We start from the raw sequence: 140,818 nt of genomic DNA, 5'->3' as shown, positions 1-140,818 counted from the left end.
GGAAAGAGTACACAGACCCAGGGGGTGGGGTTCGGAGGAAAGAGTACACAGACCCAGGGGGTGGGGTTCGGAGGAAAGAGTACACAGACCCAGGGGGTGGGGTTCGGAGGAAAGAGTACACAGACCCAGGGGGTGGGGTTCGGAGGAAAGAGTACACAGACCCAGGGGGTGGGGTTCGGAGGAAAGAGTACACAGACCCAGGGGGTGGGGTTCGGAGGAAAGAGTACACAGACCCAGGGGGTGGGGTTCGGAGGAAAGAGTACACAGACCCAGGGGGTGGGGTTCGGAGGAAAGAGTACACAGACCCAGGGGGTGGGGTTCGGAGGAAAGAGTACACAGACCCAGGGGGTGGGGTTCGGAGGAAAGAGTACACAGACCCAGGGGGTGGGGTTCGGAGGAAAGAGTACACAGACCAGGGGGTGGGGTTCGGAGGAAAGAGTACACAGACCCAGGGGGTGGGGTTCGGACTTCAATTTTTTTTTTTTTTTTTGGGGGGGGGTCACTTTTTCTTGCACTTGCGAAGGACGCAGGGAGTCGGGTGCAGAGCTAGAGTGTGCCACGCCCCGATATTACCTTAATGCAACCTTATGACGTCATTTATGTGAAGTGAGTTAAGCTCCTGACGTCATTATGAATATCAAAATTAGTGACGTCATTTATTACCCCTTTCACTCATCAATACGTCCTAATACATTGTTTGTTTTTTATTTCATTCCTCATCAATTTTTGTCATTTCTTTGATTGCTTTAATTGACTGAAATCAAGAATTTTGAGAAACACAATATCTGCTACATTATATATGGAAATAAAAGAATATCTATTACGTGTATAACAACTACAACAAGGCATTGATACCACAATGATATTTTTAAAAAGCCAATAACAATAACAACTAAAACCTAAAGCCCCGCTTGATAACAGAAAATGTGATGGAAGGATAAGAAAGAGAAGGAATAAATGACACAAATTGAGATTAGAAGGAAAAGAAGAGATGAAGAGGGGAGCGGATATCGAACAGAAGGATTTAACATTTCAAACATATCATTGTGATATTCTATTCCTAAATTGTCTCTTAAATCAAATGATAGACTGTCGATGTGTCAAATAAGTTGCATATAAATTTGTTTAGTTTTATCTGTTGTTGTGAAGAAATATTAATGGAAGTATATGTACTAATATACAAAGGCATAGGTAATGTGATTTTGATTGTTTCAGTACAGCAATTGTGTTTGTAGTTTGTGGGGACATATTTTACGACCAACTGCGCTCAGGAGTTTGCATTTCAGAACCTGTTAATCGATCGACACCTTCCTTTCACGTGTTTGCAGTGCTGTGATTAGTGGAAAGTTAAAATTTTACTTCACTCGACAACCCATATTCTGGGTATCGGAGTCCAATGTCAAGTCATATTTCACGTTATCAATTCAATAATGCAAAAAGAGTTGCAAGTAACTTTGAAAATATGGAATTATACAAAATGACTATAATAAAGTAAATGAGAGTGAAATACGATTGATGAAAAGAACAAAGAAAATGTACAGAAATATAAAAAGTACAGAACTATTAATACACGATACAGGGAACCAAACAAAAGAGGAAAATATGACGGGGGGGGGGAGAGAAACATAAGGGAGGGGGACAGTGAGAAGGACCCAAAACTGATGACATGAGCACAGCTGTACAAATTTAGAATGAAAGAAATACGAGTCACGTATAGTTAAGAAAAAACAAAAAGGGAAAATAAAAAACCCAAAGTCGTGCGAAAATATATGCATATGATAAGTGACCAAAGAATGAAGGAAAATGGAGACGAGAGAGAGAGAGAGGAAGACAAATGAAGAGAAAGAGAGGGAGAGTGAAAAGACACGTTACAGATAAAGAAGTCACAGTCTGTAAAAAGACTTATGCAGTAACGAAAGGGACAATAGTCATCTAAACATGTGTCATTGTAATATAACTACAAAACTTGGTTTAACTAGAAATGACTGCCCTCTTTTCACAATAAATAATTGATCCACCTTCATTTCGGGTATTTCCTGTGATATCATATTCAGTATTTCTTTCGATGTTTACTATAGGAGGCTGCAATGAAAAGGTAATGAAAAATTCTTAGGAAAGTATAGTGAATATCTTGAGGGACCCCTAACACCCCCTTCATCAATGTTTTTGTTGGTTGAGATCTGGCAAACGACGGCATTCTGCAAAATGCAAGACAAACCGATATCTGAATTCTTTCATTCCATTTGCGTAGCTGAACTACCCGAGGCTGCCCGTGAGGTTGCCCCCTTTTGCCTTTCATGGGCTACCAGCAAGGCCTGCCTGTCCGTTATCTGATAATTTTGTTTCCACTGTTTTCACGTGGAGTACTACTGTCATTGAGTAATTTGAGGGAGGTTAGGGGTCAGCAGGAGTTTGTCGGAATTGTTTCTGTGATGAGCGGGTGTTTTGGTGGAGTCTTGGGCTTTCAAATAGGCCATGGGGTGAGCCGGTTTTTCGCTTGTTTCGTTCCGACAACTGCGGCACTAAAATTTCTCAACAGCTACGTGAGTAGTATATGAGGTACCTTTTCAAGAGGTCCAGGAGCAGGAACAGGAAAAGTAAACAATAGAATATGAAATATGAATATTTGCATTGTTCTTAAACAAAGAGAATATGATATTAACGATCACATGATTAATCAGATTTGTATAATTAGGGTATTACTCGATAACATTCTATTGTTTACTGATGAGTCTATTGTCTTAGATCACGCTCATAAACAATATTCTTTTGTTTTAACGGCATGCTATTTGTTCGCAAGATGATGGTTAATAGTTCTAGCAATATGCTATTGTTTCAACGATGAGTTTATTGTTTAAGATCATGCTCATGAATATTCTTTTGTTTTACGATACACCACTGTCGACAACGTGCTACAATGGTTGATTGTTTTAGCATTATCCTATTGTTTTAACGAAGATGATGGTCGATTGTTTAAGCAATATCCTATTGTTTTATTGATATGTCTGTGTGTTGTTGTTTTTTTATTACGCTCATAAAGATTCTTCTGTTTTAACAGTATGTTATATTAGGTAACACGATACTTCATTGCTTTAGTTATATATCATTGTTTAAATATGTAATCTATCTCAGCGTGATCCTTATAGACATTCTGCTTTAATGAGACCCCGTAGTTTTTAGCAAACCCGGCTGTGCTGTGACGTGTTGACGATGTCCATTGTTCATAGCCGTGACAGTATCGGACAGGCTTGGATAAGATGGTGAATTCGATGGAAGTATATTGCACCATCGTGTGAAAGAGAACAAGGTAAACTGTATCTTCTCAACAGGTGTGAGACAATGTCCATTGTTATCATGTCATAGCCGTGACAGCATCGGACACGCTTGGATAAGATGGTGAATTCGATGGAATTATTGCACCATCGTATGAAAGAGAACAGGACAAATTGTATATTCTCAACGGGTGTGAGGTATTGATCTGTATAATTCGATGAAGATGTGAATGATGTGAAAAGCTGACAGGTCAAGTTTCGAATGCCTTAGTCTATCCGTATGAGACTATAATATGCTTCGCCGTATGTTTGGTCTATAGCTATTGCGTTACCATGCAGTTCAAGTGATCGTTTACCCCTCCCTATTGTAGAGTCTATTGAAAGATCCTAGCCATGTTATATTATGTTGTCTGCATCTATACCAAAGTAAGGAAACGAGGACAGTATCCTCATACGTACACGAATAAAATTAATAGGGGATATAAAATGAAGGGGACAGTGAAGTAGGCTGAGCGAGCTTTATGCAAGTTTTCATTTATTCAATTAGCCAACGCAGTGGCATTCTGTATATTACACTATCAGTAGCCTATATGGCATTACTATAACAACGCATACAGTTGATATAACGTATATAACGGCATCGCCTTCTTAAAGGGATAGTACAGTATTGGTGGAGATGAGAATTGGGCTTTTAACTTTTTGCGAGATACCAAGAAAACACTTATTATACAATACAGAGCATCTGACCATTTTAAGAGGAATTCAAAGTTTATTTGATGAAAAGCGGCTTTGGAATGACTGAAACATCCAAAAACAAAGTAAAACAAAGCAATCGTGACAAAGTGTGGGACTCATACTTTAGTGGAATTGCTCTTTTTTGATATCTCAGCCATTTCAAAACCAATTTCATCAAATAAACGTTGAATTCCTCATAGAATTACATGCTCTTTCATAATTATTTCATCAGAGGTTTGTGATTATCTCACCATAAAATGTTAGAAACCTGAAATTAGGTCTCACCCAAAACTGTACGATCCCTTTAAGATAACTACAATTTATTGTTTTCTCTCTTTGCTCATTGTTTTGCGCCAATTTTCATGAAGAGGATAAAAGTAGTTCAGTTTAAGTAATACTGACAATTGGTAGTGAGCCTGTCAATTTTGGCCTTCTATACGATTATATTATCAGGAAGTAATATCAAAGTATTCCTTTACTTTTCAAGTTATACCTATTTAGATCTATTATACTATGAGTGTGAGTATCATTTGTGTGCACTTTCTAATTGATAAATAACATCTATAAACATAATCGAATAAATTATACGAAGTTTGTTTAATTATTTAACTAGGGCCTATAGGCTGTGTATGTTTCCTTTTTTTCCAATGATCATCATAGTGATTAAAACAACAAACAAACAAACAAATCCGTCCACCCAGTAAAGAAAATCGAAGTGATAAACCCATTGCTTTTTTAATGTGAGAAAAGTTGCATTTGTTTTTACGCGGACGTGATTTCCACTAGTCCGTACTAGTACAATTCAAAGCTGAAAAGTGCGATCGTTATACGGTTGCTACTACACATACATGTTTCATATTCTCCATCCAGACACTTCATTTTTGCGACAACGTTATACGAAACCGTCATTCACATGCGCACAAATTTCGAAATCATTGACTGGATGAGATGTCTGTGTGCGCATGCGCTGGCCGTCAATTCAGTGTAGCTCTCCCAGGTTCCTCCCGACCGAGTCACATTAAGTCATCAATTCGAACAGAATTTCGATTTTTCGATTTTAGGTTGACATTTGTCCGCGATATAATCTGTCATGATCCTGAATGCTACAATCCGCAGCCCCATTACGCTATGCGTATTGGGCTGCTGGTCGGGGAATCTAAAATATGGATTTTTGCAAAAACTACAGGATATTTCGAGGAGAACTTTTTACAGCATATTATTTTAGGATGTACAAAACATCACATTTCCGCATTCAGAAAGTAGTGCCAGTGTTGCTGGAACGAAACCCATTTTTAAGCCTCTTTTTCAGCTTCACCCCATGGCCTAAAATGGACGAACTGTGATAGACAGGGGACAAATTTGCGGTGATTTATGGTTTGGAAAGTTGTCGGGTTGGGACGGTATTGTAAAACAGTGAAACTGCACTAAAGATCCCACGTTTGCTTGTTTTAGTCACCATCATTATCATCTCAACGACAACATTATCGCCACCTTCATTATCAGCTTCACCATCATAATCATTGTCATTTTTACAGTCATTGCCACAGACGGGTCATTATCATCATCACCTGGGATCACCATCTTGGGATTTAACAGTGTTTGGATTTATGATGTAATAGCTGATGATGTTTGATATAAACACTAAACAAAAAGTAAGTTCCCCCTAAAACAAACCTGTGTAATTTATGAATCGGGAACCTTTGAGGAAATCTGAATACAGGATCATGTAGCTGTATTTCTCGGCTACCTTTCATGTGAAATTCAGTGGATATCACCGGGTCATGCTTGAGTGAGCATGACTTAAAGTCAAAATGGTCACTTTTTGAAGTTCACAAGCCCAATTTTGCAACTTTGATTTGGTGATATCGGAACAGATTTCAATTTTCCAGGATAAAAAGGCATGCAACGTATGATTTATGTGCTTCTTATCGTACCATGTGACTTCTGCACAAAATTTCACGGTTGAGTGAACACGGGGTGAAAATTACCAAAATGGCCGATTTGACATGTTTCTCGTGGTAATTTCTATCGATTGAGATTGAATTCGTGTGTTGAACAGTTTTTACACACAATTCACGTAATTTCACGGTTGAACGAGCACATTTAAAACAAAGAAAAATAACAATTTAAATTGTGCAGTAAGAATTGCGATAATTTTGTGCAATGAAATCAATTGTTTTTTATGCTTTTTGTATTGTGTTTAGTACTACTGTGCATGACAGTGATCACCTGACATTTTAGTCACGCTTCAATGAGCATGTGGGGCTGGAAACCCTTTTTTACCCTATATAATAAAAAATATTCATTGTTTTTTATGTTTTAGTTGATATGTTGGGAAATTACTCTGAGTTCAATGAAGAAAATAACATTTCGATAAAAAAGGACATTGTGACATGCTTCAGTGAGCACATAAGATGAGCAAAGTGTGCAGGTCAAAACCATTTTCGTGGCTGAAATTCCCATAAGGTTTACATTTGGTTGGTTTTGAAGACGTGTTCAGCAGTGTTAGTGGATAGAGCCTAAAAAGTGAGTGCAGATGCTCCCCAATCTGTGTTATATTGCCATAACGATCGCATAATAGTCAACCAACATTTTAAGCAACTATCATCACCATCACAATCATCAACACCACATGAACAACAAAGGCCACTACATGTTTCTCACCACAATCAATATCTGTCTCCAGACTCTCCATGCATATGTGCAGCATGGGAGCATATTGATGTGTAACTAAAATGAAATTTGGTACCATGTCAGTGATTAATTGTATTTATTTTCCCTTTGAGTTAATGCATGACTTCATGACTTTACAAAGATCAAGAACTTAATGCCAAAATTAGTATTCAGTAGCGAGAAAAAAGGCCCGAAGATTTAATTTGCATAATTTCTCATCTCTGCTCCAATAAGGGGATTTCATCAAACTAAAGACAGACCAATTTCTACACGAATACTTCAATATTTAATCAAAGGTAGCCATGGATTATAAGGAGGGTTTCCGGCACCATGTGCCCTTTGACGTGTAAAATTTTGAAGGAATGCCAAGGATCACTGAGACATTTATATCGGTCCTAAACGCAATAATGAAATGTTTTTCAGTTGATTTTGAATGCAGAAGATCAATGCAACACCTGCTGGATGGTTTTAATAAGATAAATCATTGTTTCATAATGTGGTCATTCAACCGTAAAATAAACCACATTGCATGCAAAAGCCATTGTTAGCTTTCAAGAGCATAAATTCCTCCTCTTCACATGAACTTACCATTGGGCAGGAGCTGGCGATGTGCCCAGGTTGTCTGCATCGGTAACAGATCAACAGTTGTCGGCGGGTCCGTCTTTCTCCTTTGTTAACCTGTTCCTTTTCTTGAAGCCGCTGTTCAAGACTCTTGATGTGACGGTGATGTTCCTCTATCGTTTGATGGAACAGGTCCATCTGTCTCTCCTGAGTAACGGCCAGCACGTTCACCATCTTCACAACTGTATCCAGATCTTGGGTGCTTCCCTCTTTCCCTTCCTTCGGCCTGGTCTGCTGTCTGTACACTTGGGCTGAGGCAAGTTTCTCTTCCGCACCGATGACCCGTAATTCTTTCCGAAGCTCCCGGAATGACATGTCTCTTGGCCTCATTGGTGCCAGACGGGCTCTCACCTTCTGATCGCGTAAGCCGTACATGAACTGTGTGGTCAGCATCAGCGTCACGGACCGACTCTCCACAGAGGGCTGCCTGGTCACCACGATCTCGTGCAGCCCTTAGTTTAGCCTCTAAAGCTACTGCGTACTCCGACGGCGTCTCATTGGCTTGTTGCGTGCGTGAGTAGAAGTTTGCCATGGGTGATGATGTGACATCACTATCCCCATACTCATCGAGCAGTTCTCTGAATGCCCTCTCGGCCGACAGTTCTCCTCCCTGAAGCTCTAGATTCAGGACCAGGTCACGAGCCCTACCACCCGTGTGTCTGACGACTTCGTTAAAACTCGCGCGGGGAGAAATGTTTCCTCTAGAATCAAGAAGGTAACGCATGTCACGCACCCAGTCATCAACACTCATACCCCCTTTACCTGTGAACACATTAACACTTTTCAACTGCTGTGATACAAGGAGCGTCGGGGTAGAGCTGGAGTAGCGTCCATGATGAACTTCTGGGGCAGGCATCGGGTCGAATCCAGCCAGCTGTAGGGGTGATAGACTTGCTGTCGTCATGCTGGGTGTACGTTGAGAAACGGGGGTGTCACATGGTGATCCATTCGGCGTGATGGGAGACAGATGCGGTGGTCCTGGTGTATCCATCGTGATCAGGTAGTCCTCGGTCCACAATCCACAGTGTTGCGTTGGTTTTGTTTAAATCTTTATGAATTTAGTTATAATATCGCTAAAACACAAATTGCGGTGATCGTTCTTTCATTCAATCTTCCCGGGTTTCGGCACCAAAATTTATGTCACCGACGGGACAAATAGGCGTCCACTCGGTATTTAAGTAAATACAAAAGAAATATAAATATCAAAGTGGGAGAGCAATTCTCTAAATCTGTTGTTCAAATAAGAAGACTGGGGGAGAAAGAACGACGCATTATTAGCAATTGTTTTAAATTGAATAATAAATTTATTTATTCATTTACTTTTTAGATCTGAATAACAATTACAAAACAATATATTTTGGAATACATGAATACAAAGAATGAAATTAAAATTTAAACCTAAAACAACGCAACACTGTGTTCAAGGTAGAGAGCTAAACCATCTCCATCGTGATCCACTCAGGCTGTGCACACCAGAAGAAAGAAAATGATTCAACAATAGTTTAGCGAATATCTCATCACATTAAAAGAGACAGATCCACGTGATAATAACAACGAAAGTAACAACTATTCTGTTAATAATAATAATGGCAGCAATTGTAATAAGAAGAATACACGATAAGATAATCATGATAATGAGAGAGGAAATAAGAAGATGAAGTAAAAAAGGAGAAGAAGAAGTAGAAGAAGACGTAGAAGGAAAAGAGGGAGAAGAAGATAGCGATGAAGTAAGATAATACTTTCCCTTATTTTAACAAAGGAAATCAATAATAATATGGATGACATTAATTATTACAATGAAACACATTATGGTACAACTGGTATTACTTCTACGAATACATTCATACGAAAATCATTATTGACCTGCATGAAATACATTTTCATTTGAACTCTAGAAACCAAGCTTTAAATATTATCTTCACTATTCAAAACCTAACGTAATAGTGTGTCGATAATAAGATACATCTAACAAGAAATGAGGAAATACACCAATGAAAGCAAAGACCTGCAAAACCTCTCACATCAGGTGGCAAATTATTGGCGACCTATGCAAAACAAGGGTACAAATATTCATAAAAACATATTGGCTATAAGCCTCGCCAACGTAGTATTGTATCCCTGTAGGTGCACGCGCGTACCCCTGCTTGCTACCCTGGATGGGAATATGACGACATAATGGTGTTATTATGACGTCAACAATACTGTTATTATTATGTTAACAATGATCTAATTAGCATATGTTGTGTAATGAAATTCCCTCTGTTTACATTGCATTATTTACATGTCATCTACTTGACAGTGAGTAATGATGAAATGGATATGTTTTGCAGGTGGCTGAGGCATACTCTCGCCATCACGGAGTTTGTCAGGACTTTGTTGTCTGTCTCCTGTTTTAACGGTAATTATAACCTTTGTAAATTGTAAATATTTGTAATACAATAAAGTGTAATCTATCAATATTCAATGACTCTCCTTTACTTCAGCATCCGAGTGCCTAATAAATTTCAATAAAATTACTTCAAATAACTCTGTAAATAATCACACAATGAATAAAATGATATTTCTTGTCAAACTTACCGATATTAACTGGTGTTAAATGTGGATAAATTATCCACAAAAGAAGCGAGAGTGCGGGGTGTCCGGTAACGTTGGACTCGGATCAGCTCAGTGGATGAAAGCGTTCTTTTGTTATGATTTCTTCTATGACAACAACAAACAATTGCGCATGCGCATTAACAAAAATACACAGAAATAAGCAGTAGTAAAGGGGGCATACGTGTTGAAATATTTTGTATCATAACATATATATATATATATATATATATATATATATATATATTGTAACGAAATTCGGTGGAACCGATTCTTTTTTTGTTTTAAAGAATATTTTATTCTTCATCAATGGAAACATAATATACAAATAAATTGATATATATATACAGAAATCTCCGGACCAATTTTATAGTCCTTTTCATCAATGGATGCAAAACTGATATCAAAACTTAACATTGATTTAACATGTTTTGATACACTCTGGTACATTTTTTTCACAATCAATATACACAATCCATATATAAACATCTCTTCTTTTCTAGTTTTACATTATTAATTCCTCAATCTCTTAACAATTTTTTTCTTTCATTACATAATAAATTCTATTAACTGAATCACTTGCCTCAAAAATCATTTCTTTTCAGCTTTCATACAATCCAACCTAAAATATCAATATCCATTGATTGAAGTTTTTTGTTAAAAAACAAAACAAAACAACCCCCCTCGCCACCCCCCCCCCCACTACTCAATACCCCCGTCCATTCTCCCTCTTACTACCCCACCCCATCCCCCCTCCCCCTTCCAAAACCCCCATCACAACAAAACCTCAAAAGCAACTGAAACCTGTGTGTCCTGACTTACATTATAACATTTAATACGAGTGCGTGGAAAAGGCATTTCCTGGTGGATGTACGGCAGACCATACTCTGTTAAATAAACGCAAAGCAAATTCTCAATTCTTTTTCCAGTTTTCCCACTTTTGTAAATGTATTGACAACGTATTACGTATAACTGCTAATTTTTCTTCTTCTAACCTATCCTGCTCTATAGACCTTTTAATGAAAAATTCCGTTGGGGGTGTCTTATTTTTCCTTCCTAAAAAAAGCAATTTCTTCACCAAAATTATAACATGGTTAACTAACTGAGCTTTTCCTTTATCTGGTAGCTCTATACCAAAAAAGATCTCTTCCCAACTCAACTGTTGCAAATCAACATATTCAAAGAAAGTACTACATTTTCCCCAAACTTTCCTAGCAAAATCACATGTATAAAATATATGTTTATACGTCTCTTCCTCTTTATGACAAAAAGAACATAAATTATCATTTACGAACTTAAACTGAAATAATTGATAATTTGTGTACACTATTCCATGCAATAATCTATATTGAAAATCCCTCAAAACAGAACTCAAAGTGCTACTTCTTATCCTACTAAATATACATTTTATATCTCTATTAGAAAAATCACAAAAATATAAATTTCTCATTTTTTCTATCACCGAAGAATCATCACTTACTTTCTTCACTAATTCAACATAAATGTCTTTAGAGGTAATCTTTTCCAGAGGAATTTCCTTCCCATTTCTTATAAAAGTCATTTCATCTACATTTGTATTCTTCTCTACCTCTGTGTTCTCTGTATTCCTTTTCCAACCAACTGGAAGCGCTTCATATATCTTTTGAATACTCAAAATATTCAAATAATTAAATCCTTTATTATAAAAATATTCAACCGAAAATAATTTACCATTCCTATCCATTATATGTTCCAATCTAAAACATTTTTTCAAAAACAATTTTTCATCAAAATTGCATTTTCCCTCAATGCGAATCATTTTATTATTAAACAAAACTTCCTTCCTTATTTGATTATAATTACCCCTGAAATCCCTTGTTTTCACCCATGTTTTCAACAGATCTCTGTAAAATTCCGGTATAGACAAATTCAAAAGATAAATAAAATAGTTGCAACAAAATATAAATTTACCTCCAATATGTTTAGTAACAAACTGAAAATATTGTTTCCATTTCATTTCTTGTTTACCATAAAATAACCTTTTAACCCACATTACTCTTTGAGCGTCTATCAATGATGAAAAATGCATAAATTTTACTCCCCCGTGTTCATAATCTAATACCAACACAGTTTTTTTAATTTTTGGTTTCCCTTGCCAAATAAATTCCCAAACAACCAAATCCAATTCTTTATATACCCATTCTGGCAATGGAGTTAGAGACCCCACATATATCAATTTAGAATAAATAAAAGTCTTCAATAACTGAATTTTACCAACTAATGTCAAATCTCGTTGCTTCCACCATATTAATAATTTCTTTATTTTACTAAGTATTTCTTTATAATTCAATTTTTCTTTCACCTCTGGATCCAAAGTAAAATATACCCCTAAAATCTTCAACTCCGTCACTTTTTGTCCAAAAGAAAAATCATAAATACTATCTTTACTACTTCCCAATTCTAACACTTTTATCTTATCTTTATTAAGTTTAAGTCCAGAGACCCGTTGAAAACAATCAAAAATAAATTCAATCCTCTTGATTGACTCAAAATCTTGTACCAAAAATGTAATATCATCCGCATAAAGCACTTGTCTAACTTCATTCCCTCCAAAACATAACCCTGAAATCTCCTTGTCTTTTCTTATCGAATGCGCTAACACTTCGATACATAAAATAAACAGATATGGTGACAGTGGATCCCCTTGTCGAACCCCCTTTTCTATCTTAAAATACCCTGTCGATTTACCCCCGTTAAAAACACAGCTAAGAGCATTATTATAAAGAGTAGAAATCCATTTTCGGAATACAGGTCCAAAACCAAAATATAACAGGGCCTGTTGTAAAAAACTGTGAGCAACGGAATCAAAGGCTTTTTCGAAATCAATTGCAACCAAATAACCTGGTAACTTAAAGTGGGAAGTATGGAAAATCATGTCATCAATAATACGTATTGCTTCACCTATATATCTACCTTTCAAAAACCCCAATTGATCTTCCATTATAATTTCCTCTAAAACCTCTGTAATTCTCATTGTTAAAACTTTAGAAAGAATTTTATAATCCACATTTAATAAAGAAATAGGTCTATAATTCTTAATCTGCAAAACATCTTTACCTTCTTTTGCAATTAAAATAATCATTGCTTGTCTTTGGGAAGCCGATAGTTCCCCATTATGATACGCTTCATTTAAAGCTTCTACTACTAATTGTCCGATAACCGGCCAAAATATTCTATAAAATTCAACCGTTAACCCATCATTCCCTGGTGATTTATTCAGTTTCATTTTTTCCAACACCTGTATACACTCCCTTTCTACTATCAACCCTTCACAATAATCTTTGGACTCCTCAGATAACCTGGGCAAATCCTCAGAAAAAAACACATTATCTGAATTCAAAACTACATCTGATTTAGCATACAATCTACTATAAAAGTCCTTAATTTCATTAATTATACCAGTTTCATCATAAATAATATCACCCTTTTCATTAATCAATTTTTGTATATTAGTTTTTCTTCTATTTAACTCCATTAATTGCGTAAAATATCTCACATCTCTTTCTCCTCCTTCATACCAAGAGGCGCGGGAGCGAATCTTAACTCCTTCCTTATCATAATCATAACTAACCTGTAATTCCCTTTTTTTTTCTTCAAGTCTCTTACATACTTCTTGATTTGGCTGAGATATCAAACTATCCTCCAACTCTGCTACCTCTCTTTCCAATTTTTCTCTACTTTCCTTTCTATTTTTAGACATTTTCTTAGAGTATGTTTGTGTAAACTGACGAATTTTCCATTTCAAAAAATCCCAAAGTACTCTTTTATCCTGAATCTCTTCCTGTAAATCTCTTTTTAATTTCAAAATTTCTTCCTTCATTTGCTGAACATAAACCATATCATTACATAAACTGTTATTAAATTTCCAATAAGAACTTCTATTTCTTATTTGATTTTCCCGGATATCCAAAAACCCTAACCCCACTGCGGAATGGTCCGGAGCAATTGAAGACATAATTTCACATTTAACCACAAAGTCTACTAAATCTTCTGAAATTAACCAATAATCCAATCGACTTTGCATAAATGGTACTTTCTGTCTATATGTAAATTGCTTTTTTGTTGGATTTCTCTTCCTCCAAATATCTACTAAATTCCATACTTCCATAAAATTATCCATTTCCAAATTAAACCTACTCTGACAAACTGACTTATTTCTACCAACATAATCACACTCTTCATTACGGATCATATTAAAATCCCCTCCCATTATAACAGATACCCCCTCTCTATTCATTTCCCTCAATTGTCCCTCTAACTTCTTTATCATTTGTATTTGCTCTTTTTCTTTTCCTCTAACAGGAAAATACACATTACATAAAATCAATCTTAACCCTTTCAAATTACAATACATCAATATATATCTACCTTCTACATCACTTACCACCTTTTTCATTTCCAATTTTACTAACGAATTAACCAAAATCAAAACTCCTTTACTATGGGAGGTTCCATGACTATAAACACATTGACCGTTCCATTCCGATGTCCATTTATCTTCTACATCTCTTGTACTATATGTTTCTTGTAAAAATATAAAATCTGCCCCTTTCTCCTTACACCAAGCAAAAATTCTCTGCCTTTTACCCTTTTCTCTTAATCCCTTGACATTTAAAGAAACATAACTACTTTTCCCCTCTCTATTATGCGCCATATACACACAAAAAAGTGAATCTCAGATTACTGACGGGAGTGACCACGACAGCAATCCGTAACAAAAAGTTGATGTGCACTTCACCATCCACCACGAAATGCCCCCTGGTAACCAAAGAGTGATAAAGACCCCACAAACGAAGAAGAAGAAGAAGAAAAAGACGCACTCGTCCCTAACCCTTATACCTACCCAGCAAAACCTACCCTATCTAACCAATTCCCCACCTGGATCCCCAATAAAAAGAAATATAACCCTACAATCCACGTACTGACACCAATGAAGCTCAGTACCCTCCAGCAGCCTCTCCTCCTCCCCCGCATTACATTGCGTTAAAAAACCCCTCCATTCATATTTTAAATTCTTACCAACAAGAAAAAAAAAGAAAGAAAGGAAAAAAAATTCCTCTCAAAACTTATTTATAAAGCCCTTCATCACATGCCAGCATTATCCCTACAGCTTAAAAACAATAACCGCAACCCAAAACTAATCATCACCCTACTCACCGATGTGCATAATGTCCCCACTACCCGTGTGTCGTATACACTAAACCTAAACCTTATACACCCGCACCAAAAAAAAAAAAAAAAAAAAAAAAAAAAAAATTCCAAGTCCATAAAACCACGCCTCCCTTGCACAAAGGTGTGTTTATTATTACCACATACATTTTCCTCCATGCTATCTCCCTACGCCCCTAAATCCCGCACAAAACGTAACTAATTAACGTAATAGCATAAACATACAAACTATAATAACCGGACCCACACATAGAACGACACGCCCGGACATGATGAAACTCGAAATACACGAAAGTGCCTTCCACAACTGGGGGCATTAACCTAGAAAATCAATAATTAATCACAGACCGAATTAATCTTCCATCTATTTGTATAACCGTGCCTATTGTGACTGCATAAAACAGATAAGAAACTTGCGTTCATTACAAATTTCATACCGATACACATCATACATGTATATGCGTACCTATCAAACTTCATAGGAGTACATGGGTTGTTCAATACCACCTGACCCTTACGCAAGCCGGGCTCCCCAAACATAAGTCTTCCTTGCCCGCCAAAATATAACCCAGCACTTTTTACCTCAACATTGACCAATGGCCTCCATCCAAACCATTAATCCATGTTAGAATGTATTTAACCAGTTTTCCTCCCTAGATACATTGCACCTGAGTTATTTCCCGATACACACATTTGATTCAAGACCATAGACAGTAACATAAAAAGTCAGTAATTAAAGCACAAACGACATGAAAAGTACCCTGCTTGTATACCTTAATACACACATTTCCCGAAACACACATTTCAAAACCTTAGGCAGTAACATGCATAATCGGTGATTAAAACATAAAAGAGATGAAACCTTCCCTGTTTATATATCTTGCATCTGTTCACAACCTGAACCAAACAGAACCCAAACTTATCTGCACATGACGGTGGAGTATGCATGCATTACAAAATGTCATACTGATAGCCCTTGGCTTATCGAGTGCTCATGCCCGTGAACCCTTGTGCCTACATAACCTGAACTTCATTTCCTCTGGTATAACACTTGAGATATTCAATACTACTCCGACCCTAACATGAAATAGAGCTCTCGCCCCCAAACCTCTGGCTCCTTCCAGAACATTGCAAAACGAAAGAATCTGCATATTCATAAATGGACATTTCCTCTTCTAAAGCTCTGTGACACTCCAAGTCAAAACACCGGCGTCGAGCATTTCTAATTAACATAACAATTAATCCCATCAAATAAACCCGTTCTGTGTGCACTGGTTGTCGTTGATTTTACTCTCTCTAAGGAACAATACACTCTTAGCAAAGTGCTCTTCATTCTTGCATACTTTCTCGACCATAAAATAAGAGATGTAGTTAAACACACAGGTCAGTAACTCGTGCAGTGTAAGTCTTGTGCGGCACAAACCGATTCCACCCCGGGGGCACTGACTTGAAGTATCAATAGATGTGCCCAATCATTAAAAAAAAAAAAAAAAAACAACCAAACAACCAACCAACAAATAAACCCCATCACCTGTTTATTTATTTTTTATACGTTGATGTGCACTATTGCAACCATAATACCAAGAACCATTTCCTTTATACTGCATATGCGTTGTTACACAATTTGCACTTACACAGCAGCATGGCTTGTTTGAGTGTACATGACCATTTCAATAGGAGATAAGAAAAAAAAATCCACTCCAAAAGCAACCATTGCTTTCAACTAAACCGAAATCTGAAAAAAGCGAAGAAGAAATGTAGAAATCCCCTCGAGGTCTCCCTGCTACTCCGAAATCCCTCCTAACTTATTTATCTTTAGAACTAATTTATAAAAAAAAGAAAAAAAAAGGGGAGGGGGATGAGAAATCTTTCCAGTCCACCAATTTAACTTAATATCAATCTGGAAGAGAGAGAGAGAGAGAGAGAGAGAGAGAGAAAAAAAAAAAAACTGGTTGCCTTATACAATTCCGTGTGCTAATTTTCTGTTTAACTGCTTCATCATATACACTGTATATAACCAGTTAACGCTATCTGCAACAAATTATTACTTTTACTATTAAATGTGTACTGCATCCCGTTTCTCTTGCTGACATACATTCGTGTATACACACTGGTTGCTCGCTATTGATCCTACCCTTTCTGAGGAACCATGCCCTCTATACCATGATCCTCATTCATGCATACTTTCTCAAACCTAAGAAACATAATTAAGCACCCAGGTCAAATTACACAACATGCAGAGTATAGGCCATTATTACGGCCCAGACACCTTGTACCGAGTTGTACAAATGCCAAAACCACCCTTACATAAACTAAAAGCTCCCTCTCCCAGAACCACTCCTCCCGGAATCATTTCAAAACGAAAAATCTGCATAATCCTTGATGCACATTTCCTCTTCTAAAGCTCTGTGACCCCCAAAATAAAAAAACCCGGCATCAAGCATTTCTAATTAACATGACAGTTGATCCAATGACATAATCCCGTTCTGTGTGCCCTAGATGCCGTTGATCTTACTCTTTCTGAGGGACTACTGGAGTATACACTCTATACCAAATGGTCTTTATTCATGCATACTTTCTCGACCAGAAAATAATAGACGTAGCTAAATACACAGGTCAAGTAACTCATGCAGTGTAAGTCTTGAATACGGCACAAACAGATTCCACCCCGGGGGCACTGACTTGAAGTATCAATAGATGTGCACTTGCACTTGCAACACATGTCCTTTTAAGAATGTACATGACCTTTTCAAAGATCATTAATGCATACTTTCTCAAACCTAAGAAACATAATTAAGCACCCAGGTCAAATTACACAACATGCAGAGTATAGGCCATTATTACGGCCCAGACACCTTGTACCGAGTTGTACAAATACCAAAACCACCCTTACATAAACTAAAAGCTCCCTCTCCCAGAACCACTCCTCCCGGAATCATTTCAAAACGAAAAATCTGCATAATCCTTGATGCACATTTCCTCTTCTAAAGCTCTGTGACCCCCAAAATAAAAAAACCCGGCATCAAGCATTTCTAATTAACATGATAGTTGATCCAATGATATAATCCCGTTCTGTGTGCCCTAGATGCCGTTGATCTTACTCTTTCTGAGGGACTACTGGAGTATACACTCTATACCAAATGGTCTTTATTCATGCATACTTTCTCGACCAGAAAATAATAGACGTAGCTAAATACACAGGTCAAGTAACTCATGCAGTGTAAGTCTTGTACGGCACAAACAGATTCCACCCCGGGGGCACTGACTTGAAGTATCAATAGATGTGCACTTGCACTTGCAACACATGTCCTTTTAAGAATGTACATGACCTTTTCAAAGATCATTAATGCACATTCCTCTTCTAAAACTCTGTGGCACCCCAAGTCAAAACACCGGCATTGAGCCTTTCTAATTAGCATGACAGTTGATCCAATCAATTAAACCCGTTCTGTGTGCACTGGTTGCCGTGGATACACTTTCTGAGGAACTATACAGATGCGAAATGCCCTTCATTGATGCATTCTTTCTTGACCATTAAATAAAAAACATAGGTGCCTATAGTTAAGCCCTCCGGTCAAATAACTCATGGAGTGTAAATCCTGTACGATACAAACACTTCCAACCAGGGGGCACTGGCTTAGATGTATCGATATTTGAGCCCCAACAAGACAAGCACACACATAGAAAAAAACAAACAAACAAACAAACAAACATTACCTGTGCGCATATTACTATAAATGATGCGCACTATAGTCTACTAACGCAACAACTCAAATATACCGCAATTCGTTTTGATATACTAAATAATGTGCCTTCGTTATCTTGTATGTACTTACAACGCCTAGCTTGTGAAAATGTGCATGTCCTTTTCAAAGGGAGATGAAAAATATTTCCACTCCAAAAACATCTTCTACCAACAATCACTAGACCAAGATCTAAACTCCTAATGCAAGCAGACTCCTCAGAGTCTCCCTGCTATCACAATAATCCCATCAAACCTATATATTTATCTTTAACGCATTCATAGAAAACCAAAGGGACAAAAAGAAAGTCTTTCCACTCACGAATTTAGCTTCACGAGAATCTGAAAACAAGGTCTAATTATCTCGTGCAGCTCGTCTTCTAATTAAATATTATTTAACTACTTCAACCTTCAAAACGGTATAATACCCGCAAAAAAAAAACTAACAACAGCTTTTCCTTATACTTTTGCAATTTAAAACGTATTGCCTCCCGTCTCTCTTGCTTCTCTCCAGAACAAATATACATATATTCCCTGTAGCACTGTTTACATGCCTGAAATATTCCATTTCCATTTATTCCAACTGAATTACTCTTTTTTTTCTCTCTTAATACTGAAGTGGAGATAAGCACGTAAACATACCTTTCTTTCGCTATATCCAGTTCTAACACACCTCTACATATGAACTCAAATTCCAGACCAATGCATCCTCCCTTTATAAATGTGCATGGTTCCTCAGTTCAAACTGAAGAAAAAAAAAGAAATATCTTTGAAAAAAGGGTAAAATACAAATATTTAAGTTTACCACCTTTCTGATACCAGAACCCATATCGATGGAGTTCAGAAGTTCGTCGTGTGAAAATGTCTTATGAATACATCCGATGATTTTTCCGCTAGGGAAAACATTATCGTTTGCTTAGCCGATCTAAAAACCAGTCAGTAATGTTCCAAACTTTCCTGTGTTCGTCTCTGTTGCTTCTTACTTGCTTTTCCTCTGTAATTTTCATCAAAAACTTCATCAGACTATTAATCTATCAACTGTCTCTTTCGTAGAATTGAAACAAACAAACAACAAAAAAAAAAACAACGACATCCTAGACTAAGTACTTGGTTTAATCCCTAACCTGCATCTGTCATTTCTCCTCCGTCAGGCGTCTTTCATACCTACTGCTGCGGCGGCTGCTCAAAAACATTCCTATGGCGGTATTTCCTCGAAAACATCATGAGAATTTATGCTCTAAGATTGTATTCAAAATCAGATAATCTAAGTTACACTTGCCCTCCTTCTTCCCGGCTGATTCCTACCTCCATCCTTTCGTTTGTAGTTGCGGTTGCATCCATTTGCTGCGGCTGCTGCTGCCTCATTGCCGAAGTGTCGGGACGGTTCTTCCTTGCAGGCTCGGTGCGAAGCTGAATCCTCCTTTCTCCTTTCCCCCAGCGCTCGACAAAACTCACTTGCTGCTCTTTTGGGAGGAAGACCCGGTCGACATACAACTTCCAAGGTTCTGCCCGGGAAAAGTACGCGAGCTTGCCTGCCGCCCGGGCGGTTTTTAGCGCCGGTAACTGGGACTGCCGTTCGCGTCTGACCCGTCTTGGGAGATCCTCCGTGATGTAGATGGGTGTTCCCTTCAGGTGTTTCGCATTTCGTAGAACCATCTCCCGTTGTTTGTACTTCAGAAACCGCGCTTTGATAGGGCGCGGTCTTGCAGCGGCCGGTAGACGATGTACCCTTTGGTACTCAATTTGCTCCACTTCCTCACGGGGTATTTGTAGCTTTTCCGACAGCAACTTGGCCAAAACGCTCTCCACATTTTCATTTTCAGCTTCCGGTACTCCAATGAACACTAAATTCTCCCTACATATGTAGGCGTTTACTCTGTCCAGCTCCTCTTCGATAGATTTCTTGTCCTCTTCCATTCTATGTTGTATCTTTGGTATCACGTCTTTCTGTAATGTTTCTAGGGTTTCCGCGTTGAAGCCTACTGCCTTCGTTAAATCTACTAACTTCTTGTCTATCTGGCGAACCTCCGCTGCAATTTTCATTTCCAGTCCCTTGATATTCTCCTGAATTTGCTCCGTCTGAGCTTGAAGCTGCGTTTCAAGGAGCCTTTGTATGGAGGGGAGGAGTGTAGGACTCTCCGGGGTGCTGTAAATTGGGCTAGCTCCACCTTTAGTGCTCGAACGAGGACGTGGCCGCTTTATCCCCGTTTGTGAAGCCATCGCGATGCACAAGCCGAACTAAAACCGCGGGGCCTCTGTCTAAGTCCAAAATTCTATAAAAACTCTATGGGGGGAGGAGAGAGCTGCGAGACACGTCTTCACTCCACGAGCGTCATTGGTACTTGAGGGTGCTTGAGGGTGCGATTCGATTGAACTGTTCGATTAGTATTTGTTATGATCGATAGTGTCTATAACATAGAAAGGGGCACAATATCGAAACGGTGGACAAACGTTTCAAGGTGGTAGTGCATCATTATGAGTTTAAACATTTATTATCTAATATGTGGTTACTTGTTTGTCATGGGGAAGTTTGGATTATCTTAATACCAACTCCGGTTTAGACCGATGATACATGCCGAATTATAGTAACCATGTACAAGAAATACCGTTAAAACATATAATCATTGTACGAATTTTGTAACCACGCCAACATTGTAAATAATTTGAACGACTACTGCGGGTATTTTCCGCCTCGCTTACGGTCGTGCGGAATTGCCTCCTTATTCCGCGACAGGAGGAGAGGCATATAAAGTGGCCGTTGTGTGACATAGTCCGCAACAAAGTAGCTCGTGTATGATACATTTCCTAAGTGTTGATTATGTTCTCTTCTGTGTGTAATAAACTGTACATGGGTTCCTGAATTGCCATCTCCACTGTGTCTTCTTGAGGGTGCTACCACAGTACAATAGTCTGCAGTGTGTTCGTACATGTTCTTGAGCTGGAGCACCGTTCCTGAGAAGATCTACTAGCAAGTCGTTGGATTTCGGGTATATTGGTAATGTGACTTGTCGCATAGTCCGTGCCCAATCCAAGTTCCAGTCGTCGTCATTGGATTTCGGGTATAATGGTAATGTGACTTGTCGCATAGTCCGTGCCCAATCCAAGTTCCAGTCGTCGCCTGAGGAAGTTGGTAACGGTGCGATACAGCACTTTACCCCGTGCCATCAACGTTACCTGTGCCACCATATGGTTGTGAAAGGTGTTCCACGTTTAATAGCGTGACTGAGTTGGTAGCAAAAGTTGGTAACAAAACTTGGTAGCAGAACTTGGTAGCAAGAGTTGGTAGTAAAAGTTGGTAACAAAATAAGTGTGCCAATCTAACACCATCTATAACTGACGTTTGGAAGTGACATTATCGAAGTGATGCTGAACTTTGTATGTGTGCCGCTTGTGTTGGTGAGCTGCTTCTGACACAACATATTACATGGTAGACACAGACTGGTAGTTTTAATGATTTAAAGGGATCGTTGTAAACTGCAACAAAACGAACCCCGCCTACTCGGCCATCCTGACACGGCTCGCGGAGGCATTTGTACAGACAGTCAAATACACTCTCTTAATTCACGACGAGAAGGCGAGTTCGTCACAATATATATATTGTATTTGTTGTGCTTCGTATTTATATATGTTAAAATCCAGCACTAAATTTACTGTAATTCTTTTTTATCATTATCATTGAACGATTAAAATGAAATGAAGTAAATTGAAGTGAATTGATTATATCTTCAAGAAACAGTTGGGATTTGTGATTAGCACAACGGAATTTGCATGAAAATTTCCTTGCGAAACATTTAAGTGCTTGAGGTATTTCTTAAAATGAAGCTCCTGGTTGAAAATTCGATAGTGCAAACATTGGGGACTAAAATTTCTTCTACATCTATGCGCCACTCTTCCTTATAAATGTAATTCAATCTGCCGCTAACTAAACATTTGCTTCTGCTAGAGTGAGATTGTGATGCTTGATTGTTCCAACTTTCCGTGAGACCTGGGTTGTCAATAATCTACATTTGTTTTATATTTTTGGGTGTTATTTTTCTGATGTGTGTATTCAAATTAGGTCGTTTTTACATAGGGTAACGATTTGTCTTTGAGTTTGCACTAATTAAGATTTCAGGGTGTCATTTTCCGATATTTGTAATCGATTTAGGTCAGTTTCACAGAGGATAACGTTGGGTCTTGGGCTTTGAATTAATTACGCTAGTATTTCGGGGTGTCATTTCCCGAAATTTATAATCGATATACAGTGTATGTGGTTTTCTCATGGGATAGCGCTGTGTCTTGCAGTTTGCGTCGAGTTTGCATTAATTAGTATTTCGGTATGTCATTTTGTAATCGATATGTAAATTTGTAATCGATATTACTTGGTTTTCACATAGGATAGACCCTAGGAGAGCGTTGTGTCTTGAAGCATCCTAGCAGGTAGCCTGACCAGACACTGTGCTGCGCACAGGGTCTGACATGTGTTAGTGTTTCAACGTTGTAAACGACCGTCACTATTGACGGCAAAATCACATAAAATACCTTTTATTTTGTATGATTTTAAGAGTAATATAATTTGCAACACTTACCTACAGCGTATTTTCCTGATGGTTGAGTTGAATTCGGCGTTTTGTTGGTATCCAGACCTTATTGTTGAATTTTTCGGAGTAGTCGGATCGTGCGGTGGCATCTTTTCCTTCGAGAGCTTCACAAAAGCAACAAACTACCACGCATGCGCATTCAGAAGTGGTTGCTTTTTACGTACGCCCGTGCGCCCGTGCGTTTCATGTGTTACGTAAAGCTTGTAGTACTGTAGATCCGCGCGTGCTGCACCGGCAATGATTTGAACTTTTTTAGTCGGGGTCATCCGACTATCTCATCACTTCCGCCCCGACTACCTACGTTGTAGTATACGAGAGTGAATGCCATTCATATAACACGCAGATGAGGAGTGAAGCAGTAAGGACGTTTACAGACCTGATTTCAGCCATAGATTTCGGTAAGTTTTAGACGTAATTAAACAAAAAATCGCATACCGGTTATTGAATGATGGTCATAGATTACGATAATTCCTTATATTTTAGTTTTCCACGATTAATAAAGATATTCATGAAGGAAACAGTGAACGATAACAACGTCCGCGAAGGAATAGAGGTGCAGCGCTGTCGCTTCGCGACAGCGCTGCGTGTAGTTACCTAGCAGGGAGCTATGGGGCATGCATGGGATCGGGATCGAGGTGGGGGGGGGGGGGGGGGGGAGGGGGGGGGGCGAGAGGGAGGGCAGGCCAGGTACGGTGAGACTGTGCACTGCATGGTTGGATTTGGTGGTTGGTTGTCATTGGTGCTGTATGTATACATGTACGTAGTAAGACGCATTCGGGACATGACATCGACAGGGGGCAAAACCACCCTCGCAAGATGTAAAGAGGAGCGCATGTTTTCTGGCCGATAAACATGGATGCTCTAGGTGCTGTATCGTGGTGGGGGTTTTCGCATGCATTCGATTTTCAAGATAAAGGTAAGCTCATGTACACTGTGAAAAGTAAGCTAGCTCCAACTCAAATCGAGGAGGAAAAGTCGTTAGCCCCACCCGTTGAAATCTTTGTCGGTTGTGAAGTAATTTGACTTAAATGAACTGTTGCCCACTCATAGTCATATCATGATATGGACGTTGACCGAAAGATCGGTCTGTATTTGGTCGTCAGGGATATGTTCCGCCGAGACTCCGTCTGGCTTCCCAGATTCTCGAGATGGAGTTCCAACTGGCCATAATTATTCGAACAGTTGTCAGTTTTCTATTGAGTTAAACCTTACAAAAGAATTCCACACAGGTGCATTTGCATTTGTGCCTTTAATGCCGCCGTTTTGCTGAGCAATCTGAAGATTCATTTTGAGCGTTGACATAATGTTGGCTATATTTTGCTTGTTCATTCATTAAATGAAATGAAATCTCACTTTAGTGAATGATGCACAAAGCATATAAAACAAAAGTCAATCCCGTCCAGAAATATGTGCAAAAGTGTAAATCAGAGCTCATCAATCATGTGAAAGTGTTTAAAACTGTACCCTGTCCTGGAAAGCCGGTTTTATCACTTTTCTACTTAATTCCAACAAATAAAACTCGCCAGGCGCTGCGGCGCGGCAATGCTTGAGTGCAGACGTGGCGTACTCAGTCGCCACGTCTGCACTCAAGCATTGCCGCGCCGCCGCGCCTGGCGACACTCACGCCAGTAATCACTCGCATTTCAGCATTCGCATGGGTCGTTTGACATCGCATTTAAATCCATGATTTTAGATATGATGCCTCAAACCGATTTTGCTCAAATTTCGTGAGTAACTAGGAAACTTGTGAAGCTTTATGGACATAATCAAGCGAATTGCCGCAGTCCTTTCATTTTCGCGTTGCATTGCAAAAAAGCGTGGAGACTCCTTATAAGGGGTGCCCCGGGGGTTACTTATAAGGGGGACGGGGTTACTTATAAGGGGGACGGGTTACTTATAAGGAGGGGCCCCCCTTAATTGTGAGTGGGTTTCCCGAACTGGAATAATCTTATAAGTATTATTCTTTATAAATAAATATATCAGATTAGCGGCTGGGCATGGCCAGTTGAGTAATTTTCATTTTTATTTCGTCATTTTTTGCGCAATTTCTATTAGCGCATTCCCATGTCTTTACCATTCGCATTATAATATATCACCTATCTTTTTTAGTAGGGATGGGGAAAAGTAATTATTATCACAAAGACATGTCTTCCTTAGAAAATGGCTGGTGATTTTGCAATTGTCAATTGTATTCCTATCTGCGTGGCAGATCCTGTTTGGCACATGCTTCAAATATTTTCCAGTGGCAGCATCAAACATGGGTTCAAAGGAAATAAGACAGTTGTGACTCCATTCTCTTGAACCTCCTTGATTATATGCAGCATGTGCGAACAGTACATCGTCTTTCACTGTTGGCCATTTTTAATAATCGGGAGTCCACGCGGCCAATCGCGTGAACTATAGGAGTATTTATCAACATAAATAGTGTTAATTTATCCAAATCATTCATTCTTAAAGGAAACCAAAGTCCAAATGAAAATATGTGCCTTGAGTGGAAGTGCAAGTACAACACATAAATGAAAGTTTTAGAAAAATTGGACAATCAATCAAAAGTTATACATTTTTGAAGTTTTGGTGCCATCATCTCGTGATATGGAGACAACTGTGATTAGTACTTGAACTACACTTCATGTTGTCATTATGGACAACAATGATAAAAGATATAAAATAAAATTCAAAATGTTTCACTTTTCTAACATAATGAAAGACCACTTGACATACCTCTTTCAGAAAGCAGGAAATGAATTACTAAATCTGTATGTCAGTATTGAGTTCAAAGTTCTTATGTTTTCAGTTCTCAATTTTCAGTTCGCAACAGTTCTGTTAAAAATTGTTACAATTCACAGAATAATGGTACAAACCTGCGCACCATTTCAGAATTCTTTGTGACATCATTTTGCAAATAGTATACTACGTGTATTTGCAAAATGTTGTCATAGAAGTGACGTCATTTTTGCAAATACTCTAGTACTTCATGATGTGTCAAACATGCCAACATTTTGACAAAACTGAAATTGCCTATAATTACATGAATTTCTTTCAACCAATCACAAGAGGATACATTTTTTACCCAAAATATAAAACAAAATGTTAAAAAAATATAAGAAACTTTATCTGTGAGAGCCACAAATTAGATATCGTGTTGATATGTGGCAGATATGATCATGCCTAATGAATAAGTTAGAGCGCAAAAATACAGTGTAGCTCATCATTAATTTACTTAGACTTGTTATTAAGTATCTTAATTCACACTCTTTGTTCCCTCTATTCTTCCAGATGTGATCGAGAAGGTCAAGGATTTGAAGGTTGATTCGTCAAGGAGTGAAAGTCTACAAATTCTTGTGGTTGGTAGCGGAGATATCAGGCATGTTTTGACCACAGTGGCTAGAGCATGGAGACACAGAAGGAAACTGCTGAAAGTAAGTTAGAAGAGTTCTTATACTGTACGAGCTGAAATTTTCGCGTACAGATATTTTTCGCGAATTGCTACTTGGAGGACATCTTCGCGTGTTGTTAATTTCGCGGTTGCGAGGGTCTTACTGAACTTAATTATTCGCACTTTGTTATTGTCGCGTGTTGTTATTTTCGTGGTTTGAAGGCGATTTGTGAAATTCGCGACAATAAAGCCACTGCGAAAATTTCAGCTTGTACAGTATTTCATCAACAGACATTACAAGATATAATACTTAGTAGATGCTTTACAGCAGTGGATTAGGATTTAAGAATAGCGTAAGGATTGACATGTATGCCTGCCTCTGAAAAATCATGCAATAGTAGTATTGTACGGATAATAGGTTGTAATTGCACAACAGTCTTCCTCTGTACTATATCAAAGATTAATTATGTTATATTAATTTATGACATTGATATTTTTCACAAGTACAACATGTAATGCAGAATGCCACCTTCATCTTTAATTGGGGAGGGGGATGTTTTGTTTGCAACTGATTGACAAATTGCCCTACGTCAATGCAAATAAGCACTGAATTGATCAGTGTTTTAGTAGTAGTAGTAGTAATGAAAACATCTCTATGGAAGAATTTCATGAATTTGGATATTTTGTTTGTTGAGTTTTCTTTCCTTATTTTTTTTTGTTTGCTTCAAATATTGTATCAACCCATTTATTGATAGAGCAGAACGGACAAAGTTTCATGTAATGACATCACAACTAGATTATCTTTATTCAATTCAGCATTGTCCTTTTGGTTATTGTTGTTTAGGGGCTTATCCAGCCTTCAGTCAGTAGGGTCCTCTTCTATTTGTATCATGTTGAAATCAGTGGTTAAAGTCATGTTTTTATTATACATTGCTTCATCAAAGCTGTGCATGATATTGTATTCTGAACGCTCTGTCTCATTGTGCTATGAATAGATCAGGGCTGACGGACAAACACCTTCTTATTTTATGTTCTTTGTTACATTGCCACACCTATGAATTTGAAGTGTGGTCTCTGGCCAGATCAGTATCTGTGCTTCAAACCAGCTTAACTCTCTACTCATGTTAAGCCCTAAGAGTGCTGTGCAGGGTCAATGGGGACTTCAGAATCAAGTAGGAAAGGGGTTAAGACTAATTCACAGTGTCCTCTCATGCCCAGTTCTACATCATAGAGGGTAACCTTGAGGTGTACGTCCGTCAGCTCCTGCTTCTTCACCTCTGGCTAGAATCCCCCCTTGACCTGGGCCTCCAGGAGAAGACGGAGAGTTTCCTGGAAATCTTTGGCAACACCCTCATCAGGCAGCAGACTTTTGACTATGTCATGTCTCGGAGTAACGAGCTTCTCAGGTACTTGTGCACAACACTGCCACCATCAAGGCAGGATGTGGTCTTATCCTTACCCTACTTTTCACTCCACTGTGTATATACCCAGGGTGTATAAACCTAGTGAAGTGGTCCCACCTCACATCCAACTGGACCCCATGGAAGACCAGCTAGTAGTGCAGCTGAATATGGGCTGTCCACCCGTCTATTCAGATGGAAAAATGAAACAAACAAGCAAAGAATCAAACCATAGTCCAGTGTTGTTCACAATTTCTTTTCTTTGTTGCTTGGCATCATCTACTATACAAGCTGGCAAGGAAATCAAATATATTGCCAATTGCAATTGTACATAACTACAGGGATAATTCACTTCATATCCATGTTTAAACAAATAAATGAGGTGAAATTGGGCACCTTGAACAGTAAGAGTCTCATTAAAACTGAGTTGAATATTACAGAATTATTAAATCAGAGAATTTTGCATGTTTTCAGTATTGAGTGATATTGGTCACAACCTCATTTTTACATTAGATTAGGTATTGATGTCATTGAGTCACTGTACTCCCATTTGCTTCTTCACAAGTCTTCTTTAATTTTCCTTCTTCATATTAATTCAGGAAGAAGTTACACACTTTGAATCAAATTAGAACTGTATTGGGTGGACTATGATGACTATTAAGAAATTTCTTTCTGTCGAGATCAATGCGAGTTGCTATAAGTCAGTATAGTTAATAATCAAAAGTTTATCGTTTCATTTTATCACAAAGAAGACTTCGCACACGTATCTGTGCCTAAATTATGATTCATTTTGACATGTTTTTTTTTTTTTTTTGTACAATCAATAGTGTACTTAGAATGAGAGGCAATTATGTGTGCATTTTCTTTCCCCAGGCTGGTGACTGATGACAAATATCTATCCCAGAGAATCCCATCACTTCATCTATCAGCCCTCAAGTTCAAAGAGAGAGACCACATGGAAGCTATTCTGAAGTTTTGGAGAAACCCAGATCTGAGAACATTTGACATTGCCAAATGCTGGTGAGACAATGGAAGCTGATACTTACAGCTCCATTTGAAAATTGTAACGCTGTCTTCGGAAAGGCAAAAAAGTGTGATTTTAGAGGAAGGGACATTTCTTCAGAATTTTTATGACCTTCCCAACAAAACAATGACTGGCTAGGTTCCTTTAGTGAGGCTATATCATAAGGTTTTACATTTCCCACGTCAGAACTCAACCTTGTTGATAGTACGGTGAGGTAGTGATTAATTGTCCCCGCCGAACGAGTTCGAGCAGGGGACTATGAAACGGGCTCCATACGTGTGTGTGTCCGTCTGTCCGTCTGTCTGTCTGTCCGTCTGTCCGTCTGTCCGTCCGTCCGTGCGTCCGTGCGTCCGTGTGTGATCAAAATGTTCAAAATGCTACTCCTTCGCCATTTCTAACCCGATTTTGATTCTGTTTGCTTTATATGATAGCACTACATGGGAGCTGTGAAACTTCTATACAGAATTTCAGTTGTGACCTTTGACCTTGACCTTTGACCTATATTGTACATTTTGCTTCAAAATGCTACTCCTTCGCCATTTCCAACCCAATTTTGATTCCGTTTGCTTTATATGATGGCACTAGGTGAGGGCTTCAAAACTTCTACACAGAATTTTGACCTTTGACTTCTTTGACCTTTGACCTTGATTTTTGACCTATATTGTACATTGCCTACAAAATGCTACTCCTTCGCCATTTCTAACCCGATTTCGATTCCGTTTGCTCTATGTGATGGCACTAGGTGAGGGCTTCAAAACTTCTACACAGAATTTTGACCTTTGACTTCTTTGACCTTTGACCTTGATTTTTGACCTATATTGTACATTTTGCTACAAAATGCTACTCCTTCGTCATTTGTAACCCGATTTCAATTCCGTTTGCTTTAAGTGATGGCACTAGGTGAGGGCTTCAAAACTTCTACACAGATTTTGACCTTTGACTTCTTTGACCTCTGACCTTGATTTTGACCTGTATTGTACATTTTGCTACCAAATGCTACTCCTTTGCCATTTCTAACCCGATTTCGATTCCGTTTGCTTTATGTGATGGCACTAGGTGAGGGCTTCAAAACTTCTACACAGAATTTTGACCTTTGACTTCTTTGACCTTTGACCTTGATTTTTGACCTATATTGTACATTTTGCTACAAAATGCTACTCCTTCGTCATTTGTAACCCGATTTCAATTCCGTTTGCTTTAAGTGATGGCACTAGGTGAGGGCTTCGAAACTTCTACACAGAATTTTGACCTTTGACTTCTTTGACCTCTGACCTTGATTTTGACCTGTATTGTACATTTTGCTACCAAATGCTACTCCTTTGCCATTTCTAACCCGATTTCGATTCCGTTTGCTTTATGTGATGGCACTAGGTGAGGGCTTCAAAACTTCTACACAGAATTTTGACCTTTGACTTCTTTGACCTTTGATCTTGATTTTTTACCTTTATTGTACATTGGCTACAAAATGCTACTCCTTCGCCATTTCTAACCCGATTTCGATTCCGTTTGCTTTATGTGATGGCACTAGGTGAGGGCTTCAAAACTTCTACATAGAATTTTGACCTTTGACTTCTTTGACCTTTGACCTTGATCTTTTTACCTTTATTGTACATTTTGCTACTAAATGCTACTTCCGGCGGGGACATATATTACGCACCGCGTAATTTCTACATTTCCTTGTTTCATTTGCTGCCATTTTCCTCGTGTAAATCTGAACTTTGATTTTCTGAATTGATACTGAAATAAAAAAACTCTCCCCAGTGTCATATGACCAATATGCCTTTTAAAATGACAACAAAAATTGTCTAATTAATCTTGTCCACCTCTCCCTCTTCATGGTGTTAATAGGGACAACAGACTTCGCAAGCACCTTGAAGTGCGCTATGACTCCCGCAAGGGAGCCTTTGACTGGGACTACAGCATGAAGCTGGGCGACAGAGGGAAAGGGGTGATGAACAACCGAGAGTACAGCTACTGGAGGGAAACAGGCATGGGCTTTGAACTGCGAGAAGCCGACTACAGCGTGCCAAATAGGACCATGGCCTCGGGGCTTGTCGTGAGAAAGGTGAAAGTTGTTGCAGCATTAGATACTGTGAAACATTTATATTCGCGGCACAAAATGTTCGCGAATTGGAGCCCACGGCCTTTTTCGTGGCATGAAAGTTTTGCAAATTGCCACTTGCGTTCAATGCATATAGTGTCAACAAGAAATTTCATGTACATTTTAATTTCGCGAAATCAAAATGCACGCGAAGGTTCCTCGTTTTACAATAGTGGGAGGTGTACAGCTGTATGTGTGCAGAAGTTGCAATCCTAAATGTGAAAAAAAGTCATATAAGGTTATCTCTGATGACAATGATGATTGAGGTTTGTTTTATATTCAGAAGATTGTCATAGCTATACCTTTTATCTGAATTTACGTGTCTAGTAATGATTTGAAATACGAGACTTGTGAAGCTTTTGTCTACATTTGTTTAGATTGACCCACAAAATTTGTAGAACAGAATCTTTTGCACAATTTCCTACTGCAGACATTGTATGACAGCAAGGGTTTAGTTGAACTCATGTTTAGTTGTTTGCTTGCTTTGCATTTCCACATGGTGCAGGGAGGTGAGAGGGTCGCTGAGAGAGGCTACTGGGGCGACATCACCTGCAGCCCCTACCTCAGCTATGGCCTGGAGTGTGAAGAGGAGAGCTTTTTCAAGAAAGCCAATGGCGTCTTCACCAAGGTGCACATTGAGATACTCTTGGCAGGGGTTTCTTTGAGAGAATGATTTACATACATCACTTTGTAAGGCATTATCCGAATTTAAGCCTAGCAAAACTCACTGGCTTGCATGGAGGTAATGTTTTGTTATTTGTTTGTGAAACTGGATCAAGGTATTATAAGTACACTTTTATATTCTTGCTTTGTAAGAATCACTGCTGGATCTAATTATTTTGCAATGCTTCCACACATATGTATGTGCTAAGAAACTGTTGTATTAAGATTCTTGTCATAGATTTTTGTGTCTTTGACTTTTGTCTCTGTTTTATTTCTCTTTCATTTTTTGCTCTGGTAGGATTTGTGTGTGTATGTTGTTGTTTTTTTCTGTTTTAATTCAAAATGTCAGAGCAGTCAATAAGCATAGCATTGAAATGATCAAATTTGATTTACAAGTCCCTTTTACTTCTATCCCCATTCCACCTACAGTCAACCTTGCTTAATTAAGTCGACCTCGCATAAGTTGAAGGTGTTGTCAAGTCCTCTTGTATATGAATTCTATTGATTTTACTCCCTCACAAATTTAATTTTTTCAAAGTTGAAGTTATTTCTTCAGTCCGAATAGATTCAACTTAGGCAAGGTTGACTGTAGGTAGAGTTACCCAGTCATCAATCCAGAGACTTCAGTATTTTTGGTGTGAATGTAGAGCTCATTCCCAAGCTATTTCATGCCATTCCAATCAAAGCTCTGTTTATCTAAATCTCTTCTCAGACATGCCAGGAGATTTCTGTGTATAACGTCTTGTCCCTCCTCCATGAGTTCACGCACAGACAGAAGTATGTGATGCCAACTCCCAAACCACAGCAAACTGAATCAAAGACCGAGAGCAAGCTAGTCGAGATCACTGAAGAAGACGAAGAGGAGGAGGAGGAGGAGGAAGAAGCAAAAGGGATGGAGGAGAAAGAGAAAGAAGCCAATGATGAGGGAATAAGGGAAAGACTTGAAAACCAGGAAGAAGGTGGAGACGTGATGTCATCCAAAGAGGAAACAAAGAAACAACAAGAACTCATGCCATTAGAGGATGTTGAGATCCATTATCTACCTGTGGGATCAGCTGGAGAGTTACACAAGAAGAGCAAATACAAGAAAGCCTTTGATATAGTCTACTTTTCCAATAGGTGAGGCGTTGGCTGTGTCTTGCTTTGATACTACCATTAACATGTATTTGTGTTTTCCATTCTAAACCAGCAACCAAATAGGCTTAAGAATATGGCTGTCCTTCTTACCAAAGTTGGGTAATCGCTCTCATGAAGATAACAATTCATTCATTCTCACTGTTTTTAGTGTCATGACACAGATATTAGAATTCTGTCTATCATCATACTGCATACCACAATCTGGTGGGCCACTTGCAGGCTTGATTGCAAATGGTTGTTGCCATGACTGCTTATTTTTTTCAGCCAATCATCATATGTGACCGTGCATCACAAAACGAACAAAAAGTCGCACACTGATTTTGCGTGAGGACTGAAAATAAGTAAAATGGGTCAACCTAGCCGATCTTGACTTTTTCATATTTTCTGAAAGATCAAGTCTTCTTTTACATCATGCTAAAATTTGGGGTCATAAAACGGGCGGGAAAGTGTGTTTTTTAGCAGATTATCTCGAACATTTTTGGTAGAATAGTATGATAAGGTGTGTCTTTAGAGTCCCTTTTTCATTTCTGAAAAACTTTGTACACACTCTTCACTTTCAACTCTAATAAACGTTTGAAAGGATTGTGCTACTGCTTTGAAAGTTGGCATTAATTATGAACAGAATGTGTTGATGAGGCATGTTATTTTCAGTTTAATTTGATAATCCCTTAATTGTTGTTACTCGGGTGGTTTACTTCCTGTTTTTTGTCCCATTCATCGCACAGCCAGCGCAGTTTGGTAATGATTAAGCGCTTGAATAGACACTACTTCAGAGCCTCTTTTCTCAGTTCACACTTTTCCTGAGTTTGTGCTTTCTTTCCATTATTTAGGTAGGTTAGGAGAGTCCATTGGATTTGAGTTATACATCATTTTAAAGCTTGAAGTCTGCTCTTTCAGAATATGGTCTTAACTAAAAATTCATGTCTGGCGACTTTTTGTTTGTTAAGTGTTGCAGGGTCACATATGGAACAAAGTAACTGTTCACACAAACTGCAACATGGTGCATGTGCGTTGGTCAGGTCCCACATCTATAAAATGGTCATTTATCTTCTTTAATAGAAATGGGGAAGTGATCCTTGCCAGAATTAAAGTTGAAAGTGCTCAATTACAAGACATTATGCAACAAAATATATAGCAATTAACATTTTTTTTTTCTTCAAAACGTTGATACTTTCATCCCAAATGAAGCAGTGTTAAGACAAGATAAGACAAGTTAAGTGTTAGGAATTTTTGAAAGGTGAGTAGGAGGTGACTTCATTAGTGATCTTGGTTGCTGATTATTAATTGGCTTGATCAAGTTGTGAAGCGGTGGATAACAAGAACACAAAACCATGATGAAAAGATGGCCATGATTGATAAGACTGTCATCAATTACTTGGATTTAAAAATCACACACACAAAAAAAATGGTAACAACAATGGGCATTGTAGGAGGTCATTTAGATCCATTTTTTCATTTTAGTGTGTGAAAGAAGGATCTACATGTAGTTACGAAAGGAGAGCCGTGACATGACCAGGCCTAGAACCTTGTAACAGGTGCTGCAGAAATGGACGTAGTGAATTGGTGCTTCCATACAGTGTGAGGACAGAACATATTTAGACCCTCTAGGTGTTGAATAGGAAATTAGGACTTTCTGACTTCTAAAACTTAAAGGGACTGTACAGTTCTGGTTGAGATGAGGATTTAGCTTTTACTTTTTGCGAGATATTCAGAAACCACTCTATGAGATGAAAAAGAGTGTGCAATTCTAAGGGGAATCAAAAGTTTATTGAATGAAAATCGGTTTTGAAATGGCTGAGATATCCAAAAACAAGGTGAAACAATAAGATCCAAATAAAAGACGTGGCCTGTCGCCTTTTATTGTTATCATCACTTTTTTGGATATCTCAGTCATTTGCAAACCAATTTTCATCAAATAAATGTTGATTCCTTCTTTAAATTACATGCTCTTTCATATTTCATAAGAGGTTTCTCATTATCTCACTTAGGAATGTTATAAACCTGAATCCTGACCTCAACCAGTACTGTACAGTCCCTTTAAATACAAATGTGTGGTAAAGGATTGTCACATACAAGGATTCAAATGGTCCTGTGATCAAATGAACTTGTAACATATTACATGCATGTAAAGACTGGAATATACCACTACGCTTTAGTTCAATCACAATTGTCATCCTGTGAATGGAATTGTTATGTTACTTCATGCACTGCATTTCATTGTCCATAACTTGACCCCTTATTTGCTGATTATCTGTTCTCTTCCACTCTACCATAGCATGGTCCATCACCTCACACCAGACATCTCTGCCGTGTTCGCAGACAGTGCAGCAATCATTTGTGAGACGGCGAGATACATGCTGGAGCTGAACAGAGAACAGTCCCAAGTGTTTGTGGACAAAGTTACCGCCATGGCCAAGAATGCTGGCTGCCAGGTAGGTCACATGACCAGACTGGCTGAGGCGGGGGTAGGGATGTCAGTGGGGATATGGGTGGGGAATGTGAATTGAGTGTGGCTGACTGGGATGAGGTAGGTGATATAGGCAGGTAGTATGGGTGGGGTTGTGGGTAAAGGAAGGTAAAATCAGTTTATGCAAGTAGAGGTCTGCTTTGTTTTATGATCTCCTCAATTCCTGCAGTCTATGTCTAGCTGAACGTAGTGCACACTCTCACATTATTTGTGTTAGTGATGACATCATCCTGCTGCATAGATTTGTAATGGGTAATTAGAATTTAATTTGTATTCCACCTGTTTTGCCAGCCGTCACAAATTCCACAATATACAGTTGGCATCAGAATAGTGCAGTGGACTCCATTATAGAGAACATGACACAACATTGAAATCATACTGCTGCATCATAAACTCATACTCATGTTAGTTTACTTGTCTGGTGTGACAAACTTGATGTAACAGAGTGATTTTACCAGGAGGTTGATTTAGCAAGAGTTAGTTATGTACAGGATGTTGCCTAACACCAAACTGCCTTCTCTTGCCAGAAATTCACAAATTCTTCTGCTTCCATGAAGCTGTTTGGAATGCTTTAGATTTTTCATGCTACCTTCTGATATGGAAACCTCTGATTTTATATCACACTGGTCATTGTACCACATGGATACAGTTGACTGTGAAGAGATGGTGTAGTTTTGGTTATAATGACATGATGAGAAACCTCTTATGAAAAATAGAAGAGCATGTAATTCTAATAGGAATTCAAACTTTATTTGATGAAAATCGGTTTTGAAATGGCTGAGATGTCCAATAACAAAGTAAAATGAAGAGATTTTATTAGGATTTCTTTGTTTTAGTTAAAGGGTGTTGGAGTAAGCAGAAGTCATGCATATGGAAAACTTATCTGTCAATGCTGAGACCCCAGCACAAATGCAGGGAATTCAAATTATTATTCACTGTTGCTTGCAGCATAGCATGTAAAGTTTCAAGTTTACAACATATTCATAATCAAAATATTTGATTGTTTTTAGTGTAATGATCGATGAAGGCCATCTTATTCAGTTGAGAGTGAACATGTGACAAGGCATTTATTTTGTTTTGCACATACTTTTGCATATGACTGGTCATTAGTAAAGTGTAATGACTAGACAGTGGCACTTCAGTAAAGTTATTGTTATCATAAGATTTCGTTGTTTGTTCACTCATGATAAGGGTGGTTTATCAAGTCAACAGGATCTGCTTCATCAAAAGAAATTTATAAAGCAAATGATAGGCATCATTTTGTTCAGGCATAATTATAATTACCTACGCTCGTTACTTTTGAATCAGTCCAAACACCCATGGCTATTACCTCAGACATGTTAGACTGTTCCAAATGTACCTTGTGTGAGTAATTCTTACTGATGCCCTCATTAGTGTGAATTATATGTATACAATGTACTTCTGGAATTTCATTGTATTTGTTCCTGTACTTCCACTCTCTGCAGGTTTCAGGCAAATTTGATGGTTTCAAGGACTCCAACATGAGGTTCACATTCCAGAGGAAAGACCCCTGACTCCACTCAGTGTCTTGGACCGTACAGCCCTGTAAAGACTGTATGGAGAAGATGCACATTTTGCACCTCTACCTTCTCTGCTACACCTTGATTTGTTTTGAGCTGATGTATTCTCTCCCACCCCCCCCCAAAAAAAAAGAACTCTCAGTCATATGACTATATTTGTACATACCAGTAACAAAGAGATTTTTCATATTCCTAACCTTTCTCTTCATAGGGGTATTGTAGTGCAAGGAACCCCAGAAGAACATAACCCTCTGTGGAAAAAAAAAGGGAACAATTATGTTGTCAGCCCTTAAGATTGTTTACTATGAATCTACAGTATGCTTCCAAGTTTTACTATGCTTGGAATAATGTCATAGTATTCAACAAAGAAGTTGTCAAAATGCATGTGGTTGAGAAAGATAGCAACATTGGTGTGTGTGTGTGTTTCATGATAGGCCTTTACTGTAATATGTACACAGTTTGTTTTCAGAATTAATACCAAATGGGAGAGTGTCATGAATATTATAACCATTTGACAAGGCCCTCTCGCTGTATGGGAGCAAACGAAATTTCCAGAAGGTAAACCTGATGAGCCCAGCATAGAAATTTTGTGTTTGTATGCCATCAGACTTATGTGTGTAATTTATCGAAACATGCATGATGCACAGATCAAGTGATCTCAGCATTTTGACCTAACTATCTTGAAATGCAGTCTGAAATGAAATTTTGGCAATTTTGTATGTGGTAAGCTGTGTACGCATCTAATTTCTTGTCTGAAGTGAGACAGACTATTTTGTAAAATGTTATTGTATTCCGTCCTAACTGGTACCAGAGCATGTAGATATTTCTAGTTCGAAAATCCTTTCAATGATATCCTCATGTCTTCATACCAGATGGTTGTCTGTTATGGAAATTGTGACATGAATTGAAGATTTGAATGCTGGAAGTCTTGTACGTAAGCTCTCGTGTTTGCATAATTGAGTTACTGTATACGCTATATATTTCGCGGGGGTTTTATTTTCGCGAATTTCGCGAGTCGGGAGCTATTCGCGAAATTAACAACACGCGAAAATATTACCTTCCAAAATGAATCCCTTGCCTTGATGATACGAACATTTCAGTACTAGTATACCATGTCACGGCTTACCGAACAGACCATACTGGCTAAGCTTGTTTATGCACGTCCACGTCTACTTACGAATACTGTAGAGAGCCAATCCATTATCGCAAGGGGACCACTCGTCAGAAATCTAGCGCGATGGACTTAACCACTTCAAAATGTTGAATTCTAACTTACTAGTTCGCAGAGTTTGGCAAGTCTTTTTCATACGATGTATAACTAGTATCATTCTTATTTGCTAATAAGTTGAAAATTCACACTTTCTTTGCCACTTCATATTTTCTCTGGTCCCCCAATCGCGAATTTAACCACTCGCGAAAATGTGTGGCAGCGGCAATTCGCGAAAATTTATGTACGCGAAAATTATAGCGTATACAGTATACTGTTTACTCCATATTCATGTATTTCAGGGGATTTTCGTTTTTGCAAGTTTGTGAGACAGCTGATACATGTATGTATTCCAAAAGTAAAAACATGTCAAATTATTGCCTCTCAAAACACAATGCAATATGCGTCATTTCTGAGGTGGGAAATTAATAAGTTTTTTTTGGTACTTGAGTCAATTTCATCTGTTTTTGTGTTATTTATTTAGAGTACAGCCACTCAAACAATTGTCTTTCTAGTCATTATGCATTAGATAATTGAGCTCATGAAATAACTGGCACATCAGTGTACATCACAGTGCTTTTCGTCCAAATTATGACCTGGCATGTACAGACAGATCTCCCAAACTACAGTGTGGTATCCATGAGTATGATACACATAATGTATTTTATCATCCCCCAGTATAAACAACTACTGGTTTTTTTTAGCCAATTTGGCAGGATGCAGAATGCCAAGGATGCGTGAAGTGCTGATTGAGAAGCTATGCATATTGACAGGATACGCAATACAACGTATGTTCAGACGATCCCCTGCTTCACTGGGAATATCCCTTTGCCAGGACTTTCCCCGGCAGTCCTATCATCTGAACGCTCGGCTGGAACATCCCCTGCTCCTCCGGCAAGCTTTTCGAGTCCGGCAACAAATTCTGGCGGGGGACTGACCCTGATCTCTCGCGCAGCTGTTTCCCTCATAAGTGCGCATGCTTGAAATGTGGTGGCGAAGAATTATTACACGCATTTGTATTTGCAATCACATGCCCTTCAGCACCAAGTACAGTGACCTAACACACAGTCAAAACCACCAGTCGTGATTTTGTCCCCCTTTCAGCGGGGAATTTCAATGTACATGTTCTCGATTGACCGTAAAAAGATAAAGCTGGTGATCGTCTGAACGCAGGGAGTGGGGTGTCAAACATTCTTTTTGACTGTCATGACAAGCTATTAAAGGTTTGAGGAAGCATCATGAAATAAAGAAGGGAAAAGAGAAACACAACATGTTGTATGCAAATATTATTCTCTACTTCTTGCAATAGACCGATTCTGTAATGTATTCAGGTTTTATGAATGTTTTGTTCACAAAAGTTAGTTAAAACAACCACAGAGCTTGTTGCCAAACCCACCAACAGCTCAGCAAATTCCTGCCTATGGAACTTTATGGGAGAGAGCAATTGGATGAAGTGCTCTGTTACTAGGCTGTTGGAAAACAAACATCCATAAATTGTAATAAATTACAGAATTGATCTACATTGTAGATTAGCAAATGAGACCCAGTGATTCCTTGGTGTTTGTGTGTGTCTGTGCAAGCTGTAAAAATGAAAATTTTCCCATACAAGCTATTACGTGCTACCAGACAATAGGGCAAAAGTAAAAAGCATTCAAATATTTTTGCATGCCATATGTTCCAGTAATTAATGGACTGAATCTATGGAATTAAAAAACATGAAATTCATCTTTCCTGGCTGAGTGAAAAAAAAAATACTTGCGTGAAATCATATCCACTTTTATGGTACAGTTGCACTCCTGTTATAGCAAACATGCTTGGTTAGAACAAAATTCTACTTATAACGAAGTAAAAACTCAGGCCGCATCATTATCCACACTTTTTTTTCTATTGCTTATCTTGTGGGGTATAAGGAAAGAAAACTGTGGGTCCTGAGGACTGTTACAACAGAAAAAGGGCCAAGTCACGCACTATATATAATGCAGGCCCTAATTGAATTGCATTTCTCTTGTTTATATGATGCTTGCCAGGATGGACTTGAAAATTTGGTTTAGAGATTGCCATACTATTTCCTGTCTTCTGCCTTCAAAAGAGATGATGATAAACAACACTAAAAGAACAAAATGGAAGATTTTAATGAAGAAAATGAAATGGAAAACATGCTCAGTTAATGAATATGAAAGAAAAACAAATACGGACTGTATATGGAGGAAAGGTAGATAGAGGAAAAAAGAAGTGGGATTTAATGAAAAGTATTATGTAGCAAAGAACGAAAAGCAAAAAAAGACAGAATCGTAGTGAAAAAATGATGAAGGAAAAAAAAAAAGGGAAAAAAAAATGGTGAGATCATGAAAAACTTGTATGACGTCATCGCTCGTTTGCGGTTCCCTGTATCGCGATCGCAATCGTCCGATGCGATCCAACCGAGCGTACTAGTACGTCAAGATGTCGGCGACCAGGCAAATTTTACGTAGCCTTGCTTCTGTTTCTATGAGAGGATGCTTGACTCGTCGATTGTCTAAAACTAACCATGGATCCAGACGTTCTGCTTCTGCATTTACATTTATTCCAGATGAGCCATCCCCCACAGACGGTAAGGATAAAGACTCTTTGGATACGGTCCCAGGCCCAGGTGGGGTGGTTACGTTGTGTTGTTCTGCGCTGGCCTGGACGATCGTACATTGTTGTACGTACGAACACGTATGAAGTTAAAATTACAAGCATGGACATGGATTGGTATATATGGGACTATGTATTACTAGCCTAGAGAATGTTTACGCTTTGCCTCCACTGGAGTCCAGTAATTAGAGTGTTCGAGAGATTATCGTGTGATGTCAGACCAACAGCTATAATTCTGTAATTTAGACTGAAAGATGATCAGTAAAATTAACTGTCTTAGCCTTTAGGCAGAGGCCTATGATTTGCTAACTTATACACAGCTCAGTCGCTGAGATGTCGAGTCCTACCACCATGTGAAAAGTTTAGATTAGACTAGTTTCACTTGTTTTTTTGTTTTTTTTTACTTGTTACTAGTATACTACTTATACTAGGCCTACTGAATGTATTTCTGGAATGTGTTTGGATTTCCTCTTAACATTTTGTGAAAAGTGTCAAGTGTTGGATCCAGGTTAATTGCCTAATTAACATTTTGTCAGTACAGTCCAGACAGGTTCAAATGAATAAATGTAAATCCAAATGAGCCCGAGTCGTGAGGCTAACGTTAGTTCATATCCATGAAGATATCTGGAATTTTGCTGTTAAGCAAATTGGCACCAAAAATTGGTTGGAGAGCACCAATGTAAAAGGACTAAAATGATGTCAACGTTTGTCATGTTCAGAGCTACCAAGTCTCACACATTCTGAGTGAGACTCAAGCATTTATAGGGGCCATCTCATGATCTCACGCATACGGGGAAGTATGCAACTTGGGCCTATAATAATGAGCATAGCCCAAAGGATTATTATTGTTGCAATCAAAGGTATACTGTATTTCCCTTTTGTCTTTCAGAATAAGTAAAAAATAGTCACTTAAGTATGCACCTGATCGCACCACTAAACAGTGGCGGATCCAGAGGGGGGCGCAACCGGCGCACGCCCCCCCCTTTAATTTTCGTTAAAAACAAAGAAAATAAAAAGAAAAAAATGAAATGAAACCCGGAAGTGGCACCAGAAATATTAGTCACGCCCTCCCTTTACAGAATTCCTGGATCCGCCCCTGCTAAAAGCTGTAAAAATTGAAAAAGCTCCGTACCGCGATACCGTGGGAGGGGTAAAAAACCCCTCCCACCCTCGATCGCGGGTTACGCCATTTCCTGACCCACTTTATCTGACACACTCTTTCTGACACACTTTTTTTGCCATTCACTTTGTACACGGGGCAGTTTTCATGAGACGGCATCTGTTATTGGCTACTGTGCTAATGAATATTCAAGACTATGGTATGGCTTGTCGAACGTCGCGCTCAAGGCCGGCCAATAAGAAGCGGCCAGGAGCTGGTGAGCTGGAGGCGCGCGGCAATTTCTAACCTCATCCATGGATCCACGTGTAGGCCTTGCTACTACGTGCGCTTCCAGTACCTTTTTTTTTCTTCAGCTGCTTAACCCATCCACGTACGGGCCTCTGTGTACTAGTAATCTTCGTGCCTGCCTACTAAGTCGGCAGTGAACTTGGGCGCGATCTTCCCTACGGCGCGATCTACACGCGAAGGGTATCCATGCTCCCAACCCCCGAGATAGCTCTGGAACATTCCATTCAATGACGGGGGTTTTATTTTGCAATGTTATCAAATATTTCTCATGTAAGCAAATTCTTGCTATAGCTAATCTATTTTAGAATAAAATTGTAATCTATCTATGATTAGATAACCTAATTCAAATTGGCAGAGACATAGAAAAATATTTGTTCTACAATCGTGATACGTTCAACTACTCATCTGTGCTGAAATCCACACATGTTATCGCTATCGCTCAATCTTCGATCGCGGTGCCGGTGGCTTGTGTGTGTTTACAACATGTGTGCATATGGAGGAAGCATGGGGCTGAAAAAACAGTACCACGTGGTGAGGTAAAAAAACAAATCGGACGTAAGAAGTCGTACATTCAAGAGCTAAACATGCAGACAAAATAGCGAAAACAAAGTTCACTGAAAAGGTCTTGACACTGTAATGTATGTTCCAAATTCATGTCTGGCTTAGTTTCGAGAGAATTTTCTACACTTGTAAAGGTTTTCTTTGCAAGAGATCAGGAGTGAGATCGGTGAAGTAGCTAAACATGTACTCCTAGGCTGCGTTTATCAACTTTCCCCAGTTTAAACGACTTTCGAAAGCCCTTTCCATAGCCCTTTCCATAGCCCTTTCGAAAGCCCCTTCCATAGCCCTTTCGAAAGCCCTGTCTACTCCCTGTACTATTAATGTGCCGCTTGTTTTCGTCGGCTGCGTTTATCAACTTTCGATAGCCCTTTCTATAGCCCTTTCCATAGCCCTTTCGAGAGCCCTTTCCAAAGCCCTGACTGCCTGTACTATTAATGTGCCGCTTGTTTTCTAAGACGGGACGGCGAAAAGCAATTACCATCATAAAGACATATCTTCCTTTGAGAGTGACGAGTCATGATACAATGCCACATGAATCAATTGTCTTCCTATCTGTGAGGCAGCTCCAGTTTAGCACATACTTCAAATATTTCTGAGTGGCGGCATGAGACATGGGATCAAAGGGAATGAGACTGTTGTTACTCTATTTCTCGAACCTTGTTAGTGAGAGATACACCTCCTTGTTCCAAGCATATACGTGCATTACACACAGCTGTATGTATACACCTGTGTACACGTACTCGTGTGCACTTCACGTGGCGCGCGTCTTTTCAGAAACTGGAAACGCATGGTTGCGTAACCGCAGTAGGGCGACCTAAAGGGCTTTCAAAACAGCTTTGCGTTTATCAACTTCGAAAGGCTTTTACAAACATGTTTCTGATAACCTGTTTAGGAAACCTGTCTGGATCGTCACAAATTTCGGGCTTTCGAAAAGGCTTTCCTAAAGGGCTTTCAAAACAGCTTTGCGTTTATCAACTCGTGAAAATTCCTTGAAAGCTGTGTGGATAACCTGTTTCTGCCGAGAAAGGAGAGTTGATAAACGCACCCTTTCGTAAAAGGCTTTCCTGAAGGGCTTTCAAAACAGCTTTGCGTTTATCAACTCGTAAAAATTCCTTGAAAGCTGTTTGGATAACCTGTTTCTGCCGAGAAAAGGAGTTGATAAACGCACCCTATGTGACTGTTGGTGACTGTTGCATGCATGCTTGCACGTGGCTGGGAGAGTGCGGCAAAAACGCTAGGAATGCACCACCAGCACGTACGGTGGGCTGCAAATTCTTGGGGCAAAATTAGACTTCATTGTTCAGCCCGTCTAGTATTTATATATTCATAATAATTCTAATTCTTCATGAAATCACGATAAAAATACTTCAAATATTCATAATACATTTAAGAAGCGTAATATGAAATATTTTGACCTTTTTTTGAAATCCAAAGAAAAAAAATGTTTTGAATAAAAAATTAATAATAAATAATAGTTCCTGACTCAAGTCTAAACTTCGGGCATCTTCTTGCAGTTACCCGCAGTTCCCCATGGATACGACACATAAATAATCAGCTGTTTGCTGAGTCATTCCTACCCTACTGCCTCTGTTCAAATTGAGAGCGATTGTGATTTTATCGGTGGCATTTATAGTTTCATGACCTAATCCAATAAAACTAGACAAATTTAAACATCAAATGTTGTGACAGTTTTTGTCAGAATTTCCTATCAATATCACTTGTTGCCACGATAGTTTTCAGATTTCACTAGCTTCATTATCGAAGCTGTTCTGAGGCTGTTGGACATTTGAAAGAACTGCTCTGTAAGAAATCACCTTTTATTTATTATTTATTTCCACACACAAGAATTTCGATGACTTACATAATCTTTTAAAACTATTCTAATGTCATAATATTTCATGATGGTATGTGTTCTGTCTTTACATGGCAAGATGGGATTTTTTTTTTCTTCCATCCAGGGTCAAAGAAGGAAGTGACAGGAAGGAAACCAACACGATAGGGAGGAAATGAAAAGGATAGAATGAAACACCTGCTCAGCGGGCTCTTTTTTATTGATTTTTACAATGGTGAATGCAGTACATCAGAATTTAAGTAAATTTAAAGTTCTAAATAATTTATCATTTGAAAAATGAGCAAAGAAATGGGATATAATCGATTTCTAAATGAAAACTAAATTAGCATCGCCATTTAGATCTAATATTTACTAAAGAATAGCCCTGATGCAACATTATTGTCAAGCTTTTGGATGAGTTTCTTTAGAGAAACGAATTTTTGGAGCACTAACCCAAGTGAACAACCAAAAGGTTTTTAAAAAATGATGAAATGCAGGTCTCTAGGTCTAGACCACTCCTGTGCATGAGCGAGCAACAGCCCCCGTGGACAGTGTCACTCTCGTCCTTGGCCTAGGCTAGGCTACTCGTGTCGTTCTCGCCATCATCAATGATCAACGTCATGGTCACACGAAATAAATTGCATCATCAAAAGGGTTCGTATATCATCACCAGAATCATTATGATCATCATCACTATCATCTCAACCACAGCAAAACCCTAAATATCATTCCCACCATAGTCACTCCCAGCTCACAAAAACACATCAGCAAACGTACAGACATTGCAGACTTTGTAGTTAACTACGTTAGACTTTAGATCAATGTTAGTTGTACACAAAATGAAACGGAGGTGGAAAACTAGTAATGAATACACGGAGATCATCAACGATGGCATTTTACCATAGAAAAAATACACTGAACATCTTGCACCGCAAAAAAAAAAAAAAAAAAAAAAAAAAATTGAGGTAAAAAACTACGTTGAGGAAAACTAGGGTGAAAACTCGCTGCTTGGAAGACGAACGATGAAGACACTGTACGGTAAAAATGCACACGGAAACAAACGAGTGGGTACCATGAATGTTCTCGCACACACGTAGATAATCTACATCGTGTTCAATCAAAAAAACTCAAACACTGGAACAAAAACTCACCTCTAAATTGTTGCAAACGAGATAATCACTTCAAAAAACGGGGAAAAAACGCTTGTGGTAGTACGATTGTACTCTGAGAATAACAGAGATAAGATGATACGAAAGCAAAAGAGAGAAAAAGAGAGAGAAATGGACAGGAAACCTGCAGAAGTTATTCCACACTCACTGGCACTATTTTGCACAATTCGACACACACTTTGTACGCACACTGGTAATCAGATATCGTCATGGACCCCCTTGAGGAGATCGATATCACGATATCACGCGTAAGTGAATAGCTAAAAGCCAATCACAGACACAGAATCAGACCGAGTGACTTATTATGAAAAATAAATCGTAAGGCTGTTGAATATTCATTCATTAGCACAGTAGCAAATAACAGAGGCCGTCTCCTGAAAACTACCCCGTGTACAAAAATGAATGGCAAAAAAGTGTGTCAGAAAGAGTGTGTCAGATGAAGTGGGTCAGGAAATGGCGTAACCCCTCGATCGCGCATATATTCGCGCGCCGAGATGCCGAGTCATGAAAATCTCACTCATTAAATTTTTTTGAACTTGGCATTTCTGCATGTTGCTCAAAACTGAGTGTTACTTGTTCTGGGGCCCGTTTCATAAAACTTGTCGTCAGTGACAATTTGTCATGCTCATAGCTGTGACAAGCTACTGAAATCCTTGCATCTGATTAGCTGAGAGCAAATTTGTCATAGAAATGTGGCAGTTGTCACTGATGACGAATTTTATGAAATGGGCCCTGGAGTCTTGATGTTCATAAGCTGCTACTCAAGTGAATTTACAATGGCAGTGTACACTGCACTGCCTGCGTAATCTGAAACTGAAGTTAGCCATAGTATGTCCTCAGATGATGGACATGACATTATTTACTGACATATCACTTATCACAATGCTGCACACACCACTGGCACTGGCACTGGTCTGACGGTCCCTGACCAGTAAAAATCACTAGCAGAACAGTAACTTTTTCAGGAATTTACCTGTGAAAAAAATAGATAAACTGGGTATGGTTGGGTGTCTAATACATTGACACCCTAATGTTTTTCTAATAATGGAACCTTGAAATAAACCACAATTTGCCTGAAATTTTACTCACATGTTTCTGAATTCACAAGTGCCCATTAAAAATGTGATTTTCGGTATACACTAATACATTGTAGGCCCTACCCCTTTCATATTAACATCCTCGGATGTCATGCCAGAGTCTGGGATGAACACAGTGTGACTGCCCTCCCAAATCCTTGTGTAAACACGAGGTACAGCCCGTGGTACTCTTTTCGTACTGATCTCGAACATGGCACAAACTCGGCACACGTTCCCATAGTAACGCGCTCGAGACATGGTCCCGTGGTTACTTGCGGCCAGCTTCCCACACCTTTTTTCATAACAGGCCTTTAACGATCACCCCGACACTGTACAGGCGTGCTATTAAACCTAGAAACATTGAACTGCACATTACTTGAATATGAGACCATTCTGAAGCAAATAATTTTCACACAACAATAGATATATAATGTACTCTTAAATGAATCCCACAAGGATTGGAACAATCATCCCCCTAGTATTCCAACTGATTCCCACTGATCAGTTACTAGCCATCCCCTTTATGATGCAGATAATCAGGTGGCGAAGGTGATGATGGGATCAAAGAAAGACCTTTGTTTCAAGTCCATGTGTGTACTTTAATAGCAGTAGGTCCACGCTTTAACTGCCAAGCCTTTTCATCAGCACTCAGTAGTCCATCCAAACTTGGCCTACAATGTACTTGTAAAGTTTGCAAACCCGCTTAAGCATAACAATGTGGTTCAGTCAAGTAGAGAGGCCATTGTGACACAAAGGGATAGGGGTTCTAATCTGTATTCATTGTTGACAATTACTAGTAGTTTCCAGAATTCTGTTCCAAAGGCATACAAAGGCAAGTTCTCCAGAGTGTTGCCTGTTGACCAAATACTTTTAATAGCTACACTTTTCTTCTTTTAGCAAAATATGCTGATAACAGTTCACCAAACTTTAAAAAGTGGTTGTGATGCAAACAAAGAATAGATAATTAGAATCGCTTATCAAAGTAATGAAGTCCATTTATGCAGTGATCATAGTGTTTGTGTATCAATTATATCAAAATTATGTGTTATCGGCTTTTACCTCCCTGTAGAATTATTGTGTTCATAAAATCAGAAGTATCAAGTATGTGAGTGATATACAATGTAACTCAGAATATGACGGCATTATCTATCACAGTACTGTCTAGTTTTGTTAAAATATGGTCAGTTGTATTCTCTTGCATCATTTCTTGGTTTATGGCTGCAGATTTTTATGGGGGTGATGCTTGGTCTTTGTCCATAAGATATGGGGAAATTCCAACTTACATACATGGTAAATGAAACCTAAATGACATCACTTTATAGCACTTTTCTTTTCATCTGAGTATTCCTGTGATTCATTACTGCTATACGTGTGAGTCATTTCTACGCAGTATGTGATTTGAATGCATTTTTCACCTAAGAAGTGAAAATGTAAGGGGCAGAGTGTACAGTGAGGTACCCCTTTAACAGAGAAACTGCTCATTTATACTGACACTTTGTTTATCTATGGTACATAGAGTTCAGACTCATGCTACATGCCTTATTTCTCTAATCTATTTTAACACAAGGAGTTTTTTTTTTTTTTTTTTAAAGTCCCAATACCTTGGAATTAGGGACTGATACAATAGGCTACCTTTTTTTTCTCATTGTGTTAACTGTCTTTGCAATATTCTTGCAGGTGAGACGGCCAAGATGAATCTGTTTCAGTCGCTGAACAATGCAATGGACATTGCCCTGGCAACAGACCCCACAGCAGGTGAAATGATAAAATCCTTTGATTCATTTAATATCCACTAAACCATGCTCAGTTGGAGACCTCTCCAAGCAATAGCCTTTTGCACTTTCAGCAAGGATTCTGAGCTGCCAAGTGGTATACATAAGCACTGTTGCGATCTACCCTAATCTGTAATCTCAGCAAAGTCGCACAGGAATCTTTAAGAATTAAAATGAAAATACTTCCCAGGCTTCCATGTAAAAAAACAAAAAATCAAACCAAAAAAACAAAAGCAAAAACCAATATATATATATGTATGTAATTCAGTATGATGCATATTTGACTTTTGCCTTCTATGGTAGAGATATTTCAAAGCACTCTTCTGTACAGCAGCATACCAACTGTAGTTGCACAATCTGTTCTTATCATATAAATGAAAGAGTACTAGCAAGATGGGCAAAGACTTTGTTTTTGCAATATGGCAGCTCCACTGCTGATTGACATCCTCTGCATGATAGGCAGAGACATTTAAAAATGTCCTGCCATCTCTGCAGTGTGACAACATTTGTGTAATCTTTCTTTAGGTTGTCGTTCTGTATAATGAAACATCACTTGATACAGTAAATTTAATATAGAGGGCAGTGAGTTGGCTCAGTGGGTAGCGTGTCTGTTTCATGATCACGAGGCCCGGGTTTCAACCTTAGTCTGGACTGAGCAATGTTGTGTGTAATCATACCGTCCCCTCTAGCAAGAGGCAAAACACTCTGTCCCTCGGATAGGACATAAAATGGAGGTCCCGTGTGTGAGAGAGTAACAATTCATGCACGTTAAAGATCCCGCTTCATTCATTCATTGCAAAGAGCAGGGTGTTTAACCCGGTGAAGTGGTCCCACCTCGCATCCAACTGGACCCCATGGAAGACCAGCTTAGCATAGCTGAATATGGGCTATCCAGCCATCTTCTCAGATGGAAATGAACAAACAAACAAACAAACAAATAAACAAACAGCCATATATTGCTGGGCCCTGCATGCACCCAGTCACAACTTAAGCTTGTACATGCATGATATACCTACTCAGAAATGCCAACTTTTACTTCTTCTTTCTTTCTTTTTTGCGGTATGTTGCACTGCATTTTCCAATCAATACTATAGCTTTCATAGAAAACTTTTTTTCCCAAAACAGCTTTACTACACATGTCTATTGCATGACATTTCAAAATTTACAAGTTTTTTCCACCAAACATATCCCCCTTCAGATCTCAGAATACTGCCATGGTAGTTACAAGGTCGGCATCACTGCTCAGTGTATTATCATGCATGTGACCTGTGTTTTTCTATCATCAAAACAGTGGACCCAATTATGATTCAGAGGCAATAAGCTTTGAAGTGCACGAACAGATGTAAGCAGAAAGCAGATTTTACACACTTGATAAATTTTGTAAAGGCCATTAATTATTTTGTGCTTTTCTCTTCGCAGAAATCATACATCCATACAAGATAAATTATATGGGTTTTTTCCCCCTATTTTTTAAACAAAGACAGATTCACTATCCAAAACTTTTCCTTAGCCCGGTGATCCCCTCTAAAATTTCATTGTGTTCATTATTGTTTTCCAGTGTACGCCTTGAACAATCAAGTATTTCATCTTTGCTCTCTGTTGCTTTCCCTTAGTCATATTTGGTGAAGATGTTGCATTTGGAGGCGTATTCCGGTGTACAATGGAACTTGCAGATAAATATGGTAAGTAGACTTTTTCCCAAAATGAAGTGGGCAAAGCAAAATTCTACCATCCATGATTCAGCTTAACATTTATATCAAAACCTTTTCACATCTGAGATTCATTTCCATATAACCCCAGTGGTGTGTATTAGGCTCTGTACTTCTGTGACATAACGTCTGCCTTCTGTCACAAGCTAAAGGGTTGAGGACCATTATTTTGAATTTGTAATATATGGGGTAAAAGTGATTTAGTAGTACATCTTTGTCATGTCCTGTAGGCCAGTTCTCAGGGACTTCAGCCTGGCATAATTTCTCTCTTACTGAACATTATATCTCTTTTGATCAGGTAAAGACCGAGTGTTCAACACACCGCTATGTGAACAGGGTATAGTGGGTTTTGGCATCGGGATGGCTGCTGTCGGGGCAACGGCCATAGCAGAAATCCAGTTTGCAGACTACATCTATCCAGCATTTGACCAGGTAAGCAATTATTGATGTATTCCTGTCTTTTTGCAAAAACTGCTAGCCCATCAAGAACATATATGATAGATCACTGTGGTGTGGTATCTTATGCTGGAGGCAAGTCATAACCAACCATGTAGTTTTTGTTTTCTACAATTTTTTTAAAGAAAATGATGATTGGATATGAAAATTGTTGGTGCAGTCAATGCTTGCAGTGCAGCTGTTTGCAACTTTTTGCTAGATGAGTTGAGCAGGGAAAAGGCAAATAATCTCACACTTTTAACCAAATCAACAACAGAAAAAGTAGAAAAAGATAATTCCTTCTTTCTTCGTACCATGCAAAAAAAATGTAAACCAGACAAAGCTCAAGTTATTGAATATGAAATAGGATGACTAGAATGATTTTATCTGTCTCAAATTAATCGCTGTCTTATATCTCCTTGTAAGATTGTCAATGAAGCAGCTAAGTATCGCTACCGCTCGGGCAACATGTTTGACGCCGGTGGTCTGACCATCAGAACTCCCTGGGGAGCAGTGGGTCATGGCGCCCTCTATCATTCACAGAGCCCAGAGGCTTTCTTTGCACACATCCCTGGAATCAAGGTAAGTTATTAAAGTCAATGTGAGGTAGAACAGAAAATATTGTGTTACCCTCCATGCAAATATTGTGGCCCCCGGGCAGGGATTGTCCATTTGATTAGTCCAAGGTTTGGTGTGTCAGCTGCATCATATTTGTTTATAATTTCTATGTTAAAGGGGTCAAATGTCACTACATACGCGTATGAGTATGCATATGATATATATGCACGCCTGTACAGGCAGCTCCCATTATAACAAAGTCCTTGGGACCAGCAATTTTCTCTTGTTACATATCAAATATTGTTAAAGGCCTAACTGAAGGGAATTTTGCACCATAAACATTAGTGATAATAAGTTTTGGACCTGAATTTTTACTTTGTTGTTAAAGTTACAACTTGGTTGGTAGTAATAGGAGTGCCCTGGATATGGTAGGCCACATTCATCAATTTCTATTATTTTAAAAAAAGAAAAGGAAGAAGAAGGAAAAGCCAATCAGGCTTTGACCTAGCTGTGCATTGCTCACAGTTTGCCAACCCCACAGATTACAGAACTTAGATGTAAGCATGAGTAGGGAAATCCATTTGGGGGATCATGAAGCTCATGCCTTTCATTGTTACTTTATGAGAGTGAAGTTTATACTCTGCTTATCTGCAGTATCAATGTGAATGTGAACATTTTAGTTCTCAACTCTTTCATTTCCAGCTGCCACAGTGGTAATTTAGTAAACCTGTTGACAAAATACTCATGAATGTTTAAACTGAGCACACAGTATGTGACTAAAGTCCACTTAGTATTAATTCTTAAAGTAGATTTGTGACAATGGGAACCCACAACATAAAGCTTTCGCTCAATTTCCTTTAACTGTATTAATGTCTGTCAAAATACTTATGAACTTGAAGTTTTGTCAGACTTGAAAATTTAAACTTACTATCAATAGGTCGCTTTGTCCCTTCTGTGGCATTTGTATTGAGGGGTTATCTGTAACATAGACCGATTGTTGGAAGAGGAAATGTCATTACCATATGTCATAGTAAATGGGAATGTCTATAGTGTTACATATGCTTCATTGCAAGTTATGTAGATGTAATCTGTTTGTTTGTTGTTGTTTTTTGTCATTCACAATAGGCTTTTCCTGAAGATGTATTTCCTTCCTTAACTTCTAGATGATTTTTAGACTTTTGCATGTGAACATACTATGTAAAGTTGATTGTATTGGGTACAGAATTTTAGAATCTGTAGTGATTGGGAATGAGAAGTAAGAATGTTTTCAAAATTCGCAACATATTAAAATGAATGAGGATGATGACACGGCAGCTTCACATAAGAATGCATTATCGGATGCTCAAGGAAGCAGAATGATGCTAAAAGAAGGAAGCATACATTCTACACAGGTACATTGATGCATTGCTGGAAAATGTGAGCCTCCTCTATCATCATCCTTGTTCCGTGTAATATGTTTGGGTTTTTTAGAGTATTGGCTAATCTGCTTGAGGACAGCAATAAATTCCACAAATCAATACCTAGCACTATTGATTTATGTACCCTAGTAGTACATGATGTGAATTTATATAGATTGTCTGGAATGTCCCTTTAAGTAGTGTCTCTTTAATGAATGTGAACAGGATCACCTGTGTGCAGGAAGTCATACAAACTGTAATCATTACTTTATCATTGTCGTAGCCTGTTTGAATAGGGATATACAATGTGTGTTCAGTAAGGCCTGCCTATGATTACTTTGATCTGGCAAGAGGCCAGTTGACTGACTGATATCAGATTGTCTACATTTATCAGATGTGGGTGTTTGGGGCCCTGTTGTGTCATCTTGCTCAATGATTATTATCAAGTGCTTCAAATTGCAACAATGATATATTTATATTTAACAGATCTGCTCAATCCAGAAGATAAAATCTAAGTGGTTCAGTGAAAGTATGACAATTGAAGTCTCACCTAGTCTAACAGTTAACCAGCCCACCCAGGTGTAGCAGGCTGTGTGTGTCAATCCATCAAGAAGGCCATGGTGACACAGAAGGGATAAGGGGATTAGGGGGATTAGCTTATATGTGCCAGTGGAGGCTAAGAAAGCACTTCAGCATGACATTGTGTACCTACATTTATTAGTGAACAAAGCACAGTACGGACTGATAAGTATTGGCCTTGTCTTCCTCCATGATCATCTACATTTTTAACCCATCTTCGTCTTGCTTTCTTCTCCTTCCTCCTCCTCCTCTTCTTCTGCTTTCTCTTCTTCCACTTTGTTTGTCTTTCTCTTCTCTTGGCACTATACTATGGTTAGTTCTTGGCAGAATCCTCGACACAAAGTTTTGATATCATGGCTGTGATATTTTCACCGTTTCATATGGTCATGTTTTAGGTGGTTGTACCAAGGAGTCCAATACAGGCAAAGGGTCTTCTTCTTTCATGTATAAGAGATCGCAACCCATGTGTTTTCTTCGAGCCCAAAGTCTTATATCGGGCTGCAGGTGAGTGTCATACAGAGCTTTATCAGAGATGTACATTGTATAGTACTGACAAATTGTATGTGACCATGCATTAAAGAAAAAGTCAAGAAAGAAAAAAACCTGCACGGTTAAAAAGAAAATAATGAGAGAAAATGAAATAAACCGTATTAGTTAGTATGCCAGTATGGTTGAAAATAGAATGCATTTAAACTGCCCATTTAAAGTTATTAAAAAAGAATAATATTTCATGATATCTCAAATGGTGTTTAAGCCAACCCCAGTTATTACAATTCCGACCTCACAAAAAATATTGTGCAACATAAAGTGAGAAGAATACCATTCTCCTTTCTATTTTGAAAACCTACCGAAACTCTCCGAACACGCATGATATTTGTGACATCACTGAATTCAATCAGCAAGCAAAAGCAGACTACATCCTATAGATAATGCTTAGGTTCAACAGTGTAGCTGTTGTCCTTGGTGAACATTTTATTGGTACTTAAACAAGATAAATGCCTTACCAATGCAAAGTGAATCTAATGCTTCTCCATGTCATTTGAACGATCTGTTTTAAAAACATCAAGAGTAGCGACAATCTTTCAAATAGAAGTTAAATTCCATGTCTCTCAGGCTCTCGCCCACCCTGAACACTTCGACAAAAGTCATTGTCAGCATTTACTTGGCCTTGCTACTGTGTGAGTTATGCAATCAGCTGTTTAATTGTGCCCAATGGTTTGCTGTTCTTTCTCGTTCAGCATTGTTGAATCGGCTTTTCCAACTCAAAAACGCAATGGCCCTTGCCTTCTAAAATCTTAGATATGCTCTCCCAATGATAGTTCCTAAAGCCCAGTCACATATACACGGCAGATCACGCTGGATCTGATCCGGAGTGATCTGGAGAGAGATTCGTGTAGATGCCTTGGGCATCTTCGGAGTCCCTGGCGGTCCGTCTAGGTCCATGGATGTCCGGGAGGCCAACATGTTGGCAGTTTTTGGAGGTCAAAAATATCCATCGTCATCCATGGACTGCCGTGTTGATAGAGCAATCCGGGATTGTCCGTGTGGCTACCATGTAGTTGCCGTGAACATCCGTGTGGCTGCCTGTAATGATGGTGCTGTGCGTATCCGCGGCAGTCTGTGACAATTCACATCAGAGCAAAGGGTGGTTCTTCAACCAGTCAGCCTTGTCAGCTTCCTGCTCATCAGTCAGCACCAAAGTCGTCTGTGGTTTCTTCTCTGTCATGATGGGTGCTGTGGTCTTAGTATACAAAGCATGAGACAAAGCAGGAGAACTACTTCTCAATCTGGATCTCTCAGGTTCAGGTTCTGGCTCCTCAACAACAGGTAGTTTTCTTTGCTTTGGCAGACCAACTGTTACAGAGACTTTCCTCTTCTTTGGAGGCATGTTGAAGCTCAAGAACTTGTCTTGGACATCCAATGCATATATAAATGAAATATATGATTAAAATAAACAAAATTATATGAAATTTTTGATAATTCACTCAGGAAGCCACAGCGATGTTGAAGTGACGAGAATGAGAAGAGGCTTGATGAAAATCCAAAATCAGCTTGTTTTTGATGGTAGACTTTTGTGTGCCGGCGTGGTATGTGTAAGATGTCCATGTAAGTGCTGTGTAGATGCTTTGTAGATGCTGTGCTGGGCCAGTCTCATCCATGTAGCTGCCGTGTTGATACCATGTGTACCATCATCAAAGCTCGTTGATGCTCTATCCCGGGCAAAACTATCCCAGAACTCCCCGGATCATCGCCAGCATGATCCGGGGATCTCTGTGTAGATCCATGAGAATCCTTGTCTATATGTGACTGGGACTTAAGCTGGGCACTAGTACAGTAGCGTTCTGTGCCACCTTTTCTTTTGAAGAATATCACAGTTAGCGTAATTCGAAGTACCTCTTCTTCAATAGCAATTAATGTACTTGTGATTTTTTGTTTAAGCTGTGACACGCCTTTTGCTGTCATTAAATTGATCCATTTTATGACGTCAGTATTACAAGCCTTTGCAAAATTTTCCCGAATTCGTCCGAAGTGCTTGCATCACCGCAGATATCATATAAATTTTCTCTTTGCTCTTGTTGCATTCCCCATTATTGAATCAGCAAAAGTCTTACAATTTGTGCTTTCTAGCATAAACACAACATACAATGCATTTGTGCCAAATGGTAATTTTCTTTGAATGTTTATTGTAAGGTCAACTCTTCTGATTTGGTGGTTGACGTTTTTTTCCTAACAAAGTTTCATGTTTTCTCTCTAAAGCTTCAAGCTTGGAAGTTTAGATATGTGAAATTGAATATATTTGTTTATATTTTTTAACAGTTCCCATTTTTTTCCAATTTCAACAATGCTCTCTGTTTTCTGTTCATGAAGTTTATGAAAATGTGTGATGAAATCACAAAATCACTCAGCAAAAAAAAATGTTAATAAGAGGACCAAGTTTAAGATTAATCTGTTAGTCTGCTCAAAGGGGTTGTCATAGAGTGGCCTGTACCCTGTTTTGTTTCACACATAGTAAATAATGGCTTAGTTCACTTGAGTACACCATGAACTTCAAAACCTCATTCTTCAAAAGTATCATTACTACATTTTCTTTTTCTACCATTTTAGATTTTATGAGTAGGAAATGCCCAATTTTTCTTACCTTTGAGATGATTTGAAAGCTTCCGTTATTATGACTTGACCTTCACTGAAATATGTATCTGATGACTATGATAGGCTTTGTGTGACAAGTTCATGTACATATTTTCCAGCAGTGGAGTGTTTATCAAATTATGCTCATTGTTAGCACTCATTACGTAGCGAAATGAGCACATTACTCAGAGATATCTTTTTTAGGCACAGATCATGCAAATGTAGAATCCATTATTACACTCAATGTAACCTGTATAAAGCCAATGTATTGCATTATCTGTAGGGTAGCAAATAAAAACCTAATACCTTTTAATAAGTTAGTAACATTAGACATTAATATTTAGTTATTCCCTGCTGATACCCAGAATGTTTTAGTGGGTGTATTAAAGATTGACTGATATCATGAATTTATGCAAGTGTTTTTCTCTGGTCGAAGAAGACATGGAAAACCTGCAATGAATTTAAAAATAAACTTACTGAGGATTATTTTTTTTTCCAAAATAAAGACAGATATTGATCGTTGATATGAGGAGAAGTGTCACAAGTAATGTTTTACTTCAAGTTATTAATAACCGAACATACCCAAATACCTCCCGCAGATCTACACTTTGGCAACTTTGCTTCCTGTTAGCCATATTAAGTCTACCATCGTAGACTTTCCCTGATGCTTTTCTCCTTTTCTCAACACGGAACTGAATGACATATATATCCTTGTCTTCCTGCTTTACATCCTTCTAGTGGAACAAGTGCCAGTGAAGGACTACATGCTGCCTCTTTCCAAGGGTGAAGTCTTACAGGAAGGTAAGATATCTGAAATTCCCAGGTTTCTGGGGTAAAAACACACGAAACAATGCAAAAACAAAAAACAATAACAACCCAAAATATGATAGCTATATAACAAGGACACCAAGCTGATGACAAAAATGAGTTTGTTTTTTTAGTGTGAGTTACAATAATTCCTGTCAACTTCGGCAGTAACAGAGAGAGAGACCTGTAGCTGATTTCATGCCACTGTGCTGGCCTGATGACACAGTTGATACTGCAGTTGTCGTGATTATGTTACAATTGTTTGTTTGTTCAATTCCATCTGAGACGATGGCTGGATATCTCATATTCAGCTACACTAAGCTGGTCTTCCATGGGGTCCAGTTGGATGTGAGGCGGGACTACTTCACGGGGTTAAACACCCTGCTCTTTGCGATGAATGAATGAAGCGGGATCTTTTACATGCATGTGTTGTGACTCTCTCATACACGGGACCTCCATTTTATGTCCTATCCGAGGGACGAAGTGTCTTGCCTCTTGCTAGAGGGGACAGTATGATTACACACAACATTGCTCAGTCCAGACTCGGGTTCAAACCCCGGTCCTTAGGATTGTGAGGCAGACGCGCTACCGACTGAGCCAACTCACCACCCTGCATGATTCTAAACTGCTTCAATTAATGAGACCCAGTAGGCCTAGATGAGAAGTATACTATCACATCATAGACAAAAACGTAATACAATGTTGGAATAGTCATTCTCTGAAAGTTCTACTTCTCAGTCTACATAGTTAATTGGTAGAGATCTCAAACAGGACATTAATTCAAATCTAAAAGTGAATACTTTTTGGGGTAAATAGGCCAGCACTCTACTTGGGATCTTGCAAAATCCCTGTTTTAGAGAATTACTAATTTGTCAATAATGAAGTCAAGTGGCTAGTGGAATATTCAGTGGTTGTGTAGGTAGAAAATGAGAGAGAATTACAGAAATAACCTGCAGGCATTTTGAGATAATGTTTCAGATACAAAATGTTGACACTAGGAGATTATTAAGGGGGGCATTTGAAGGTTGCCCAGAGAAATAGTAAGCTGTAAGGTGCTATCTCCTGCAATACCCAGCTCTTTTCTGGTAAGCTGTGTGATGTGTGTGAGTGGAAAACAAATGTAAATGCTCTTTTTCACACAAGTTTTATTCTCAAGTTTGATACATCAACATTTCTTGCACACATGCTGAATGATTCTTAAAAATCCAAGCATGCAGGTTGCGTCATTTGATAAAGCTGGAAAATAAAAATCATCAAATTGTAAAGAAATGTGCAAAAAAAGATTTAGAAGTTATACAGCGTAAGTTGGATATTAAGGTTTATAAAAATGATGAAAGCTTTGATCAGAAGAAAATTCCTCTGCTTTTTTTTGTTTTGCTTTTTTATGCCTCCGCCACGAAGTGGTGTCGGAGGCATTATTTTTCTTATTTTTTTTTCAAATTGGGACGCGGCATTAATGAGGGTGCAGCCTTATTGCCAGCAATGTATACATCAACAAGTATACTTACAATGTAGATACTGACTGAATTACATATTTGTGTACCACATCAATATTCTGTATTAATGCACAAGGACAAATCAAACAATATCTCCTTTGCAAAAAATGTCTACTCCTCAAGTACCTTTGACACACCAAGATTGTTACATCTTCATGTGAAACACAAAAATTGCATTATGATATATTGTTTCTCAGCTTGAAATGAATCAAACAATAGCTTCTTTGTGTGAGGTAAACATTTGTACTTCTCAAGAATGTTTGAACGTTCATATCGTTGCACTTTGATGCACAACACAAAAATTCCATCTTGCCTTAGCTTGAATATGCACAATAACAAATCTAACAAAGCCTGCTGTGTAAACATTTCTACTCATCAAATTTATTCACACAAAGGAGAATGGAAAAAATGGAAACAAACTGTAGCATTCTGATGTGAATAGCTGTGTTTCATTTCAGTGTCTGTTTGTATTTGTACAATTTCTTTTATTTCTTTTTTTTATTGTCTTTTACTCAGAAACAACAGAAACACTTACCTATTACATGTATCTGTTAGAAATAGTATATAATCTTTGCACATGAGCTCTGGTTATTTCCCCTGCTTCAGATTCAAATTTGCAATATCAGTAATTAATCATAGCCTTGGGAGTGATTATTTGAATATGGATTATTTCACAGCTTCATTCTGGATTTTAATTTCAGATATTTATTATTCCAATAACTGATCACACTTTCACAAGTGCTCCTGACAGTTCTGACAGTTGACCAATGTTAATCCCGTGGATTTGTGTCTAGAGAATGCAGCAGAATACATGTATTTGCTGCCGATTGATTGCCAGAAATGTAGAACTCCCAGTCGATAGTTCACATTGACACAATCAAACACTTGCCTGGATACTGTTATTTATGTGCTGAAGGAAGTGCCATTGAAACAGCTGATTAACAGGTGGTGCTGTTCCCAGGGTTTGTGGTATCGGTATTCAGATTATGACATAATAAAAAATATGCAGCATATGTCGTGTATCGATCTGCAGACAGCGTCTTTTTTCATTTTTACTTATCGTTGCTCCAAGATTTTCTTTCATAACCAGTTTTGGGCATGGACAAGAATTTGTGCTGCCAATATTTCTGTTGATTAGGTTTTTTTTATAATTACATATAATGATAATGTATTATGTCTAATACTGTGAAAAGTTTTGTTTTTTTTTTCAATATGCTCCATGTGCTCTGAAACCCTCGGTGCCAAGATTGATTTCATGGACACTAGTGTAGATAGCAAGCAAGAGCGCACATAGAGTTCAGTGGCTCGGACTGGTCTGTTTTTTCTCCCCTCACAAAAACTGTTCTGAGAAAGATTGTAGTGTGCAATACTATCTGCATCCAGTGAGATCTATAGGCAGATCAAACCCTGGGTAAGGTACAGCTTGAAGTACCATTGACAGCAGATTAGTACATGAAACAATACCTAACTGTAGACCCTCTAGAGCTAGCCAGGTCTCTCAATCACTGCTGAGTGCTCTCACTCTTCTTCACTAAAAGACAAAGAAGCTGTAGGTTTGTGGCCTTGTATCTCTTTTAGTAGCTTGACTTTGCAATGTACCGTAGAAAAAACGCCCTCTACATGTGTAACAAGAGGCATTTGTGCCTACTGTCACACTTTGCAAGTAAGCTATTATTCCAGGAGTCAAACCTGGTGACTGTAGGACAGCAAAATTTTCAGCAAAAGTGAAACGCATACTCTGGAGTGCAATGTAGAGAAATGGTTTTCAGGGAGATATACCAAACTAATCACAGTAAATAGCATTTTCTTCAGAAATGTTATGTTATTGACACTTCTTCTATTCATTCAAAATACCAATGTAAAAAAGAAAAGAAAATAAGTGCATATATATTTATTCAAGGGCTGTTTTATTTCAGTGTTCTTTCATATTTAAAACAGTGTGGAGTTCTTTCAAAGATATTTATGTTATTACTTTCAACCAACTGTAAAGCAAGAAATATTCACAGCATGAAATTTTCATGAATTTATTCGAAGTCAACATCCTTTCTCACTGTCATCCAATTTATACATTGTTGTATAGACGAGAACTTTTGCATGCATTTTAATTTGCGAATTTTGGCTCTTCCAAAATGTGAGAAATTAATATGCACACAAAATTGTCTGCTTTAACAGTGTACATGAGATATGATTTTCAGATTTACTACCTAAAAATGACCATAACAGGTCAAAGTTGAACACTTGTTTCACCATGGTCAAAGCATATTTGTAACTGTAGCTGTAATGATTTACATGGATGTCCATTGTACAAAGTATTCATGTAGTTGATGGGAGCTATTCTCTCTTGTAATGACTTTTTGCATTTACAAATGACAGGCTGCAATTTATTGAATTCATATTACTTTGACAAGAGGCATGAATATTGATTTGTTCAGGACTCTCTGTGTTTGATCATGCACTGGGAGTGTTGTTATGTATTTGCTGCTTGTATTTACTCTGATCAATATTGTAGTCCACCACCCTGGTGTGGCAAATTATGTTGATTTGGAGAAAGATGGAGAGTGAGAAGGAGGAAATTGACATTACAAAGTTTAATTTGCCTTTGTAGTACAAAGTGCACACTGTGATTTCTAGCTTGAATTGCAATTTGTCGAACAATGCTCCAAAAATTAAGTAATGAAGTTGTTTTTGTTTTCTGAGGCATGAATATCAGTCAAGTGTGTTTGCTTTCATATTGTAGAATTCTTGTGTTTGAAGGTTGTATTCTTTTGTCTTTGTGCAGCACGTATGAGCTCGATGAGAAATTATACAAAAATGAATAGAATTATAAGCTGTCTGTCATGTGCATGATTGTGCGTGTGAGAAAGAGGTTACGGAGTTGATTCCCTTTGAAATGAGTGACATCTATTGTTGATATTTTGCAAATCTCACAGTCATCATCTCCATGTACTCATGCTTTCTTTTCTATTTTATGTGCTTTCCCCACCATATAAATCTACCAGCAAGTATTCATCATGCCTCGTCAGTGAGCCAAATTGTGTAATATTTTGAAAGCCTTTACGTTGCTGGGGCGACAAGACCTTGTATCTACAAAGTGTCAAATGTTCAGCAGAGCAAAAAACATGGCAGTCAAAGCACTGCATCAAATGGGAGAGCCTTTCCTTGGACATGCCATGGTGACTTTATTTTTGGGGTAAGACAGCTAGGATGTGCACAGGAATTCATTTACAATTATTGTAACTTATTATCTGACCATTAATGCAAAAAAATCATTTTCACCAAAATTTCAGGTACAAGGTCTTGTTGCCCCATCGACACAGTAACTTCACTCACAAAGGTAGACACACATTATGTATCCCCACATTAGAAACATCAGGAAAAAGACTTGATAAATCATTTACCTTTGTTTCACCTGGTGTCACACTCTGCAGGCAGTGATCTGACACTGGTAGGGTGGGGCACACAGGTCCACGTGCTACGAGAGGTGGCCCAGCTAGCCCAGGAGAAGTTGGGAGTCAGCTGTGAGCTTATCGACCTTGTAACCATTCTACCTTGGGATAGGGACACTGTGTGTAAGGTAAGAATCAAATGGGACTAGTACACCACTGTACTGTACATCACACCATTCACTCATCTTTGAAGGAGGTTTCACTCTAGCAAATTGTTTTCCTTTCTAGATTAACTCCTTAAGGACAAGTCCCGAGCATACTCGGGCATATGTCTATGGGAAATGCTTGTTGTAGCAAAATCAGCCCGTCCTCAGTGGCACTCCACAATGTCTGTGTGTATAATGATCATTAAAAAAACCTCAAATAAATAAAAGTAATATCAAACAGATGGATGGCAAGTTTCATCAAAATCAGACAAGAAGTGAGAGCTTTATGGCATCGTTGAGTTTTACATGTTTTATATGTTTACATGCAGCAGTAATGTCAGCCATAATCATATGTATTATGCAAATAAGACAGCTAGATTATGTCTTTACCTGTCATTAGTTTAAACATGTAAAGAGTAAAGAACACTTTTTTCCCAATATTGCAGCAACAGTAACAGATTTCTGGTTTACAAAGTCATTGCTAATATCAAAACTCAAGATTATGTATATTTATATATGATATAGATAGATGAATAGATGTATAGATAGATAGATAGATAAATAGATGGGTAGATAGAGAGATGGATAGATTTCTGTACTGTACGAGCTGAAATTTTCGTGTACAGATGTTTTCGCGAATTGCTACTTGGAGGACATTTTCGCATGTTGTTAATTTCGCAATTGCGAGGGTCTAGCAGAACTTAGTTATTCGGGCGTTGTTATTTTCGCGTGTTTTTATTTTCGCGGTTCAAAGGCGATTCGCGAAATTCGCGAAAATAAAACCACCGCGAAAATTTCAGCTCATACAGTATATTCCTTGAATTCATGTCAATATGAAATATATGGAAATATGTGAGCTGAGGGTACTTGTGAGGTCATGACATCATTGCCAGGTCTGATATGCATAGTTTCCCATTTTGCACCACGTCTGATTTGCAGATATAATGATGACAGATATTATCGTTCTAAAAAGGTGATATCTGAATTTCCCAGCTTTTCCTATTTTAGATCCTATTCTAAAGAATCTTGTACCACTCCATTTCTTTTGATTTCTTTTCTCACTCCATTTACCAGAGTCAACCTGAACATTGAGTGAATTTCTACTTTAAAGGGAGGGTATAGGTTTGGTTGAGATGGTGATTCAGGTTTTTAACTCTTGACTGAATAATTACAAGACCACTTGTGAAATATGAACTAAGAGCTTACAAATCTAAGAGGAATTCCAAGTTTATTTGATGAGATTTGGTTTTGAAATGGCTGAGATATCCAAAGGCAAAGTAACAAAAAAAGCAATTCTAATAAAGGTGGGTCCCACCTTTTATTAGGATTGCTTTGTTTTGGATATCTTAGCCTTTTCAAAACAAATTTTCTTAAAATAAACTTTAATTTCCTAAAAATTATATGCTCTTTCATATTTTAAAAGAGGTTTGTCATCTCACCAAAAAAAAGAAAAAAGTTGGGAACCTAAAGCCTGACATCTCTCAAAAAAACTATACCATTCCTATAAGAGACCTGTCTTATATATGGCACATAAATGGAGTCCTGCCTTATCTTGCTGTAGTCTGTCTGATTGTCTTACCAATTTAGTGGATGTATACATCACTGTGAGGCCAGAAGCCAGCTGAGATTAAAGAAACTAAGCCATGCATGGTGGGAGATCATGGGCTATTCAGACTTATTGATAAGAAATATGTCTCATGCAGTTAATATGTAATCTTGTCTCGATGCTGAAAATGAGCATTGCAGCCATACACTGCTGATATTCTCCTTTTTTGTGTTTGTGTGATTTCTGTTGAGACAACAATACCTTCGTATTTACATCAAATATGTACAGTATATGTTTTCTTCTTTATGACCATATAAAGTAGTGTGCATTTATCTCTTAGTTGTTTGTTCACTTTGTGGCAGCAGGAATAAGTGTCATTTTTTTATTCCGTGTCAAATATTTGCATGAGATAAGTACTAGCTCTACTAACATCATATTCAGCACATGGATGATTTTAACCATTAATGTAAGAATGTTTGGTTGCTATTATATATTTTTTCTTTAGTAGTTCATTGTCTTCTTTTGTTTTCGGTTTAGGTGTTTGTGTTTAACTGTTTCCTGGTACTCTGACTGAAGTGCAAATGCACCGATAGAGAGTGTTACAACTGCAGAAAGAATTAATGGGTGACAAATTAAACAGAGTAATGCCTCTGTCAGAAAAAGAAAAAAAAAACACCCTTGTGAAGTGCATTTGAGTAGACTGGTAATGATATCTCAAGCTCTTAGAATGAGAAAGCCAAGTAGATTGCTGATGGAGAAAAAACAAAATATGACAGCCATAATGGCATCGAAGCAATCTTGTTGATTTGAAGACATTAAAGGACAAGTTCACCTTCATATACATGTTGATTGAGTGAAGGCAACAATATTAGCAAAACACATCAGTGAAAGTTTGGGGAAAGTCCGACAATCCGTTCAAAAGTTATGAATTTTTAAAGTATCTGTGCAATCACTGCTGGAGGAGAAGACTACTACAGTGTATGATGTCACATGCGTACAACAATATAAGGAAAATAAAAGAGAATTTCACAAAACTTGACTTTTTGAATAAAGTGCACATATCTTCGATGTGTTACTGACTTAATGCTAGGAGTAATATTATTTCCCCTGACATCTGAAAGAGAGTAGTCAAGTGTTCTTATATGAGAAAAGTGAGAATACCTTGAATGTTCTTTATACTTTCTTTATATAGTTGTACTCATATGACATCACAAGCTATAGTAGTCTTCTCATCCAGACGTGACTGAGTAAAAACTTGAAAAATTCACAACTTTTGAACAGATTGTCCAATATTCCTCAAACTCTCATTGATGTATTCTACTATTAAATATTGCTGCATTCACTCAACCCACATGTCTATGAAGGTGAACTTGTCCTTTAATCGTTTTACTACTGACAGGAGCGGTAGAGTGTAAAGGTAGTCACAATCGTAATGCTGTCATTATTATTATTGTTGATAGGAGTACTGGGCCCCATTGCATAAAACTGTGGTAACTTGAAATTAATGGTAACTCTGAAATCTTTCAAATTGGTAACTACCATAGCAACACTATTTCATAGCCAATCAAAGTTAGGAAATCAGTGATGGTCACCATTGATTGCAGAATTACCATAAATTTTAAAGATACAATTATGGGACCTGATGGCAAGAAGCAGTAGTATAGTAGTAGTAGTAGTAGTAGTAGTAGTAGTAGTAGTAGTAGTAGTAGTAGTAGTAGTAGTTGTAGTAGTAGTAGTAGTAGTGAAAGTAATGTAATATGATTTTTTTTTCATTTTCAAGTAGTTTATAAAGCATGCTGAATAAAGTATTAGTTGCATAATTGCTGAAGCAATCATAGATGTATACTTGAAGTTGTAGAAGTATTGGTAGATGTAGCAAGTAAAGAGGGGTGGATTTGGATTGAATGACCAATAATGTGAACATTATTCATAGCAAAATTCGTTTATTGACTGTCATGATAACAATACTGTTTTGTTTGACCAGGGAGGTCTCTTCCCACCTCCCTGGTTTGACTTAGCTAATACCATGTGAGCATATTTGTGTGATATATGACCAATGATATCTTTGTAATCAGAAAACTTTTTTTGTGTGTTATTTTTGAATATTTCACATATCTTTCAAAATGGTTGATTGGCAAGAAGAATATCATGCTGGTTTCCATTTGTTACTGTAATTTTCCAGTCTGTACTGAAGACGGGCCGATTGCTGGTAGCACATGAAGCACCTATTACTGGGGGCTTTGCATCAGAGATCAGTTCTACTGTCCAGGTAAGCCACATCTCATGGGTAGCTTGAAGATACATCTCATTCTCAAGGTGCAATTCTACTGTTTTGGGTCATCTTTCAGATAGTGTGAAAGCAAACAAACAGAGTCAATTGTATGGGCATCTTCTTGTCAAGTGTTGTGGTCAGTGTCAATGGTATGCTTAGCAACAGCTGAACGACTTTAAATGGTGAAAGCCCATTAACCTTGCTCTGTTGTGTTTGTCTGGTAAGTGATTGACTGGGACCACTACTCTTGGGCAAGGAAAGTTAATGATGGGATCTGGATCAGGGAGACTAAATCCTACTTTGAAAAGGGACCCTGGATACACACAATGTCACCTCTCTGTGCTCCAGTAATCCTAAAGCATCTCCAGACAGGTAGTAAAAGGTGTGAAGGAATATATGACAATGAGAAAGTCCACAGTAGTGGACAAAAGCTGGCCAGTCAGATGTAAAGGTTGGGTAAAGTATGGAACAGTAACGAAGGTCTTTCTTTGATCCCATCGTCACCGCCGCCATCTGATTATGTGCATCTTAATATTAAGAACATTCAGGTGCTTGGATAATGGCGATTGTGCAATCATGCATCATCACTGACAAAAGAACCGTTTCCCCCATTGCAGTCTTATTTTGCTGAGGTGCCTTTTCAGACTCAACTGCCTCTGAATAAACACCGATGAAAAGGAGCAGCAAACCCCAAAACATGACAGTTTTCCTGTCACAAAATTGAAAATTACTGAAGTGGGCACTTGTGGACAAGCATGTAACGTGGCCTATAACCGGGGGGCCAAAAGCTAAAAACAGAGGTCGAGTTGCACTCTCTCTACAAACTAAGTAGACCATGCTTATTTTGAAGTTTTTATTGTAACAAACAACATTCCACTGGTCTACCTCAAAAAATTTGTTGCGAAAGCTTCTAAATCCAAGATGGCGTCCAAGATGGCCGCCATATTTACTGAATTTGTTATTTGAAAGATAGAATTTGATTGAAAGATCAGATTTCAACAAATGTGATGTCATATGAAAGAGAATAAAATTTTCTACAAGTTGATACCATTTTTGTGGGTTATTGTGATAAGTGGTTTGAGTTTTTAAGGAAAAAACACTCATTTTTTGATATTATTCTGAAAAAAGGAAAAACATGAAAATGCTTGATTCAGCATAAATCAGAGAAAGACTGAAGGATTATCTTGAAACGTTTCAAGAATTTTGTTTGACATATAATTAATATTGGGAGAAAATTAGGGGTCAGTACCGTTTTTGGTTCAGGAGTTATAATGTCTCAAACTTGAAAACTCACTATGTAAAAATGGCCACTTTAGTTGTGACAATACCTTGTTGGTCGTAAAAAGAGCCTGCGCGCGTCAAGACTACTACACGCACCTCTGACACTGGCGTTTGTAGCAGTGCCAGTGGTGCGTGTAGTAGTCTTGGCAAACGCAGACATTTTCTTTGACAAACAAGGGTTTGTGCCTGCAAACTAACTTTTCATACCAAGTGGTAGCTCAGGTGACGCTGATTGCTATTATTTCAAAGTAGATTGTTCTGAAACAGATGAGATGAAGCAAAAATATCTTTCAAATAGAGGTAGAAGCTTGAAACAACCTTGCTATAGAAAGTTTAAAACAAAATCTGGATCAATCACTCAAAAAATTCAAGATTGCAGGCCATCAAAGCTGACATAGTGTATAAAATTGCGCCAAAGTAAATGTATTATTTTGTTTTTGATACAATTTTGTCTGTTGTGCTATCTTAAACCGTCTTAGGTTTTTATGGACACATTTTTAGAACCAGTGATATTCTACTCTCCGAAAAAGAAAAAAAAACCAAATCGAGTGGAAGTTTTTGCTTTTGATGTGAGGAGTGAATAACAAGAAAACGGTGAATTTAGAGTGAAATCTGAGTGACTTTTGAGTGAAAATGTTCATTTTCACTCATTTTAGAGTGACCTTAATAGGCAGGGCTCCACACTAACTTTTATTTTTGGTGGCCCAAAGGTAAATATCCGATCTTTTTTGGTGGCCCGATCAGGCCAACTATGTTCTTCATTTCTGACATTTTGGTGGCCCGACGTGCGTTTTTCTGGCCCCGGGCCACCGGACCACCGTTAGTGTCGAGCCCTGCCTTAGGGATCACTTGTCACTCTTCGAGTGATCCCCGAGGTCACTCTAAAATGAATGAAAATGAACATTTTCACTCTCGAGTGATCCTGATATCTAATATGGGAAAGCATCTACCAATGGCATAAGCTCAGATCAATTGTGACACTATAACCCACATGAAATCAGCCTAAAAACAATGTAAGAAAATCTGGTAACAGAAAATACAGTTTCAGCATGCTTATTTGTAAATGTGAATATACAGCACGAATAATCAATTTTGACAATGTTATTCGAAAAATAAACTGAAAAGTAATTTCGCACAACACATTTCGCACAACAAAGTTGAGAAATTGCCGCCATGTCGGATTATTTTTTTTTTTTGGGGGGGGGGGGGTTCGGATCAGAAGGGCTTTCAAGGACATCTACGGATCAGACATTATTACACATATACCATCATCATTCAGGCGTTTTTACAAAAGCAGAGTAACATACAAGTAAAAAAGCATATCTTTGATACAGAAGCATTTCTTTTTTTATCAAAGATTAGGCCTTACCCTAACACTGGAATGAGCTCCACCCCCCCCCCCCCCCCAAAAAAAAAAAAGACCCTCAATATGGTTTACACTAGCACAATATCGTTCGGATGTATAGGAACATGTAATAGACAGCAATATAAGAAGATTAAAAAAACATATCAAATTATAAGTTATAAGTTGAGATTTAACTTTGACGCAACACACTAAAGGTATTCTACCATTGGGAGAGGTATCACATTCGATTTATATGTGCAGGTTAGTTGTATTACAAAACATTCTACCATTAAACATTAGTATCTTCATTGCTTTTCAAGAAACCATAGCCATAACTGTTGACAATTTAGTATATAAAAAAACATTCTTATCAGATCTATTTAGTATATCTGACAATATTTAGCATTAATTATACTGATTTCAGTTTGTACATTAGTTGTTCTATCCCTAACTCACAGTTTAGAACTAGTTTGAGGAATTAAGTAAAGCTGGGTTTTTGTTTTACGTGCACTAATGGTAAATAATGCCTTGAACGACAACCTCGATTAATTACCGCCATCTTGAATTTTGTGTGGATACTATTTTTATCGCTAAATATTACACATTGGCAAAATTTGTGCCAAATTCCAAGCTCCTATCTCTTTTTGGAAAATACTTTCTGTTCAATTTTATCTGCCTCAGAACAATCTACTATGATGAAATGCTACAGTAATAGCGATCGGCGTTACCTACCACTTGGCATGAAAAGTTAGTTTGCAGGTACTTGCAAGTCACTAGACCGTTACAGTATTACATGTGACCATGTAAACACATTGTATGCAAAATTTATAATGCATAAATGTAATTTTTTCAAGTTTTAGACGTTAACTTGTCAATAGTGTATGATATTGCCTGTAATTCCAGAAATATGAATTATATCTCAATCTCAGTAAATCTCAATCTCAATCGCAGGTTTCAAAATAATTATTCAGTTCTTCTTTGATAAATACTAAATAATGCATTTTCACATTTCTTCCATTTTTCAAAACAATATAAAAATATGGATTCCCCCCCCCCCCCTCCCAATTTATCACAATACACAGCTAAAGTGGTATCAACTTTTAGGAAGTTTTACTCTCCTTCATATGACATCAAATGTGTTGCAATCCAATGTCTCTATCAAATTTTATGTTTGAAATTTTAATTTCAATAAAAATGGCGGCCCTATCGGACCGCATCTGCACTTTGGAGGTTTTTGCAACAAATCTATTGAGGTGTACTTACGGAACATTGCTTAGTATGCTTAATATTATGTATGGTCTTGTTTATAGAGAGAGTGGAACTCGAAAAGTAAGCACGATCTTGGATTTGACCCTCTGTGACGTCTTTGGGAACAGATGCGTGTAAATGCATATTATTATGTAAAATGGGATTTCAAGTTTGAGACATTATAACTCCTGAACCAAATACAATACTGACCTCTAATTTTCTCCAAATATTGATTATATGGGAAACATGTTAATTTCTGCATGGTTTTCATAAACATTTTTAATTTAATTTTTTTTCAAACTTTTTAGAGAAATATTCATGGTGCATTCTGAAAAAAATGTCTCCGTAAAAACCTAAGATGGTTTGAAATAGCATTAAAATGTTCAGAATATATAAAAACCATACAAATAGACAGCAAAACAGACAAAATTGTATCAAAATCAAAATGATACATTTACTTTGGCGCAATACACTATGCCAGCTTTGATGGCCTGCAATCTTGAATTTTTTGAGTGATTGATACAGATTTTGTTTTAAACTTTCTATAGCAAGGTTGTTTCAAGCTTCTACCTCTATTTGAAAGATATTTTTGCTTCATCTCATCTGCTTCAGAACAATCTACTTTGAAATAATAGCAATCAGCGTCACCTGAGCTACCACTTGGTATGAAAAGTTAGTTTGCAGGCACAAACCCTTGTTTGTCAAAGAAAATGTCTGCGTTTGCCAAGACTACTACACGCACCACTGGCACTGCTACAAGCGCCAGTGTCAGTGGTGCGTGTAGTAGTCTTGACGCGCGCAGGCTCTTTTTACGACCAACAAGGTATTGTCACAACTAAAGTGGCCATTTTTACATAGTGAGTTTTCAAGTTTGAGACATTATAACTCCTGAACCAAAAACGGTACTGACCCCTAATTTTCTCCAAATATTAATTATATGTCAAACAAAATTCTTGAAACGTTTCAAGATAATCCTTCAGTCTTTCTCTGATTTATGCTGAATCAAGCATTTTCATGATTTTCCTTTTTTCAGAAAAATATCAAAAAATGAGTGTTTTTTCCTTAAAATCTCAATCCACTTATCACAATAACCCACAAAAATGGTATCAACTTGTAGAAAATTTTATTCTCTTTCATATGACATCACATTTGTTGAAATCTGATCTTTCAATCAAATTCTATCTTTCAAATAACAAATTCAGTAAATATGGCGGCCATCTTGGACGCCATCTTGGATTTGGAAGCTTTCGCAACAAATTTTTTGAGGTAGACCAGTGGAATGTTGTTTGTTACAATAAAAACTTGAAAATAAGCATGGTCTACTTAGTTTGTAGAGAGAGTGCGACTCACTCGTTAAGTAAGCGACTTTTTGGGGTTTGGCCCTCCGGTTACTAATGATAGGACATACATGCCATCTATGGTTATGGTCCATGTTTACTCCTGAACAATGTGCAAAAAATGGGGAAACAATAGATTACAAATCACAACCAACCTGCCAAAATAATTGCTTACTCTTGTAAAGTACACGCATTTCGCAAATGAAATTACTTGAGCGATAATTTCCCAATGTACGCTACAACTGCACATGCATTTTTCTGGATTTAAGAGAATTACTATCTTCTGCGCATACATTTTTATATTTCTCAAAGTGCCGTCTTGTTTTTATCCAGGCTGGCTGTTGGCAGCAATGATAAGATCAATGCAGGAAAGCACGCTTAAAATGCTTTTGTGACGCTTTTGACAGAAACAAGTGCATGAATTGATTAATGAGCGATGGACGTCCATTTGTAGTATGTCCATGGGTAAAGTATCATTTTGTTGTGACATAACTGCTTAATTCTACTTTTGGTTTTGATGAAATTCCACAATTCTTTAAATCACATTTTAGTCTCTAATGTCAACTTCAGCCTCTAATGTCAACTTCAGCATGGTGTAGATTTGCGCGCCAACTTACCTTTCAGATATCCAGGAAATACCAGTAGGCTCTTTTCATGATTCATTCAAATGCCAGGTGTATATCCATAGCAGAGCTAGCCAATTGTAATCACATTGCTCTGCCACACCAAGCAGCAACTAATACAAGCAACTTTCATTGTGCAATCTGATTAGTTTTGACAAGAAACTTGTGTTTTATGTAGCAGAGAAAACAGTTGTTGTCAGCTGAATTGTTGTTGTTGTTGTTTGTTTGTTTTTGTTTTGGTCAGGATAAAAGATGCATGCATATGGCTGGTTCATAAATTTTGGAGTTATATCACCTATAGCTATGAGTAATTTCCTTCTGGTTTTGGCTGGCATTTAATTTCATCAGATTGCCTTTTTCTAACACTCTAACTTGCACTCATTTGATAAGTATGTCTCAGTACTCCAGAAGTGACCTGGCAGCAAAAAGGGGCAGACACACACACAGGAAATCTAAGAAACAGGTGTGTGAATTGGCTAATAGTAATTACTTATTATTAGTGCTCTTTTCTAGGTAAAACTAAATTTAAAAGCAGAAAATCAAGTGAAAGTACTCACTTTCATACTGTATACACCGAATATTTCATGATGTTTTTATTCTCGCGAATTTCACGAGTCAGCTGCTATTCGCAAAATGAAAAACACAGGAAAATGTTGACTCTAATGCCAATATGCATATGACGTACGCGTATACATTTCTCTGTTCATTACACCACTCCATGATCGCGAATTTAACCACTCGGGAATTTGTCGGGAAGTCCCGATTCGCAAAAATTTAGACTCGCAAAATATGTGGCGTATTAAGTAGTTGTTGTAGGCCAGAGTTCCTGCCATCTTTAATAGTTGCCTTATCTCTCCACCCATGAGACACATCATTATTGACCCCCTACCAAAAATATCAAAAACAATCACATGACCACTAATAGGATGTACTCACTGTCTTTGACAAGTTTCAAAACAATCACAGAGATCTTAAAGAGGTGACATATTCATTAATAGGATGTACTCAATAAGTTTGACGAGTTGCGGTTGATACGAGTTTCCCTCTATTAAGGCTTATAAAAGCCAAATCCTCTTTCCACAAAAGTGACATTCTTAGATACTGGATTTTTTCCACATTTTTCAGTTGAATAGGAAAATCCTAATTTAATGAGTTTACATCATTCTGAGGCTGAGAATCTCTTCCTTCAAAGTATGGCCTAAGCTGCCGAATCTGATTTAGTGACATTTTGCTGATTTTGTTATATAAGACTGCATCTTCTTGCTATTCATACAATGATGTCCATGTGGCAGCCATTGTTAAAAAAAAGGGGGAGTAAGAATTAGGGGACTTCTGAAACTGAAGGCTATTGCTTGCTTGAAGCTTCTTCTTTTTTTCATGGCAAAGCTGTCATACCTGTGTGTATGTAGGTGTGTCTTTGTCATTTAGATAGTCTGCAGTTTAGAAATCTGATTTATCTCAGTGACCACACCTGAAAGATGCTAAAAACATTCAAAGAGAGTTAACTTTTCTTGTTATCTTCTGTCCTCTTGAGGTAGGAATCAGCTTTGTCATGTATGATCTGATACTAAAATCTCTCAAATCAGATAAAAAAATAAATGGATAATACAGTACTCTCCGCATAATCGGGTAGGCTCGGGCAGAGCATTTCTTACCCTATTAAGCGGAGTACCCGATTAACAGAAGAACACTTCTAATTCACAATTGACGCATGCAATGTGTATGTACATGCATCGTACACTGCACCAAAAACCTACACCGTATGCTTAACACGTGTGCTTGCACAGCACATTATACTCGGTACATACCTTACACTTGCTCAGTCACGAGCAATGATTTACACTCATTTTATGGACAAATATGTCTTCAGAAAACTTTGTCATTTGACTATAGACTCCTCACTAACACGCAGGCGTTTTTCGAAATGCACACGTTTCTTTGCGTGCACTAGTCACGTAGAACATCGGGTTACTTTTCGAGAAGTGACTGGGGAAAATGACAATTATGGAGCTGGTGCATGGCCTGATTTTCGTTGCAAACTTCTCGTATTGTGAATGTTGTTGTGGTGCAAGTGAGGAGCGCAAGTGTGTTCAACTCCCGTCTGTCTATGCAATTGTGAGTGCCAGCTACATGTGTAATGTTTGTTTACGTGTGGCAATATGTCGGTACTGGTACATGTGTTTTCATGTGTAAATCACTCCCCAAATGATCGGTCTTCATTGCAAATTAAGCAGAGAATGTGATTAGTCATGAAAAATTTGACATTCATGATTTCTTGTAGTGTTATACAATTGTATCTGCGATAAAATGTGGGTGGAAATAAGATTAGAAGAAAACTAGTTACCCATTTATGCGGAGAGGCAACACGATTATCTGGTAATTTTAATGTGCATTGGAAGTGATTTTGATATCACTACCCAATTAAACGGAGTACCCGTTTAAGCGATACCCGTTTAAGCAATACCCGATTACGCGGAGAGTACTGTAGTACAATGTAGATCACCCGAAGTAGGCTACAACTTTTGTGGCTATGCAAAGGCTGTCATAAGAAACACACACAGTAATGAAAAGAAAAAGATGGAAGAGATAAGGAAAACCAACATAAGGTATTTTTTCTCATTGTCATCTATAGAGGAAATATGATAATACCAGGAATTCATGTTTATATGGATCTATTGCATTCTATGTTCAGCAACATGATACTCTGGAAAGATCATCTTTAGATTTAACTTGTTGAGGACGGGCTGATTTCGCTATAAGAACACACATTTCCCGTAGACCCTTGCCAGAGTATACTTAGGACTCGTCCTCAACAGATTGAGAAGCAATCTCACACACTCTCTGATATTGTACTATGGAAGTCAGTTTTAGAATGAAACATGAGGGACTGTACACTTCTGCTGCCAAAGCAACAAAGTCTGTAAAATTGGAAGGAAATGTTTTGCATGTGGAAACTAAATAAAATCAAGGATTCTTTAGGCTCCATTGACATTGGAATGTATCTACATTCCATGTGCATGCAGGTACATATATGCACGAGGATAAATACCGTCTTTTGGTGTATTAGGCTGCGTTTAAGCGCTCCAAAGTGAACCAAAGCTAACCAAACGATACCTTATTAATACCCTACCATGCCAAAATTAGCAGCATTTGAGCACTCTCTGGAGAAAGGGTACCTCAGGAATCATTTTGGGACTCAAGTCAGAGGGGTCACATGTATTGTATCAAGAGGGTCGAGCACTTGGCACTCTTATGCTACATTCTGGTGTCCCCAACAAAGAGAATCAACTCCTTGCATTAAATGACATACAACAGTGCATGTCTTTCACATTCTTCTCTTTCCAAATTCTGATACGGTATGGTACACTTTTGGAGCAGTCAGAAAGTGTTCCACTTTTGGCTCAGTATGGTGTGGTAGAGTACACTTTTTGAGCGTTCAAAGTGCTTTTCTGGTATGGTTATGGCACAGTTCGGTACGCTTTCAGAGAGTGGTCAAAGACGACCCTACATTTCTGATGGTATAGTGCAAAATATATGCAAGGTGAATGTGAATGTGTGAGAGAGAAAGAGAGAGGGACAAAGGAAAAATGTATTGATATCCTCTAGGGAGTACATACATTATTGTACAATAGCCAATGCTGCACACTGGCACTGGTCCGGCAGTCCAGGACTTGTAAAAATTATTGTCAGGCCAGTAACTTTTTGTGGAATGGTCTAGTAAAAAAGAAAGAAACTTGGTACCTACTAGTTGACAGACAGGTTGGACCAGTAGGAAAAATGGGTTAGTGTGCAGCCCTGCAACTAGCTTGTTGGTGGTGGTCTGTATGTTTATCCATTTTCTCACAAAGTGCATAATATGAAATTAGAGTAAGAGCAAAGTTGTTGTGCATAGTAACATGACCATGATATTGTTTTGGGTTGTTGTTTTTTGTTTCGTTTTGTTTTGTTTTGTTGTTTTGTGTTGTGTGTGGTTTTTTTTGTTTTTTTTTTGTTTTTTTTGTTTTTTTTTGTTTTTGTTTTTTTGGGGGGGAGGCTTGTTTTCATTCTGTATTTTGATACGTTCCAGGGTTTGTATTTGATGTGAAGGCATATCCGCTATGTTACTGGACCTGGTAAATTAATACACATTGCTTGCCCAGGCATGTCGTTTTTGATATCACAGCCAGGCAACTAATTTACTGCTTGACTGCATTTTCCGGTTATGATACTGCTATTAGTGGACTACTGTAAAACGAGAAATGTTCGCGTGCATTTTAATTTCGTGAATTTCGCGAGCGCCAAGATTCGCGAAATTAAAATGCACGCGAAATTTCTTATCTACATTATATGCATTGAACGCAAGAGGCAATTCGCGAAAATTTCTTGCCGCGAAAAAGGCCGTCGGCTCCAATTCGCGAAAATTTCATGCCACGAATATATCATGTTTTACAGTATGTGTTTGTCTCTTTCCCCCTTTGAAGACAAACAAGCAAGTGATACAGACTTTTAAAATAAAAACATTATGGCAGTGTTAAGGTGCAGCTTGTGAGTTTATGCTCTGGCATACCACAGAAGAAATTCAGTGTTGATCAGAGACCTGGGAGGTGAATTAGTTCTCTTTGCTGCAATTACCTTTTCTCATTCTTTCTTTCTTTCTTTCTTTCTTTTTGGTCATGTTGTTTGAAAAAATAATGCATTTATCTCGTACCATTTTCTGTGTGAAATACAGTAGTTGTTATGTTACTTCTTTCCCTTGATAGACATATTTGTTGCATTTCAACCCTAAAGGGGCCGGGCTTTTTTGGCTATGCTCAGACCAGGGGGGATGGATTCGGCCCCCCCCCCCCGAGATCTCGGCCATCGGTGGTGCGATCGCGATGAAATTTTGCATGCGTGAGACCTGCGTCATATTCTACAAGATTGTGTCATAAGATTTGTGTTTTAGCATATTTAACAATTGTCACAAAAAATTCCAAAATTCATTTCAATTCTTATGTATTTTATTGTTTTCAGAATTTCTTATGTATTTCGTTGTTTTTCAACTTTTGTTTTTTCTTTGTTTTTTCATTGGAAATTGTCACTGACCACTTTTCTACCATAATTAGCACAAAACTAATCAATGAAAGTGATTAGTTGTAAAAATAATCAGGTTTTTATGACTTTCATGACAGAGCACTGTTTTCCATAGGAAATGTACGCAAAATCACAAAATTTTGCCCGTTTGGGAGTGACATTCCATTACAAAAATGGGCGTGGCTTCGCAAAAGTATGTGCGGACGTAGCAAATTTGGTCTCACAAGTTGCGCGAGACTTGAACAAACAAAGTCAAGAAGCCTCACGACGAGGCCTTCTCGCGTTACAGAATTATAGCGCGAAACGTCGAGGGGGGCGGATTCCGCCCCCCCCCCCCCCCCCCCGGCCCTTTTAGGGTTAAGGAAACAGGATTTTTTCCATAAAGAGCTCAGGAGGGATGAAATCAGGACTTGAGCTGAGAATTTCTCAGGGCAAGGTCACTTTCCTGAAAGCCACTTTGTTTTGATTCAGGGAAGATGAGAGCACTAAGATATCCCTAATGCCAAGCACAGTGCTACTGAGGGTTAAAACCTTTTCTCAAAAAAACTATGATAATTTTCATATATTTTTCACATTGTACGGTCAAGTTTTCTCATTTTTCTACCTAACTTCATACATTAGTATCTTACGACACCGATACAGAAATGTCTCGGCATTTACTGTTATCCCTCGTCATTGCTATCATAAATTTCATAATTGTGAGTCATGTCTGCTTTGTCCATGTAGTCCTGTGTATTGATTTTTCTGTTGTACCTTGTTCAAAATGCATGTTTTGACATAATCTGTACCTTTGGTATCTGTGAAATGTCATTTTTATGATGAAACTCACTTTTTCCTGCACTAGTTTGATAAAATTGAATATGTTTTTATGAAATAATCTGGGTTTTCACTTAATTACATGTTGATATTTCATGATAATAACAAAAAGACACTCGATGACCCAGTGCATAATGTAACATCTAGCTATGGCCAGTTTTATGGCCAGAACCAGACCTTTAGCAGTTAAAATATCGACTGTTTTGACATCTGACTGGACAGACAAGAAAACCTCTGTTTGCTTTTCATGATTTCAAATGCCCCCTCATTATCTTCTCCTCTTGACCTTTTTTGTCTGCAATTAATACATTAATAACAGAAATATTTAGACCCTCCCATTTGATGCAAGCAGCGATTCCATGTCTTACTCAGGATATTGTGGTTTGAATTGTGGAAAGTAAACACTTAACTAAGGAGAAAGGGAAAGCATACTCTTACAAGAAACATCCATGTGTTATGATAGTCAGGAATCATCCAGTCATTAGGAACACGATATCTTCTTCTTCATGGCCTGGGCCACTGGGCCTCATGTTGAGCTCTGCTTTACCTGTACTGTGCTTTGTTTGCCAATATTGGCACAGATGGCTGGAAACTATTTGTCAATTGATTTAGATAGCATAATCCCCTGGTCTCTATTGTGTTGCCCTGGCCTTCCTGCTGAATGGAAGCACATTGCTACACCTGAGTCGACTTGATAACTTTATAACCAGGGGTCCATTTCATGAAGTCATCACATGAAAGTCTATAAATAAATCTCAGAGTGACCAAAGTCGTTCATGTGTAGCCATGAAAGACTTTCAAAGAGAAGTAAAATCAATCCATTTCATGATGTCTGTCTCAAGTGTCTCCTATGAGTGAAAAGTCTCTCATATGACTTTCATGAAACACATCCCAAAGAGCAATGCAGATTTAGTGAAAGCAGCAACATTAATAGCACATATATCAGTGAAAGTTTGAGGAAAATCGGACAATCGATGCAAAAGTTATGAATGTTTAAAGTTTTGGTGTTGGAACCGCTGGATGAGGAGATTAGTAGAGATTATGACGTATGACTGGACATCAATATAAAGAAAATATAATTTGTAATAATTTTTTATGAAAATTACAAAATCCATCAACTTGATATTGGCAGATGTTATGGGTTGCAATTATTCCCCCTCCTTTCTAAAATCGGCTAATCAAGTGCTCTTTCATAATGCTATAAAAGTTGATTTTATTGAAATTTTCTTTACATTTTCTTTATATTGTTTTCCACTCATGCCCATAGCCTCTACAATTTAGTAGTCTCCTCATCTAACGGTTCCAATGCCAAGACTTTAAAAATGCATAACTTTTGCATCCATTGTCCGATTTTCCTGAGACTTTCACTAATGTGTTCTACTAATGTTGCTGCTTTCGCTCAATTCACATTGCTCTTTGGGTTTTGATGGATAACTGAATGCTGAGGAAAAAGCTTGGGGAGTGTAACTACTGCAAGTGCCTTGGTACACAAGGGGTCAGGCGACCTCTTCATAGCAAAGTATGGTGGATTCAGAATAGAAATGGACTGAGCATCATGCACAGACCACCATGAAGGGAACTTTGTCATTGATCAGTATTATACTGACATGGAGAAAATGTTTTGTTATGTCCATGCATTCCCACCATTCCTACTGAGGGTCAGGTAGATCCCACGAGATTACATACCTGTACATTCATGTATATGGTGTGATGATGCCAATTGTCATGTACTGAGGAAATTTCATGAGTGCTTGGAGGGCTTGCCAGTGATGGGAATTTTTCAAGGACTTCATCTTCCTAACTCAGCTGCGACAAATAGAAAAAGAAATAAAGGACAGAACAAAGCAAAATATACCAGTCATTATTTCTCAAGAAGGAATTAGAACCATTGCTGATGTCATTATTTACCTCAGCAGACTGTTTGTGATTCTTGCATTGATTTGTATTTTGCTCTGATAAGGCAACAAAGGGGTACAAGTCACATGCGTGACACTCATTTACTGCAGAACAGAAAGTTCTTCCATGCATGACAGAGGCGTGTATTCGGCAATGCTTGTTGACTTTATTTCATGTGTGTCATTCAGCATCATACACACCCTTTACGTGGGTGTGAACAGGTCCAGCATTTGCAACAGAAGAAGTAGAAGGGCATAAAAGTAGAAATTCCAATCTTGACTTGCTGATGCATACCGTTGCACAATTGTGTTGTTGGAAATTTGATAGTACGCTGTATCACCACTTTTTTGCCTTTGACATCTACCCTTTGCTGAGCTGTTTGATGTTTTTAATCGTAAGTGCTGTCAAACTGCAAGGTATGAAATGTGTTTATACAATCATGTATAAGTCAAAAGGATTCCCTTATTGAAGCAGTGCATGCACATTTTCGCATCACACATGCAGGAATGTTTTCGTCAAGCAGGAAAGTTCCAAGGCAGAATTATATTTTACAGTTTCTTCTTGTTTTTCTGTATTTTTCCCTATCCTCTGTCTAGCACCTACATTTCTTTAAAATGAAATGCCACACAGTTTTAATTTGACTTTCATAAGTGGAGATGATCAAATCAGTAAGATGGCAACAGTTTCTGAACTTGTGATGTATCAGAACAACATTTTGACCTGTAGAAGCTTGTAAACAGTTCACTAGTAGCAGTGACATTGTTCACTACCACAAATTTAGAAATGATGATGATGAACCCTTCACACTCCTTCCCTTGGTTTGACCAACTTGACAGGGAATCCTATTTTAGTTGATAATTCAAGGGCTACTTTCTTGGAGCACGCAAAAATTTGTGAAGGATACGAATTCATGTGAAAAAGGCAAAATTCAGCATTCATATTGTTCTCTGTAAAAGATTGCCATGCTTCTAGGAGAATTTGAAATCATGTACTCCTTATTTTTTATCATGGTATCAGCAACTTATCAATCGATGGTCCTGCCATTGTGATACCATTATAAACATGTAATGTTTGTGTTAAGTATGAATAAAGTGAAACCAAACAAGCAGAGGGACTTTTCCCAGCTATCAAAATTTTTAGTGCCGACATGAAATTTGAAAATTCCATTTACATAATTCCCAGTTAAGTTCGTTGTTGTCAGATATTGTACCATTCTTTGTAGTTCATTTATCTAGAGGTTTCAAACTTCTCTTTAATATTCAAGTGGCTCATCACTCGAAGTGAACCAGTAACTAGCATCCTGAACCTGCACTCATTAGCCACATATATTTCAGGATACCAGAAGTAGCCTTGAAACACAGAACATGTGCGAATACGAAGAAAACAAGTCACAAAAAAGTGACATTCATTTCTATAAGCAGTGTCAAATTTCAATCAGACTTCTGCCATTTGCTTTTTTATTTTATTCCACCTATTCAAACCAACTTGAACACTGGAGTGGAATTTTACTTCTTCAGACACCAGGGCAGAGATGCCATCCAATACAATTTTATAGTATTTACAATTGTAGTACGATAAACAGAGCGAAATTGGAACTAATACCGTATTGCCTCTTGAGACTGTAATGAGAGTTCAACTCCCCCCCCCCCCCCAAAAAAAAAAGAAAAAGAAAAATGAAGTCCCTGAAATTGCAGAAAACTGTAAAAACCATGTCATCATTCAGAATGATGTACTACTAAATTCCTGCAACCCCTACAAAAACATTGAACGACGAGCTTCAATGGCTGGGAAATGTGCAGATGCTTTACAATTTTCTCATCAATGTTGATGAAGTGAGCAACATTTTACTTGCCCATTCTTACCAAGAAAACTTTTTGGACATTTCACTGGCCCAGGGCCAACCAACAGGCTGGTGGTGGCGTCGAGATTTCATGAAAATCTGAATTTCCTCCCCAAAATCTGTTGGTTTTTTTTCCAGGATATTCTGTCTGTGTGGTTTTTTTTTATGTCAAGAAGTTGTCATCTCCACCAGTATAAACAGGTTCTGTCAGCTCCTCCAGTCATTATCTTTACTACTGAACATTGATTATACGAAGGGTCCACCCCCTCCCCTTCCTTTCACACTGATTTATTATCTTTCTGGTAATTTGTTTCTTAAATTCCATTTTGGGGAAAATACCACTGCCAGCAAGTAAATTGTAACCAATCCTCCTCTGACTCCCACCCCCACCCCCACAAAAAAAAGAAATAAAAGAAACGAAGCAAAAAAAAAAAGAAGAGAAAGTTTATCATGCATTGTAACCATATCTCTTCCTTGGTAACACCAACGAAGATACACACTAGCATTAAGTGAGCTGAATTTGAGAGGAGCAGTGCAGCTTGTCTCCTTTGATTCTTGAACATAAATCATCTCAAAACACTTGACTGTAATATCACTCCCATAAATATCCACTTTGTGTTTGTAGTAGCTCTTTGGGCCCAGGGCCCTGTTTCATAAAGCTGTTCGTAAAGTTACGAACAACTTACGAGCGACTGGTGATCAGTTCCGATGTGCTATACTTATCAGAATTTCCATAATTCAGCACAAGAATTGATCACCAGTCGCTCGTAAGTCATTCATAACTTTACGAACAGCTTTATGAAACACCCCGTTTCGTAAAGCTGTTCGTAATGTTATGAACAACTTAGTTTTGATGTGCCATACTTATCAGAATTTCCATAATTCAGCACAAGAACTGATCACCAGTCGCTCGTAAGTCATTCATAACTTTACGAACAGCTTTATGAAACACCCCCTAGGAGTGTGGAAAGGCTTCATTCCTGCCTTGCTGTTTCCACTTCAAAGACTTTGTATGCCAGTGAAATGCTTGTTTTTGTATACTAAAGTGGATTAGGTGTCCTTAGTACTGATGTCTATAGTAAAGAAGTGTTCAAACCCACCCCATTCATGTACTAAATAGTAAATACATTGTTGGTGATGTTTGTTTGTTTGTTTGTTTTAATGTGTGACAGTGATTTGATCAATTGAGTGGTTTTTTAATCATTTTTTCCTGTTTTTTATGGAAGGGGTAGTACATTGCTGATTTATGGTCCCCCCCCCCCCCCCCAATTCTCACCTGGGGGGGGGGGGGGGGCATTTCATGAAGCATTTCAAATCTGCTCTCAGCCAATCAGATGCAAGGATTTCAGTGGCTTTTAACATTTTGTCAGTCGAAATATCTGACAAAACGCTTCATGAAATGCCCCCCTGGAGTTACTGATATGGCCATTGTTCCAGCACTCTCAGAATTGAATGCTGGACCATGTTTTCCCCACACATCCTGACATCTTCTGAATATGATGGGAACATTGCCTTTGAGTAATCTGCCATTAGTAGTGAGATACTTGGTCCTCCAAAAGACCCCAAGCAAACTGGAGATCACACATGCATGCATGCACACATCTAATAGTATGCTCTTCCAGTTGGGCCATCTGTGACTGTGCAGTCTGTGCCCTGCACCAGTACCTGTATGTCTCTTGACCAGCCAAGACAAACTGTGTTTCTTGTTCAGGTTGAAAGCCATAGCTCATGACCCTGTGATTCATAGCCTTTCCCAAGAACAAGATTTTTATAGGGTAGTTTTCCTGTCATGGTTTTGTTTGTAATGACAGCCTAGCATACACATTTCTATGAAAGAGATCATAACTTCCACTAAATTGAATATTCTGTTACTTCCAGGTCTCCATAAAACCTCATGAATGAAAAAAACAACAACTAACATGATAACCATGTACATGTATTGTTAGTTTTCACTATCAATTTCCTCTCCCCCCCCCCCCCCATAGTTTCTTTATCAAACATGTACCTTGGAATGTGTTTTCTTTGTGTTAGTGACATCAGATACATTTCCAGGAGTCCCTGCGAACGTCCTTTGTGATTTACTACATTTATGTCATATATTGCCTCATTATGCGATTATCTTGACCAGAGCTGCAAAGGTCAAGCAAATGGCTGTGGGCCAACCTCCCACAAGACAATGTGCTTTTGTATGCAGAGTGATGTTTATCCAAGGCTTGAAACATTAAAGGTGTGTTGCATGGGGAAGATAAGACAGTCTGAACATTGGTTTCTCACATGAGTATAAGCAGGTTGATAATCAGATAGGCTGGAGTTCAGAGAATTGTTGTTTTGAGCTGGGGAACAAAATTTACAGTGTTTTGATCAGTGGAAATGGCACCATAAAATTCTGCCAAGAGTAAACAGTTTATAAAAAGTATGCATTTAATGGACACAAATAATGATGAACTGAATTGAAACCTGTTCCAGAGCTTTGGTTGGATAACAACTAGTGACTACGAAAGCATGTGTTCATCTGATGACTTTTACATGGAACAAATTCTTCTACCAGTGTGCTGCAATAAGAATCATTCACTGAAAGCAGTGTTGACAGGTTTTCATATTCTTTTTTTAAGATGCCCCTGTGTTTGTTCAATCACATAAGTGCTGATAAGATTGTTTACCTATGAGGCTGTATCTGGTGAAAAGCTTGGGACTGTAGGCGGGGTCTGTCTTCAACCCTTTTAAGGCCAGTGGAGAATATATGATATTACTAAAATCAGATGGATTTCTTTCATTCGTAGTACCCCTAGCTTATTGACGCCTTGAGTGATACTGAGACAGGCTGAATATTCCTACCCCCCCCCCTGGTTTTTCTTAAAGCCATACAGATGTGGGACCATGGTTAATATTTCAACTTCTGCTAGTTTTAGATTGATTGGAAAGATTTGAAACCATCCCAAACAACTTATGTAAATTCTGCACTACATTTACTAAATCTTTTACTCTTTATGTGCCACGTTCGCACACCTGACTCTGTCGACAGCATGCCAAGTTCACATATTCCACTCAAACGCACAAACTCGCCCAAACCAATCAATAAATCGCCAAATGCCACTGTTCAATGAAAGCGCTTCTTGTCATTCCATTCCTGTGACATGAAGCTTGCATTTTATGTGGTGATTGGCTTTCAAGCAGTGCTCACTACTGGATTTGCAAGTAAATTCTGAGTTTCTGTCACTGTTTTGTGTGCAAAATCAAGTCTCTTCAGTAATACAGGTCATTTGAATGGAAAACAATCCTAGACTTGTCATATGGTTTACATTGAAGCAGAGGATCACATTTTCTCTACAACTTTGCAGATTTCATGTCCAGGGCAATGCAATCTTTAAAATTTACACAGATTTGAAAAAACAAAGTGTTTTTCTGAAAGCATGACTACGTTGCTGTCTCAGAATAATGTGGCACACAGGGGGTTTATGTCATGGCACATAAAAAGTTAAAGCTAGGGAAAACAAATCATTGCTCTGAAGTATTCAGTGCTAGCTTTTAGTTTATAAAAAGTCTTTCTTTTTTTAAATATGACCATCAAACACACACCACACCATGCCCCACACCCACACACACTTGCCTACTTGGATATTTCATTTGAAAAAAAAAAAGGAGCACACACATAAAAGTCCTCTCTGAAGGATGTGACTACCATTGTCTTGGATGATCTGAAAAAAATAAAAAAACAGAGTCCTTGCAAGGTTTTTAGCAGAATCAGAGAATACGTATCTTGTGAGAAAATGTAAAGTAAAGCAATATTTCATATGAAACATATTGAGGAATCTGTGGAATGCAACTTTACAGTCAAATTACCAAGAAACATAGTACACTGTACATGTGACTCCCATTACAACAAATTCAGCTGAACCAGCATTTTCTTTTGTTATATCAACATTTCATTACCGGTATATCCTAACATATGAAGTGTATAAGGATATCTAGGTGATGATTTTGGTCCTTAAATTTTACCGCAATGTATTTGGAAATTTGTTGTTTATAACCATGTTCATTATAACAGGAGTACACTACACATTGTGTTTTTTGTCTGTGTCATATTAGCATTTTCGTTAAATATGACTTTCTCTCTTAATTTCATTTCCCTTTGAAAATTGGTATTTCCACGATAAAAAGATACATTTCAGGGATGTCAGGTTATTTTCTGTTTCCAATGCCCCCCCCCCCCCCCAAAAAAAATGCTTCAAACAAGCAATCTATTAGACTTCGTGCCAAAATGAAAAATGAACACAAATTGAGTGAGATTACCAGTAGTGTGTAGATACATATTGTAAGTAGAAGACTAGTTCAGCCATTGTAGTATCACTTCATCTAATTTGCATATGTGGTAAATACTAATGTCACTTTTTCATGAAAATGTGAAAAAGTAAGATATCATATCTTTTTTATAGGTACAATGATGTTATGAAAACTCCACTGTTTGAATTTCTCTCAATTTGATAACATCAGCTTGCTTTGCGTTAACTCGTGCAAGGCTAGGTCTGGAATGTAGCCATGTATCACTCTCATCAATATGTGAGGCAAGAGTTAATATTGTTCATTTGTTTGTTTTGTTTGCTTTGCTTTGCCAGGAGGAATGCTTCCTTCACTTAGAGTCACCGATCCAGAGAGTGTGCGGCTGGGATTCCCCGTTCCCCCACATGTTTGAACCGTTCTATCTCCCTGACAAGTGGCGATGTCTGGATGCCATCAAAAAGATGATCAACTACTAGTCTTCGTCCCAGTCCTCATCTCAAATTAAACAGCATGGTGAGTCTGGAAGCTATATTACTTCCAACAACGAGATGTACTGGAGGCATTTCGTGAAGCGGTTTATCTGACAGGTTTGTCAGACAAAGTTGCTCTCTGCCAATCAGATGCCATGATTTCGGTAGCTTATGACAGTTTGTGAGAAAAAATATCTGACAAAATGCTTCATGAAATGCCCCCCTGGACAGGACTTTGTCGGTAGTAGATGACAAAGTCGTGTCCTATCCAAAGAGGATATATAAGTAGGTACTAGACTGTTTTAATATTGGCCTTACGCCCTGTGTTCTGTATACGTGGAATATTTCGTGAGGTTTTTATTTTTACACATTTTTTGCGAGTCAGCTGCTATTCGCGAAATTTATAACATGCGAAAATATTGTCTCTGATTCTGAGATGAATGTGACATACGCATACAAATTTCTCCATTCAGTACAGGACTCCACAATTGCGAATTTAACCACTCGCGAAATTGTTGGGAAGTCTTGATTCACAAAAATTTAGACTTGCGAAATATATGGCTTATACAGTAATTGTTCTGTGAATGCGCGGAGGGACATGAGGGGCTAGGCTCACCCCATATGGCGGACATTGCTCCTTGCTAGCATACGAGCAGTCAAGGAACAGCCAAATCAAGGAGTGCGGACTGGCATAGAAGTTCGAAAATTCAAGTACGCCACGTATGATTATTCTGGAAAGCACGCACAGCGCACACGCACGCGGAGTGAAGTCCACCATTACAAAGTAGGGCACTCCAGCCCTCTGTGATCACAGACATGATGACACAATCTGCCCTCTATAGACAGCGAGTAAACCTCTTTGGTACGATCAAAGCTGCCATTTTTCTTCCGCCTCTCCCCATTTTCCTCCACCTCGTATTCTTCCACTAATCCCTTCTCCTCCTTGATCTTTCCCCTCATCCCCTCTTGCCTCTTGTTTTCCTCCTCCACCTCTTCCTGTGGTACATATTATTTGTCTGGTTGTAACCAATCACTGAAGATTACAGATCACCTGTGATTAACTGCAAAATGCTGTATGCTGTTAACTCATTTTGCAGAGGATTTATAAAACAGACAAATTCAGCAGATTTTTCCCCTCTTTTTCACATGAAGTGATATGGGTTGTTATGTTAAAAAGAACACAAAAATGAATGGGTGGGAGTGTTCTACACGTCAGTCCCTTGTTTCATGTGTCACCCACAGAAGAGAGTATTTGACGTTGGCCCGGTTTCTTAAAATTATTATCAATAACAAGGTGTGATAGTTGTTATAAGTTACTGAAATCCTTGCATGTGATTGGCTGAGAGCAAATTTGTCATAGGAAGGTGGCAGTTGTTACTGATATTTAGAAAACGGGACCCAGGTTGTGTGGAGAGACATGTTTATGTGGTGTAATTGCATCATTCCTTGTTCACTGCCCACTGGGGTACATTCAAAACCATGAATGGGGACCATCGCTGAGTATGTGCATCAAAGTGTCCACTCATCTGTAATGGTCAATTTCAGTAGAGATTCTTCAGCTATGTGTGTGTACTTTAAAGGCATAATTTACCATTTGGAGAAGAAGCAAAAACCCAGCATTAGTGCTTTAAATTATTTAAATTGATGTAGACATAAATGCAAACATTCAAATATACATGCACTAGCACAGAATAAATTTCCACATGCAGCACAACGAATAGAAAGAAACGTTAAATCAGCGGATTTATAGTACCATACGTTAAAATAATGGTTATAAAAGCAAACATGTATACGACTGTACATATCCTCTGAAAAACAAACAAACATTCTACTCATCTAATATCACATCACCTTACAGTACTAATCATTACTATCATATTAATATTGCATCGCACTTCAAAAAAAGAAAAAATACATGTACGACATGTGTATGGTGATATACAGCTGTACATACAATGTAGGCCTAGATAAACTATACGAATACATGTCCAACCGTGAAAAACAGGAAAAACCAGCTTCCATGTGTGTATATCATATCGAATATAAGATATATCAAATATGAAATCATATCAAATCCAGAAAAGAAAAACAAATCATATTAAACATCCCCCTTGGCATCGTGCCAGTAGTGATGGAGCCAGGTTTGGCATCATGCCAACTTTCCATGTTTGCCCTCAGGGCTCTCTGTGAATGTGGTAATCTTTGATCTGTTAGGAAAAATCTTACCCCCTATTCAGACACATGCCATTTTATACCAAAACTCGATAACGAAACGACGTATAAAGAATCATCATATAGCCGACAGACCGTTCAGACACTAATTTCAACCGTTCTGGGACACGTCGTATAGATGTGCAGTTTCCCACTGCGCATGCTGTTATAGTCATGAGTGACAGCTGTGGGGTCACCTTTCGTAAGCGCTCCCATTAAGCCCCGCCCATTTATACTATTATTCTATGGTCGCCATACGTTCAGACGCACACGGAATGCTGATTCGTTATCAAGTTCTAATTCGAAACGATGCTCTGACCGTCGTTTCGCTATACGTCGTTTCCTTATACGTAATTTCGTTAGTCAGCATTCAGACGTATAAATTCATCGTATAGCTATACCGTTCTAGTGTAAATTTTTTTTGCGTCTGAATGCCCTGTTAGTTTTACGTTTTTCTTACTTTTCCTGATATGGTAGGGATTGTCTAGATGGCCTCTAGACATGTTATCACCTTGACGATAAGGCTGTGCATTTTCTTTTTCTTTTCTTTTCTTTTTTTTGTGCTGTGTGGGAAGTGTTTTGTTATCATGCACAACCACAACATTTTCATTTCAATCTATCACCTAACAGGATTAGACCATTGTAAGCATTTCGAGAATGATAGTATAAAACGACTTGGCCCGAGCTAAAGTTAGCTCACTTCAGAAGCGAGCTAAAAGTCGTGCCCAGTATAAAATGGGGTATCAAACTCAGAATAGGTTTTGTGCACATTTGGTACATATATGTTTGCACTACTCTTATGTCTACTACTAAAACTGCAACAACTCGTTGACTTCAGGCGTAAGGGAATAAAGAGTTGCTTCATTATCACTTACTAGACCTCTCAACTTTTCTCCTCCTCAATGACCATTCCTATGCAGTTTTGATAATCTGGTAGAGCAACATGTATGCTGATAAACTAAATTACATTAGTTGCATTCACACACAGTTGCCAAACTTGAAGTTTAGATTGAAAATTTAACTGTCGTTGATTAACTCCATTCGTGATTGACGCGGGTTCACATTCGAACCTAAACTTTAAGTTACAACTTTTGAGTGAGCCCCACTCGATGATTACAACCGAAGTGCAGAGTCTTTGCTTGATGACCTTATGGCCATACAAAATAACGCAGCAAACGAGACCCGAGGTTCATGCTAACTCACAAGCTTATTGATTATTGTGTCCACACTGAGCAAAACTACTAGTGGGGACCCCCCCCCCCCCCCTGTGGCTCGTGGAGAGAGCGTAAACCCTAAGATGTCTCGTGGTTCTAATCATCAACTAAACTTTAAGATTGCTAACTTTCGAGTGTGGCCACAAGGTGCTAAACTACAAGCGAGAGTTAAGTTTTCGACCTAAACTTTAAGTTTAGGAACAGCGTGTGTATCTAACTATTATATGGCATCAACACAGCACTAGGACTTTATATAGAACATTCTGTATATGAACTAGCCTTGCCATGAGAAGGTCCCATGGAAGGTATGGTATTTTGAGGTGAGATTACTTTCCTGTTCTTTTGTCATGATGCTTTATATCCTTGACGAAATATTTGATGGCATTTTAAAAGCAGTTTTTAAAATAACTGCAAGGTCGTGCATCTGAGCTCCAGGTGAAGATCAGACTTTTTCATGCAGACCCTATGCAGGAGTGGGAATTCCCCACAGATCCTACTGTACCACCAGTAGAAGTAAGCCAGGTCTGTGGGATTGCCCTTCCATCTCACTTGCGTGGTCTGGACACTGCCAGCTATACATATACCACACCACTATCCTTGTCCTATGTTAGTGCATTGACTGCTAGATGAAGACTGCAAGCGATACACTCTCTTTCTGGCAAAATTTTCAAAGTTAGATGTGTGGAAATCCCAAATACGTGCAATACACTTTGTACCACAGAGTGTGATGTGTAACTGAATGATGTGAAGAAGTTAATTTATGGAATGAATCAAGTGGGGATTTTGTAGCTTTATCATACAATTGAGAGCACTGAACTAAAAGTTCATCCCAAGATTTACGCCAACATTCCATATCAAATTTCTTTGTCGTCGGTTGATCAGTTTGTGCTATTTGTCATTGAGTTCTGAGAATCAGGAATTGGAGCAGCAAATTATTAATGGGAGCATAGTATTACAGGCATGATATTCTGTAGATTTGAATCTGATTTCAGATTTTTTTTTTCTCAAGTCTACACACATTTTGCTTTTTCCAAGTATCAAAATCACCTAAAAATTTTGATTTCTGATTTCCTTAGCAAACCTCAATATCATCCCTGTATTAAAAGCAGTGTAGTTGGCCCTCAGTATGTGAACCAGTGTATGCATTAGAAAAGTACCGGTATACTCTTGCAAAGCAAATGGGACACAGACCACGTGGAAATCACTGAATGTATTGATATCCACCATAACAATCAGTTTGTAATGTTGCTGTACTCTGTAGAGAATTCAACTTTCTCAAAGTTGACTCAGTTGTAAGCCATCTACTTAATGTATAGTGACTGATGTTATGATATTGTTGCATTCAACTATGTGTGCCTGGTATTGCTGAATAGATTGGTCAGTGGAGAGGGATTAAAGACACAATTTACCATTTGCACACACACACTCTAAAAACATTCAGCTTTAGTGCTTCAAATGTATCTCAAATGTTAGTGAGGGAAAGAAACAGCCAGTGTAAAAAGTTAATCAGTATAATGAATGTTAAGTATTGTTAAATGTTTAAAAAAAAAATGTGAGCAATAGTTATAATAGCATTGTGTCTAGACTAAACCATCTACAGTTATGGTTTAGTGAGAAAAATAGTGATAACTCCTTACATTTTAGGCTTTATTGCAAAATTTTTATGTGGTAAGATGTTTTGTGATACAACTGATGACCTACTTATATGCATCAAATGTGATAACTCGAGCATCTTTAAAATCACCACTCCCAATGATAAACAGTACCTTTAAAAGAAGATTTGCATCATAAGAACATTGTGTGTTGCATTGCAAATAGCAGTGGGTTTCAAATATGAGGGTAGTTGCCACAAGTCGCTATTCTTCGTACCACCCGGTGTACTTTTGTCACCTTAGTCCCATCTCACTATCCTTTTTTGGCAAGGTCTCGTGGCTGTGAAAGAGACTAACTGCGAGAGAACGGGTGAATGTGAGACTGAGCGGCGCAGCCGCGAGGCCTTTTGAAACCTTACATGAATTTCTTATCTTGAGCCTTGTTTCTCGCCGATTCTGCTACCCTATAGGGTAGCGGCCAATCAGCGACCGCATTGTCACCACGCCGTCGCATCCAATGAATATGCATAGGTATGCATGTCGGCGGATCGCTCATCCGTAGCTGCCTGCATTGCCAGCGCAGCTTTGACATGTCCTCATTAGCATACCAGCTGTGCTCTGACTCATGAATATATGTAAGAGTAATTCATATTCGCCTTCGTCGGGAGGCGGTAGGGAATAAAACCCAGGTTTCCAAAGGCCTCGTGGCTGCGCCACTCGGTCTCGCGTTCACTCGTTTCTCGCAGTTCTCGGTGTGGCGAGTTAGGATGCGTTTATGCTTCCATTTTGGGGGCCAAAATCAGGCTTTTGAAACGTGATTAGTGCAAAACGCTGTTGCGTTCATGCTCATCTTGATAGAAACGCTGATTCAAAACGCCGATCCAAAATGCACAAAAAGGTGCGTTTACGATCGGCGTTTCTGACTAATCACGTTTGACGGGGAAGCATGAACGCAACAGCGTTTCTAAACGCGTTTAGAGTGACGTCATCTAAATGCCTTTCCGGTTCACGTGAAAAAGCGCACGCCCGGCCAGCCAGCTACCCTGGCCTGTGCAGTTTTCCCATGTACTGTGCATACGCATGTCTTTCCCAGCTGCTCTCCCAGGCCAGGCCACCGATCACAGTACGTGCCCCAATTTGACCTGCCTCTGCTGAGGTCAGCGAAGCAATCGCAAACGCTCTTTCCAACTCTCTCAAAGAAAGTGAGCATAAATAGTAATAAATAATAAACGGCGCTTTGAATCAGCGTTTTGAATCAGTGTTTCAAAACACTGATTCTGCCTTCGCAAATTGAGCGTAAACACACCCTTAGTCTCAATCTTCAGCCACGAGGCCTTGTCAAAAGGCTACCTTCTCACCGACCTTATCATATTTCCTTGTGGAGCTACCACATTCAACAAACTGCAATGTGCACTATCACCCTACCATGCAAAATACTCCTCTTTCAAGAAAGATCTCCAATGAGTGATGAGCAAATCACAACTCACACACTTAAGAGATCTTTCTCCAATCATTCATCGCATAGAGCAGGAGGCGTGCATACAGTAGCCCAATGAAGTGGTCCACCCCAAGTTCTCACCACTGGACCTGATGGAAGACCAGGGCCCTGTTGCATGAAAGTGGAGATCAAACGTAAGCCAGAAAATCAAACTCAAGGTCTCTGATTACTCAATTCTGATTGGCTAATATCTGACATTAATATGCTTGATCTTTTTCACTTATGTTTGATTGCATTGTTTTATGCAACAGGGCTCAGCTAGTGCAGCTGCATATGGGCTGTCAAGCAATCTCGTCAGATGGAAAATGAAAACAGACAGACAAGTTAACAAACAAACAAACAAACAAACAAACAAACAAACAAACTAACTAACTAACTAACTAACCAACTACAGACCCATCTCTACAGGATTCTCAAGTCTCCATAGGCTTTGTACATAATTGGCCATGTTCTAGCAGGTATACAGTGTATGTGTTGAGTAAGAGATGCAAAGCTGTTACACAACCATGGTATATTATTATGCAACATCTACAAGATTCTAGCTATCTGATTGGTCAATTGCCCCATTACATCACATATACATTCAAAAGTACCATTTGCAGTGTTGCTATAGAGTGTCCAATTTTTGTCAAGCAAATTTGGATATTGCACAGCTATGATCACCATTTACATTTATTTGTGCTCTTTAATAATCAACTGCATAGTTTCTGCAGCATTACATGTCTCTGATGTCACAATACACACATGCCTTTGCTTCATGCACTCAAGGAAGTTACAAGCACGCATTCAGTCACTCGTTTAACCGTCCACAATTACTCAAGCAATGTCTTAATTTTGTTCATGACTGTGTTGCAAAACATCCTTTGCCGCATGGTGTTGCTGCCGGTTACAAGTGTGCACTGAGTCAGTTGTTTTGCTGTAAACAACAACCCATCACTGTTGCGTAAAGCTATGTCACATCACATGGTATATTGTAAGACCATTTGTCTTTTGTGCAGAATGGTTGCCATTTCTGTATAATGTTTTCAAGAATCAGTGTTTGCCACATCAGTTCATGTCTGTGGTGTTGTGTAAAAACAGATAGTATACCATGCAAGGTCTCTACTCATGTAACGAAACAAGATTTCACACTTGGTGAAAGATGAGACGCACTATTCAACTCAGCGTTTCCTCCTTGAATAGAGTTCCCCTATCTTTCACCTGAAATGAAATCTTGCACCATCCCACGTGTGATCATTCACTGTCATCCCACTGACACCATGGCACTGTTCAGCTAAACATACCTTAATATTTGCATTCAATGGCAGGCAACCATATAGACACTGGGATCCGTCACATAATGCCAAAGGACAACAAGAGGGAATTAAAAATGTAATATTTACACAGGTCCTGACTGGGCTGTTATGAGAAACAAATTTAGACATCATTCACTAAGACTTGAATAGTGCTTCGCAAAAACAGATGTAATAGTATACAAATATTGACTGCTCATGAGGATGATGGTGGAAATTATCATTCCCGAGGTGCTTTTCATACCGACCCTTCTATCACCCCGAGGCGTTAGCCGAGGGGTGATGGAAGGGTCGGTATGAAAAGCACCGAGGGAGTGATAATTTCCACCACCATCCGAATACAGAGCAGTTAATATTTGTTTTATATACCTCATCGTTTAAGACTTAACCAAGATCTAGGGCTAGGCAAATACGAAGTAAATTCTAACTGTTAGGCCTAACGTTAGCCCTAAAATCAGGCCACAGCGCTCGCTTGCATGGTTTTCGTGCATTTCGTAGACTACCCAAAACGCACGGTAATCACTCACAGTAAGTCACACGGCCTTCGGCGAGCTCCTGCATAAAATCTTGGCAGAAGATTACAGTATACGTCCAGTTTCCCGTCGCTCGTGTTTTAATTCGATATTTCCAACATGCTGAGATTTGTCTCTGCTTCGGGATCCTAAGAAATCCTAAAGACAAAGTGTACGATCTTTGATTCAGCTCACTTCAAATCACGGAAGAGCGCTCGATCATCATGCCATGTTGAAACATGCCTGCTGTGCGCTCACTGAGTGCGATGATTGTGCATGTACGATGCGCGTAGTGAACGTCCTTGGAGGGGTTGCGGACACCGTGCGCGAAGTCTAGTGTACTTGTTATGTGTACAAAAGTCGCGGAGGGTTTACAAATTCTATCACGAGGGTTTTGACTTACTATCACGAGGGTTTTGCCTTTCTATCACGAGGGTTTTGCCTTTCTATCACTTACATGAAAACCCTAAGGCAAGATAGACGGGACTACACCTTGTCACATGATATACTTTTGACCAATAAGTGATACGAATCTCACTTATGAGGTATATAATATATTTTAGTAATTGCAAAATAAGTACATTATACCTGCTGGCATGCATTATTGGTCCATAAATAAAAAAAAGTTCAGTTGGGCTGAGTTTGTGGATTTAAATGATCTTTTTCTGAATTACTGTCCGAATTTAGGCTGTCGGTTTACTAGGTTTCTACAATGGGGATGGGGGATTCAACATCTACATTGTAGGATAATGTTTATGATGACATACATGGCTGCTTTTTCAGTATACACGCCATTGACACAGGAATTAAGGCTCAAACCAAGAATTATCTTAACTTTAATCCTTTCTCTGTTCCAGCCCTAATTCTAGTCACGCTTCATTGCAAGACGAATGTAAAGACAGTGTGTTTGGATACAGCATAACAAATCTGTTTTAATACAACAGTATTAAAAGGAATCTCTGCATCTCTTTATACTGGAAAACAGAGCAAGCATAACATGCATGCTTGGATGGCTTCAACATTAACCCGTTGAGGACGAGTCCCGAGTATACTCGGGCATGTGTCTATGGGAAATGCGTGTTGTAGCAAAATCAGTCCGTCCTCAACAGGTTAACACTAGATCTCAGATCAACACTGCATCCAGCTTTACACAAGATTAGGTGGCAGCAAAACTTGGAAAATTGCACCACAGTTGACTGCCGAGTTTGGAAAATGTGGAGAGTGATGTACAACATTGCTCAGTACAGGAAGGTTCTCCTCACCTCCCTGCTCAGTATAATCCTTGTAGATGGTAGATAGTGACATTTCTAGTTCGCCAAGAATGACATTTCTTAGGAAGTAAAGCATATGTACAAACAAAGAAATCATAGGACAACATCTAAAAACCAATTCCCTAAAGGAAAATAAAACCCAAACACAGGGATGCCAGTTTTCCGGCAATAGCTGGAATTCCGGCTTTTTCATATTTTGGTGTCCAATTTCCGGCTTCGTGATATTATTTCCGTCTGTGTGGGAAAGCCGGAAAACACGAGAAAGAAACAAAGAAAGAAAGAAAGAAAAACGAAAAAATATGATCATTTAAACTTACGGGACATTCACTTTCACGATTTCTGTAGTATGTTTCGCATATACTTGGGCATGAGAATATCATAAAACGACTGTCATGCAAAACTAGCGCGATGTTGCTGCTGGTAGCTGGGACATGCAACACGTGCGATGATAGCGATCGAACAGTGTGTGGTGTTTCTATGCGATGTACTATGTGCGGTCGCTGTGCATGAATCATACCAAGGAGCTTGCGAAGCTCCTTGATCATACTGCGCACTCGCTATAGCTACAGCGCTGAGACGGTGTGGTGAGTCGATTGAGTCAGCTGAACGAAGCAAAACTACGGATTTTACGGCACTAGGACTTCTTTATTTTTGCTACAAATTCCTTTTTTTTTCTAGAATACGACCACATTATTGTCTGGAAAGCGTTATACCAGCACATGCGATCGCGATCGAACAACGTGTGGTGTTTCTAGGCGATATAGTGCGGTGCATGGATCATGCTGCACTCTCGCTATAGCTACAGCGCTGAGAGAGTATGGTGAGTCGATCGAGTCAGCTGAACGAAGCAAAACTACTGAGTTTACGGCACTAGGACTTCTTTAATTTTGCTACAAATTCATTTCTCTGGATTAGATTTGAGGGAAGAAGAGCCCTCAGAAATGCTCAGATTGCACCAGAGAGCATCTAAGAACCCCAGAGCTTCCAGGGCTCTTAAGCGGGCCCTGGACCCCGGCCGAAGGGACTTCGCGCTTCGCGCACATCAATTTCGTTCACAAAAAAAATTTCCGGCCCAAGAGCAATTTGCCACTGGCATCCCTGCAAACATATGTCAATTGCATGAATGCAGCAACATTAGTAGAACACATCAGTGAGGTACATATGACAATCCATTGAAAAGTTATGAATTTGCGAAGTATCGGTGCAGCCATCGCTGGAAAAGACTACTTTAGCTCTTGACATCACATATGTACAGCTACATGAATATGTAAAGAGAATTCCCCAAAATTTGATTTTTATGGAAAGTATAAATTTCTTTGACTTGTTACTGACATTAGGGTAATATCATTCCCCCTGTTTTTTGAAAGAGGAAAGTCAAGTGCTTTTTATTATGCTAGATGAGAGAAATTGTGTTAAAATTAAATTTTCTTCATAATTTCTCTGTACTGTCGTACATGATACACTTGTATGTGACATCACAATGTTTTTAGTCTTCCCATCCAGCTTGGCTGTGCCATAACTTTTGAAATTCATGATTACTTTATTGAACATATTGTCCAATTTTCCTCAAAGTTTGCTGATGTGTATATTGTCCAATTTTCCTCAAACTTTGCTGATGTGTTCTGCGGATTTTGTTGCATAACATCAAGTCACATATATATTTGGGTTTCATTTGCCTTTAAAGGCATAAGTTACCATTTGCAGATGGAACAAAAAGCCTGCATTAGTGCTTTGAAATAGGTCCAAAATGTGAGTTTGGGAAAGAAACAACCACTATAAAAATTTGAATCCGAATAACCAATGTCAAGTATTGTTAGAGAGACAAAATGTGAACAATAGTTATGATAAGAATGTTACCAGACTAAACCTTCTACAATTATGGTTCAATGAGAAAAACACTGATATCTCCTTATATTTCAGGCTTTAGTGCAAAAATGTTATATGGTAGGATGTTTCGTGATACAACAGACCTACACATAATGATTATGCATCAAATGAGAGATCTTGAACATTTTTTAAAATCACTGTTCCCAAAGGTAAATGGGATCTTTAAAGAAAGTAAGCAAAGTCAACGAATCATAGGAGGCCAACTGTGGGCAAGCCTGAAAGAGAAGTGAAGAGAGAACCTTTTTTAAAGGTAGAGCGTGACCTTGGGGGCCTCTCAGTGTAGGGTGCCTCTTGGGGTGTGAGTCTGGCTTGAGGTGATAGCAGCTACTGTGTGAATCAACGGAAAGTGGGCGGACGGTCACCTGTTCACAGCAATAGGTTAGGATGTTTCACCCCCATTTTTGTGTGGCTCAAGGCGTTCAAGGTGCAGGGTGGCGATAGCCAAAACCTTGGCCAAACTCCAGCCAATTTCCCGTCCACAAAGTTACATCTGTCCCTTGACTGAGCACAGTTTTGAAGTGATTGGTTTAAGAGGAGAGGGGAGGGGCAAGATGCTCAAATCAAGTCCCAGCAAACAGGCTCAAGGATAAAGTGCCTTAAGCCCTTTTTACACTTGTGTTTCTTAACCCCGTACTTTCTCTGACCCAGGACTATTGTTAATCCCGTACCAATTTTTTCAGCTTTTTACACTCGCCAATAAATCCCGTACTACGCTCTTGTCCCGGGTTAAAGAGAAAACAGACCTTTTTACACTTGTGTTTCTTAGTCCCATACTTTCTGATTGGTCAGTGGGATTTGGGCTTCATCTCCGTCGCTTAACCCCGCATTATTTCTTCGTTCTGTTTACACTCGCTTGATTGGCACCGCAATTGCAGGGTTAGCACCGCAATTAAGGGGTTAGTACCACAATTGCGGTGCTAACCCTGCTTTTTTGCAGGGCCAGATAGTACGGGATTATCGATGGGGCTAGCCCACTTTGGCAAAAACAAGTGTAAACAGAAAGTGGGCTAAGGAAAGTCTGGAACCAACGGTGGGGCTAAGGCCCCCCTTAGCCTCATCAGGACTAAGCCAAAATTTGCAAAAAAAGTGCAATAGACCCGCCTATAGAAGGAATAGAGCCTTCTCTTTGGTTGCTCCATGTCTGTGGAACTCTTTATCAGTCCGACTTTAGAATTGTGAGAATCTTGAAATCTGAAATAAAGACCTGTCTTTACCACCTATTCTATGAATAATGTGTTTTTACGTGGGCCTGTGAATGTTGTTTGCAGACAAATGGCACTATACAAATGGAAATGCTGTTTATCATCATCATTATCATATAATACAAATTTTGTATTCCACACAATGGTGAAATGTAAAAGCATTAGGCAAAGTACAGTTTGGTACATATTGGGCAGAAGAGGTGTTAGGCTTTGTCAAAGGCCTTCTAGATGTAGTGATTGCAAGAGGAGCGAGAAGAGAATTGTCAGGTCAGGTGAGACTATTCAAGTCACAAAGCCCATTCACAGGCACCAAAAATAAGCATTTGTGATAAAAATGATGTGTGCACGACGCAAGCAAGGAAGGTTGCTATGCGCAATCTGCATTGCGATGCGAAAATCAGTTTGTCTCAATTTTGTTGTAAAGACACATAGACCCGGTGGTTAAGTCGAAGGCGTAGTACGTGGGCGGACGGCGCAAGCTTCCTACAGACACCTATGCTATCGACCCCTCTTTAGCCCCTATGCTATGACCCATTTCCACAAGTCCGCTTTCTGGGTCTACGCATCTTTAAACCTGTTTTAAGATACCAGTGTGGGTGAACAGGGTGTTATTTCTTTTTTCTTTTTTTCTTTTAAATCCCACAATGCAATCAAAGGTAGAATTGCTACTCAATAGTTTAGCTGTAACAGGCATTAATGTGGATACTGAAAAATCATCATTAATTTCAATACTCAGCAGCATGTCCAAATTACCATGATCATTGCCATTGTCAGGACTTCCTTTTTTGTGTGTGTTCTTATAAAGCATCTAGAGTTCTTCAAACCAGAGAAATTTCAGTCCTCTATCTCCTATCAAGGACCTTTGATCAAACCCACATTGCGTTTACATTTGTTAATACTGACAAAAATAGGTTGGACACCCAGAGTAAAGCACATTACTTTCAAACTTCTTGATGCAATCTTTAAGATTTTCAGATGTATTTTTATACATTCACTATAAGATACATGCATTTGAAAAAAAAAAAAAAAAAACATATCTAAAAATGATACATACTTTAGAAATAACGGCATAGACTGAATTCTTCCTGTATGCTGTAATTTTAATGCATATCACACCTTTGGTGCCCCTCCCCAAAAAAACAAGAGACCCGGGGGTCACGCGCTCACCTGAGTATTGCAATTTCACCTTCCATGCATTCTTGCACATTCTTACCTGAGAACATTGGAAACTTAGGTCTGCATATGCCCCCCCCCCCTCCCCTCAACTCCAGTGAGTGGGGGGGGGGGGGGGGGGCAGGCAGCCCTGGATCTGCAATGAACAAACTTGGAACTAAAGTCATCAATGTACAAACTCATGTTATTAACTTTGCTTTATCATTTCTTGTTCTAGAGTAGAAGATTTTAAATATTCCTTAATGGGGGGGGGGGGGGGGGGGGGGGGCTCTAGGGGCCCCCAAGAGGGACATGGTGCCCATTTGAAGTAATTGAGATTCTATCCCCCTAGGGATGCTACCTGCTAAGTTTGGTGAAAATCAGACATGGGGATCTCAAAGTGAAGATGAAAATGTACAATTTAGGCCCCATTAGGACCCCTCCCACTCCCCTCTCCTGGGTCCCAAGGGGGGGGGGGGGGGGGGGTACCCCTGATTCCACCAATCCCATGAACAAACTTGAAACTACAGTCATCAATGTACTAACTCATAGTATTATCTAAGCCCTATCACTTCTGGTTCTAGAGAAGATTTTTAAAGATTCCTTAATTTTCGGGGGTTGGGGGCCCCATGGGGGCCTCCAGGTGGGCCATGGTGCCCATTTGAGGTAATTGAGATCCTATCCCCCTAGGGATGCTACCTACCAAGTTTGGTGAAAATCAGACATGGGGATCTCAAAGTGAAGATGAAAATGTACAATTTAGGACCCCTCCAAACCCCCCTCCCCTGGGTCCCGAGGGGGGGCACCCCTGATTCCCCCATGAACAAACTTGAAACTACAGTCATCAATGTACTAACTCATAGTATTAACTAAGCCCTATCACTTCTGGTTTTTAATAGAGAAGAAGATTTTTAAAGATTCCTTAATTTTAGGGGGTTTGGGGGCCCCCCCTGGGGCCCCCAGGTGGGCCATGGTGCCCATTTGAACAAATTGAGATCCTATCCCCTAGGGATGCTACCTGCCAAGTTTGGTGAAAATCGGTCATGGGGTTCTCAAGAAGAAGATGAAATTGTAAAAAGTTTACGCACGACGCACGCCGGACGAAGAGTGATCGCAATAGCTCACTTGAGCCTTTGGCTCAAGTGAGCTAAAAAAGCAACAACAGAAAGCCATATTTTCTGTATTGATGTACCATAGTAAAAAAAAAAAATTGCTGAAGTTTTGACCCAATCTTATCTCTGTCTCTTCCACATTCATATGAAAAATTTTGTGGAAAAAAAAAATACCACAATTGTATTTAAAGGGATGGTCCTGTTCCTGTTTATGTGGCGTATCAGAATGTTATATGCTAGTATTTGCAGAATACTTGATGAAATTGTGTTGAGGAAGGATAGTATCAACATCCACGATGGTTCGTTTCACATTACAGGGTAAAATAGATGAGAAAATTACGAATTTAGTACATAGTAATTTGCTGCAAGAAGGCAAAATCTTTCCAACATCTATCAGGATGACCGTTACATACAGAGCGCCACCTGCCGTTTCCATTGCAATACGATACTGTCTCTGCGTTTTGCGAGCCAAACTCCAGCCACCTTCCACGCCTTCCATTCCACCAAGCGATAGGCCCTCCTGACCCCTTGACCGAAACACATCTATTTTTAGGCTTTCCTATCACTCTGCGAGCTCCCCAAGGACTCTCGGCAGAATCTCTCTCCCCTTCTCCCAACTCTCGCCGTACAGACCTACACACACCAGAGAAACACACACAATACCCAATGCCCAGCCACTTGCTTCATTTGGTGTACGGTGGAACACACACCGGTATCGTAACCCCATTGAACGTGTTGGGTCGCCGATACCAGTATCCCTACCTACCTGGTTATGGAAATGATCCGAATGTCTAGTAATGTACAGCTCCATCCATTGAATACTATGTATCCAAGGTTGTGCCATTGGGTACTAAACTTTGTGAGTCCGAAGAAAGTAATTGAATGGTTATGGCACCGACTGCAGATATTTCACGTATGTCTGTACTTGAGAACCACCGGCATCAACGATTTTATCATCTATTCGAACATGAAAGTTTGAAGACTAGACACACGTGTACTAGCTACTACACACACACAGAAAAAAGATCCTAGATGGATTTCGATTGAATTTTTTATGTTCAAACCGCCAGCTCAGAGATATGTTTATGACTGTCTTGACACAGGCTTGATCAGCGCATGTGAGGCACTATTGAATAATCGCGACTAGCCACCCTCACAATTCCCAAAAGTAGGAAAAAAAAACTCGATCGGTAACTTCCGATTTTTTATTTTTTTTTTTGTGTCAAGACATTTCAGAAAGTATACAAACAGATAGACGACGCCAATATTTGAAACGCTACACCTATATTGCAGTCTGAAGCTTGACACACATGAAACGAAAGAAGTTTGCATCAAGATTTCAACCTCCAAATGAGCCAAGATACATTAGTATAGACACTACATTTTTATAGAAATTAATTGTGAAGTTACAGCCCCCCCCCCAAAAAAAAAAAAAAAAAATTGCTGGGGTGAAATTCAGGCAATCTATCGTCCGGTCATTTATTATCATTTTTTAATCAAAATTTACCGCATACAGTCACTTCCCGTTACAACTGCCGAAAAAAAGCTAACGAGCAGAGATTTGTTTACGTGAATGACTCATATTACGGGCAGGTATCACGGAGTACTTCCTTGGTATCACAACGTTTTGTACGTGAAGTATTTATAGAATATAATAGAGACAATACTTGGTTTCTTATCATCAAACGATGATTATAGATTTAGTGTTAATTTACTGTTACGGAACTATTGTGGCAAAGTCTGTATTATCAATCGCATCATGAATAATATGACTTACCTGCTTGACAAATGGTTCATTCTGCTTTATTCTGCTTAGCGCGTGTAAACAAAATAAGTAAACACGTACCGAACGCGATGTGATGAATCATTTGAATCAAAAATATTTTAATCAGAATTATTTTAAGTAAGACCCCCTGGCAGTGACTTGATTACATATCTATGTTGTATATACTTCATGGAAACTTCTAGTTAGAATGCGGTTACAGCTCGTTATTCCGAAGGGTCGTTATTCCGAAGGCTCTTTATTCCTAAGATTCGTTATTCCGAAGGTTCATTGTTCCGTATTTCGTTTTCGGATTAACCAATCTTCGGAATAACGAACCTTCGGAATAACGCCACAAATTTTCGGATTAACGAACCCTTTTTCATTTTCGGATTAACGAACCTGTAGGTATAGGGAATTTGCGTGTTTCGGATTAACGACCCTTCGGAATAACGAACCTTCGGAATAGCGACCTTCGGAATAACGAACAGCACCCTTAGAATGCTATATATACTATCAATAAAATTGTCGGGTTTTTGTCACCGATGGGATCGTATGTTTTGTTCAGTATAATTATAGTGGTCGAGATTTCACTGATTTCACTGTGCATAGCATACAAACTGACTTGCCCATGCCATGGATCGAGCTACAATAGAGCTCCACCGGCGATATTGACAGAATGGAGTTATATGGTTCACAATAGGCGTTTTCACATCAGCCCGATAAAAATCCAAGCTCGAGATATTTTTTAATTTCCCAAGTCAGAAAATAGCGCGCTATTTCGAAACATCGGGCTGATGTGAAAGCGCCTATTGAGTCTCACTGAGCGTTATATTGTTATAAACAATGTATACGTTGGAGGCGATGTGATAGAACCATTCACAAGTTTCTGTACAGAGGAATCAACAATGTTTTAATCAAATAATTTTTAGTAAGACCCCCTGAAAGACATTTTATTTAGGTTTATTAATTATTCTCTATGGAAATGTCGTGTTACAATTTCAAATCAATGATAGCTTTTGTTACCAATCGTATAATTCGAGGCTGAGATTTTTGTTTACGTGAATGACCCATATTACGGGCAGGTATCGTACGTAGTACCTCCTTGGTATCACAACGTATACTGAAGTATCTATAGAATATGATAAAGACAACACTTGGTTTCTTATCATCAAACGATGATTATAGATTTTGTGTTAATTTACTGTTACGGAACTATTGTGGCAAAGTCCAAAATCTTCGAGTGATCCCTGCGGTCACTCCAAAATGAGTGAAAATGAACATGTTCACTCGAAATTCACTCCAATTTCACTCTAAATTCACTCTTTTTTTGTATTCACTCCTTCGAGAGTAAATATTTTCACTCTATCTTTTTTTAGAGAGTTATGTTTGATGATAATGTGAGTTATGCGACATGCATTTGTAATTGTCAATTGAAAATCAACGACACTGCAATTACCGGTAGGCCTGTAGGACTTGAGTTTCTGAAATTCAAAGTTTTTTCTTAATCATGTCTTTTCAAAGATGGAAATAAAGAAATTATTACATTGAATTGAATTAGAGAAGGAAAATATATACCACTTATTGGCTGGTTCCTTGATTTTGAATGCCAAATCGGTATGTTTAGCAACCAAGGGTCATCTCTATAGGTATGTTAATATTTCAATCTCACTGCTGCTTCTGAACTGTATGAAATTCATGTCCGAAATCATGCGACAAAGTAGTAATAATACACGTTTGCATGAATGAAATCACCTTTTTTTTAATAGCTGTGTCTGATACACATACAGTCACTTCCCCATTACAACTGCCGAAAAAAAAAAATAAGAGCGGGGATTTGTTTACGTGAATGATCCATATTACGGGCAGGTATCGTACGTATATAGTATCACAACGTTTTATACGTGAAGTATTCATGGAATATAATAAAGACAACACTTGGTTTCTTATCATCAAACGATGATCATAGATTTTGTGTTAATTTACCGTTACGGAACTATTGTGGCAAAGTCTGTATTGTCAATCACGTCATGAATGATATGACTTACCTGCTTGACAAATGGTTCATTCTGCTTTATTCTGCTTAGCGCGTGTAAACAAAATAAGTAAACACGTACCGACCGCGATGTGATGAATCATTGAATCAAAAATATTTTACTCAGAATTGTTTTTGGTAAGACCCCCTGGCAGTGACTTGATTACATATTTATGTTGTATTATACTTCATGGAAACTTCTAGTTAGAATGCTATATATAATATCAATTGTCAGGTTTTTGTCAGCGATGGGATCGTATGTTTTGTTCAGTATAATTATAGTGGCCGAAATTTCACTGATTTCACTGTGCATAGCATGCAAACTGACTTGCCCATGTTTAGTGGATCGAGCTACAATAGAGCTCCGATGTATACCTATAATACAAGTAAATTCGACAGGATCATGCTGGAACATTCAACTCCCTAGCAGTTATCATGATGTACATCTCTCAAACACCCCACAGTGAAATTCGACTGCGAAACTCGAAATATATTGACAGAATGGAGTCATGGTTCATATTACACAAATCTTACTGAGCGTTTGTTATTAACAACGCATACATTGGAGGCGATGTGATGATCCATAAAAGTTTCGGTACGGAGAAATCAACAATGTTTTAATCAAAATTTTTTTAGTAAGACACCCTGAAAGACATTTCATATGATTCTATATTTAGGTTTACATTATTCTATATGGAAATGTCGTGTTACAATTTCAAATCAATGACAGCTTTTTATGATACCTATATACTCACGTATGAAACAAGGTGTCTTGGCTCATCTGCAGGTTGAAATCTTGGCTGTACATGGAAGGGTGCTGTTCGTTATTCCGAAGGTTCTTTATTCCGAAGGTTCGTTATTCCGAAGGTTCCTTAATCCGAAACACACAAATTCCCTATACCTAGAGGTTGGTTAATCTGAAAATGAAAAAGGGTTCGTTAATCCGAACATTTTTGTAGCGTTATTCAGAAGGTTCGCTATCGAAGATTTTGTTAATCCGAAAATGAAATTCGGAATAACGAACCTTCGGAATAATGAAACTTCGGACTGAAGAGCCTTCGGAATAACGAGCCTTCGGAATAACGAACCTTCGGAATAACGAGCTGTAACCGTATGGAAGACGATGCCGTCAAGCAAAAACTCTTGTCAATCTATCTCCACAAGCAAAATCTATAACATGCAGTGACCATCATATCACAAACAGTGTTTGACAGTGTTCATACAGAGATGTGTGTACATGTGTATTTGTTGTAAATTTTGAACACCGCTTGTATTCGCGTGTCTTTTCCCATTCTTCAGAATAGAACTGGAAATTTGAGTAATTTCGAGACAGTTTTACGTATATATATATATATATATGTGTGTGTGTGTGTGTGTGTGTGTGTGTGTGACGGAAGGAAAACTTGCAGTGTAGACGTTGCAGTGATGTTCAGTCTTGCCTTTATTCCCCAAGCTTTCGGCTGTTTCACCAGCCTTTTTCAAGGACTTGATGAGACATAAACATAAAAGCAAAATAGCAACCACTTTGCATGCATTTGAACAGAAATAGAAATAGTAATAACATCAGGCCTATATATATATATATATATATATATATATATATATATATATATATACAGAATTGTAATAAAAAATTGGTGATGATAATAAGTACAAGAATTAGTAGAAGAACGCCGAAAAAAAAAATCATAGATCTTGAAGATCTTAAAAACGGAGCATAGCTCTCAAACACTGAAAGGCAAGGTCACACTCTTGAACCGATGAAGAGTGTGACCTTGCCTTTCAGTATTTGAGAGCTATGCTCCGTTTTTAAGATCTTCAAGATCTATGATTTATTTTTTTACGGCGTTCTTCTTCTACTAATTCTTTTACTTTATATATATATATATATATATATATATATATATATATAATATATATATATATACATATATATATAATATACATAAATATATATACATATATACATATATATACATATATACATATATACATATATATATATATGTATATATAATAAATACTTGTATTGTATACATGTACCTATGTAAACCACACGACATAATTTTTTTTCAATCACAATTCTGACAGTGCTAAACAATGTATCTTGTTTGATGTGAAAAGGTAAGTAGTATAAGAAACAAGCCTTATAATAAATAATGATAAATCTGTTGATCTTATATACAATAACATTGGAATATTTAAAAAGAATGCGTGTATTATGGTAAATAATTTTCACATAGTATAAAAATACGATAGGCCTACAGACTGCAGCAATTCTCTTTAAATTAAATAGCAAGACTCTTTTGGGCTATTTTGGAGGGGAAAACTATAAAGTATCAACATGGAGACAATTCGCCAACCATAATACAGATGAGACATTGGTGTGAACTATAGATACATGTATCATTTTATAGAAATTGTATACATCACATCCAACTCATTTCGGGCATATACAGATACATAGATGTAAAAGACAGTGTACCAAAATTTTGTGTAGGAATAAGATGTCAATATATTCCTGAAAATCCGGAGATCAGGAGGTTGTAGGTTTGAATTCTTCTCGATTATGTACATCCATGATTTATTTTGTCAAAGATACTTCAAAAACACTGATCAGATTTCTAATGCTTATAAACGTCGATGTATAAAAGGCAATTTTTCAATCGGATGCAGTAAGACGAGGGCTGAAAATGTGCGGCAGCACACCTCCCCGACCATGGATTACATTCAAATCTTTTCCGACAATTCTGATGTAAAAACTGAAACAAAACAACACGGTAAGCCTGAAACTAAGGTCAGAAAGAGAGAGAGAGAGAGAGAGAGAGAGAAGGAGAGAGAGAGGGAGGGAGAGAGAGGGAGGGGATATCTTTCCGTTCACAGTTCCTTGCTGAAACATGAGGTCGACAAAGCTGTGAACTTGACGAACATAACGAAACAAGGTTGATCTTGTCAAGGATTACAAACTCGGTCTAGTTTTATTCACCATCATTCAAGTACAATGAAGTGCAATAAAAAGACACTAAAAATAATTGAATTACAAAATAAATAAATTAGAACAAAACAAGAAGAGTTGATCTTGAAGGTGAACCCTACATACATATTTTCATATGCTTTATATTCACTGGAAGAGCATTTCAGTTGTGGTTAATCAAGTTCCCTCGGTTGTTTACAGTTAGTTTCTCGTCAGTGTATAAAGTTTATCTTGCAAGTGCTCTGGATCGGCATCTCGCTTTAAAATTATCCCTCTTGAAGCTAACCGAGCTAACCAGTATCCACGATTACTGCACATTATGACCTCGGACAGAACCGGAGATGGTGGTATCGGACCGTACATACCAACATTTCAAGGGAAATGTAAGTACAATTACAAGACGAAGTGTCAATCACTTTTGAAAATGAATATTTCTGTGATTATTCTTATCAACTCGTATAACAGCTAATGAGGCCAATGAGGTTGCGTGAAGTAATTAATGCACTTAACTTTTTTTTTCATCAATCACAAACACGCAGTTTGTGGTATTAAAAAAAAATCGAGGTTATTGCTAAACAAAACAGCTAACTCCTGGAATTGGTATTGCCGCTTGAAATTGTTGCCTTTGTTGTTACCGTTTTTTATACCATTGTAATGATTATCATGAATACTGTACTATTATCATCATCACAAATGATTTCATTCTCTATATAAGTTGTCATTACAAACCTCCCGAGAACCTCTGTTTTGATTGAGGAGAAAATATGTTTTGTCAAGATTATTTTGACGATGCTCATAACGCCAGAGTACGTGGAATCCGTTCCAGTTAGTGCTAATGCTATCGACAATAATTATCTGATATCATTTGGCTCCCAGCCATTAGCCTCTTCACGATTCGCGAGATATAGGCATATAGCACACATACAAAAACAAAAAAACACCAATGACCAATGACCAGTAACAGGAACAACAACGATGGCGAGACATAATACTAATAATGTGAATATTATACAAAAATGAATTACACTGATAATACTGAGCAGTAACATGTGAATTATCATTATCTTCGGTTTGACAGTGTTCTTCCCAGTCGTATTCAATATATCACCTATAATAATTCCACGTCAAGCATATCGCTGTGCTTGAAAGCGCAAATTTAAACTTCTCTCTGCCATTATTTTAAAGAGGTGCGAACATTGCCTGTTTGTTAATAGCAAAATTTACATACTTACCGATGTAATAGATTATCTATAAGAAACTTACGGTCGAGCCACATATTTGCAAAGAAAATTCATACAGGGATAATTCACAGGGATAATATGAGAAAAGGATGAGAAAAAATATACCTTTGACATAAAAAAGGAAATGTCTGAAAATCAAGCTTATCCGAGGTGCTAAAAAGGACAGATTACGAACATCTTGTGGGAATTTACCAGCACGCCTGTACAGCGTATTGCACTACCAAAGAAATTAACCAGCATACATGTAAACATGTGTGTATACAATGTGTGAACTAATGATTGATCGTTGAGTCAATGTTTTTACTGTTTGAACGTCACTGTACAGTGTAAATTAGGCCCTACGTCCATGTGACGGGGGATGGGCGTTCAGGGTAATATCTTTGGAGTGACTGTTGCGTAATGTATACTGAGTATAATATTTGTATCGTAATTTGTTGTTTTGTTGAATATGACAAGGGCAATAATAAACAAACATACAGCCTAAATAAACATGAAAAATAAGTGAAAACGCGCTGGCACTCATTACCCATCTATACACGCCTATAGGGGGATTCACACGTATAAAAATTACTGGGTAACAAAACGAGAAATTTGTAACCCGCTAGTAAACTGAGTTCTTTGCACGAGTGGACAAAAACCCAACAAAGCGCGGTCAGCAGCGCAATGCTAAACCAAAGAAATCTTGCTGTTATTCGCGCGCTAATCTTTGTCCCGCAGATACGTGTGAACGGTCGACCACAAAAACTCGAATCTTTCATATCCCATCATTCATAGCGCACGCCACAACGGCGTGCACTCGACAATGTCTGTGAGGTTCAAGAACAATGCTTGTAGTTTTATCGATTTATCGATAGGCAATTAGCGAGTTACTAGTATTTCTGTGAGGGAGAAAGGCTGCAAAAATAAAAACAGACAAATAAAGAAACAGACAAAAAGCCCAACAAACTCTAGTTTCCGAGCGCATAGTATACTCTACTAACCAATTAATTTGCAGAGTGTCGATTAACGGTTTCAACAAAAACAAAGAAAACAAATAAAAAAAAAAAAAAAAAAAACTCGAGTTTCGGGGAGCTTGGTAACCCGCTATATGGTACGTACAAACGCGGCTACTAAGACGTTAGTAACACTCGTGGACCTTATACGTACAATTTCCTTCATAATACCCTATCAGTACAATGAAACAACATGCGCTTGTTCACCCGGATCGCTCGCATTCATGATCATGCATGTCTTGATATTGTGTTTACTATCTTTCCAGTATGTAGAATATCTACGCGCCATTAGCCGGATCCACACGTATAACAACATAGCGGGATGACGACCCAGGATGACGATTGAACTCCAAATCTCGAGATTTTTCCCCCTCTTCACGCGTTTGCATGTACCGACAATATTTACGCAGCTGCCACACAGTAGTGTGATGTTGTCATTTACCCATTATTGTGATGCTCGCTTGAATGATGGAATATAAAATCTGGAGATGAGTAAAGTATTTTCGGTCAGCCGTTTACGCGGTCACCGGGAGCAAATCAGCGCACTATTTCAGAAATCAAGTGCAAGATTTGTTGGGGGTACCGTCGCTATGCTGATCGCGCAAATTAGTGGGATTTTGTGTGCACATTTGCAAAAATCTCGTGATTACGATGGTCATGTAAATCTCGAGACTTGTATCCCGCTTTTTGGCATACGCGCGAACCCTAATAGTGGCTCTTGTGTTTGTGGGGATATAGTTGTGTGCAAAACTTAGAACAATGTACAGTACACTGTATTTTTAAAAAAAATACGGCCTAATAGTACACCATGATATAGTCTACTGCCGATTCCACAGCAGAGTAGATTACCAAAGGAACTGTTCACACAGTTTGAACAACCACCGTGGATACTCGCTGTGATGCCATCAACGTCGTTCCCCAATGATCAACCCTTTAGACAGGTGGGCAGTGGTAGCAGCGGGCCAGATGGAATGACAGGCCTCGGGCTGGGCATGGTTTTCGCCAGGAACGTTCAGGCTGTGAAGGGGCTCAGCCGAACTTCGGAGAGGTGGAGGAAGAAACTTTTCAGGAGAAAGACAGATGGATAAAGCGACTTGTCTCTGGCGATACTTCGTGGCCGGGAATAGAAAATCGGCATGTCCGAACCTCTCCAATTTTTTTAGTGCTTTTGGTTTTGGTTTTGTTATTTTGTTGAACACATCTGCCTGTGTAATAAAGAACAAAACAGAAACATTTTCATATATAATTTATCATTACCATGGTTCCATGAGTAGACATTTTCTTCAACTAATATACGATTCAATTGCACATCCCGTAGTTTATGTACCAGAGTAAAATGATATTCACACAATGCCTTCCATTCTGACTAATAAGAAATTCGCGGAATAAAAATAAGCGTCATATAGGCCGATATAGGCCTTACGTGTTTTCACATTCTACGAAAAAAACCACAAAACAAAATAAAACAAACACACAAATACACATGCACACACACACACACACACACACAATGCGAAAAAGAACAGGTCACGTTTGTTGATATATTTATTAGAATAACATTACCTTTGTTGACTGGCTTCCAATGCGCATTCCTGTCTTTTCTCGATTTGCTCCTGAGATCTATAAAAAAAAATTGATACAGTGGAATTAGAGATTCATTCTTTTTTCACGCGTAAACGTTTATTGAAAGAGTAACGTCGGGTCATACAACGTATCTCATTGACTACCATGATTCATCGTAATATCCCGCGTTCCCTGTTAATGGAATCAATTGAGTTTTCACAAGTTAATTCCGAGACAAACTTGAGTTTTATTTATTCATTTATTTTTGGTGTCCTGTTCGGATCCCTTACAAAAACGTTCAATTCGAATTTTGATGACCCGAAAAAAGAAATGTATCGTGGCCTACCAATGAAAGGAAAATTTTTTTTCGACACAGTTCTCCGATGGAACCGTCAAAATATAAACTGTTTAGAAGTTTGGTGGTCTGATTTCATTTTCAGAGGTCCCGAGAAACCACTAAAGTGCCACTTGAGATGTAGAGTATCCATAGCCTACTGAAAGTGTAAAAGGAAAACACATTGGTTGCATTCATAACCGACAATCTATGAAAAATTATACACGCATTGTTCCCAGGATGAATCCCTTTTGAGAAAAAAAAATATACATCTGAAGATTTTTTTTCTTCTCAGAAGGGATTCATCCGGGGAACATACTCACAGCATCCTAAAAAGTTTTAGAACCTGACATCAAGCTGTTCTCACTGACTGTGATAACAAATTATGAAATGGAAATGGAATTATGCAACCTGCAAATCATCTTATAGCTTGTCAAATTACAAAATCTATTTCATATTTCCATTTATTATAACTTTCATAATTATTCAGTACTTCAAAGAAAAGGGCACATCAAAGCAAACAGCAATTCAGCATGATGGATCTATGTACAATATTATGTACGATCTACATAGATGGACAAAACTGACACAGTGAATGAACAACCTACAGTCTTCTACGGCATATACATGTAGAGTCTCAGTCAATTTAATAATAACAAACAGTAATTGAAGAGCTTTGAAAACAAAAGCAAACAAATCAAAATACAAATCAAAATACATATAAAAAAGTATATAGGATACTACGCAGAGAAAATTGAATGAAAATGATACGCAAACACACGCACATTATCATGATGCATCGGACCACTGAACCTCCGCCAAACGGCCAGCGTTAGTCGTTATGTTGCAGGTATTGTATACTTCATTTTTATGATTATGATATGACAGATTAATTACATCATAAGGATGAGCTATGTAATATGATGTAGAAACGGTTATTATAAATAGGGGCTACTCAAAGGTAGGGAGAAGAAAATGACACGACGAGGGTGCAATGCTGCCGCGCCATTGTGTTCCCCTGTTTCTGATACTACCTAGTAGTATACAGTGTAGATCATCCCCTTCCAAATCTCACGTAAACTATACTCGACAGAAATTATGATCACCCCTTCCCCCATTCTCTTTGGGCACATATTATTCACTTTTAGAATTAATAACGAATATTCCTTCATTTTTGACTAACGAATCTCCTTTTTGGAATAACGAGCCTTATTTCGTTTTCGGATCGATACACATAATCTTGAGAATACTATGGACGCTTCAGAATAAGGAAATTTATTTCATTTTCAGATCAACGAACACTCGGCACTACAAAGGGACCCTACTTCATTCTCGTTTGGCCGATTACCCCTTGCGAATTTCATTATTCAGAAATCTATTTTTCTGAACTTTTTACACGCATAAAACCTTGAAAATCAAGGTGAAAAAATAAAGTAATCAAGCCTTTTGTGGGTCATCCTACATACATCTTTTCTAGCAGGCACAGGATATTCTTTACGAGATAAACTTCAAACTCTCACATCATGCACTTACGAATAAAGATGGGTCGGACTGACTAACTTCTACACTAAATGCCTGTATACTCACTTTTTCACTCAGGACATCGCGAGCTGGGGTCGGTAGATCCAGGTGTCGCGTCGGTTCATTTCTACGGGATGAAGGCATCTTGTCCAGTTTCAATAATCGCGATCCCTTCGTTGCCCCCTACGCCTCATTTCGAAAGATTCTATATTCTTTTGCGAGATATCTGGGTCGGAGACGTATGTATACCTCGTCTTGCAAAACCTAACTGTTTTAGTTGCTCTCGAGTCGGAATCCGTAGAGCTCTATACGCAGCATCACACCGAGGAAAAGAGACTATGTGCCCTCAAGTAAACAAACGGAACGACGCGACGGCTGATAGCGCAGTGCGATCACAGAACTCCACGCACACACGACGTGCATACAGGTCTGCAAATGTGCCATGAACCCCCATGATTACGCAATATTCCCTCGCCGCGCCGTCTCTCTCCCAAATTCACGGAGGTGAAAAGGTCAACCTCCCAGACCAAGCCGTGCGGTACACATCGCTCGCGTGTGCGGAAGATAACGGTTGAAAAAGCCCCAAGCCCAATGTAGTCAAATTCAAACGGTAGAGGGAGGTAAGGTCTTATCACGGGGGAAAGTGTGGGTCCCACACTTTTATCGGACGACGTATTTTTGCATTTCTCAGCCATTTCTAGACCAATTTTTGTCAAACAAACTTTGAATTCCCCATAAATTTCAATGCTCTTTCATATTTCATAAGTAGTTTGTCATTATCTTGCCAAAAAATTTCATCCCGACGTGCCATCATCAACCAAAACAGGACCTTCCCTTTAAAACAGTTGAAATATGACATTTTGAATCTTCTGTGCTATAATCTCTTCAGCATTTCAAATATACCGGTACACGTACATTTGCAATGTAGATCATCAAAGTACCTGGGATAGACCATACTAAGGAGATAACTTTTGTTTTTAGGAATGTACACTACAGTGTATGTCAAACCTTGGGGTTTGAAAATCTAGAATACTGTAAAACCTGAAACATTCACAGCATGAAACTATTGTGAATTGGAGCCAACTGCCTTTTTCACGGCATGAAACTTTCGCAAATTGCCACTGGCATTTAATGTGTTATGTAGAGAAAAATGTTTGTGTGCTTGTTACTTGCACAAATCTTGGCTGCTTCAGGAATTTGTAAAAGTCTCATGCACCCAAAAATTTCTGGTTTTACAGTAGATGATAGCTTCTGATGTCTGCATTACCCAAAGATATAGGCCTATGTCCTAATCTCAGGGTTTGATATGTTGTTTTGGTGAGGTCATGAATATCCCAACTTGGTGTGAGAAATTAATCCATTCCTCCTACAATTTTCTGAGAGCCTTCAATTGCCCCCAAACAAGATTTTTTTTTTTTTTTTTTTTTTTTTTTGGCAGTTTCACAGAAAATGAACAGGTTGGTGAAAGCAGTGAAGCAGTACATTTATTCCCTTTTTTCGTGCTCGGTCAGCTACATGTGCCATTGAACAATGAAGATATCAATCAGATGCAAGGTATGAATAGAGCACCATTTTTCCGGGTAGCATAACACAAATGAACATGAATTTAGACCACAAATGCAGGCACTTTTGTCTACGTTTTGAGAACCTGGTATACCAGGTTCCCATAAATCAGTTGACTCCACTGGAACCTGGTCTATCAGGTTCCTGTATTTAAGGAACGGGTTAAATATCCTCCCTTGATAATGCTTTTTGAAAGGAACATTCAAAATATTCCTTTCCCTTCCAGCCATCATCCAGATAGTGTTGCAGGCACTTAGTCTATCATTCCACTCTTGTCCAATGAAGTTCTCTTTAGTTGTTTAAAGGGGGAAGCTTTTTTTGCGGAGGCCATGTCACTTTTTTCGGCTCAAGAGGTCTCAAGTTAGTAAGGGAACCTGAGTCATATCATGACCAGACATAATGTTGCAGGTACTTTGATTGTAAGAAGAGGTAGTGTGGATGTGTGAAATGATGGTGTGTTTTGCTGCCAATTGGGAAGCAATTGGACCTTGTTTTACAATCATGGCAACTTATGCAATGAGGAAAGTAATCAATCTGAGCTGAAGTACCAACAAAGTAGCTTTTTTTTTTTTTTCAAGGGAAGCAATAAGGGATAAAATTAGGTATGCCTTGTTTGTTTTCTTCTCCGAGATGTGTCAGTGTAATCATGCTTCCTATCAGCTTGCATGGAGAGATGTGAATCAGCTATTACCCCTTTTGTACTGGGCGTAAGCTCGCTTCAGGTGCGGACCTGAAGCGAGCTAACTCTCAGTTTAAAAGGTCGAAAAATAGTTAGCCTGAGCTAAAGTTAGCCCGCTCTAGGGGAGTGGATCAGGTCCGCTTCAGGTCCGAGCTAACGTCAGTATAAAAGGTTTCTCAAGTTAGTTCGAGCTAAATTCACTGACCCGTGACTGGAAAGTGTGTACGGCGCTTCTGGGTTGCCAATATGTATGTTTTATACTGCTGTGCTGTTGCCTGCGGCACACTGTATTACGTATCACATGCACTGGTGTAGTATTGTATGCTGTCACTGTTCACTGTTCGGTAAAACTCTCACAGTGAACTTTTTGAACTAGCATTACAGCAGACAATACATGATTAAATCGTGAGAAAAAAAAAAATAGACCGGCACAGTACGTACACTATTATATATGCCGATTCATGACTGGTTGAATTTCGCGAGTAACGTATAACAATGGAACTGAATTCATACTCGTAAGTATGCATGAAAACTATATTTGAATTTTCGCGCTCGTGGGAAGGACAGCAGGCTGATGGGGAGTAGGGGGGAGGGGGGAGCGATAGCTCGTAACCTTGGGTGGTCGAGATTGGCAGTATAAAAGATTTAGCCCGAGCTAAATTTAGCTCGCTTCAGAAGCGAGCTTAAAGTCGTGTGCAGTATAAAAGGGGTTCCAGTTACTGCTGAAGAGTGAGATTTAGTGTAGCTGTGAATAAAGAAATACAAAATTTGAAGAAAGGCAAGTCAAAGTTGCTTTTATGGTTCATCCGATCAAATATGGTATCTAGGTAATTGTACTGTCCCAGGTAGGTAACTAGTGGAATTAAGGCCTAACCTGATGAAAATGAGACTACCAAATCTTATGCTTTGAGATTTTACTCTTTCTGAAGTAGTCTCAATATTAAAGCTTGTGATATGTTACATCTCAATGAATTGATAAGTGCATTAATGTTTGTCCGTCTGTATGTGTGTACAAATGTATGTACGTGTGTATGTTTGTGTGTAGGCCTATGTATAATTGAGTATATTTATGTGTGTGTATGTATGTATGTATTCATATGCACACAAATTGTTCATGAAACTGTCAGTGTCGTAACGTTACATCTCTACAAGTAGTTTCTCAATTTGATGATAAGTAATTACAATGTATGTGCATACCAGCATATATATTTGCACGAAAATCATATTACTAATAGTGTATCTCAAGATGCTGTGATTCTATTTCACTATGGAAAACAGTACTTGATTACTGACGGGGCCACCCTGTATAAATAAAACGAAATAGACACCTTCTATTTTCCTGATTTGACTTTGCTATTGCCCCCCCCCCCCCCCACCATCCCCTCCCTCAATACCAGATGGTGTTTTGATTCTGTCAGCGGATCATAATAAGCGAAGTATTCGTCCCCATTCCGCTTTGCTGCTCTAGCTCCAAACCGTGACCAGTAAAAAGATATGAACCAGTCAAGCTTGCTTTTATGTTTCCACTGTGTTGTGTAGAGGTAAGTTTACCCTGCAGCAAGGCTGCTGCTGATGAGACCATCACGCACCAACAATACACTGCAAATACTGTTGTTTTCTCCACTCATGCAAATACGATTATCGTTGTTCATCTTGTTTGCAATGTTCATGTTGTGTGTGCACATGTACATGTACATATAATTTATTGTACCTCCCCTTCACTGATTCCATTCTTTCCAAGCTTCTATGATAAAAGGGAAATACCTTGACTGCAAGCCACCTGTATGAGGAATGCTTTAATTAATAGATGACATTTTTAACCTTGTGTACAGAACAAAACAGCAAAGCTTGCATGAAGTGCAGAACTGTACATTGTTCCCCCAAGTTTGGGGAAAACATGATCAAATTTTTTCTTTTAGACTTTCAAGAAATAATCACTTGATGATCATGAAATACAAGTATGTTTCCAAACCCTTTATAAACCAAAAGGTTCTTTGCTATCAAGCTGAAATGCCTGAATGCAAAACCATTTGAAAGGGAAGAGATGAGGCATACCTGTATGTACATGTACAGTAATAGGAGGGGTTATCTCGTCGTACAGTTTGTTTGTTGAGGTGTTCCCACCTCCCTGGTTTTATTTATCAAGCAGTCCATTTTGATGAGAAGGAAACAATCTTCAGGGTATCTTAAAATGTTTGATTTTTTTCTGTTTCTGCTTGTTTGATTGCTGGCAAGTGGGGAATTTGGCCATTAGTACATTGTATCAGACTAATTATGCTCTTAATGTCCATGTCCACTAATTTTCTTTACAGTATGACTCTTAGATAGTCTGGAAAATGAGGGAATTGATATCAAGCAGCAATATTTTGGAAGTTTGATTATTACTGTCAGTCTGTCTTTCGAGATTCATTTGATCCAAATGTTGGGCAAAAATTTGAGAGCATTCCCACAAACCCTTTGCGGGACCAATGCCCAAACATAAAAGTACTGGAAAGTTAGTAGATGTCTGTACAAGAGGTTTTCTCCTATCTGATAGGCAGTGCTGCTAGAGCCCTGCAGAGGAGTCTGCCTTTTCATTTTGGCATTCTTTCGCATCTCGCTAGGAAATGAAAGGCTGCCCAGCCGAGCGTGACAGAATGATTTCGCTTCGCCTCTACATAAAGAGATCCCAGAATCAGCCAAGTGCACCGCCTGCCATTCAGGGTGATTTGTTGACAAGCCAACGGGGTGTTTGTCGTGAGACACTTGCAAATAACATGGTACCAGTGCTGCGAATGGAATAGACAGTTCTTAAAGGACAAGTCCACCTTTGTATACATGTGGATTGAGTGAATGCAACAATGCTAGTAGAACACATCAGTGAAAGTTTGGGGAAAATCTTGACAATCCGTTCAAAAATTATGAATTTTTAAAGTATTTGCGCAGTCACTGCTGGATGAGAAGACTACTACAGTGTATGATGTCATATGCGTACAACAATATAAAGAAAATAAAAAGAGAATTTCACAAAACTTCATTCTTTTTCAATAAAGTGCGCATTTCCTCGACTTGTTACTGACACATGTTAAGGGTAATATTATTCCCCCTGCCTTCTGAAAGAGAGAAGTCAGGTGTTCTTTTGTTATGCGAGAAAAATAAAAATATGTTAAATTTTCTTTATTCTTTCTTTATATCGTTGTACACATGTGACATCACAAGCTATAGTAGTCTTCTCATCCAGTGTTGAATGAGCAGAAACTTCTAATAAAAAATTCATAACTTTTAAACAGATTGTCCAATTTTCCTCAAACTCTTGCTGATGTGTTGTACTAATATTGCTGCATTCACTCAACCTACATGTCTATGAAGGTGAACTTGTCCTTTAACCCAGTGCATGCAGGTGCTGGGTTTACTGTGTATTTAATCCTGGGTGAATGTTTCGTCAGTCGGTAGAAGTAGTTTAAAGGACATATGCAATGCAAATTATGCATATTTACCTAGAGTATGGCGATTTATGACACCCTAATCATCACTGATGTGGCTAAAAGAATATCTAAAATCGATGATTGTCCATTGCTTATGATTTTTTTACTATTTTTTTTTTCAGATTACATGGACTTGCCCATTTTTTTTTTAATCTTTCAAACTAACATTGTTTATAGTGACATCTGTCAGTCATCTGTCAATCACAGCTTAAGTACCAACATGAATAACAAAAGACATTGCATGGAAACATGCAAGTTATGCTCAGTCTAGGGATAGGTGCATTTCAATGTATTTTGTCAATCATATTGATATGTTAACATTGATTGACAGTTAACGTCATTGACAGAATCTTGGTTTAGAAGGTTCTTTTGTGGGCTTGCATATTACTGAAGAACATAGTAGTAAAAATATAAAATATTCTGCACATATTCAGGTATTTTTTGGCCACATAAATGATGTTCAGGATATTGTAAGTCAATGCCAGCCAACATGAATTTGCATTACATAGGTCCTTTAAGTGAAATTTTCATCTGCCGTATCAAGGCCGTCACTTCATACCTCTTTCTTCAATCTGCATTCATAAACACCATTTATAATGCATAGTCTCCGTCAAATTTGCTGATGTGTTAGAAATGCTTATTAATGTATTAGGATTTCTGTGAATAGGTTGGTACATGTACCTACGTAGGTGTGTCAAATTCTGTGTAAGACAAGCTTTCTCTAGGCTTTGCACAAATAGAATTCAACTGCATGGAATCAAATAGTTTTATTCAGCAGTCATTGCACATATGCCTGTTCTTTAATACTGAATACACATACTGTAAAACACAGATTTGGGACAACTGAAGTGACTGGGGATTCCTACACAAAATGAGGTTATCACAAGCATATGGCATGTGTCCAGTACGAATCCATATCAGCATGTTGTGTATGAGATGAATAGATGTCCTTCATGAACATCAGATATGATGGCTTGTACTTCCTTGATACATAGAACAGGTGCAGGAATGCACACAGTGTCCCCAATTATCATTTAAAGGGAAATTTAACTTCATCATGTTCGGTTGTTTACTTGATCGTATTAAATCATATAAACGAAGCAGTGAATTAACTCTGTTTAGTTTCATGGCAATTCGACATGAGATGACACAGAATTACAGAATTACAGAATGACACTTAATTAAGGTTTAATATGTGACCATGCATCACAAAACAAACAAAAAGTCACACGCTTTGATTTTATAAAGTGAGGTCTCAAAACAGGTGAAATGGGTCAACTAAGTAAATCTTGGGTTTTCATATTTTCTGAAAGAGCTATCTTTTTTCTACATTATTCTTTAGTTTGGATCATAACACGATTGGGAAAGTGTGTTTTGAGCAGTTTTTCTGCAACCCCTTTTTTGGGGAGAGTAGAATGATCCGGTATGTATTAGAGGCCCCTTTTCATTTCTTGAAATCCTTTGTACACTTTTCACTTTTAAGTCTAATAACTTTTGAAAGGGTAACGCTACTGCTTTGAAAGTTGGCATTAATCATGGACAGAATATGTTGATAGAACATGCTTAATTTCAGCATAATCTGATAATCCTTCATTGTTGTTGCTCCGATGGTTGACATCCTGTGTTTTGTCCCTTTCATTGCACAGCTAGCGATTAAAGGCTACTTGAATAGGCCCTGTACTTCAGAGCCTCTTTTCTCAGTTCGCACTTTTCCAGAGTGTGTGCTTTCTTTCGAGTATTTTGGTAGGTTGGGGGAGTCCATCTGAATTGAGCTATACATCATTTAAAAGCTTAGAGTCTGCTCTTTCAAAATATGCCCTTAACTAAAAATCTATGTCTGGCAACTTTTTGTTGGTTTTGTGATGCAGGGTCATATATGTTTACAAGACAAGTATATTGGGCATCATTACATATGGAATTTATTACTGTAAAAGTGGTTTCTTTCGCGGTGGTTTTATTTTCGCGCTTTTCGCACTTTGAGGTTGAACCGCGAATTTAAATTCACGCGAAAATGTTTTGAACTCGTCGCTTGTTACAATGTCATCATTACCGACCGCGAATTTAAACACGCGAAAAAGTCGGCACCGATGGAAACCGCGAAAGTTTCTGTACGCGAAAGAAACCACTTTTACAGTACATGGTGATGAGGTCATAATATTTGTTGCAACATGATGTCTCTATGAACAGAAAAAATGTTCATTAGAGCTTTTCCAAGAAACCTCTTCCTATGGAGGCAGGTTTTTCTCAACCATGTACGAGGGATTCATGAAATGATGACATCATACAGCACACTGCAATCTTTTGAAATGATTTCACTTCTGGTTTTCCAGAGGGTTTCAATAGTAGGGCATACTTGCATACTGTATTTTGTTTGTTTTTAAGACTTACTGGTCAAAAGTCAATGCAATTCTAATCAAAACACAATTATTTCCGTATGTAATTAACTGTGTTTTGATAGTGCTCTCCAGGAAATTCTGAGATCAAGTTACCCAGCTAGAGAAATGTTGAAAGAAGGAAATGTTTTTCAAAAAAAATACTCTTGCAAAGATTAGTGTAAAAAGTACTTGCAATTTGTAGTTTAAAAAACTGTATGGGAAACAGGGGGAAGTGCAGGATATATTTCATATGCATTCTTTATCTTAAAGGGGATGGCTATAGTAACTGATCAGTGGGAATCAGTGGGAATGCTAGGGGATGATTGTTCCAATCCTCGTGGGATTCATTGAGTACATTATACATCTATTGTTGTGTGAAAATTAGTAGCTTCAGAATGGTCTCATATTCAAGTAATGTGCAGTTTAATGTTTCCAGGTTAGCATGCCTGTGCAGTGATGGGGCATTAAACTGCATATTACTTGTACATGAGACCATTCTGAAGCAAATGATTTTAACACAACAATAGATATATAATGTACTCTTAAATGAATCCCACAAGGATTGGAACAATCATCCCCCAGCATTCCCACTGATTCCCACTGATTCCCACTGATCAGTTACTAGTCATCCCCTTTAACACAGTTTGCAACTGATGTGGACTTAGTATATATCACAACAATCATCTTCCAATATACTTCAAATAATACACTCTTTTTATCTACAGATACTACCAATGGTGTCTCCATCCATTCCAGATGATAACACCACATCCTCATTACGTGTAATTATGTATGAGATTGTCATCTGAGAGCCAGAAGGGCACCATGGCATTCTAAGATTTGAGCATAAGTAAACACAAAACACTCAATTTTCATTTAATACAAATTTGTTCAATCAAAAGTGCGGGTAGATGTATTAGGGTAATTCCGTGAAGTTGGGGCACAAAGTGTTACATTATGGCATAACTCAATACTAATTATGCTATGCATATATTGTTTATAGGCTTTACATTTGTATTGAGACCATCCATTTTCCTGGAAATTTTGCACCTTTCAGACTCAATTTTGATGAAGTTATTAAAAAAATATGTAATGGTGTCCTGTAGCATCGTGACGTGTCCATGTAGCATCGCGATAGTTAAAATCTGGTCCTTAAAGACAAATTAATGCAATTAGCTTGACCAAAATTTGATATAATATGCATAATTACTAGATTAGTCAGATAGCTAAACATCTTAACTCTCCTTTCCACAGTTTTACTTTTACAAGAAAATTACACAATGTGTCACTATGCTATGCGGTGTCCTTCAAATGTAACAAAAAAGGACACCGCATAGCATCGTGATACATTTTGTAATTTTCTTTTAAAATCAAAACTGTGTGCAGGAAATTTGAGATATTTAGCTATCTCATTCATATCTTGCAAATGCATATTGCACCAAATTTTGGTCGAGCTAATTGCCATAATTTGTCTCTTAGGACCACATTTTAAAATATCACGATGCTACATGGACACGTCACGATGCTACATGGACATGTCACGATGCTACAGGACACTGTTACATATTGTTTAATAACTTCATCAAAATTGAGTCTGAATGGCACAAAATTTCCAGGAAAATGTGTGGCCTCAATGCAAATGTAAAGCCTACAAATAATAAATGTATAGTATAATTAATATTGAGTTATGCTGAAATGTATTTTTTAAATATCACGATGCTACATGGACACTGCCCCAACTTCATGGAATTACCCATTAACTTTGTTCCAAATATAGGATAAAAAACATCCTTGTGGTTTTATTTTGTAAAATTTTTTGAAAATGAAAATAATTCAAAATAAACATCATAATGTAGAGGAGATCAAGCTCTACAACATGATACCAAAAACTCAATGCACCCCAAAAGTGTGATGAAGCCCTTCTGGTTCTCAGCCAGCGAAATACAATTTTTATAGGCAAGAAGTAAAGCGTAATTTTGCCTTTGTACATAGATGATTGAAAAAAAGATTTTATTCAAAGGGATGAAGGTTCAGGTGCGAGTTTCTTCACTTTGTCTCCCTCTACAAATTAAATTTGTTAAGATCGCAACTGCTGATCTGTAAATTAACAAACATGTTGAAAAAAAGGAACCAGTGGGACTCAAATCTGTCATCTACTGCTTTCCGGGCAGTGACACTACCACCAGACTGTCCCTGGTTGCCGGCAGTGACACGATGAACATGGAGCAAATACCCAAGCTCCGAAATTCCGACATTGTCATGTTAAGTAGTCCAAGGCAGACAAGTGTTGCTGCCCGGAAAGCAGTAGATGACAGGTACGAGTCCCACTGGTTCCCTTTTTTCCGACATGTTTGTTAATTTACAGATCAGCAGTTGCAATCTTAACGAATTTAATTTGTAGAGGGAGACAAAGTGAAGAAACTTGCACCTGAACTTTCACCCCTCTAAGTAAAATCTTTCTTTCATTTAATATGCCTTGTTCGCCTTGGACTATCAACTCAACTCAACTATCAATTCAACTTTTCAATTCAGTAACCACTTTCAGTTATGAATAATTTTATTCTCAGCATCAAAAAAAATTTCGACTTCATTCTATGTAACCATGAAAACACATAGCATATAAAACAAAATATAGATAAGAAAATAAATCAATCCATAAACCAAAAAAACTTCCATTTTCCGAGTGACACATAGCATAGTGAAACATGTAATTGATAAAATTTTGGGATGGATTTCTCTTTGGTGTGCTGAGGAGGCAGGTAGCCTCCTCAGCACACCTTTGATAGAGAAATTATGTCACTAGACTAGTCCTTTAAGGAAGGATGAGAATGATCCACCACCTTAAGGTCCATTCTTGTTAGGAAATATTACGACATTCGCAATTGAGATGATTGAGCTTCCCATACACTCATCAATGAAGCATGGCAAAGTGATCGTGCTAGAGAGACAAGTTTGTAGATGATGATTATGCACACATGCACAATTTTGTGCATATATCTACTACATGCAATGTACAAGTGGCGAGCCTGCCAGCCATTTTACATCTCTTCACAGGACTTTCGAGGGAAAGTTCTGAGATAGAATTCAAGATTTTTTTTCTGTTGTTGTTGCTGTTGTTGTTGTTGTTGTTGCTGCTGCTGCTGCTGCTGCTGCTGCTGCTGTTGTTGCTGCTGCTGCTGCTGCTGCTGTTGTTGTTGTTGTTGTTGTTGTTGTTGTTGTTGTTGTTGTTGTTGTTGTTGTTGTTGTTATTGTTGCTGCTGCTGCTGCTGCCACTTTTGTTGTTGTTGTTGCAGGGGTGAGGATTCTCACTATCTAACATCTTTACCCAGAGCTTGCAAATGGCACGCCCCCCTGGACAATTTTTGTGGCAGTGCTTCAGGCCACATTTGGTTTGGTTGTGTAACAATGTTTGCTGAAATGTCACAATTTTTTTCTGACGTCACTCTCTTTCACTCTCAATGTGAAAAGCCCTTTTAAATTACATAACTTGGCTTGAAGTTCAGTATTAAGTTTTAGTTGTTGAGTGAGGGTTTACCAAACTTTTGCTGTCAAAACATGCTGAATAGGAATACAATTTACATCTGCAAAGCAACACGATAGTATATGTAAGAAGCCCAGCAACATGCAGGAATAAGTTGCTGCCATACAGCATTTATCTATTTTTGGTGCAGAATAAATCCAATGGTAACCCACTTGTCAGAGTGGATGTAGAAGTGCAGATTTGATCTGCAGCAAAGTGTTTCATATTCTTTCACCAAGGCAACTCAATGCAGACCTACCAGAGTACTGTAAAAGTGGATATTTTTGCACTACTAATTTTTCGCGCACAGCCCAGCAGTAAGAGTATTGCATGTTTTTCAATGCCACGGAATCAAGATATCAACTACTAGAACATATGGCAAGCCAAAATATTCACATGCCTTCATTTTTGCACTAGTTTCTGCTTGCATGAAATGCGCGAAAATTTCAACACCGAGAAAATTTCCACTCTTACAGTAGCTCTGGTCTGCCTGTAAATAATTATGAAGGTGGGGTTACACATACTCTGTCGAGTTTTTTGTTTGGCAGATGTTTTACCTGTGCACCTTTGACCAGATCAAATGTCCCAGTTTTCTTACCCTTTATTGTTTACTTTTCACAGATCAAAACTTGGCATCTCAATTGATGTAGTCATGTAATTTCATTTTTGTTGACTTACTTCGGCGTGTTTGAGCTTGTCCTATCAGGGAGAATCTATTATATGATTGACCTTGAATTTTTCTATGCCTGGTAACAATACAGCTCTCAACATATGAAACACAATGTGGTCCAAAGGTGGAGTGAGATATGTTAGCACAGTTTTGTTGTGACCAAAGATTGTGGAGTTTGCCCTGGGCAGTGGAGAATGAACAACACGACTTCAAACTTGCTTCAGCCAGATTGCTTGATTTATCTTGAGCCCTGCATCTGTGCTTTTGTTGGCTGATTTCCTAGAATGTACATAATGTTGAGTCTGTAGATTCCAACACATTTCATGCATTCTGGGCCTCATTTCATTGAAAAAAACTTGACATGATGGCAACTCTTGACGGAATGGCAATTGCCATTGTAACGACAAGAATCCAACTTCGCGATTGGCTGCTGCTATTGGAAGTTGCCATTCCAGCAGAAGTTGCTATCATAACATAACATCTTTAGTAAAAATGGGGCCCTGGGTTTTCCATCAGTGTTGCCTTTCTTTCAAGCCTGATGCATGGAAAAGAGTATGAAGTTAGCAGAGGACTTCATAGATCAATCTATGGCACACCATCAGCTCAGTTGATTTATTGAATAGAATGAAATTAGATGAACAGAATAGCACAAGTTTATCAAAATCTGACATAGAATTGGAAAGTTATAGAATTGTGCCATTCATTCACTTGATAGTAATAATAATATGATATTGGCTGCAACCACACATTGATCAAGAGAAGGGATGTAGTTTAAAGGATATTAGGAATTGGCTTGATGAGAAAATGTGTAAAAGAAATGATTAATCATACTCACCGTTCATTGTTGAATTCGCAGAATGTCACATAACTTTGCGCTTCCAAACTGTGATTAGAGTTGATATGAGGAGAAAGTGGTCCTTAGCGTTAACTTGTGATATTGATTGCGCTTTCCCGTGTGTAGAAAATACATGCGTATAACACAGCACAACTGATTCCTGTGTATTAACTTTTTACATTCTATTACATAATGAGTGGAGAAGGCAAAACTAAAGATGAAAATTAGTGAAAGAGAGAGGGGGGAGTGTAGAGTTTGTGAAATCAGTGATAGGAGAGTGGGATGATGAGTGAGTTGACGAGGTGACATGGACATGTTTTTGTGTGGAAAGTTTGTTGAGAAGTGTATAGTTCCAAAGTGAATTAGTAAATTAACATTCAACGAGAATTTGTAGAAAAGCATGGGAAATTTCTTGGAGAAGTGGATTGAAAGAATGCATGTAATTGATGGAAAGCTGAGTGACTGGTGATGAAAATGATGTTCACAAGGAATTTATGACAAATAAGGAGCAGTCGGTTAAAAAAAAATATTCTTGGAGTCAAACCTTGAGTGGATATGGTCAGAGTTCAAAAACAAACTCGGTGAGAATGGCCAAAACCAAGTCTAGAGAGACTCGAGAGAAAAAATGAAAGTATTAGTGATAGTGATGCTATTACCTTACAGCTCTATCGGGAAAATTTAATTTTGAATATGTCCTGAAGCAGATTTTTCAGGCTTGTCTTTGAAATAATGTCTGGTATGACCCAATTCTATGTCCCTATCATATGCTAAAAAACAAGTAAACACTCCGCAAATTGTGCCAAGCAATGTTCTACACAAACAGAGAAAGTTTCTCTCGGTGGTCAGGTCATGATCAAGATCCCAACCTGTTTCTTTCCATGAATGAACCAATATATCAACGTCATTGTTTCCCACCAACAACACAACAGCCAGAAATTATAAACATCGGCTTGTGTGAGTCAGCACATTGTATATATTCACATGTGGGCTGTTGTATCCTTTAAGTAAATTGCAAACGTACCAACAAAGAGTACATAGAAAAAAAACAGGCTTATGTGAGGCCATTATGACATTGATCGCCTTCCTTCTCCTTCCATGCTGTTGTCATGGGAAAGAAGCAGGATGCTTTTATTGAGTGCTGGCGAGTAGGAAATATAAGTGCTGGTGTCTCTCACTCTCCATGATGAAAGTGATATAAAAAGAGCAGATCAGTGAATACAACATAGATTTGCAGCATTTGACCATGTAACAAAGAACTTGAAGAACATTTAATTGAAAGTGAAACTTCTTTGATAAATCGTACATCATTACCACCTACGCAAACCTCAATGGCTATTCAGTCATGACCCTGATTTCCGAATGTGCCTTTATTTCTCGTACTCTCAAAAGACCATGTTTATTTTTAATAGTTGTTATGAGTGCATGGACAATTTTTATTGACAAGAAATTGAAAGAAAAAGACGTCACGTTTTTCACATCATGATTAGGGCTTGGTCAATGACAATATTCTTCTTTCAGGAAATGTTGAAATCAACAAAAGATAGAAAGAACTTCTTCAGTTAACATTGCATAATTGCTAATAACTAGTACATGTCTTCATGATTCCATGTTTCTTGTTAATGTTCATATTATAAGAAAATTGTCATAAATTTTGCATTGTTTTTTCCTTCATTGATATCTGTATTTGACTTCTGTACTGTTTCCATCATCGCATCCACTTCAAAAGTGATTTTTAGCTCACCTGAGCTGAAGGCTCAAGTGAGCTATTGCGATCGCTCTTCGTCCGGCGTCCGGCATCCGGCGTCCGTCGTGCGTAAACTTTTTACATTTTCATTTTCTTCTTGAGAACCCCATGACCGATTTTCACTAAACTTGACAGGTAGCATCCCTATGGGGATAGGATCTCAATTTGTTCAAATGGGCACCATGGCCCACCTGGGGGGGGGGGGGCAGGAGGGCCCAAACATCCTAAAATTAAGGAATCTTTAAAAATCTTCTTCTCTAGAACCAGAAGTGATAGAGCTTAGTTAATACTGTGAGTTAGTACATTGATGACTGTAGTTTCAAGTTTGTTCATGGGGGAATCAGGGGTGCCCCCCTTGGGACCCAGGGGAGGGGGTTGGGGAGGGGTCCTAATGAGGCCTAAATTATACATTTTCATCTTCACTTTGATATTCCCATGTCTGATTTTCACCAAACTTGGTAGGTAGCATCCCTAGGGGCATGGGATCTCAATTTGTTCAAATGGGCACCATGGCCCACCTGGAGGGCCCCCAGGGGGGCCCAAACCCCCTGAAATTAAGGAATCTTTAAAATCTTCTAGAACCAGAAGTGATAAGGCTTTGATAACACTATGAGTTAGTACATTGATGACTGTAGTCTCAAGTTTGTTCATGGGATTGGCGGAATCAGGGGTACCCCCCCCCCCCCCCTTGGGACCTAGGAGAAGACCTACACTACAGTTGTAATAGGGCCTCAATTTTACATGTTCATCTTCTTCTTGAAAACCTCATGAATTTTGAGCAAACTTTATAGCAGGTAGCATCCCTAGGGGGATAGAATCCCAATTCCTTCAAATGGGCACCATGTCCCCCACCCCCCCCCCCCCCACCCCCATATTAAGGAATATTTAAAATCTTCTACTCTAGAACCAGAAATGATAAAGCATAGTTAATACCATGAGTTCGTACATTGATGATTCATTGCAGATCCAGGGCTGCTTGCCCCCCCCCCCCCTCCCACCCTGGAGTTGAGGGGGGGGGGGGGGGGGGATCCATATATGCAGACCTAAGTTTCCAATGTTCTCAGGTAAGAGTGTGCAAGAATGCATGGAAGGTGAAATTGCGATACTCAGGTGAGCGTGTGACTCCCAGATCTCTTGTTGTGAGTTACTCTGAAATGGAAACAAAGAGTGCAGTAGTTTTATGATGTGGATTGGATCATGAAGGTTGCAGTGTGATTAATTCCTTTGGCTTTGTGTTTGTTTCAATTCAAATGCAGATTTCCTCACACAGCCACCATGGAAGCATCTGTGAAGGAAGGCAAGCATGCTATTCAAAATCATCAGAGTCCACAGCTATAGTCTAAGGGTCCACACATCATAATATCACATCATGGAAAAGTTTTACGTACAAGAAAAAAAAATCATTGACCTGATGTAAGGACTGACTTTGTAAGCTTTCTTTTGTCCATTTTTCTGTGTGGAGGGGTGGAGGGAGAGTATGAGAAAGTTATATTTTACATAATTATAGATTTATTTGATTTTTCTCCACATTGTTGTTTCATTATAATCTGTTTTGAAAAGGGAAACCTCTTCCATTTGTATTGACTGTTCTTCAAGAAAATGTATTAATAATACCTCTGTGGTCAATACTCTGACTTGGATTCACTGCTGAATGAAGAAAAAAAAAATGTTGTGAATCTATTTCACATATTCATCTGACTTTTCGAATCACATAACATTTCCAAAAGATTTGTTAAAATAACATGTGCAGTCAGAGATCATTACATAAGCATTAAATGTGGCACAAATCTTCTCCAACCCTCTTCATCAGGTGTAGGGAGGTGTTTCGAAGTTAAGGTCACAACTCCAGCCATTCATTTTATGTGCATCATAATGCTGGAAGTTATTGGTATCAAATTTACAGTAGTCTTCAATTTTGTACATCTCAGCTAAACCTAATGAAAACTCATTTGCCAGCAAATGAATTCCCTGTGCTATGAAAGGACAAAGGATATGTAACCACCTGACATGAAAATGAATACAGTTGTTTCCAGTCTCATGTAAACGACTGGATTTTTCTCTATGTCTACAAACGTGTAAATTGTTATTCAATGTCAATATTATTGCCACCTTGTTTAATCCCACATTTCATGGGAAGCACAAAAGGTTCTGTTATGTACATAGAGATTGACACTAAGTCTTGATACTTTATTTGTACATGATGTGTGTGAAGGTGACACATGTGCAGTATTGTTTTGATGGGATATTGATTTCTTAAGATAACACAGCTGCTGCAGACAAGATATGTAGAACCAAATGGAAGAAAATGATCACGGAAGAAGAAAAGGATAGATGGGGGCTTTATTTCTTGAGAAAAACTGAATGTTGTTAACCTGTTTGAATAGCCGAATCTGTTTTAGAAACATCTGTGGATACATTTGGTAACTAGGGGAAACAAAGAACCATGAAGTAAGACAACAACAAAAGCTGTAATTCTAAAATGTGTAGCCTTAATACTCGGAATATGCTCCCGTCTTCCCTAATGGTATAATTCTGTGACCTTTCAGATATAAAACTGCTTGTTCTCCTTGTTTCCATCAAGTATATAAGAAATGACTGCATATTATGTGTTGCAAAGTTTGATATAAATAGCAAATACAGTCCTTTTTCTTGATGTGATATAAAGTTTGGTTGAAGTGCTTCAGTTCTCTATGACTGTTTCATTTTGTGAGTCTTGAGATAAATATGGAAAACTTGTTACATATTCAGATCATAATGAATAAACAGAGAATTATGTGCATATTTTTTTTTTCTTTTTGCCCGAAGTGTTGCTGATATCTATCTGTAGAAAGGTATGGTTATGTATTGGTATAATGGGCTAGAAGTGGTCATGCCATATAGTGGTGTTGGAAATTGGTGTCTCGTATGTATGTATAGAATGTATGCTGTGCTTTCTTTATTACCTGATAATGTCCAAGATGCCAAGTCACATCTGTACATGTATTGTCAATATGCTTCATGTGGAAAGGGAGATAGAGTGTGTGGTATGCAGTCTCTACATCGTACAAGAAAGTGTTCATTTTTTACTTCCATGGTGTATTATAAACGTTTTATATAAGATATATTTATGATTGTCTCTTGTTTAAGTTGGATACCTATAAACTTATGACAATCTTGCAACTTTGGGTAGTGGTTTACCAGTTTTGAAGTTTATCAATGAATATTATACTTAATAGTGAGTTCATGCAGTTTATCCAGGTACCCTAATGTGTAAGGCAAACTTTGTTGTCAAGGAGAAAATGCAAATGCAAAGCTGACATGGCTGAAATCATGTGTTTAAAAACTTTTCTATGAGTTTGGCATAATTTGGACAGGACTCTGTGACAGTTTGATTGTGACAAGGTGTAATGTATCTGTATTTGGCAGCCGCACTGCAAATATACATATTGTAAGTGCCAAATAATCAATCATATATTAAACATGCATTTCCATCCAGGCAAGCGACAGATGAAAAAAATTCTTACTTGTCTTTTCAGCAAATACATTGTACCAGCAGGCCCTCATGGGGAAACACATGTAATAGAGCAAACTTACCTTTGAGTTTACCCCCAATGTGTTGATGTAACATTTGCGTGAGGAGAAATTACCTTTGGGAGACCCCAGTAAATTAATACATGAGAGATGAGTGAAAGAGGCAGTAATAGTATCTGTAGATTTTATGGGAGGCTCCTCTAAAGAGTCTCACTTGTAAACTTTGGGATTTTTCTTGCCTATTGAAATGCATGCATCACACAAGTACAACTCTTGATGGTTTCCCCGTGGGACCCAAGTTTGATCTCTTAATGTTGGCAGCCCTGTGAATTCTTATGATAGAGTATCCTTCAGGAACTTAAAATAGTCATCACCATTGCTTGACCAGCATGTCACATGCCAAAAAATACATCCTCACCTTGTTTATGCAAAAGAGGAAATGTTATTTTTTAATCTCAGATTTGTAAGGTGTCAAGTTCATCTGGTACATACACAGTGGAGTGACGTTCCAAGAATATGCATACAGATATCTTTACATCAGTGACAGTATGGGGACCAAGATCACCGTTGAAAACATGCTAACACCCTGGAAGATGATTTTGGTAATCATAGCTTTCTTCACATACTAATATCTGATGTCACTCAGGATGTTTCATGGCCTGTTCCATTTTGTTTATTCTACATGCCACACAGTTTCAACATGAAGCACTTTCTTCCAGAAAAGTTTACAGGAAGGATGGCTTTATATTGCAAAGAGAGGATTCGGTTTTGTCGCTGGTTCAAGTGTGTCCATAAAATGGACATCTAAACTTCAGCAAAATGGGGAAAATTACACCACCAGTAAACACAATAAGTTTCACCCAAGATATCATTATGTCTTGAGTGAAACTTATTATGTTTAGTGGTGGTGTGATAGCTTCATATTCAACAGTTGTGAATCATTTGTGACAATGCTAACTTAGTCTTAAAGGCCAACTGTTGTCCTATTTGCACTATTTTTTAACTTTAGAAACAAAAACTTGTTCAGGGTTTATCAAGAAAAATGTCCCTTTTGTGTAACAAAATATCTCTGCATTAGGAGAAAATAACAATCAGAATAAACATCCAAAGTAAATGATCACATATGAATTTTTCTTTATTTTTGAATGCACCAACTACTGTACGAGCTGAAATTTTCGCGGTGGTTTTATTTTCGCGAATTTCACGAATCGCCTTTGAACCGCGAAAATAACGTGCGAATAACTAAGTTCAGCTAGACCCTTGCAACCATGAAATTAACAACACGCAAAAATGTCCTCCAAGTAGCTATTCGCGAAAATATCTGTACGCGAAAATTTCAGCTCGTACAGTAGTTTGTAAACCCTGTATGTTCCTTGTTTGATCAGTCTGGTGCAAGTTCCTGAAAACTGTCATATGAAATATATGGTGGTAAATGTATTCACATGACCACTGTGTAATCACAATTGTTGAACTTGAAATGTTAATATCAGACACTGATGGCAATAAACGTCTGGTTGATGTCATGTGACAAGTGTATGCTGTCTTTCATATTCTTGTTGCTGTTGTGTGGTTTACCCAGCTTTAAAGATGTTAGTTGACCAATCACCTGTCAGAGTACCCATAATTTTGATTGATTGATTGATTGATTGATGGATGGATGGATGGATGGATGGATGGATGGATGGATGGATGGATGGATGATTGATTGATTGATTGATTGATTGATTGATTGATTGATTGATTGATTGATTGATTGATTGATTGATTGATTGATTGATTGATTGATTGATTGATTGATTGATTGTTTGATCGATCGATCCATTGATTATTCTCTATTTTTGTTAAGTGAAGCCATCAAGTCCTCAGGTAATTTCGATGCAAAAAGTATCACCTTATCATCATTGGATTTGTACAATTTATTTATGCCATGGAATTTTACTGCATGTTTAATATTGGAGAAAAATTACAGAAAACTGGCTTCATTGATTGAATCTCCACAAACTCTGAAAGAAATTAGAAAAAAAAAGCAGTCATCGAAGGAGAAATACACACGCACTCAAGGACTTTGATCTTCTAATGAAAATGTGTGGTCAGTTCTGGAAATGAATTTACCATTTAAGAGGCTCTTTTTTTTTTTCTAATCCTGCGAAAGAAACAACCCATTATATTTGAATGACAAAGAGCTCAAAAAAGAGAAATTTTGACACTACACTGTGAAATACATTTTAATGCCAATGCCTTGTTAAAATAACATTAAAGAGATAAAACAGACAACTGAAGATTTTGCTTTCTTGAACATGGCGAGTTGATGAAACTGATGCAGGACCATCTGGAAAAGCAGTGTTGATACAGATCAGAGAGGTTACCCAGGACAAATAAAACCATAATGGCTGCTACTTGTAATGATAATCATCATTATCATCATAATCATCATTGTCATGGGCTGCCATTTTTTATGGAGGTGATAATCAAAATTATGGAGATGACAGGTGAGGCCCAAAAAAAGGGAATTGTCAGTTTAAAGTAACGGAGTACTGAGTATGCCATCCTGTGGAAACATCAATAAAATCACCAATCACAGTCCCTTGCTCCAACTCAGATGGAATAACCATTATATTTTGCACTCACACATCTACATACACACTTACATACAAACACAAACAAACATGCATGTGCACACACGCTAATATCTTTATTTATGGTCAAAAGTAAGAATAGAGAATCTATACATTTTGTTGTTGCTGTATGGTGTGTAGGAACATCTTACATGTATTACAAATTTATCTCAGAATGATGTCATGAAGATGGGGTTTTCATTCTAGAGTTATCTGCAGCAACTGACATTTTGTGTTACACAGCAAACGAGTATCACAATTCCATCTCAAGTGTACAGTCACATTACAAAGCACTGTGATTGTGGGCTTCAGAAATTAAAGCGCTATCAAAATTAATGTTCTGATTGATATGAAACTGTGCAATGATGTTCCTGTAACCAACTATATCTCACTTTGGGGTGATTTTCCATGAATGTTGCCAAGCTTGCCTGACATCTAAAAAGTGCAAGGAAATCATTGGGCTTATTCTTCACCCTGCAGTCGAGTGAAGTGTGTGTGCAGTGATCACCTAGCAACGTGTGATGCTGTTGGGATGCCAATACATTATACAGTACTAACAGTTATGGTTTACTTTGTTCTGTTTCATGGACGGTGTGTTTGTTCAAAATGATCTTGTCATGAATATTGTATACATCTCTAAAATATGCAAATTAATGTATTCATAAATTTGTTCAAGGAAACTTGTGTGGGACCGATAATTACAAATGATTAAGAGAGATCACACACATGGCTCTTGAGAAATAAGTCAGTTCTTATCGATTCCTCCTTCAAAGTTCGGTGGTGATGTAGCCTGATTACTGTTCAGTGTCACAGAAATGTTGTGTGTGTGCTGTTGTTGTTTACCACTATTTCCTTCTTAAAGTTATGGCAATATATAAAATAATATTTTTTATCATTATTATTCTGCTCAAAACTTGCTGTCATTATCCTGATTGTTATGGCCAGGTGCCAGAGATTAACCCGACTGATTGTCACTGATGCTATCATGTGTAATATTACACACAGTGGTATAAAGGCACAGAGTATCTAAGCGCTCATGTCTCATATGTCTACTGCCCTGTTCATTTGCTGGTGCGATAAATGCACTGATAGGTGATAGTCCAATTAATGCATTAGATAAGACAACCACGGAGAGAAACAGATTACATTTCACAGCCAGAAATTAATGATTGCTAAATGGCCCGTGTCATTAGCATCTCATACCCCCATCTGTGAGGTATGGCTAAGATTTCCAGTGGGTATCCAGTTACTGCAAGGAAGTCTGGAGTTTCAAATGTGCAGGCAATATCCTGTGAGCATTAGATTTAGATTGTTCACATTTCAGTGGGATAATTATTGTGGTTAAAGTGGATCCACCCCTGTTTAGTGATAGTGCATGGTGCTAGAAATGAGGATGATGTCATGATTCTTTGAATGAAAGTTTTTTACTCACTCTGATTGGTCCCAAAGCCTTAATAAATGCAAGGTCATGTAATCTGGATGTTGGAATTTATTGTTTGCATGTTAATTTGTCTTTTATAGACATCTCAGATCCCCACATATGAACAAATCTGTGGAATTTCTGTTTATTAACCCGTTGAGTCCTGAGTATACTCGGGCAGGTGTCTATGGGAAATGCGTGTTGTAGAAAAATCAAACCGTCCTCAACGGGTTAAAATACCCTCAGACTCCCAACAAGTGAAGATACTATATCTTCTCTTTGAGTCAAGGTAATCCAAGCATCATTATTCATCTATTTCAACTTATTCTATACTCATTATTAGACAAACAATGGGCATTCCATGGAGGAATGTTCAATTTCTGTTATGTCTGTTCACTTGTTGTTGTTTTTTTCTGGGTTTATTCTTTCTTTCTTTTGCAAGTCAACAAGTCAGCAAGTCTGCACCTGTTCTTGGAGTTTATAAACTGTTATTTTGTGTTCAGTCAGGCTTTGAAAGTATGTTTGGTCTAGTGGAAGTTGTTTAGCTGAATATCAAATATCAGGTTTTCAAGGAAAAGTTAGAATCCGTACTCTTTGTTCATTGTGTGTCAAGATAAACTTATGTTTTTGCCCAAATCATCAGTCATGAAGATTTTTTTAATGACATTATAATTGTTGATGTTTCTTTGTTTGTTTATTTATTTGTTTGTTTGATTTTGCAATTGATGGCATCAAATTTCACCTTCATAAACTTCTCTTAGCCTGAAATCAATACCACTGTGGTTTGTGACAACAGAAATCATGCGAGCCAGAGATCACATCAACAGACAAAGTTTTTCTTGTCCTTATTTGAACAACTATATTCAGGTAATCAGAACAGCAAGGGGTGGATTTTTAAATCCCACCCAGGCATGTATGTCCATGATTTTTTTTTTAATGTATTTACTTTTTTTTACCATGGCTACTACTCAAACACTGAAAAATTAGTGTTTATTAACTTTGATAAAGGGCAATTTGTCAATCAGTTGCAGTATGAGCACTGTGGCATAGCATATAAGGCTCTGGACTTAAGCAGATCTCAAGTTCAAATCCTTGTTAGCACATCTTTGGATGACTGTGTCCACTTTATCACAGGTGTAGCAATAAATAAGCAGTCCTGATAACAATGACAGACCTTGAAAGAGCAGTACTGACATTAAAAAGGCTACACTGGATAATGAAAAGACCAGTATTGACATCAAATTGTAGGAAGGTGCACCCAAAGAAGGCGGTTTTTGGCACCGCAGTCCAAGACTGATAACATAACTCCTTTGAATCCATCAGATTAATTGAGGCAAATATCGTTCCTCAGTCTTCAATTACATGTATCTTACCAATGAGCAATTTCACTGGTCTAGACTAGCAAAGTATTGCTTTTCTGAAAGACATTGCCACTGTTTTACACTCTTCCTCAGTAGGGTTGGCGTCAACAAACTTCTGCAAGACTATAATGGCAGTCATCATTCGGCTGAGCTATATGTATATAAATGCATCTTATATGCAATTTGATGATAATCACGTAGCAGAGGGCTTAATTGGTCCCTTTGCGTCATACATGGTTGCTTCATCTGGTCTGGAAAGCTGATCTTAAGTGATGGAGTGACAGTGCATGGTGGTAGGCCCTATACCCTTCAGTTCCAGAGATATCATCTGTATAATCCTCTTTGCCTCCCGACACCCACGCACAGACGGTTTTATTGTGCACAATCATAAAGAGCAAAAGGGATTACACAAGAGCACAAAGAGATTCAGGGAAGACCAAGGATGATCTTGGTAGTATGGACCAGGTATAGCCCTTAGAACCCCTGGATCCAAATGAGTGGGTTGTAGACAGACTCAGGACTTTAGAATTTAGGAAGTAACTAAATACCTCCTGTACACCCCTTCCAAGAGACTGTTTTGTTGATTTAAGTCTTACATGTCTCGCATGATAGACAATGATGGCAGAAGATTCAGATTGATTACCTATGATGGTACATACCAAGGAGGTACTAGGCGAGCCTAGTACCTCCTTGGTACACACCACAGTTGATTTACTACTATAAAACCATCAATTTTTCGCATGGACAAAACTTTTGAAAATTTTGCAAGGAGCCAAGATTTGCAAAAATAAAATGCATGCAAAAGTTCTTGTCACAATACACCGAATGTCAATGGCAATTTTCGAAAGTTTCATGCCTCAGAAAAGACCATCCGATGGTCAGCTCCTACTCACAAAGTTTTATGCTGCAAATTTTCTGGTTTTACAATACTTTATAGTAAAAGTTCACATCTACATTTACAGGGATGCCAAGTTCAAAAAATTTTTATGAGTGAGATTTTCATGATTCGGCATCTCGCCGAGCGAATGTGTGCGCGAGCGAGGGTGTAGGAGGGGTTTTCCCCCTGTGGCCTCCCAAGGTAGGGAGCCTTTTCAATTTTTAGCTCTTAATGGTGTGATCAGGTGCGTACTTAAGTGACTATTTTTTACTTATTTTGAAAGACAAAAGGAAAATATACCTTCAATTGCAACTATCACTTTAATCTTTTGAGCTATGCTCCTTATTGTAGGCCAAAGTGGCAGACTTTGCCCGATGTGTGAGAAAAATGGGTGTCATGCGTGAGATCGTGAGACAGACCCTAAATGCTTGAGTCTCACTCAGAATGCGTGAGACTTGGTAGCTCTGCATTTAGGAGAGATTTGAACTGGTCTTTCAGTTCAGCTGGCCTCTTTAGTAAGACCAATACTATACCAAGAAAAAAGAGACAGGGGGGGGGGGGGGTGGGGGAGGGGGAGGAAGCAAGAAGAAGATGAAAAACTCAAATACATTCTCTGTTTACCTCTCTGTGAATCCTAGCCCATGTACTGAGAAGGGGAATCAAGCTTTGTAAATTGTTGAGCATTTGGTTTGCTTTGTTAATGGTTACTCATTCAAGGCAAAAATAAGACCATAATGCAAGACATCTTGCATTGTAGAGGATGAGTATAAACCGAACCCAATGCTCAATGAGGCAAAAACACTTGATAGTAAGATATAAAAGCTACTGATTTGAGGATTTGTCCTGGCATGTGATCTTTGCCATTAAAAGCTCATTCTACGTACTACCTACTCTTCAATCGATAGAAAACATCAGCCCAGTGATATGAAACCGGGCATGTACAGGCAGCTGATCAATTGATCTTTGGAGCAACACACACACACACACACACACACACACACAATGAAGAATGTTACATCTGAATGTCACTATACTCTATTTAAGTAATGACATGCCCTTTTTCAATCTGCATTGTTCTTCATGACAAATATTGACCAGGAACACGTCTAGAATATGTTGGGTTGTTATTGTTGTTGCTTTTTCACTGTCCCTTTCGCACTTGAACTACACTCCCCTTTTGTGTGTTGTTTGTGCATGCATGGTTGGAGGGGGGGTTGTCTGGTATGATTTGCGGGAGTTTCTTGATGTTGTTGGGGGGGGGGGAGAAAAATGGGCAATAGACATTGTACTTGGTACTTCAATTTGACCGCCACATGCACCATGACCCTTTATCCATGACCCAAGTGAAAGATGTGGTATTGAGTGTTTCACCAACTAAACAAGGCAATATTTCTACCAAGAATGGGTCACTATCCTGTTTGAGCGTGATCTAGTGCTTCACTAGATATTGTGTATCAAGGCCTGCTTGTCTAGTGTTTAATTTGGACTACAAATATGGAATTTCCCTGCATTTTCCAGTGAGAGTTTTGAGTACCAGTAACTTGAGTGTAACTATGAACAATGTCTTCTGTATTGTGTCATCATGTTTATTTTTTTTTTTCATCTCATAATGAACACACACACACACACACACACACACACACACACACACACACACACAAACAAACACAAACACACACACACATAGTAAGCTGTGGAGGTTCACACATATAAAAGGTGCTGTATACGCCGGTTCAGCGCTGTGCATATCTAAACACAGGTTATTCCTGGGAACTTTGATAAGTTTGCCTGAAATTTGCCCAAGACCTAAATGCAGTCGACTTTGCCGAAGTCCTATCGATTTGGTCTGAAGAAATAGCTTCGACTTTGAGAAAATTCGACTTATGAGGAATTAAAATCAATAACATATGAAGAGAAGAGGACTTGAAAAGACCTTCGACTTAATAGGTGATTGTATGAGTTATGCGTGGTCGACTTGAGCAAGGTTGACTGTAGATCCTTGTCATTTGCTTGAATATTTGACATTGATCACTTGTCCCACTTTACTACTGCATCATTATTCATGCAATAGTGGCTTCATTTATCGTCCAATTTTAGATCCAAGTGATTTGCTCCATTGCACCCACGCCGAGAGCCCAGCACACTACACGTGTGTACAAAAAAACGCTTGCATTTGCAGTGTGTATGGGATCAAGTGTATTGACAGCTGGACCTTGTTCATAAATTCATAAAACATCAAATGACAAGGTTCTATTTTTAGGTGTTAGCATATATGAAGCAATTTTTTTTTTTTCATTCACGTAATGGGCAGAATGTATTTCATTTGGTGAAAGATGAACTTT

At 38.4% G+C, this 140,818-nt stretch overlaps 3 protein-coding genes across 3 annotated transcripts; 2 read left to right on the top strand and 1 right to left on the bottom strand.

Moving 5' to 3' along the window:
- Positions 1-24,213: 24,213 nt before the first annotated feature.
- Positions 24,214-37,126, top strand: LOC139738800 (dynein axonemal assembly factor 3-like). Its single transcript, XM_071649438.1, has 9 exons — positions 24,214-24,339; positions 26,700-26,842; positions 28,018-28,205; positions 29,073-29,219; positions 31,072-31,288; positions 31,830-31,952; positions 32,700-33,106; positions 35,400-35,556; positions 37,058-37,126. The coding sequence occupies exons 1-9, from the start codon at positions 24,276-24,278 to the stop codon at positions 37,124-37,126; spliced, it is 1,515 nt and encodes a 504-aa protein (XP_071505539.1). The 5' UTR covers positions 24,214-24,275.
- Positions 37,127-40,777: 3,651 nt separating this feature from the next.
- On the top strand, positions 40,778-130,161 carry LOC139738819 (2-oxoisovalerate dehydrogenase subunit beta, mitochondrial-like). The gene is made up of 11 exons (XM_071649455.1): positions 40,778-40,929; positions 48,678-48,755; positions 50,386-50,454; positions 50,780-50,913; positions 51,343-51,498; positions 53,846-53,954; positions 57,318-57,380; positions 62,311-62,456; positions 66,203-66,289; positions 86,344-86,521; positions 129,950-130,161. The coding sequence occupies exons 1-10, from the start codon at positions 40,782-40,784 to the stop codon at positions 86,482-86,484; spliced, it is 1,131 nt and encodes a 376-aa protein (XP_071505556.1). The 5' UTR covers positions 40,778-40,781; the 3' UTR covers positions 86,485-86,521; positions 129,950-130,161.
- Positions 111,227-114,613, bottom strand: LOC139738818 (uncharacterized). The gene is made up of 3 exons (XM_071649454.1): positions 113,910-114,613; positions 111,989-112,045; positions 111,227-111,630 (listed from the first exon to the last, which is right to left on the bottom strand). Exons 1-3 carry the CDS (start codon positions 113,985-113,987, stop codon positions 111,331-111,333), a joined length of 435 nt encoding a protein of 144 aa, XP_071505555.1. The 5' UTR covers positions 113,988-114,613; the 3' UTR covers positions 111,227-111,330.
- Positions 130,162-140,818: the final 10,657 nt, after the last annotated feature.

This window comes from Diadema antillarum, unplaced genomic scaffold (assembly GCF_040938485.1).
Source record: "Diadema antillarum isolate AM-2024a unplaced genomic scaffold, OU_Dant_1.0 seq00000768_RagTag, whole genome shotgun sequence".
Classification (NCBI taxonomy): domain Eukaryota; kingdom Metazoa; phylum Echinodermata; class Echinoidea; order Diadematoida; family Diadematidae; genus Diadema; species Diadema antillarum.
This window is presented reverse-complemented; position numbering and strand designations above follow the sequence as displayed.

What these genes read in the sequence shown, in the direction of transcription:
- LOC139738819 (XM_071649455.1), top strand. Translation starts at nt 40,782, where the DNA reads ATGTCGGCGACCAGGCAAATTTTACGTAGCCTTGCTTCTGTTTCTATG. An exon ending in TGAGCCATCCCCCACAGACG is followed by an intron (nt 40,930 to 48,677) that starts GTAAGGATAAAG and finishes ATATTCTTGCAG; the next exon opens with GTGAGACGGCCAAGATGAAT. An exon ending in GGAACTTGCAGATAAATATG is followed by an intron (nt 50,455 to 50,779) that starts GTAAGTAGACTT and finishes TCTTTTGATCAG; the next exon opens with GTAAAGACCGAGTGTTCAAC.
- LOC139738800 (XM_071649438.1), top strand. Translation starts at nt 24,276, where the DNA reads ATGGATGCTCTAGGTGCTGTATCGTGGTGGGGGTTTTCGCATGCATTC. An exon ending in CGGAGTAACGAGCTTCTCAG is followed by an intron (nt 28,206 to 29,072) that starts GTACTTGTGCAC and finishes TTCTTTCCCCAG; the next exon opens with GCTGGTGACTGATGACAAAT. An exon ending in ATAGTCTACTTTTCCAATAG is followed by an intron (nt 33,107 to 35,399) that starts GTGAGGCGTTGG and finishes ACTCTACCATAG; the next exon opens with CATGGTCCATCACCTCACAC.
- LOC139738818 (XM_071649454.1), bottom strand. Translation starts at nt 113,987, where the DNA reads ATGCCTTCATCCCGTAGAAATGAACCGACGCGACACCTGGATCTACCG. An exon ending in GCGATGTCCTGAGTGAAAAA is followed by an intron (nt 112,046 to 113,909) that starts GTGAGTATACAG and finishes TTTTTTTTATAG; the next exon opens with ATCTCAGGAGCAAATCGAGA. An exon ending in TTGGAAGCCAGTCAACAAAG is followed by an intron (nt 111,631 to 111,988) that starts GTAATGTTATTC and finishes TTTATTACACAG; the next exon opens with GCAGATGTGTTCAACAAAAT.